This window comes from Pelobates fuscus, chromosome 6 (genome assembly GCF_036172605.1).
Source record: "Pelobates fuscus isolate aPelFus1 chromosome 6, aPelFus1.pri, whole genome shotgun sequence".
Classification (NCBI taxonomy): Eukaryota; Metazoa; Chordata; class Amphibia; order Anura; family Pelobatidae; genus Pelobates; species Pelobates fuscus.
In genome coordinates this window covers 64,896,249-65,040,427 of record NC_086322.1, presented here as the reverse complement: position 1 = coordinate 65,040,427, position 144,179 = coordinate 64,896,249, and the positions used below count along the sequence as shown (strand labels likewise).

Here is a 144,179-nt window from a genome sequence, read left to right as displayed (position 1 = left end):
ATATTTTATTTCTTTTTAATTTTTCGGCTGGGCCGGATCAACGCTGGACTTCTGACTCACACTATATACCTGCTGACCAGCGCTACTTCTTATATCCTTGAGTGGGGATTATTCCACTTCACGCATTCAATATCAGAGCTGGATTGTAGCTCTGTAAAGTGTGAGTAATACTTTTTACTACCATTTTATTATTTTACCCTGTTTACATACTGTACCATTGGGGCCCTGTCTTCTGTTTTTTCCACATATCTCCACTGAACTACAAGTGTAAGTCTGCGAAGATTACCTCCATTCCCAAGTACCCTTCATACTTTCGTGGATCACATCATTTTGGACTTATAATAAGGTTTTGGACTTATATGCATAATTTTATATGATTTAGGCGCACCCTTCCTTTCTGTTTTGTAATTCTCAACAATGTCTAGTTTATTGACTACCTCGAATAAATTGTCCTTAGTAAAATTATTTCTAAATAAATTATGTTAGTGTAACTTTCAGGGGGCAGTGGTACTAGCAAGTAGGAGGAGGTTACTGTGTCCAGGATATTTTACTATTCTGAGCAGAAACTGGAATAATAATTAGGTAAATGGTGGAAAGAAGTGAATGGGTTCTTATCTGTCAGGTTTTCTGTTTTTGCATATATTTAGTGTTTACCATTACAATTTTAACAATTATGTGGTGAAGATGAAGAGCTTCATTCTACTTTGATAACATAAAATTTGCTGTTATTTACGTAGCTTAACCGGCTGTCTGTTGTAGTGCCTGCAGGTGGCACTATTACATGCATAATAAAATATTAATGATCACAGCTTTTACACAAAGCAAAGACAGCTTACAACTACACATTTTGTCACTATTAATAAAATTACCTAACGTTTGTTTTATATTGTACACAATGAATTATAACAAAGTAATTTTGCATATAGTTAATATATTCCCACAGTATTCTAGGTTGAAAAAAAAAGATTTACGTCCATCGTGTTCATCCTTGTACTAGCTGGTCTTCAAAAGAAACTAAAAAACCCAAAGCGATGCAATATTTAATTACCGTATGCAGCAAAAATACATTCTATTTCAGCTCTAAAGCGTCAATCAGGTTTCTCAATGGATTAACAGTTAAAGGGACAGTGAAGTGATCTGGATATACTGTCCATGTCTCCTTAGCACTGCAATGTAAAACAGAGAAACTGCAATGTTTATACTGCAGGGTTAAGACTGCCTCTAGTGAAATTATGCTGGATGTCCAGCGTCTTCTAAATCTCCATAGGAAAGCGTTGAGTCAATGCCATTGGCTGATGTCTTGTCTACTGTGGAGTAGACATCAACGAGCAATGTCTACTGTGGAGTAGACTTGACCGAGCAACGAGGTCAAGTAAGTGAGTAAAAGGTTATTTACCCTTTCGTGGCTGGAGGGCTGCGGGGTCGGGGAGGGCAAAGGGATACGTTAGAATTAGGAATGCAATTTTGCTTTCCTAACACTATAGTGTTTCTTTAACTGTTACAGCCAGAAATATCAGGCTTTACAGGAAAAAAGGCTACAAACATTTTATAACTCCTTAAGAACACACCTTTCAGTTTGCTTCTTTTGTACTTAAACGTATACTCCACTGCCCAAATAAAACAAAGAAAACAAATAAAAAGGACGGTTTAGTAGATATACACCCAATTGTCCTTCAAAAAGCTTCAGTCCAGTGGGGGGTTGTGGCTTGACCGCGTATCGGGCTGGACGTGCAAGCCTAAAGCTCCGCACCAACCTCCTAATATAAAGCTAACTTGAGCTTACCTACAGCACCTCCACACTAGTTTAACAGTTCCTGAGGCAACATGGACAAATGTATTCCCCGCAAACAGCACAAAAAACTTCAGACGCGGCTGCAACTGTACCGGACCTGTTCACGGCCTCCCGTGCTTTGTGCCACGAGGCACAAGATGGCGGCGAAAACAACTTTTTCGTGCCAGACTCCCCCGCAGGCTCCGTGGCCTTCCAACCCCAGGTACCCTATCTGAGGTTACAAGGCAGATCTTAGCTAAATTGGTAGAGGTGAGGACCTTCCTAGCCCGGGAGATTGAGTGGTTTTCCAAGGCTGTGATGATGGAGATACACTCCCTGGGCACACTGACGGCAGCCCTGGAGCAACGCCTGTAAACTACAGCTGCTGCTCACAATACGGTTGCATGTTACTAGCCTTACCCCCTGGCTGGAGTCCACGGAGGCGGCACTGGAGTACCTAGAAAACCGATCGTGGTGGAACATCCTTGGCATCCGCGGCCTAACCAAGCAAAGAGAAGAGGGCCCTCCAGCTGAGACTGTCCTATTCATCCTGTGGCCTTTTCTCCCAGACATGTCTCTTGATCAGTGGGTAGTGGAACAGGCCCATAGGGCTCTCCGGGAACGGAAGGTATATAACCTACAACCACACGATATAATCGCTTCCTCCACTTCCAGACCAGGGAGGCAGTGCTGATGCAGAGCTAGGAGGACCCTATATTATATCAAGGCTGGAAGCTTGCCTTTTATCAAGACCTGGCCCCTTCCACTCTGCAGAAAAGGAGAGAGTGGAAGCCCATTACTGACCTTCTACGGGCCAATGCTTTCAAGTACCCAGCAACTTTCACCATGCCAAAAAAGATGACCGCGGCGCTGCCGACCCTTCCATGCAACTAGAATAATGTAGTCGACTGATTCGACCACGTCGATGATCCTCACTTACCTGTGGAAGACCTCACCTGTTCCTGATGACTCACGCACCCTATGACCATCCTTCACTCTGCCGGCAGGTATTAAGACCTCCCTTCCCCTCCCCCCCCCCCTGTGATTTATGGGTCCTTACCTGTTCCGGTATATTTCTGCTTTCTGTGTCCCATTCTCTCTCTGTGGAAGACTTCACCTGTTCAGGCACCCTACAATCATCCTTCAGTCTGTCGGCAGGTATCGGGACTCCGGGGATCTCCCCTCAACGATCAATGGGTTTCCTACCTCCCTCTGGAGTGGAGTAAGAAGTTTTGGGTCGGCATACCTGCCATGTCCCTTCAAACAGGGAATCTTCTCCTGTCATGTTCCTTTAAACAGGTAATAGTCTCAACATCAAGGGACCATCTTTTCACTACCTGGCTCTGATATGGTTCTTCCCCTCCTCATCAACTCCTAAATGGAGCGCCCTCTGTCATACCACCCCCCCCCCCCCACACCTCCTCCCCTTGTTCTAGGGGTTCTTACCTGTTCCTGTTTGGGGCCCCCTTTCCCCCCCCCCCCTTTTGTGAACCTAGCACAACGTAGATTCTATCTTCCTCTCCAATATACAACCAAACAGATAATCTTCTCTAGGATGCCATCAAAGAGGCCATCTCCCCAACTTCTTCCCAATATAATTCCATATAGGTTATCTTACTCTACAGAATACCATCAAATAGACCATGTTCTTCTCCAGAATACCATCATGTAGACTTTCTTCTTCTCCAGTATACCTCATGCAGAGTATCCTACTCTCCAGCATACTACCATACAGACCACCTTCTTCTCCAATATATCTCTATATAGACCACCCTACTTTCCAGCAAATTATCAAAACATACTATCTTATTCTCCAGTAGGCCACCATACAGAACATCTACAAACTAAACTTGTACATGCTTGAAACGTTTGGTTTATCTGAAAATGTTTTAATTAAAAATCAAATTGACCAAATCTCCTTGACGAGGCAGTTCAGCTGGTCCAGATATTATCTATGCAAACTATTCGGGAAAAACGTATTCGGACAAAAATACATCAAAATGGCATGAAAAGGTAATTTATCACTGTACTGCAATATATGCATAATATTTAGTTATATGCTCATTTATGCACCCCTTTAATGAAGTTAATTCCAATTTATATTCGGTCAACTGAAATCCGACCCAATAGAATGGTATTTTACCATTCATATTTGGGCCACATTTGGTCAATATTCCTGATTTTGAGAGTCCTATTACTTTTGAACCTTATTTATTAGATTTTTTTAAATTTAATTTAGTGGCTGTCCCTTAATCATCAATCATCTTTTTTTTGGTGCCATGTACAGAAATCCGAATCACTTATCAAATGAACCTATTTGGCCATTATCTGAATTGTTTGCTTTGTGATAAATCCATATGGCACTTTAGAGTTCCAGAATTTGGCCAAAATTGTGATGAATTGCCATTTGTTTGAAACCAAATGCACAAGTATACCTAAACCATCCTTTTCATGTTCTCCTATTGTATACCTTCAAGCAAAGCATCTTGCCTTGCTTTAGACTATTGAACAGATTTATCTTCTAATGCTGTATATCATAAAATAGAACATCTCCTGCTGTGTTCCATCAAACAGGCAATTCTTCCTGCTGAGTCCCATCAAACATAGCACCACCTCCTGCTGTATTCAAACATTCTATTATGCCTGGCCATATTGCATCAAACAGACCTTCTCCTTCAATATACCATTAAACAGACTGTTGCCTCCTGCCATGTTCCTTCAAATATAGAATTTCTCCTGCCATGTCCCTTCAAACAGGAAATCTTCTCCTGTCATGTTCCTTTACCAGGTAATAGTCTCAACATCAAGGGACCATCTTTTCATACAATATTCCATCAAACAGAGAATCTTCATATGGAGTGTTCCTCAAAAAGATATAAAAAAAATATGTAATGATTACACAAGTAAATATATAAACACGTTCATCATCGATTTGTTTATTGTACATTTCACTCACTACCTAAGGTACAGTGGGCTATATAACTTGTTACATGTTTTTTACTTCTAATATGATGAAAAACTAAGATATGCACTTTGATGCATTGGTGTGGTGTTGTTGTAGGCTTATACAAAGCATTCTAATATACTGCAACAAAACCCCCCTTTATTTTCATCAGGTATTTTAAAAAAAACTTAATGACTACTACATTTTGTGAGCTTTGATGCTGGTGTTTAGGGAGTGAGTGAGTATGTTGGATTTTGTATACTGCATTAATTGGCCCCAGCAGCACCCTTATTATATATGCACATTTAGGTGAATACAGCCTTCCTAATTTTGTTGTATGTACATGTATCTTATTAGAGACATTTTTCTAATGCACCAGGAAATGTCCCTCTGTGTAATAGATTATGTACATTATATGCTGTGCTATCTGTATAGGATAGGATAGTCCTACACTAACCACTGTGCAAACTGGACAAAAGCCCACGTGGGATGCTATGATCATAGGCCAAGGGACTATTTCAGAGATCAGAGACGTTATGTGTTTATGACTAGGAGTAGGCACATTTCATCCTATAGGCCTCTCTCAAGACAAACAGGCTGTTAACTTGCTATTATCTATATCTAAAGAGGTGTGTTTGTCCAGGTTGGCTTTGGTTGGGGTACCCATCTGCATTTCAGTTCCATAAGAGGTAACCCTGTTTGTACCTTTTCCTGCAGAAAAACCCAACTCTGTTCCATGACCTCTTGAACACTATGTTCTATACCCACCTTTGCAGTGGCACTTCTCTCTAAACCTAACACTGTGAGACTCCTGTTTAGTTTGACCTTAGTACGTGCAGTTTTAAGGCCAGCGACCTGCACAGAACAAGAGGGCTTTGTGTTGCCTCATGTCAGCTTTATCTGGTGAGCAGACATCTATGTTTAACTTGTTAAAGACCATAATGAGAGTGGCTTGATTTGTGCTTCTAAGTAGGTTAGGGGATAAACATACAGGGAGTGCAGAATTATTAGGCAAGTTGTATTTTTGAGGATTAATTTTATTATTGAACAACAACCATGTTCTCAATGAACCCAAAAAACTAATTAATATCAAAGCTGAATATTTTTGGAAGTAGTTTTTAGCTTGTTTTTAGTTTTAGATATTTTAGGGGGATATCTGTGTGTGCAGGTGACTATAACTGTGCATAATTATTAGGCAACTTAACAAAAAACAAATATATACCCATTCCAATTATTTATTTTTACCAGTGAAACCAATATAACATCTCAACATTCACAAATATACATTTCTGACATTCAAAAACAAAACAAAAACAAATCAGTGACCAATATAGCCACCTTTCTTTGCAAGGACACTCAAAAGCCTGCCATCCATGGATTCTGTCAGTGTTTTGATCTGTTCACCATCAACATTGCGTGCAGAAGCAACCACAGCCTCCCAGACACTGTTCAGAGAGGTGTACTGTTTTCCCTCCTTGTAAATCTCACATTTGATGATGGACCACAGGTTCTCAATGGGGTTCAGATCAGGTGAACAAGGAGGCCATGTCATTAGATTTTCTTATTTTATACCCTTTCTTGCCAGCCACGCTGTGGAGTACTTGGACGCGTGTGATGGAGCATTGTCCTGCATGAAAATCATGTTTTTCTTGAAGGGTGCAGACTTCTTCCTGTACCACTGCTTGAAGAAGGTGTCTTCCAGAAACTGGCAGTAGGACTGGGAGTTGAGCTTGACTCCATCCTCAACCCGAAAAGGCCCCACAAGCTCATCTTTGATGATACCAGCCCAAACCAGTACTCCACCTCCACCTTGCTGGCGTCTGAGTCGGACTGGAGCTCTCTGCCCTTTACCAATCCAGCCACGGGCCCATCCATCTGGCCCATCAAGACTCACTCTCATTTCATCAGTCCATAAAACCTTAGAAAAATCAGTCTTGAGATATTTCTTGGCCCAGTCTTGACGTTTCAGCTTGTGTGTCTTGTTCAGTGGTGGTCGTCTTTCAGCCTTTCTTACCTTGGCCATGTCTCTGAGTATTGCACACCTTGTGCTTTTGGGCACTCCAGTGATGTTGCAGCTCTGAAATATGGCCAAACTGGTGGCAAGTGGCATCTTGGCAGCTGCATGCTTGACTTTTCTCAGTTCATGGGCAGTTATTTTGCACCTTGGTTTTTCCACACGCTTCTTGCGACCCTGTTGACTATTTTGAATGAAACGCTTGATTGTTCGATGATCACGCTTCAGAAGCTTTGCAATTTTAAGAGTGCTGCATCCCTCTGCAAGATATCTCACTATTTTTGACTTTTCTGAGCCTGTCAAGTCCTTCTTTTGACCCATTTTGCCAAAGGAAAGGAAGTTGCCTAATAATTATGCACACCTGATATAGGGTGTTGATGTCATTAGACCACACCCCTTCTCATTACAGAGATGCACATCACCTAATATGCTTAATTGGTAGTAGGCTTTCGAGCCTATACAGCTTGGAGTAAGACAACATGCATAAAGAGGATGATGTGGTCAAAATACTCATTTGCCTAATAATTCTGCACTCCCTGTATATGCATTTACATATACATTGCACATATACATATGAATTAACAAACATTACACACATTCATAAATGTATGGGGTATGTTTGTATTTCAACCCTGAGTTAAAGTCAAATATTAACCAAGTGGAATGTGATGAGGAAAATATTGAAGCTTTATGGGTAGATATCTGCTTGGGGCAAAAGTAGGGGAATCAATTATTGGTTGGGATATGTTATAAACCACCTAATGTTAATTATGATAAGGAAGAACAGTTGTTAGAACAAATTGGGAAAGCTGCACATCTGGGTAACTTGTTAATTATTGGTGATTTTTATTACCTGGACATAAATTGGGATAGCGGAACTAGTAGTTCAGCAAGGAGAATCAGGTTTTTGAAAGTGTCTGGATCTGGTTATAACAAACAATGTTGATCTATTGACCAATTCAAGTAGGCGAGCACTTGGGAAATAATGATCACAATATGGTATCTTTTGAAATAAACTAAAAAAAAGCAAATGTACATTGGGTATACTAACACATCTCATTTTAAAAAGACCAATTTCAAAACGATAAGGACAGCATTACAATATATTCACTGGCATAAACTATTTAGTAAAACAAGCACTGAGGTTAATTGGAATATCTTAAGACAAATATTAGAAAGGAAGATTTCACAGTTAGTACCATTGGGTGATAAATATAAAAATAAACAAATTGAAACCAATGTGGGAAAATAATCCAATATATTAAAAATAAGAAAAGGGCTTTTAAAGCATTTAAATTGGACAAATATGAGATATAAGGAAACCAATAACGTATGCAAAAAGGGAATTCAATTGACTAAAGTAGAAAATGAGAGATTGATGACCAAAGTGAGCAAAACAAACCCCAAAACATTTTTAGGTACATAAATTCTAAAACAAAAAAAATAAAATTAAGGTACACTGAAAACAGAGATGGACGTGTTAGTTAATGAAGACCAGGAAAAGGCTGAAGTTTTAAATAACTATTTTTCCTAAGTATATTTCAAGCAGGATCCTATGGAAAGAGATATGCAACTGATTGCTGCAAAAAACTTGTGATTGGTTTACTCAAGACAAGGTGCTATAGAAGCTAAAGAAAGTTACTGTAAACAAAGCTCCATGACCTGATGGTATTCAGCCAGGAATACTTCAGGAAATAAGTGAACCTCTGTTTTTAATCTTTCAAGTTACGTTTCTTTTAAGAATTGTACTGCAGGATTGGAGGAAGTCATATATGGTTCCTATATTCAAAAAAGATTCAAAATCTTGTTAATTAAAGACCTGTGAGCTGTGGCTGGGAAAGCATTTGAAAGGTTATTAGGGGATAATATTCAGGAATTCATTGGGAAGAACATTGTTATTAGCAATAATCAGCATGGTGTAATGAAACATAGGTCATGTCAAACTAACCTAACTGCATTTTACGAAGAAGTAAGTAGAAGTATAGATCAGGGTGTTGCAGTGGATGTAATCTTCTTGGATTTTGCCAAGGCGTTTGATACAGTTCCTCACAATAGGTTAGTGTTCAAACTAAAAGAAATTGGTCTAGATGAAGATTCTTGTTCTTTAGTAGAACATTGGCTAAAGAGAGCCAAGAGTACAAAGAGTTGTCATAAATGGTAAATTTTGAAGGTGGCCAAAAGTGATAAGTGTCCCTCAGGGTTCTGTTCTGGGATCACTTCTATTTAACATGTTTATAAATGATTTTGAAATAGTAATTGAAAGCCATATTTCAGTGTTTGCAGATGCCACAAAACTCTGTAAAGTAATAAAATGTGAGCAGGATATTGCTTTGCTGCAGAGGGATTTAGTTAGATGGGTGACTGGGCACTCACATGGCAGGTAAAATTTAATATAGAAAAATGCAACGTTAAGCACTTCGGGGTAAAAAATGCACAATCAACTTACACCCTAAATGGTAGTGAATTAGGAATAACAACAGACAAGAAGGATTTGGAAAATGTTATAAACAACAAACTAGGCAACAATATGCAATGTAAATCTGCAGTTACTAAGGCAAGTAAAGTATTGTCATGTATAAACAGGAGCATTAATTCTCGGGATGAAAATATAATTGTGCCTCTTTATAAATCACGGGTAAGACCACACCTTGAATATGCTGTACAAGTCAGGGTGTGGTCTAAAGAAGGATATTATGGCCCTAGAAAAAATGCAGAGGTGGGCTACAAAATTAAGAAAAGGAATTGTGCATTTCAGTTATGAAGAAAGGTTAACCAATTCAAATCTCTTTAGTTTGGAAAAACAGAGCCTCAGAGAGGATATGATAGCTTTAAGCAAATATATTCGGGGTCAGTACAAATCATCGTCTGGAAATCTATTCTTAAACTGGACTATATATAGGACCCAAGATCACACATTTAAACTGGAAGAAAGGAGACTGAGTCTAAGGCAAATTAAAGGGTTTTTGTACAACAGTAATTGAATAAATAATTGCAAAAGCATAACATACACGGATATCATTTTTATTTAGTGGGGTAATAGCTTCTTGACCCAAGGAGGTATCTGATTGCCATTCTGTTTTTTTTCTCCTAGTTTGTTGCACAATTGAAAGCACTTCAGACTGGGATTTGTACCTTCTTTAGGATCAACAGCAAAAGCAAATGTGAGATAGGCTGAACTTGACGGACACTTGTCTCTTTTCAGCTATGTAACTATGTAACCATGTGTATTCACAAAATTACACATACATATTTATGCGTGCACACACATTAAATTTGTATGCATTCACATACATTACAAACTTGCACTTGACATTACATACAAATTCATTCATACAACTGCACATGTACATATAGATCCAAACATAGTTTAGACATTCACTTTTAGATTCATACACACATTTTAGCATTCACCTACATTACATACACATACACTCGTGCAAGGTACATTTTAAGGTATCACATAATAAAAGGTATAGGAGGTCAGTAAACTGTGCCTAGGGCAGCACAAAAAGTCTAAATACATCAGTAAGAGAGACAATTTTCTAAATAGGCTCCCAAAAATAAAGCATTTGATATAGTGTCTCCCTGCACTGCAAAAAAAAAATGCAAGATTAACATCATTACAAGTGTGAAATATAATACAAACATCTGTAGTTTCTGATAGAGAAAATTAGTAAAACTGTGGAATACACAAGCATTTCTTCATCTGAAAGAGCCATTGTCTTGTTTCTGTAAAGCAGGACTTGGGTATTGTAGCCCCCCACCACCACGCCACGTATTGGTGGACTTGGGTATTGTAGCCCCCCACCACCACGCCATGTTCCTTAAAGTCAGATAAACAGACATCTAAGATAAAAACAAAAATGAACGAGGGAAATTATGATTGGATGTATTCCATTCCATGGGGCAAAGTTTGTCTGCTTCCCTGCTCATCACATCAAATATTTAAAATATTTAATCTATTTAGCTAACAGTTTACTAAGTTCAAGTTACTATTTTCAGAAACACAAAGCGCAAATGATTATTTTGGACTGATGAACAGCAAGGCTTTTGGAGATACTTTTATAACCCTTTCCAGCTTTACGCAAGTCAACAATTCATAATCGTAGGTCTTCTGAGAGCTCTTTTGTGAGAGGCATCATTCACATCAGGCAATGCTTCTTGTGAAAAGCAAACCCAGAACTGGTGTGTGTTTTTTTTATAGGACAGGGCAGCTGTAATCAACACCTCCAATCTCATCTCATTGATTGGACTCCAGTTGGCTGACATCTCACTCCAATTAGCCCTTGGAGATGTCATTAGTCTAGGGGTTCACATAATTTTTCCACCTGCACTGTGAATGTTTACATGGTGTGTTCAATAAAAACATGGCAACATTTCATTATTTGTGTGTTATTAGTTTAAGCAGACTGTGATTGTCTATTGTTGTGACTTAGATGATGATCAGATCACATTTTATGACCAATTTGTGCAGAAATCCATAGGGTTCCAAAGGGTTCACATACTTTTTCTTGCAACTGTATAGCGAATTTCGCTATATATATGTGCACTGAGGGCCCCCCTACCTGTAAATTGCAGAGGGGGGCCCAGCAGCACACTCTGTCCTCCTTCCTGCTCCTCTCTTTCTAACTCTCCTGCGGCCACCAGAGCGTTGCTATACCGCGAGTAGGGGCATGTCTAGTAAGCATGTCTACTAACCGCCCCCCCTACCACCCTGCGCGGGCGGGTGGGGGCCCACTAAATAACAATTAGGGGGGGGACCTATTGTCCTCCCACCCGGCCCCCACCCATGGGCGACGGGTGGGGGCCCTAAATGACAATGGGGGGCTACTGTCCTCCCCTCCCCCAGCCCCCACCCCTGCGTGGTGGGGGCAATAAATCACAATGGGGGGGACCTATTGTCCACCCCCTGCCCCCACCCCTGCGTGGCGGGTGGGGGCCATAAATAAGGATAAGGGGGGGACCTACTGACCTCCCCCCGGCCCCCAACCCTGAGCATTGGATGGGGGCCCTAAAAAACAATAAGGGGGGGACCTACTGTCCTCCCCCCCAGCCCCCACCCCTGAGCGGTGGGTGGGGGCCCTAAAAAACAATAAGGGGGGACCTACTGTCCTCCCCCTGGCCCCCACCCATGGGCGGTGGGTGGGGGCCCTAGAAAAACAATAAGGGGGGGACCTACTGTCCTCCCCCCCAGCCCCCACCCCTGAGCGGTGGGTGGGGGCCCTAAAAAACAATAAGGGGGGACCTACTGTCCTCCCCCTGGCCCCCACCCATGGGCGGTGGGTGGGGGCCCTAATAAACAATAAGGGGGGGGACCTACTGTCCTCCCCCCCGGCCCCCACCCCTGAGCGGTGGGTGGGGGCCCTAAAAAAACAATAAGGGACCTACTGTCCCTCCCCGCCCCCACCCCTGAGCGGCGGGTGGGGGCCCTAAATAAAAATCCCCCCCCAATCAAGGGGTCCCAAGCCCCTAGTCACCACCCCCCACCCAAATAAAACTATCCCCTACCTACCCCCCTCACCCTAAAAATAATGAGGGGGGGATAAAATAACTAACCTGTAAACAAAAATTAAACCATTTGGCGTCTTCTTTTTTCTAAAATCTTCATTTTACAGCCCCAAAAAAGGCCAAATAAAAAGCCATCATACCCGTCGAACTTAAAATAAAATAAAAAAAAACCCGAGCGCAAAAAAATCATGACGAAAAAAAAAAAACGATGCTAAAAAAATTAATCCATCTTCACCCATGGAGGGCTCCGCGCAGACTGAGCTCTGCAGGGTGGGGGAAGGCTTATAAATAGTGATGTCGCGAACACCTGTCCTCCCCCCCGCCCCCACCCCTGCACGGTGGGTGGGGCCATAAAAATAATGAGGCGGGGGACCTACTGTCCCCCCCCCCCCCTGCCCCTGCTCGTTGGGTGGGGGCCATAAAAATAATGAGGGGGGGCCTAATGTCCTCCCCCCCGGCCTCCACCCCTGAGCGGCGGGTGTGGGCCCTAAATACTAAAAGGGGGGGACCTAAGGTCCTCCCCCTGGCCCCCACCCCTGAGCGGCGGGTGGGGGCCATAAATACTAAAAGGGGGGACGGACCTAAGGTTCCAAAGAACTTTCCCACGCTGTGTAAAATGACACAGAGCACTCTGATTGGTGGATTTCAAACCAACCAATCAGAGTGCTGTGACAGGTAAATGTAGAGACTTACCTGTGAGTCTCTTCATTTACCTGTCAGAGCACTCTGATTGGATGGCTTAAACCCACCAATCAGAGTGCTCTGAGCCTAATTGCAGGGTGGGGCAAGGCTTTATAAGCCTTCCCCTGCCCTGCAGAGCTCAGTCTGCGCGGAGCCCTCGCCGGGTGAACATGGATTATTTTTTTTGCACTCGTTTTTTTTTTTTTTATTGCGTCGGTTATTATGTTTTTTTATTTGGCCTTTTCGAGGACTGAAAAAAAGAAGATTTAGAAGGAAGAAAACATCGAATGGTAAGTTTTTTTTTTTTTTTTTTACAGATACTTAGTTAAAGGTCCCCCCCTCATTATTTTTAGGGTGAGAGGGTCACAAAAGTTTACTCAATGATATGGAATAGGGGGCGGACCGGAGTTCGCCAGCGAACTGTTTGGGACATCTCTACTTATAAAGCCTTGTCCCGCCCTGCAATAAGGCTAAGAACACTCTGATTGGTTGGTTTAAGCCAATCAGAGTGCTCTTTGTCATTTTACAGAGCATGGGAAAATTCCAAAGAATTTTCCCACGCTGTGTAAAATGACACAGAGCACTCTGATTGGGTGGCTTGAAATCCATCCAATCACAGTGCTCTGTGTCATTTTACACAGCGTGGGAAAGTTCTTTGGAATTTTCCCACGCTGTGTAAAATGACAAAGAGCACTCTCATTGGTGGGCTTGGGGAGAAAAAAATTCAGTCTTTCACTGAGTTGAGTGAGGCCTGAATAACAGAGAATAGGATTGAACAGTTATATGGAGGTATTTACAACTGGGGAGGAGAAAAGGGGGGGGAGGGATCTTCAATCCCGGCTACCCATAAAGCTAATAGGGAAGGTGTTTGTTGTCTCCAAAACATTTGAATTAATGCTTTTGCCGAGTCTAGGAGGCAGGACACTATCGATCCGCAATAAGCACCTGGATATTGCTCATTATGGTGCAACAGGAGAACCTCAGGACGAAGGGGGGCTCATCAGTGACCTTCTTTGTCACTTTATAGATTCTCAACCAAAAATCTTGGATTTCGGTACAGCTCCACAGCATGTGTCTGCCTGCATGTGAATTGTCTCTGTAACACCTCTGGTATATTGTACCAGTGGGTGAAGAGCTCATAGGAGAGTTCTGGGTCTTTGGGCCTTTAGAGCACTTAAAAGTCTTAGCTATAATTTTTGTCCCATTCTGCCTCTGTAACTGGTTGCATGTAGTTTAATATATGACTGTCAAGTAAAGTAGTTTAATTTATGACTGTCATTTCACAATTTATCCTATTTGTGGCTACTGACCTACATATCCAATAGACCCTGCACATCAAAGAAGCTAAAGTAAAAAAAGATTTATTTTTGATATAACAGAATTTATAATTCTGTAGTAGAGCCTGGGAAATCTTGTTATTTTTTACTCAAGTAATACAAGTTAAAATATTCTCATTCCATAAATTCAACACATAAGTAAAATTTTCTAATGTCATCTTTTCTTTATCCCAAAAAGCTAAGTGGAAGATGTACTATGTCTTTGAGGTTCATAAAATAACTTTTATTATACGCACAGTATAATTGGCCATGAGTTCTTTTAGTCGAATGGTTGCCCTTTAAAGTGTATTACATTGTATTTATTTTTAAACAGGAAACCCTTTGCCAAGTGCTACTACTAATATTGTGCGAGACATAAGAAGATGTTCAATTCTAAAAGGTCATTTATAACCCTTTCTACACGGTTTGGGCATTATGAAAATACTGCAGGCTTTTCAGGCTGAGAAGGATAGAGCAATATAACCTAACCTTGCTGAATGCCTTGTAGTTTGTCCTCACTGTAGTGTTCTACAGAAGTTCTACGTGAACATTCAAAGAACATCAGTAGATTCTCTTACTCAAGGTTCCTATGTTTGAGACTACAGGTTGCTGAAATATCTGGAGGGGGATTTAATTAGCTTTTTCTCAAGGCATTATTTATTTCCACTTACATTGTCTACGTTCAATGTTTTTTTTTTTTTTAACAGCTGGCCAACATCAAGGGAAACATAACCAAATAAATCTAAAGCTTTCCAAAGGTGGCCTGTGCTCTCATGATCACAATGAAACATAAATTGGCATGTTAGGTTCCAGACAAACCTGTAGCTAATGTTGCCAAGCTATTCCTTCACTCAAACTACAATAGTAAGCAATTCTTAAAAATCTATGGATTCTCAATATCATACATATTTATGGTGGAAGGCTGACATTATAACCTTCATCCCAAAAAACATTGAGGAATGGTGATCCCAAGAAATCCCAACGATTCCTATATGGCCAGAGGTCTCAGTGAAGGTCCCTCTTCCTACATTTAACGTGTAGGGAGGTGGAGTTTAGTTATGGGCAATTAGAGAGCTTCTTTATATACTCCCTGCTATTTATGGTGGTGGGTAATGTCTCCAGTTTTCATTACCATGACAGAGGATTCTGCACCTCATCACTGTTCCCAAGCACCCCTTCTGACAGTCACCTGGAGAGGGCAACAATTACTGCCACTAACTAGTTAGGTGGAGCACTGATTTTATTTATTTTAATAAGCAGCTGCTTGATGAACAATTAATAAAAAAAATCCTATCCCTTAAGCCCATCCACCAACTGTAATAAGCTTGATAGATCTTGGCTATAGAACATCACATCTGGGGCTTCAACCCCTAAGCCCTCCCTAGCAATACCTATAAAAACATAGCTGACAACAAGCACAGGCTGCACAGCAAGTTATTCAGTGCTATCAGCCACTCTACCTAACTAATAAAATTGTGTGCAGCAAATTTCTTTTCCACAGCGTCCCCCTCCCAAAAGTTACCAGTCGGTGCATCACCCCTTCCCGTTATAGCCTTGCCAAGCACTATGCTAGCAGTGTGCTATATTATTTTTACAGTAGTTAGCTGCTTTGAGTAAAATAAAAAAATAAAACAAATATTATCCTATCCCCTCCTCTACCTGTGGAGATCTGCAACTAAAGAGTCCTAAATCTAGGGTTTCAGCCCCCCAAAGCCATAACCGAGCAACTAATATGGTTCTGGTGCTCAGATTGCTCCTTTCACAAAGCAATGATATTTTTATAAAATGACGCATCATTTTCAGAAACATTGATTTTTTTCTCTATGGGAAGTTAATAAAACTTGTCATAGCATTTGTATCAGTAATTACCTGTGTAAGGGTAGCTAATAAAGCCAATGAGGGTTGCGCATGGCATTTGTGGACTTTCAACATCAACGTGTTAGAATATCTCTCGGTGTTGCAAGGGTCTGGGATCCACAAATTAATTGGCAACAACCTAGTGCAATGTTTGGTATATAGTGCCTGTGATAATACAGTAACACTCTGGAAAGAATGAATCTATCCTGAAAGCATTTCTACATGTTAAAACTAAAACAAATAACCATAAATAAAGTCGATTATTTGGGTATTTGAAAATAGGAGAAAAAGTAAGCCAATTTAGAGTAAACTTGCGATAGTTTAGCAACTGGAAACCAATGGAATCTTACATCTGATTGCTCTAGTTTAAAATTGTGTGCCAGAATAGTGCTTTATACATGAAGAAGTTACAAATTAAAAAACTGGTTAATCTTTAGAAACAAGCACATAACATCTGAATGGAAACTTGGGAAACAAGTTCTAATGACTAGTCTGATGGGTTTCGATCACTACCTGCCAATATAGGTATTACGAACCTTAGAGTGGATGGAAACAACAGAAGAAACAATACAACTAAAAGTGGTTACTAAATTTCATAAACAGATACAATCAACAAGCCAGGACATACGAATTTAGGATAATTGGTTTGGGCAGTTTAGACCAGTGGCTCTCAAACCAGTCCTCATGGCCCACCAACAATCCAGGTTTTACGTATTTCCCTGTCTTATTCCAATGGAGGTACTGACAAAAGCTGGACTGTTGGTCTAAAGGACTGGTTTGGGAAACGCTGGCTTAGAGAGTATGGTCAAGTAACAAGGCAGGTCAGGAACAGTGAGTAAATTCGATAAACACAAATACAAGCTTTCAAAAACACTCCGGAGAAATAAACTACGACCGGGCACTCGAAAAATGGAAGGCTGACTTTTTAAAGCCCTTTCCTGAGTGTTCTCGGCTAGTTGATGTCTATGGAAATCCTGGAAAATTAGTGATGTAATAAGTCATGTGCCAATGAAAGACAGTGAATGCAACAACACGGTATCATTAGATGTACCATCAATAAATGATGCAAGGTCCAAGTCCTCAGCATCAGTCATAATAGTAGCACGTAACAGAATGACCTCCGGCGCTGGAGGGGCCTCTATGTCTCCTGGTTCGGCCGGATAAACGTTGTTAAAATGAATGTGCTACCTCGCCTGCTATTTTTGTTCCAAGCGGTCCCCATTACTCTGCCAAGAACCTTTTTCCAAACGATCTCCGCGGCGGTGAGAGACTTTGTGTGGAACGGGAAAAAGAGTAGGGTAAGCAAGGCGATACTAGAACGCCCAAAAACAAGAGGAGGCGCAGGGCTCCCGTCATTCCTGAGATATTATCAAGCAGCCCACCTACTCAGGCTAGTGGACTGGCACGCTCGCCCAACCAACAAGCTGTGGGTCCCCATGGAACTCGCGCAGGCGGGTGGCGTTCTGCCCTCACGCCTCTGGTTAAGCACTCTAACGCTAGGATCCCTGCGAACTGGCAACCCACTGATCGACGCCACACTGCAAATCTGGTGCACACTGCGATACTCACACCAACTTAAGACTACGGACAGCCCTCTCACGCCCATAACGCACAACCCGGGGGTGGGTGGGGGACTAACACCTGCAGACCTCAGCACATACACCGACACCGACTGGCTCAGCATTCATCATCTCACACAAGGGAACCGACTTAAACCCCTGGCGGACATCTTAGGGGACAAGGTACCCACGGGACTAGACACCTTCCATTACCTACAAATTCAAGCATACTACAAGACTTTCCCAGCCAAACAATGCTTACACAGAGCCGCCACACAGTTTGAAACTCTCTGCACAGCCAGGTCTCACCCGGATAAGGGGGTCTTTAGGCTATATGCACATCTTCTCGCAAGCGAACACCTGTCACATCCGAGATATGTTTCCAGGTGGGAAAGGGACACGGGGACCACACTCGCAGACCAGGAGTGGGAAAAGATTTTCATACTGTCCCATAAATGCTCCATCAGCTCCAAATTCCAAGAGACGAACTTTAAGATCCTTACGCACTGGTACAGGACACCGGACACTCTGCACCGTATGGACGCGGAGATACCTGGAGATTGTTGGAGGTGTGGAGCCTCAGACGGCTCCTACCTGCACATCTGGTGGAGCTGCCCCGAAATTACTCCCTTTTGGACATCGGTCAGAGACTCCATTCAACAGATCACGGATGTTAATCTGCCGCTCCAACCCCTCTCCATGCTCATACACCACACAGACATGTCGCTTGCAGCCTATAAAAAATCCCTGATAAAACACTTGCTGACGGCAGCCACATCACTGATCCCCACGATGTGGAAGCAGCGGGATGCGCCTACTCTCCGGAAGTGGATGGACAGGGTGGGGGATATATATACTATGGAATCCCTTACGGCGGCCCTGCAGGATAGACAAGAAAAATGTACCCGTGTCTGGACGCCATGGCTGTGGCACATATCGGCCGCCGGGGTGGGGGGCGGGAGACAGGCAACCCGTCCCACCCCACCCTCGCCCCCCCTTAGTCCCGACAGACTGACTCCTTAACTCCTCCGTAGAGACACCCCCCCTGATTTCCACACTGTAAAGTACCGTATTGGGTACGGCCTAAAGCCGCTCTCGACCGTTCCGAGTGACGAACTCACAGACCCGTCAGAGGGTCGACACTCTCCCCTCCACCGACATGACTTTCTAACATCTAGTGTCCTATTCTAGATCACATGGACCAGTCATGGATACCCCATTGACGATCTACTTAGCGGTGGCCCTGTAACCCTGCGAAGATGGCACGTAGTATTACTACAGACACACGGAAAGTCCCACATGTTACTGGGGGGAACTAAAGGGGTGAGACGAGAAATCGACTCGGAGTGAGATAGGATGAAAGTTACATGTAGCTACGTAACAGTATAACTTTGTAACACTAAACATTGCACAGAAATCCAGATAGCCTGATATGTCTTACAGTGGTCCTAAACGAGAGTTCTACAACGTCCTACCACCCCGAATGTACTAGGGGTTAACAAAATATGTATTGCAGTTGTGAATATATCGCGCATTCAATATCTTATGCAGTATCCTATTAACTAAAATTCTCTACCCCGGATTATCCTATGTACACCTGTTATAAGCTTGGTGAATTGTACTCATGTCATGTTTTTGCTTGTTATTGTTATAATACCTCTTGCTATGACATCCAAAATAAAATAAAGATTGTCCAAAAAAAAAATAGTAGCACGTAGATTAGATTTGATATTTGAATATTGACCCGTAAAAAAGAAAAAAAAAGAAAAAGTAGATGATTGATGGCTAGGTGAAGCCACTACAAACTTGCTGTAGGTTTAACACATGCTACTCATGGGGTAAGGGTTGCGATTTTGTTCTAAAAAGCTGCTCCCCAGATTTCACTTGGTTCCTTCCTATGCTATACAGTTGTTTGCAAATTCTGCTAGTTAATGGAACCCTCGTTCCTTTTGCCGTAAATTTTGTACACACGTTTTTTTCCTTTCAAGTGCTACGTCTGCAGATATATTATGTACTTACCAAGATAAAAAGAGTAATAACTTGGTGAAATATTCAATAATTCTGAATAATTTCGTTTTTTTACACTTAAGCAAAAAAAAAAAAAAACCTAATTCAAACATCACATCACATCAAAAGAATGGAAATAATTTAATAAGAAAAAAAAATCTTTAGCATTGATCACAGGGGATTTTATGATAATTCCAGCTACTTATCACTCTTCCTGCCATCTGCTTCCTGATATTAATTGAAGGAGTATTAGCTTTCATTGTGTGAAATTCATTGCATCTAGGTTTATTAAATGAATATGCTTCACTTACGGTACTTCACTATGTTAGGATGACAGTAGCAAATCACATTCAGTACAGCATTCAGCAATAATTTTGACACCTCTGTGTCAAAAATACAGAAATAAATCTTAATAACGGCAGCCAAAAATCACATAGTGCCCATTGATTACTTTTATAGGGAACAAATGTCACTCGCATTACATTTAATTTCTCCAAAATCTATTTTTATCTGTTTGAAAAACATTAAGGCAAAACTAAATTATGATGTGTTGTAAAATGTTAGGAAATAGGATGAACTTTGAAATTGTTTGACCTCAATTAACCTAAGTCTTAGAAAAACATGGCAACAAAAATATGCTTGGCATCCAAACTGTTTTGTTTTTTTAAGTGCCCTGTAAATTTAGAATACACCACGCATTTCAAGTCAAGTCATGCATTTATATTACAGAAAATATGTAAAAATATGCCTCACTGAGCATTGATATATTGTATATTTGCTTTGCTGAAGAATTTAAACTAGAATATTAAAGGGACACTATAGTCACCAGAACAACTACAGCTTAATGTAGTTGTTCTGGTGAGTATAATAGCTCCCTTCAGGCCTTTTTGTTTTTCATTTTTTTCAAAGAAAAGGCAGTGTTTACATTGCCCCTAGGGACACCTCCAAGTGGCCACTACTTAGATGGCAACTGGAGGGGCTTCCTGGCTCAGAGCTGCACAGTAAGCACCCCTGCCGTTCAGCATCTCCACGCTATGCCTGGAAATGCTGAATTTTCCTCATAGAGATGCATCAATGCATCTCTATGAGGAGGTCCTGATTGTCCAAAACAGCATTTGGACTGGCTAAAAATCGGCCAGTTCGATGATGTCACAAAGGGGGCAGAGCCAGCGCAGCGCTGGATATAAGGTGAGATGAATACTTTTATAGGTGTATTAAGGGGGGCACTCCACCTAAATGGTGGGTAAAACACTATAGGATCAGGAATACATGTTTGTGTTCCTGACCCTATAGTGATCCTTTAAGAAAACTATTTGACAGTAGTTCATAGTTTCCAGATAGACAATAGTTTTATGAGCTCTTAAATGATTACTCTGTAATAGCAGAACTCTGAAGAAGCCTCGTCCTGATACTAGTCAGTTCAGGAAGCAAAGATCTTTATTTTCACCGATTAGGTCTCAGCTGAACTCATGTCCAAAATGTCTGAGCCCTGAGCACATGGAGTACAAGCATTTTATAGACTATACATCCTCCATCTGTACCCTTACGCCAATTAGCAAACAGGATACACAGGATCAAGGGAAGGGCTGGCAGCCTTAGGCCTGGGGGGCAAAACCAGTCAAGTGGCCCATTGCACCACCAAATCAGTTCACCATCCATGCCCACCTTTTCCTGGTTTTATGACAGATATTGATGTTATGCTAATCAGTAGCTCTTTGCCATACCCGCTCCTTCACGGCTCTGACTTCAATGTTGTCAGAGCGCAGGCTTAGAATCTCTGAGCCTGTGCTCCAACTCACTAACTGAGCGCCGGAACCATGAGGGAGAGCATATAATCTGACTGTACCTACTGCTGGTACACACCAGTGGACCACCAGCGAATCGTTTAAATTGAATATGCTGGTGTCCCCAACTTGTGAGCTGTGTTGGCCGCCGGGCGCCTCTGTTGTCATGGCACCCTGCGTGACCACACAGCTTGCACACCCCAACGGCTGGCCCTGCTGACACACACTGATGTTACTGCTTAGAAATTCCTCAATATTAATACAGACATCAGAGTAAATACCAATAAACTGTGGAAACAGAGCTGATCCTCCCAAATTTATAAAGATTTGCTTACTGGATTTGTTGTAAGATTAAATCATGCCTCCTCCTCTCTCTCCCATGCGCTGCTCTGTAGGCTGGCAGGAAGTGAAGAGTAATCACAATCTCCCAGCAAAACGGCACCTGTGGCTGCATGGGGAACAGCTGAATTTGCCGCCCCCCATGTGACATCACAATGCCCCACCCATATGATCTGCCATTCGAACTAACGCCAGTGCTGCACACAGTGTGTGTTTACATTAAAAAGCCTGCAGGGACCGGCTATAGACACCAGAACCACTTAATTAAGCTGAAGTGGTTCTGGGGACTATAGTGTCCCTTTAATGTGAGGTAAATTATAGATTAGTGTCACTAATAATATACTAGATTGCCTACTTACAATTAGATGAGGATGATGATGGGCTGCAGTTTGGCTCCACTGGTCTGGTGTAGAACAGAATCTCTGGAGGCTGTTTGCAACTGTGGCCACAAAATTAAATGTTCTGGGAGAATTGGAAGCAGCTCCATTTTTTGGGGGCGCCTTACACAGCTCAAGGTCTGGGCCCCAGGGCCTGACGGTGAGTATGCCCACTCATAAGTCCACTTATATGTTCCACCCACCCATGAGTTCGCTCACAGGGAGTGGAGTGTGTAGGGGATGTGTTATGTGTTTTTGTAGAGGATCTAATATGTGTGCTTATGGTATGTAGTGTATAGGGATACCAGTTTGTGTAGGTGATGCAGTGTGTTTGTGTGTAGTGGAAGCAGTGTGTATTTGTGTATAAGGGATGTATTGTGTGTTTCTGGTTGTGTGTAAGAGATGCATTGCGTGAATCTGTGTTTGTATGCATAAGGGATGCAAGGTGTGTGTCTGTATGTGTGTGCATTGAGTGTGTGTAAGAGCTGCATTGTGTTTGTGTGTATGTAAGAAAAGCATTGTGTGTGTATGCATGTTTGTGTAAGGGTTTGCATTGTGTGTTTCTGTGTATGTGTGCAGGGCCGTCTTTAATAGTGATTGGACCCTGGGCAAGCATTTGCTTGGGCCCCCTGGACCCTGCTGTCCTCCCACTCCCTGGCATGCAATCATGCCTTACACTCCAACCCAGTGGCGGAACTAATGCAGAGAAGCCCTGGTACAAGAAAGTTGTTTGGGCCTCCTCCTCTAGCACAAAAGTGGCGAAAAGATACATCCCTGTCTGTCATACAACTCCCACAATGCTATGCCAGCTGGGGATCTATACTTTGCCCATCCTTGTAGGGTTGTATTTGTGTGCAGTGTTTGTGCATTTGAATGTAAGCCTGTTTTTGTATAGAATATGTGTGTGCATGTAGAGGTGTATTTGTATGTAGTGTTTGCGTTTGAATGCAGTGCTGTGTGTTTGTATGTATGGTTGACTTTTAAATTCAGGTGTACAACTGTGAGTTGATGTATGCATATCATTTTGGCATTTTAATACTGAGTTTTGTTTGTATGTAATATTTGCCTTCAGGGTTGTGATAGGATGTAGTGTTGTCTTCTAAACATTTGTGTGTAATATTGGTGTTTGAGTAAAGGGTGTGTTTTATATATAATTTTGGAGTTTGAAATCAGGGGTGTGTTTGTCTGTAATGTGTGTGTTATCAGGGATGTGTTTGCATGTTGTTTTTGATTGCTGGGATGTATACACATACACAGTTACATACACATCAACACACATATAAACATACTGACACATGCACATACCTTGACACACAGATACACACACTGGCACATGCACACAAATTCTGATATGCACACTGGCACATAAACACTCAGATACACACCGACACAGTTACACACTGGCACACACATACACACACATACACACACTCTGACATACATGTGATAATTTTTATGTTTGCAGCAGGGCAGAAGCAGAGAGTTGGAGGAGGCACAAAGCTTGTAAATGCTGATGCTGCTGTGGCAAGGCAAGCTGGTACTGTTATATGTGATGCACAACAACAAAAAAGAATTAAAACATAAAATAAACACTGTGCTTAAATGCAACTGCAGCAATAATTAAACTCATCTAAACAGAAAAAAAGCAGTGAGTGGGGGCACATAGTAGAAAGGCAGTGAGTGGGGGCACAGGGTAAAAAAGCAGTGAGGGGGGGGAGACAGGAGCAGTGAGTGGGGGCACCGAGAAGCAGTAAGTGGGGGAAAGCAGGGCAGGGGCAGAGAGTGGGGGCACAGAGAAGAGAAGTAAGTGGGGGAAGGCAGGGCAGGGGCAGAGAGAAGAGAAAAAGTAAGTGGGGAAGGCAGGGCAGGGCCAGAGAGTGGGGGCACAGAGAAGAGAAGAAGTGAGTGGGGAAGGCAGGGCAGGGGCAGAGAGTGGGGGCACAGAGAAGAGAAGTAAGTGGGGAAGGCAGGGCAGGGCCAGACAGTGGGGGGCATAGAGAAGAGAAGAAGTGAGTGGGGGAAGGCAGGGCAGGGGCAGAGAGTGGGGGCACAGAGAAGAGAAGAAGTAAGTGGGGAAGGCAGGGCAGGGCCAGAGAGTGAGGGCATAGAGAAGAGAAGAAGTGAGTAGGGGAAGGCAGGGCAGGGGCAGAGAGAAGAGAAAAAGTAAGTGGGGAAGGCAGGGCAGGGCCAGAGAGTGGGGGCACAGAGAAGAGAAGAAGTGAGTGGGGAAGGCAGGGCAGGGGCATTGAGTGGGGGCATAGAGAAGATAAGCAGTAAGTGGGGTAAAGCAGGGCAGGGGCATTGAGTGGGGTGGTTTTTCTAAAAACTATCCTAGCTGCAGCCATTCACCCAGAAGGAGAGGATCAGGGACTGGATACACTTACCTTCAACTCAGCTTAGAGCGGGCTGAGGCTGATGGGAGTGGGAATGAGCAGCAGCTCATTCCTGCCTCTCCTCCCTATGCTGCTACCTCCTTCCTCCCGCGGTGCTCTCTTTTGAAGCTGGGAGGACGTGATTGGCTGTCACTTCCTCCCAGCCAGCTAATACTACATGGGCCCGGTCGGCTCTTAAAGGGCCATGTCACCCCACCGGGTCCCTGTTCAGAGATACCCATCGGGTGGCCCTAAATGCATGGGCCACCTGATAGGCCCCTCCAAATTGTTGTGGGCCCACAGGGCAGCTGCTTTGGGCCCCCCAGGAGTAACTGGGCCCGGGGCAGCTGCCCCGTTTGCCCTTTGTTAAAGACGGCCCTGTATGTGTGCAAAGTATGCATTGTCTTTGTGTGTAAGGGTTGCATTGTGTTTGTGTAATGGATGCATTGTGTGTTTCTCTGTGTGTAAGGGAAGCATGTTGTGTTTCGGTGTGTGTAGGGATGCATTGTGTGTTTCTGTGTATGTATAGGGATGCATTGTGTGTGTGTGTGTGCGCATAGTGTGAAAGAGCTTCCTGTCTTGCCCCCTGTCCTATAGAGCTGTCCCTTCTGTCCCTTAGAGCTCTCCCCTGCCCCTTAGTGGTCTCTCCCCCACCCTCCCCTAGCGGTCTCTTCTCACACTCACCCACCCTCCCTGTGTTCTCCTCACCTCCCCCTCCCTGTGTTCTCCTCACCTCCCCCCTCCCTGTGTTCTCCTCACCTCCCCCTCCCTGTGTTCTTCTTACCCCCTCTCCTCCCTGTGTCATCCTCACCTCCCCCTCCCTGTGTTCTCCTCACCACCCACCCTCCCTGTGTTCTTCTCAGTCCCCCCATACTCCTCACCCCCCATTCTCCTCACCCCTACTCTCCCCCCTCCTCCTTGTGTTGTTCTTACTCCCCCCTTGTTCTTCCTTCCCCCGTTCTTCTTACTCCCCTGTTCTTCTTACTCCCCCCCGTTCTTTTTACTCCTCTCCCCTTCTTCTTCTTACCCCCTTCTTCTTCTTACTCCACCCTTCTTCTTCTTACTCCCCCCTCCTTCTGTTACCCCCCTTCCTTCTGTTACCCCCCTTCCTTCTGTTACTCCCCCCTCCTTCTGTTACTCTCCCTCCTTCTGTTACTCCCCCCTCCTTCTGTTACTCCCCCCTTCTGTTACTCACCCCCTACTTCTGTTACTCCCCCCCCTTCTGTTACTCGCCCCCTCCTTCTGTTACTACCCCCCCTTCTGTTACTCCCCCCTCCTTCTGTTACTCCCCCTCCCCTCCTTCTGTTACTCCCCCCTTCTGTTACTCCCCCTCCTTCTGTTACTCTCCCCCCTCCTTCTGTTACTCCCCCCCCTCATCCCCCTTCCCTGTAGTGTGGCCGAGCTCATCTCCGGTCTGCGGTGCCCGGCCGGAGTGATAGGAAGGTGCACACTCAGTGTGCACTTCCTGTCAGTCCGGCCGGGTACAGAAAACAGAAACTCCTGTACCGCGCGGACAGGAAACAGTTTATTTTTCCTGTACCCGGCCGGACTGACAGGAAGTGCACACTGAGTGTACACCTTCCTATCTCTCCGGCCGGGCACTGTGGACTGGAGAGGAGCTCGGCCACGCTACAGGGAAGGGGAGGGGAGGAGAGAAGCAGCGCTGCAGCCGCCTGAGGTTCTTTACAGAGCGCTCAGGTGGCTGCAGCATTAGGACCAACCCTGCAGCGGCTGGTTTCAAAAGGATTTAGGGCAGCCTGGGGGGCACTTGCCTCCCTGCCCCCTGGCCCAGCCTGCCCCTGCACAGGATTACCCTATATGGAAAGGCAGTATGGAACTCAGAAGATAATGGAATGTGGTTTCAGTTCTTGCACATGCTCAGTACATTGATGACAGTTTCCTGACCACGTGTAACTAATGAACAGATACATGTGCTTGTATATGCCATGTGGAGATTTTAGGCTTACTACATTTTGGGCCTAGCTGAGATCCCCGCACAACTCCAACTAAAGAAAACAGTGTTTTAATAAAACACTGAATTTGGGTAGAGTAACCTTTGCAGTGCTACCCCCAACCCGTCAAAGTTAAAAAACAAAAAACAAATAGTATAAGCATATCTGTATTTCAGCACTGAGGTCAAGTTCCCTTCTTCTTCTGCTGACATCATCCCACCAGCTGCTGAGGGAGGGATGAGGGGAGGACAGGACTGAGTGGAGGACTTAGGCGGCATGGAGGGGGGAGGGTAGTGCCGTCATTAGCGCCAGCATGCTGTGTGTGCTAGTGTCAAATGCCAAATTTACACAGAATTCATATTATCCACCTGGAACTCTTTTTCCAGGTAGGGTAATGACATCTCAATGAAGGTATACCTCTAGCAGCAGAGGTATAACCACTATCACTGAAGTGGACATGGCGCTTAAAATAACCCATTAATATATTGCAAAATACATTATAAGGAATGGTAGATTAGGACACATTTGTAAGCTCAAAAATAATGCTTTGATTTCCAAAATAATTAAATAGTAATTAGCAGCCCCACCTCTTGCAAACATTCAAGTGTGTGGCCTTTTTTAGTCTTATCCTGTGGGGTTTAACCATTAAACGTAGAACTATTAAATGGACGTGCTTGAAACCAAAACACTAACGCTTAATTCAGTGGTTCTGGTGCAAAAATACTTATCTGAAAAGGCAGTGTTTACATTGTGTTCTAAAGCCAACCTCTAGTGACTATCACTCTGACAGCCACCTTTTTGGTGCAGTCCTGCAATCTTTTATGAGTACACAATCACTTTAAATTAAAACGTGAAGAATTATTTAAGAAAATGTAAATATTTATATCACTAAACATAAAACATTGTTTGAAGCATACATCATAAGTATGTTTATTGGACTGAACACATGAGCTCTCCTGTCTATAACAACAAGTTTTCTTTAAAAATCTTCTGTTTAACCCCTTCCCGACTGCGGATGTAACAGGTACGTCTGGCAGAAAACAGTCCATAATGACCTTGGACGTACCTGGTACGCAGGGCCGCCACCAGAAATTTTGGGGCCCCTAACTCAGCTCAGGGTCTGGGCCCCCTGGGGCCCGCCTCCAAATACCGCCCACTGGGTCCACACACAGACACAAACACACACACTAATACAAAAGGACACAGATACATACTAACAGACACATACTGAAACAGACATACACGCATACAGGCATACATACTGACACACACATACTGAGACATACACACAGGCATACATAGTGACAGACAGACACATACTAACATACATACAGACACACATGCAAGAGGACATAAAGACACATACATACATACAGACAGACACCGACATACATACATACATACATACATACATACACATTCATACATACAGACACTGACATCCATACACACATACATTCATAATGGCATACAGACATACACAGACATACATTCATAATGGCATAGAGACAGACATACATACATACAGACTGACATACATGCATATATACAGACATACTGACAGACATACATGCATACAGACATCCATACACACATACCTACGTTCATAATGATATGCAGACATACATTCATACTGACATACAGACATACATATATACATATATAATGACATACAGACATACATACAGACAGACAGACATACATGCATACAGACAGACATACATGCATACAGACAGACATACATGCATACAGACATACATGTATGCATACAGACATACACAAACATACATATACAGACATACATACGTAGACATACATGCATGCAGTCAGACAGACATAGACATACACACAGATATACATACAGACATACACACAAACATGCATCCAGACATACATACATACATACATGCATGCATGCATACATACATACATACAGACATATACATACATACATAGACATACATACACACAGACATGCATGCATACAGACATACATACATAGACATGCATGCATACAGCCATACACATACAGACAGACATACATGCATACAGACATACACATACAGACATAGACATACAGACAGCCATGCATGCATCCAGATAGACATACATACATAGACATACATGCATACATACATACAAATACAGACATGCATACAGACAGACATACATACATGCATACAGACACACAGACATACATACATAATATGAGTGGCAACAAACAAGTTAGGTTTTTAATATGTCCAGGAACATTATGATATGATGTTTAAAGTAGAAATATTCACATCAGTAGGGTGAGGTTTTGAGGTTGCTGTTTCTTTGACATACATACATAGACATACACACAGACATACAGACAGACATGCATGCATCCAGACAGACATACATACATACACATACATGCATACAGACATACACATACAGACAGACATACATACATAGACATACATGCATGCATACAGACAGACAGACAGACATACATGCATACAGACAGACAGACATACATGCATACAGACATACACATACAGACAGACATGCATACAGACAGACAGACATACATATACATGCATACAGACACACAGACATACATACAGACAGACATAGACATACACACAGACAGACAGACATGCATGCATCCAGACAGACAGACAGACAGACAGACAGACAGACATACATAGACAAAAATTGATAGGAATTGCACTCCAGGTATCCTTAAGTGTCTGCCCGGTGCTAGGCTACACAAATGTATACCATATAGAAAAAAGCCAGCACTCAAGGACTTTGCAGTTTATAAAAAGTAAAAACCTTTTATTCCAACTTGTCTGAAGGTCGACGTTTCAGTCCACCGTTGTGGACTTTCATCAGGACCACAACGGTGGACTGAAACGTCGACCTTCAGACAAGTTGGAATAAAAGGTTTTTACTTTTTATAAACTGCAAAGTCCTTGAGTGCTGGCTTTTTTCTATATTACATACATAGACATACATGCATACAGACACACACACACATACAGACAGACACAGACATACATACATACATACATACATACACACACACAGCTCATTTTCCAGCCACCCTCCTGTCTCTTACCTTTTCTTTGCAGGAGGGTGGCTGGGGATGATGGGAGTCGGCGCTGCTCCCTCTTCACTGCCTGGCTCTCCTTCTTCACGGCTGGGCGGGCGCGCTCCTCCCGCGCGGAGTGAACTGGGAGGAAGTGACCACTTCCTCCCAGCAGCACTTGCGGCTGCTTTTTTTTTTTTTTAAAGGGGCCCGGTCGCGCTATACAACGGCCAGGAGGGGGCTCATCGGGTGGCCCTAAGTGTGTGGGCCACCCGATGGGCCACACACGTGGGGCCCGGGCGGTCGGGCCCCCCAGGGCCGCCGGGCCCGTGACAACTGTTATGGTTGTCACCCCCTGATGGCGGCCCTGCTGGTACGTCTGCACCTATTTTGAGCTCTGGAAGCTCTGATAGTATAGCAGTGATGTTCTGCATGTGATGAGTGCCTTAAGGGGTCCTGGCACTCCGTGCATATAGAATAATATATATAAAAAAATAAATATAAAATAAATAAAATGATCAATATTAACTCTCCCCCCCCTTTTTCTAAAGGCAGTGAATCATGGGGCTTCTGGGGGCGTCCCTAGCATGCCTCATCATAAGGGGCAGACTGGGGTCATCCAATCACAGCTTGCCCCATTAGCAATTTCATCCCAAGTGTGTTCCCCATTTCTCTGATTAGTGTGGATCTGCCTCCCTCTCTTCACTTGTGTTTTAGTGTGAGATTTAGGTATTTATAGGTAGGGATTTGTAAAATCTTGAGACCCAAAGGCTCTTTTCAGAGCCATTAACCCCTGTCTTGCCAGTGATCACAATAATCATTGGCTCTTGCACAGCAGCACTTTTCTGCTGTTTGTGCCTTTTTTTTTTTAGGGGTTCATTTTTTTGTGATCTTTTTTGAGACCCAAAAGCTCTTTTCAGAACGATTAACCCCTGTCCTGCCAGTGATCACTATACAGATCACAGGCTCTTGCACAGCATCACTTATTTTGCTGTCTGTTCGTTTTTTCAGGGATTATTTTTTTTTTTTTTGTGACAGGTCACTAAGTAAAGTAATTGTGATCATGGCACATGAGTCACGGAAGTCAATCCGCGCTGAGCAGTCATATGCCACCCTTGCGCTAGAGTCTGACGCGTCTATGTCAGACTCTGACCCTGATTTTGACCCTGCCAGGTGCTCAGATACATCATCACTAGATACAGTGTCTACTGCTAGTGATGTATCTGGTGATGTTGTATCTGTACCTTCTAGTCCCCCTGCCAGAAGGAGACGTGCTGCTCCCGCTGGCAGAACTGCTGATGAGTGGGTAGTGCCTCATTGCCAGAGGCCAGACATCCCATCCTTTACTGCAAATCCTGGCATTAATTTGGATGTCACAGGATTTAGCCCTCAGCAGTTTATGGAGGTGTTTCTGGGCGATGATGTATTGGGGAACATTGTCGCCCAAACTAATTTATATGCCCATCAATTCCGAGCTACAAATCCGGACTCTTTTTTGGCAAAGCAGCAATGGGCCCCCATCGATGTGCCAGAATTTAAAAGATTCTGGTCATTGACTATGCTGATGGGCATCATAAAGAAGCCCTCCATCCGCTCCTACTGGAGCAGTAGCCCCATCTGCTCTACCCCCATTTACTCCCAATGAATGTTGAGGAAGAGGTATGAAATGATTCTGCATTTCTTGCACTTCAGCGACAACAGCCTGTGTCCCCCTAGGGAGCATCCCCAGTTTGACAGGCTGTATAAAATCCGCCCCCTGATTACCCACTTTGCTGCCAGGTTTGCAGAGGCTTATACACCTGGAAGGAATATATGCGTGGATGAATCCCTGATGATGTATAAGGGAAGGCTGGGATTCAAGCAGTATGTTCCTTCCAAGCGCTCTAGGTAAAGATGTATAAGCTCTGTGATAGCGAGACTGGGTATACTCAGGCCTTCCGGGTGTATGAGGGAAAGGACCTTGACCCTCCAGGTTGCCCAGAATATATGGGAACCAGTGGCAAGATTGTCTGGGACCTGATATTCCCCCTGATGAACAAAGGGTACCACTTGTATACTGACAATTTTTATACAAGTGTCCCTTTGTTCAAGCTACTGTATTGTTTTGATACAGTAGCTTGCGGCACAATTAAAAAGAACAGCACAGGTTTCCCAGGACAACTTGCACGCACCCGGCTACGAAGGGGGGAGACCTCAGCTCTGCGCCAAGAGGAGCTGTTGGCAGTTAAGTACAGAGACAAGAAGGATGTGTACCTTCTTACCACCATCCACACTGAGGGGACTGTGGAGGTCCCTCTACGTGGCAAACTTGAGAGAACGAGGAAGCCAGTGTGCATCAAGGCCTATAACCGTCATATGGGTGGGGTTGATCTGGCAGATCAGCTGCTGCAGCCCCACCTAGTTATACGAAAGACAAGGGCCTGGTACAAAAAGGTTGCAATCTACCTAATGCAGATTGCAACCCACAACGCTTTCTTGTTGTTCAAAAAAGCAAACCCTGGGACGCAACTGAGATTTTTACAGTTTCAGCTCCAGATCATTTCGGGGATTTTGTACCGTGATGCACCTGCTCCCCGGGCGGTGATGGGAGAGAGCAGAGTTGGGGCTACACATTTTATTTTTAAAATTCCCCCTACTGCGGCAAAGCAGAATCCCCAAAAAAGATGCAGGGTCTGTTCTTAGAGGGGGCAGAGAAAATACAGTGTATATTACTGTCCTGATTGCCCTGGGCAGCCTGGACTCTGCATTGGCGACTGTTTCAAACGATACCACACGCTGGCCCATTTTTAATTTATTTTTTAACATTTGCCGTTCAGTTTTTTTTTTTGTGGTGTCTTTTTTTTTGGGGGGGGGGGGGTGGGAGGAGGTAGGGGGGGTTGTTACATTTACCCCGTGTATGGGGGGCATGGGTGTCCTTAGGAGGCCTCGCAGAAAACAACCCGGGGTATTTTCTTGCAATAACCAACAACGGGCTCTCCTAAATCACAGTCAAAAAGCGGTGTGCGTGTGTAAAATTGAGGATTGAACAGTTACCTCCACACACGTTCTTCAACTTTTTTTATCTTTTGTCTGGCTAAAAAAAAGTTGCATCAAAGCACTCCACATGCAATACCTCGGGGTGTCTACGTTTCAAGTATGTACCCTTTTGTGGCGATATATAAAACTGGGGTATGTGATAAGCCCCAAGCTAAAGATAGGCCTATCAGAAGACATACTCTCAATTTCAACTCAAATGGCAAGTCATACAATTGTAACCGTACCTTCCCAAAATCCTGGCAGACCTATGCATGGGGGGCATGGGTGTCCTTAGGAGTCCTCGCAGAAAACAACCCGGGGTGTTTTCTTGCAATAACCAACAACGGGCTCTCCTAAATCACAGTCAAAAAGCGGTGTGCGTGTGTAAAATTGAGGATTGAACAGTTACCTCCACACACGTTCTTCAACTACTGTGGGGTGTAAACTTTTCAAATATATGCACGCTCATGGCAAGAAAATACATTGGGATATCTGATAAGGCCCTCAAAAGGAAGATAGGCAAACAAGATATGTAAAATTTGAAAAACGCATATCAGACATTTTGCTTTGCACCCCCCCCCAGTGAACCCGACAAACGTATGGATGAGTGTTATCGCTGTACTCGGGAGATGATGCCAAGTACATATTGGGGTGTCCTTTGGCAGTAACACCTAACAGGAGCTTAGAATCTATGCACAAAGTAGAATGTGTGAGTGAAAAATAACACCACAAAAACGTTTGACAGAGACTGGTGGTAGAATTAGTGCATGTAAAGTGTTGAAATGCCACCATGTGAAATGCCCTAGGGTGTGTACTTTTCAAAAACATACAGTTTGACGGAGGTGAATTACATTGGCCGGCTTCAGACATGTTCCAACTGGGACATGGGTGCATGATGGCCAGCTGTGTTTTTTTTTTTGTTTTGTTTTTTATCATATTTTACTTTTTTTTTATTCTAGTAAATTATATGATATGATGAAAATAATGGTATCTTTAGAATGAACATTTAATAGAGAGAAATATTGTATATAATATGTATGGGTACAGTAAATGTGTAAGAGGCAAATTACATCTAAACACAACCACTGCAGAAATGTAAAAAGAGCCCTGGTCCTTAACGGTAATAAAATAGAAAAATGGCCTGATCACTAAGGGGTTAAAAAGGGAAAACAAAATATTAAGTGCAATGTAGTCTAAACAGAAGATAATACAATTGTCAATATGTTTGTTTTAAAAAAGCAAGGGACACGCAATGGTTTAACTAAATCAATAAAAGGGGGATATTAAGAAAAGCTTCAAAGCTCAATGGAAGTCTGAAGGGGGAGTATAGTCGCTGCCTTAATGCAAGGTATGGAAAAAATAAATAAAATTTAATACAGAGTTCACTAGTATAATTCAGTGTTGCACAACTGTGTATTTAAGCATTATAAAAGTCATGTAAACTGTGAAGCGTGGTTTCATTTAACAACATGATTTCTGTTAAATTAGATCAGATTAAAGAAATGTAAATTATAATTAATACCGCGGGAATTTTTTTAAGAAGATTGTATAGGCTGACCTCTGCAACAGTATGTGTTATAGTCGAGTTTAATCGACTACTTATTAGAGATAACAGTATAAATGTGTGTAATTAAACTAACGAATTTTAAAGCTTACATCGGGTATAACCTAACAAGCGCCTGCACTTAGCACGGCAGGTGAGCGTAATGGCCATTTTTGCTATTTAAATACACATAGGAGTTTCGGAGGGAGCACAGATAACCTTTTTGTTTAGTTGCCTCTTGACACTTTGAAAAATCACATCAAAGTGAAATTGGACTTCTTTCGTAACTCAATCGTACTGCTAATTGAGAATCAACTCATTTTTAGCTGCACCTATAATTATGCCCTTTTAACTTCTAAATAAGTCTCCGACCTCATACGGTGTTTCCATTATTTTGTCCACTGCCTGGAACAGAAGACAGATGACCAGTAGCCCTGTTACAGATTGTTAAAAAAATATGTGACCTCCTACAAATCTCACCCATTGGACTTCACAAGGATTTCTAATGCGGCTTTAGACAGATGTATCTATGATCTTTATTAAGTTCATGGCTTTGAAGGACAGCTACATTTTTCCACCTTGCTGTAATTTCTTCTGCTTTTCAATAAACATGAACCTATTCCATGAATAACTGCATTCAGAATGTTTTTTTTTTTTTTTAACAAATTTGCACCTGGGCTTTGAAGCAGGTGGAAAAATACTACAGCAACACAGGCCTGCCAGAAACAATATTTAAAAAGAAATATTTTTCCCCCCACAATTGCCATGTTTAGCACAATTATCAAAGCCTAAGTAGATAGAGTTAGTGCTAGGGCAGGGATAGGCAACCTTCGGCTCTCCAGATGTTTTGGACTACACCTCCCATGATGCTTTGCCAGCATTATGTGTGTAAGAGCATTATGGGGGATGTAGTCCACAACATCTGGAGAGCCGAAGGTTGCCTATCCCTGTGCTAGGGAATATAGATCGGGGGTGGGGAGGTAATCTAACCTCTGTTAGGTGATGTTCTTGACTCTATTAGATTATGGCCACTAATGCATAAAGACTATTTAACATTTTAATACCCATTTCAGTCAACATATCTCAATGTCTAGAACAGTGTTTTTTTTTAACCAGTGTGCAGTGGAATGTCTGATATGCCTCAAGAAACTTTATTTGGTCTATAAAAGGTTGGAGCCACTGGTCAAGAACATATGTTCAAACTTTCCTGGGCTACAGGTGGCAAAGGACCTTCAAACAGTGTTAAACTGATTGAAAATGATTTAACACTTAACCATGAGCCAACTACAGGTGACTTCAGGCACCATATCCACTTCACTAAGAACACAAGGGGCATATAGAGTCCTTTTAAATGGTTACTCCAAGCACCATCACCAATCAGAGATTTAATGTGGACATGGTGCCTGTAGTCTGTGTTTGAAATTCTGTACATATGTAGTTTAACCCCACTGCTGCCATTATTGGGGTGCCATCAGCCAGTCCAAGCTGGTTGGCCATTTGCTTATTCGTGTAAAATCGGTCCCCCTATGTGAGATTACCTATCCATATTTAAGGGTACCACCGCCAGATTAGGGAGCTGTTGTGTTCAGTCAACTTGGTATCCTTAAATATGTCAATCCCACATAAGGGTACACAATTAGGGGAAAATCTACTATTCTTTAGATTGTAAACTTGTTGTTCCTGTCATGTTTTGTAATTGTCTTATTTATTGTTCCATTTCTCCATTTATTATTATTATTATTATTATTATTCGCATTTATATAGCACCAATTTATTCCACAGTGCTTTCCAATATTATAACAGCTGAAAAAACAAAATGAAGAAAAGGGCTTATCTTTCTACTGTTTAGCAGACAGCCCCCTCATATGGTATCCATATGTGGGGTTGACATATTTAATAATGCCAAATCAGAGAGCTATGTCTACTAAACAGCTCCCTAATGTGATATGGCAATACTGCATACAGGTTCACATTTTATTGAAGGAATTATCTACTAAACAGCTGAAAGATCAAAATGAAGAAAAGCCGTTAATGTTCTTAATGTTGATCTTTTAGCTGCGTAGAAGATAGCTCGATAATTTGGTTTCCGTATGTGTGATTGCCATATTTATGGATACTAAAATAGGGAGCTATCTATTAAACACAGTTTGCTCCCTAATAAAACTGCATTAAATGTTACTGTTTGACCCTTTAATCAGGGACTTAATACTAATATTATTCTTAAAATTAGTGACTTATCTACTTTCCAAACCAAAGAAAGATATGCTGGCTATAGCAGCATTCCTTCCATCCGAATAAAAATTCGAAACCGAAAATATTAACTGAATTTAGTCGGAAACGAATTGACTAATGGACGGAACTTGTGGCGGTCAAAAGTAAATTTATTTTTGACTGTATTCATTCAGGCGAACTGAATGCACAAGTCTAGAATTATGTTGACTTTTTGCTCCTCACCCTCTCCAATGAACTTTGAGTGACATGGCCCAATTATGTGTCTTTTAATTTGGAGAAGAGTGTGAAGACTAATCAGCTACAAAGTATAAAAAAATGGTCTTTGGAAGTAGCCCTGGAAATCTCAGTCTTCTAATAACAAGTGAAGGGCACTCTCCAAATCAATGCATGAAATATAGCGCCCTTCTGCTACCAGATCCCCTATTAACCCCTTAAGGACACGACGGAAATTTCCCATTAAGCTGGCTTTTTACTTCTGCATCCTTAATAGGTTAAAGGGGAATAACAACTTGTTTCTCTATAATAATCTATCTTCTTTTTAAACATGTTAAAACAAATAATAATGTTTCATTTAAAACTTTTTAGTTTGTTTTCTATAAGTTTACTGCTTGGTAATTTTGTAAAAAGGCAGGCATTCTGGAAATTAAGACATTACCATAAACAGTAGAGACGCCCATGCTGTGGAGCAGTTCTTGGTGTAAAAGAATCACTGTTATGGTTTAGACACTGGGTAAACTGCAAGATTTTCCAAAGGGCGAGGAAATGATGCAACGATGGCTCGTGTCTTTAAGAGAAGTGAAGCAGAACTGTTTGGTTTACATTTATACTCCCTGTATATTTAACATGTAAGTGCTTCAGAGGTCGGATGCATACCTCGTCTGTTGACATTATTTCTGTACTACACTGGCGTCATCCATAATATCAGAAAAGATTTCAACCGAGAGAAAGTGAGGCTAGGCTTTACACAGACACAATCTGCCTGTGAAAGGGTAATTGTACCCCGAAAATAAATCAAGTGTAATTGACTAATCCATAGAGACATATGGAATCTACACGTATCTCCTCACATATGGCCTCTTTACGAATATAGGAATATTGGAGCACTGGCTGATTTTATCTGTGTTGGATTAGGGGCTTTGCCGAGCTGAAAATTATGCTAGGCTTAAATACAAAATTTTAATTTGCAATTTGAAATTTAATGCACCTGACCTCCATTCTGCAGATAAACTTTGCAGTCTTACATAAAACCGTCCGGACCTGCATTTATGAACTGGAGACTTCAACCAAATAAAATCCACCTTCACAAGCAGACTGAGCTACTGAAAAAATTCACTGGGGACAAAGGGACACATGGGGTACAGGGAAACCATCCTATGTGAAATGGAGCACAGAAGGTCTGCATGCAATGAGAAGTCATAGGCCACTCCTACGTGCAATGAACTTTGGGCATATGTGGGCACCTTCAGCTGCTAATGATGGTACAGATTAATAGATACAGGGCAAAAGCTACCATTGGCATTTTAGATTTCATGGTGGTGTTTCCCATGATGCACAGCCAGGCCAAAGAAGATATCTACAAAGTGACATATGAATATGGCATTCAGTAATCCAGGGCAGCAACAGATAAAAAAAAAAAAACAAACAAAAGAAAATACAAACAAACCCCAAAACATCAGGTGGCTTGGGCTTTTGCAATGCAAAGCCTGGGGCTACAGCTCCAACAGCTCCAAGGTCAAAGGCTTGACACCATGAATCTGTTGTGTTACATCAGTTTAATAATAATCATATCTTCCGCTCCAACCCCACATCCTAGGCTTCTGAATAGTATAAAAAGGTGTTCTACCCTAGTCTTGCAAATTCAACAGATAACAGCAAATGTATGATTACTTAACAGTGGCAATATATCAGTCTGTGAAATAAAAAAAGTTAAAAAAGAAATAAAAATACACTGACACCCCGGTTAATATTATACCCTAGAAGTAACGAATATATAAGCAGTACTGCAGGATGTCTGCTAATAGAGTAACCTTTACGTAGAAAAATTGGAAATAAGTGGCTTCAAAAGTTTCCAATAGTGCTACTTTACAACAACAAACATACAAAACCTTGTTTAGATAGTACACATCTCCTGTTCAACTGTTTCACACGGGTAAAACTGATACGTTAGATATGTGAAGATAGAGGCTCCTATACGTGGTGGGCATGCCCCAAGGTGACCCAATACTGGATGCACACATGTGACCTCTTAACTGGTCTTTCCTTTGATCAATATTGATGCAGGGTTTGTCTTCTGTTAGGATGAAATAGTAAATAAAGTCACCCTTGCTGTTAGAAAAGCACTGCCACAATGCTGTTCGCAATACTCTGTCCCCACAGTAGAAGTGGTCTTACTTAAAGGGACACTATAGTCACCAGAACAACTACAGCTTATTGTATTTGTTCTGCTGAATAGAATCATTCCCTTCAGGCTTTTTTTGCAGTAAACACTGTTTATTCAGAGAAATGGTAGTGTTTACGTTACAACCTAGGGACACCTCCACTGGCCACTCCTCAGATGGCTACTAGAGGTTCTTCCTGGGGCAGTGCTGCACAGTGTGCAGTACTGCCATCTAGTGTCTCCACCCTCTGCATGGAGATACTAAACTTGATTCAATTCATCTCCATGAGGAGATGCTGATTGGCCAGGGCTGTGTTTGGCTTGTGCTGGCTCTGCCCCTGATCTGCCTAATTGACAAGTTCAGCCAATCCTATGGGAAAGCATTGTCATTGGCTCAGATCATAACTTCTGGTGATGTCAGGCATGCAGGCAAATCAGGGGCGGAGACAGCAGAAGTAGACTGGAATAAAGGGAAGAGTTTACTATATTTGGGAGGCAAAGGGGGCCAGATAGTGTTTTGTGTTCCTGTAAGTCAAAGGATCACTATAGGGTCAGGAACACAAACATGTTTTCCTGACCCTATAGCAGTGGCGTACATACCAGGGTCGCAGGGGTCGCGGCTGCGACCGGGCCCGGCCCACTAGGGGGCCCGGCCGCCCCTGCGACCCGGTATGTACCCACAGGGCCAGCCTCTTCTGCTGGGGGGCCCAGGAGCCGGCCACCTCCGGGCCCCCCGAGGCTGGCCCTGCTGTCACCCGGCTGGCGGGCGCGCGAGGGAGCACTGTCCCCTGAGTGCTCCCTCTTCAGCTCCCTCGCGCACCGCACTGAAACCGGAGCCGGAAGATGACGTCATCTTCCGGCTCCGGTATCAGTACGCGGCGCGCGAGGGAGCACCCAGGGGACAGTGCTCCCTCGCGCGCCCGCCAGCCGGGTGACCAGCAACACCACTGGACCCCAGGGAATCCCCCCAGCTCTCACACAGGTAAGGAGGCTGGGGGGATTAAATTTAAAAAAAACTGAAAAAACGTGTGTGTGTGTTTAGTGAGTGTGTGTGAGTGTGTGTTAGTGAGTGTGTTAGTGTTAGTGAGTGTGTTAGTGTAAGTGAGTGTGTGTGTGTGTTAGTGTTAGTGAGTGTGTTAGTGAGAGTGGTAGTGAGTGAGTGTGTTAATGTGAGTGTGTTAGTGTTAGTGAGTGTGTTAGTGAGAGTGTGAGTGAGTGTGTTAATGTGAGTGTGTTAGTGAGTGTGTTAGTGTTAGTGAGTGTGTTAGTGAGTGTGTGAGTGTTAGTGAGTGAGTGAGTGTGTGTTAGTGAGTGTGTTAATGTGAGTGTGTTAATGTGAGTGTGTTAATGTGAGTGTGTTAGTGTTAGTGAGTGTGTTAGTGAGTGTGTTAGTGTTAGTTTGTGTTAGTGTGTGTGTGTGTGTGTGTTAGTGAGAGTGTGTTAGTGAGTGTGTTAGTGTTAGTGTGAGAGTGTTAGTGTGAGTGTGTTAGTGAGTGTGTTAGTGTGAGTGATTGTGTTAGTGAGTGTGTTAGTGTGAGTGATTGTGTTAGTGAGTGTGTTAGTGAGTGTGTTAGTGAGTGTGTTAGTGTTAGTGAGTGTTAGTGTTAGTTTGTGTGTGTGTTAGTGAGTGAGTGTGAGTGAGTGTGTGTTAGTGAGTGTGTGTTAGTGAGTGTGTTAGTGTGAGTGATTGTGTTAGTGAGTGTGTTAGTTTTAGAGTGTGTTAGTGTTAGTGTGTGTGTCTGTTACTGAGTATGTTTGTGTGCGTCTGTCACTGAGTGTGTGTCTGTCAGTAAATGTGTGCGTCTGTTCATGAGAGTGTGTGTGTGTGTGTGTGTCTAAAGCACTTACCTTTCTCCAGCGCCGGGCTCCCTTGGCGCTGGGGATCTCTCCGTCCCGATCCGCCTCTCAGCTCCGAATGCACATGCGTGGCAAGAGCCACGCGCGCATTCAAACCGCCCATATAGGAAAGCATTACTCAATGCTTTCCTATGGACGTTCAGCGTCTTCTCACTGTGATTTTCACAGTGAGAATCGCAGAAAATCCTCTAGCGGCTGTCAATGAAACAGCCACTAGAGATGGATTAACCCTCAGTGAAACATAGCAGTTTCTCTGAAACTGCTATGTTTTCAGCTGCAGGGTTAAAACTAGAGAGACCTGGCACCCAGACCACTTCATTGAGCTGATTTGATCTGGGTGTCTGTAGTGGTCCTTTAACCCCTTAACCCCTTAAGGACAGACGACGGATATATTCCGTCATGATTCCCTTTTATTCCAGAAGTTGTGTCATTAACCAAACTTCTGGAATAAAAGGGAATCATGACGTGTCAGACATGTCATGTGTCCTTAAGGGGTCGCATGGGTCGCAGCCCTGCGACCAGGTGCCCGCCCGCCATGTGTTGCGGCCCCAGCCCGCGCAGAGTAAGGGGGGGGGCACAGATCAGTTTTCGCACCGGGGCCCCATGGGTTGTGTGTACGCCACTGCCCTATAGTGTTAAAACCACCATCTAGCCCCCCTGGGCCCCTCATGCCTCCCTAAATATAGTATAAATGTTACTGTATTCAAGCCTGAAGCTGTAACTCTGCATGCTGTTAGACTCAGAAAAACAAGCAGTCTGCTGACATCATCAGAAGTGGTAGCCTGATCCAATCACAGTGCTTTCCCTTAGGATTGGCTGAGACTGACAGAGGCAGATCAGGGACAGAGCCAGCATGATTCAAACACAGCCCTGGCCAATCAATGAATCTCTATGAGGAAAGTTCAGTGTCTGCATGCAGAGGGAGGAGACACTGAATGTTTGGATGTATTTTAGGACGCCATGGCCCAGGAAGGATCTCTAACAGCCATCTGAGGAGTGGCCAGTGAAGTTATCACTAGGCTGTAATGCAGGGCTCGAGTCCTGCAGGAACGCATGGGAACGGCGTTCCTGCACTTTTTCCAAAGCAGGAACGCCGTTTCCGTTTCCAGTCCTGCAGGACCTGCCCTGCTACCTGCACACAGGGACCATCACACGCTGTGTTCCCTCTCCAGTTCTAACTCTCGCGAGACCCGCTCCGCACAGGCAAGTCTCGCGAGAGTTAGAGCTGGAGAGGGAACACAGCGTGTGATGGTCCCTGTGTGCAGCTGCTGGCTCCCTCCACCGGACCACCAGGCAATCTCCCCCTTCCCTGACAAGGTAAGAAGCAAGGAGGGGGGAATAAAATAAAAAAAATAAAAACACATAACGTTGGAAAAAAAAAATGCCTCACCCCGCTATCATCGAGCACACACACACATCATCCAGTACACACACACATCATCCAGTACACACACACATCATCCAGCACACACACATCATCCAGCACACACACACTCACATCATCCAGCACACACACACATCATCAAGCACACACACACACACACACACACATCATCCAGCAAACACACACACGTCATCCAGCACACACACACATCATCCAGCACACACACATCATCCAGCACACACACACACACACACAGCATCCAGCACGCACACATCATTCAGCACACTCACACACATTATCCAGCACACACACACACATCATCCAGCACACACACACACACCATCCAGCACACACACACACACACACAGCATCCAACACACACACATCATCCAGCACACACACACACCATCCAACACACACACACACACACACCATCCAACACACACACACACACCATCCAGCACACACACACACCATCCAGCACACACACACACACATCATCCAGCACACACACATCATCCAGCACACACACACACACACCATCCAACACACACACACACACATCATCCAGCACACACACACACCATCCAGCACACACACACACACAGCATCCAACACACACATCATCCAACACACACACACACATTATCCAACACACACAGACATCATCCAACACACACATCATCCAGCACACACACACAGACATCATCCAACACACACATCATCCAGCACACACACACATCATCCAGCACACACACACATCATCCAGCACACACACACACACATCATCCAGCACACACACACACACACACACACACACACTTCATCTAGCACACACACTGCATTCATTATACACAATCTGCATTTACTACAAACACACTACATTCATTATACACACTCTGCATTCATTACAAACACACTACATTCACTATACACACTCTGCATTCATTATACACACTCTGCACTCACTAAAAACACACTACATTCACTATACACACTAAATTCACTACACACTACATTCACTATACACTACATTCACTACAAACACACTACATACACTGCATTCATTATACACACTGCACTCACTACAAACACACTGCATTCATTATACACACTCTGCACTCACTACAAACTACATTCATTATACACACTCTGCACTGACTACAAACACACTACATTCATTATACACACTCTGCACTCACTACAAACACACTACATTCATTATACACACTCTGCACTCACTTCAAACACACTACATTCACTATACACACTCTGCACTCACTTCAAACACACTACATTCACTATACACACTCTGCACTCACTACAAACACTGCATTCATTATACACACTCTGCACTCACTACAAACACTAAATTCATTATACACACTCTGCACTCACTACAAACACACTACATTCACTATACACACTCTGCACTCACTACAAACACTAAATTCATTATACACACTCTGCACTCACTACAAACACTACATTCATTATACACATTCTGCACTCACTACAAAAACACTACATTTATTATACAGACTGCATTCACTACAAACACACTACATTCATTATACACACTCTGCACTCACTACAAACACACTACGTTCATTATACACACTCTGCACTCACTACAAACACACTACATTCATTATACACACCCTGCAATGCACTATATGCATAGGGGTGTATTTTTTTTTTAAGGGGGGGGGGAATGGGAATCATGGGTGAGTTCCCACACTTTTTTCTCCAGGACTTGACCCCTGCTGTAATGTAAACACTGCATTTTCTCTGAAAAAACAGTGTTTACAGCAAAAAGCCTGAAGGTAATGATTCTACTCACCAGAACAAATTCAATAAGCTGTAGTTTTTCTGGTGACTATAGTGTCCCTTTAAAATATTTATTCTGAAGGTTATTCACTGAAGGGAGAATTCAAAAAAAGTGAATTTCAAATTCAAGGTAGAAATAGCCAAACTGGGGAAAAAAACTCTAAGTCAGCTACGCTTCCAGTTGGCGTTAAAGTTGAACTTTACTTTGAATTCTCACTTTAGTGAATAAATCCTGAATGTCTGCATTTATAAAAACCTGGAAACCCTGGGAGGATTATATTGGCGAGTTTTCATTTGCTAAGGGTATGAACAACTGTCCCCCAGCTCCACAGAGGACTACTGTCTGCTGTTTGATGTTCTCTTCTTTTTCTTCCTCTTGCTTACGCTCTTCTGTCTCACTTGGGTATTCCAGCCTCTGTTTAGCCACTTTTATTGTTCAACTGTGCAGGAATTGGACTTTTGCACAAATGTATTTTGTACAAGTGTTGACTGGTAACTTAACATATCTGGCCAATCTACAAACTATTGATTGATATAAATAGCAAATGAGGTACCTAGAGTATTTTTCAAATAACAACAACCACAGTTTCATCAACTTCTTAAAATAGTATAATAAGGTTTGAGAAATGCCAGCCATGGGTTTGAAAATTCCAATTTCCTTCACGATCTAATAATATCATTGCCTTGTCAGCATTTCAAAGAATGTCAACATGCAACAGCTGTTTGTGAACTACGGCTATTATCTTGTGTGAATTCTCCAGATTTTGACAGATTAAATTGGGTGCCGCCTCCTACGACAGACACTAAAGTGAGAATTCAAAGTTAAAAGGACGCCATAGTCAGGGGGGGGGGGGAGGTGGAGGCGGAGCCAGCAACTAACTAGAGCAGACGTGCACCAGCAAAGCTCCGCAAAAACAAGCCTGGAAAAAGCAAATTGAACACTTTTAATCCACACTAATCCGACCTCCATTGAGTTACAACAAGATGGGGAAGAAAGCCAAACACCAAGGAGCAGTAAAACCGGCAGGGGCACGCAACATTGAAGACCTTCTCCTCCGGCCTGCAAAGGCCCCGAGCCTCACCGCGCCAAAACAACATGGCGACACAGCCTCGGCCTCCTCCGAGGAACAAATCATGGATGAGCTGGATGAATTCCCAGCCTCGGGGGTCTCTACCACCCCTCCTCCGACGAGGATGGCGAACTGCCCTCCACGAAGCGGGATATCAAGGCCTTACTCTGCAACCTCCGCAAGCTGTTTGCAGCAGACATCACCACACTACGCGAAGAAATACACAGTGTAGAGGGGCGAGTCAAGACTATAGAGGAGAGCTCGCAGGACCTCACCGCACGATGCACACAGCTAGAAGCCCAGAACGCTGAACTACAGCGCACTCAGATTCAGCTTAATAGCCGCCTGGATGCACTTGAGGACGTGAAGACAGTGGCCCCAGACGACTTACCACAAATCATCAGGAGGCTCCTCAACTCCCTACTCACGCCACAACAGGCGAAAATGGCTACGATCGAGGGGATCTACCGCATACGGAGGGCCACCAGAGCTCCGGCAAGCATGCCACGAGATGTCATACTACAGCTGCTGACACGGTCGGCCCAACTCACCGTCATGGCGGCGGTAAGAGGAAAAGCTACCCTCCCATTTGAAAACGCCACTCTGTCCTTCTTCCAGGACTTATCCAGACCCACATTACTATGGCGAAGCAGGTTCAAACCGCTAACCACAACACTTCGCCAACACAACATCGCATATAGCTGGGCATTCACTATAAGCCTGGTCATCTCTCATGGGATGCGACAACCCACATAACTGAAGCGGACGAGATGGACTCGGTGCTGAACGCACTGGGGCTAGCGCAACACCCTGTGCAGACCACTCAAGCCCCGAGACAACAACCTCCTCACATCTGGGACATGTCTAAGGTCCAATCGTTCCAGTCGACCGGAGCCACTGCTTCACCCTCTACCGCATTTAAAGCACAAAGGGCCGGCCGCCAGCCAACAGGCACCTGAGACTGGGGAGAAAATACAGGGACACTCACCGCTGCGGATGTGAGAACCCCCAAATACAACATACTGCCCCCTGTCAGAGACTGGTACCGGCCCGTTGTTTATGCATGTTGTTTTTCTGTTGCTTTTTTTTTCTATCGTTATAACAGTGGATTTGTAATAGCTAGGGCGGCATCTAAACCGTAGTGGCCCATGCAGCAGGCCTTGAAACATAGCAAAAATATAGCTACATTCTGCTCCTGGCTTAACCCTAGCCTGAACCTAGCGGGTTAACGCAGCACCGATTGTCTTGAACACTCTACCACCTATCTCCTAGCATAAGAGTAAACCACATTTAGCATGATAACGTTACACCTGAAGACTAAACGCCCACACACACTCATGAATAAGCTCTTAAACTACAACACATGCGAACACCAATGGAATAGCCGGATTGGTGTGTCCCTCGCTAAAAACAGCTACCATGCAGGCCCAACTAGCATTAAAGTGCCCAATATGTAGTTGACAGGAACTGCGATGCTGAGGTTTCCCCATGAGACTGATGCCCTAGCACTGCATAAGCCTGAACAAACCTGCTCATTATTCTAGTTATTAATCTTGTTACTAATGTTGTCTAAAAGCTAAAACATATCATATGTAGTCTCACTCGTTAACTGTCTTAAGTCGACATTAGTTGCTACTCCAGAGAAAGACGCTAATATACAACTTGTTATGAATCTTGTTATTAATCATGTCATGTATAGCCTTACCTGCTATCCGTCTTAAGCCGACATTATTTGCTACTCCTGAGAAAAACTCTCACACAAAATATTAACAAAAAGTGCAGCACCATCAAATGCCACACAATTGTTAAAGGGAATCTCCTCCAGTGCCAGGAAAACGATCGGTTTTCCTGGCTCTGGAGGGTCCCTCTTCCTCCCACCCCCCAATCCCCAGGTACTAAAGGGGTGAAAACCCCTTCAGTCACTTACCTGAGGCAGCGGCGATGTCCCTCGCCGCTGTCTCCTCCTCAGCGACGCACCTCCTCTCCATTGCGTTGGCCGTTGGGCGAGACTGATCCTGCCCACCGGCCGAGGAGACCTAATGCGCATGCGCGGCAATGGCGCGCATGCGCATTAGCGCACCCCACAGGAAAGCATTAAAAAATAATTTCAATGCTTTCCTATGGGGAATAGAGCGACGCTGGAGGTGCTTCCTGTGCTATAGAGCAGGAAGTTCCCTCTAGTGGCTGTCTAGTAGACAGCCACTAGAGGTGGAGTTAACCCTGCAAGGTAATTATTGCAGTGAATAAAAAAACTGCAATAATTACAGTTGCAGGGTTAAGAGTAGTGGGAGTTGGCACCCAGATCACTCCAATGAGCAGAAGTGGTCTGGGTGCCTGGAGTGTCCCTTTAAGTACTGTTAAATTGCTTGTCTGTCGATGCTGTTGGGGCATGGACGGAATGTTTGTAAACCGTATGCACACAAAAATAAAGAATTTATAAAAAAAAAAAAAAAGGATGCCATAGTCACCAGAACAACTACAACTTAATGTGGATCTGGTGACTACAACATGTCCTTTCAGGCTCAGCAATGAAAATGCTGCCTTTGCAGAGAAGGGGCAGTGTTCACATTGCTGCCTAGCAACTCTTGTAGTTGCAGTAACTCAGATGGCCACTAGATGTGCTTCCTATCTCAGTGCTGCACTATGTGAACCTAATGCACAATCAGATGCAGAACACTCCCTATAGAGATGCACTGATTCAATGCATCTCTATGAGTAGATGCTGATTGGGGTAGCCTGGCATTTTGCTGTGCATGTGCAATAGTCTCCCAATGCTTTCCTACGGAGGCGGGACCAGCCTCAGCAAGACTAGCACGGTGAGGAAGAAAAGGTAACTAAACTACCTTTTATCTACAATCCGAGATTAAGGGTAGGCAGGAGTTTTATAGTCGAGGCATATTTTGATAGCGGGTGATGTGTCTAAGTTGATGCGGCAGACTTGATCCCCATTTAAATTGACCCCATTTAAAATGACCGGCAATAAGTTAACTGTTTTTGGTAAATAAATAATTGGCAGGTGTTACCTTTTTCGTGTATAACTCAATGGTGATACCTCTATTGGTAACCTTTGCATGGGCGTAGGATCCGGGGGGGATGGGGGGGACGCATCCCCCCCAGCAAATCATGCGGGGGGGACAGGTTATGGAGAAATCCCCCCCAGCTCCGCCGCCCCCCCTCATGCTGCAGCCGCCCGACTGCTCTGCAGAGAGCCTCAGGCGGCTGCAGCTTTGCCCGGGCTGGTGCGTCCATGAGGGTGCACCGCCCGGGCGCAGCATGAGGAGAGGTGCTGATGGGAGGGAAGCGCTCAGCGCTCCCTCCTGTCACTCCCTCACTGTAGCGTGGCCGAGCCCTGTATGGTCCGCCGCCCGCGGGTACAGGGAGCATCTGTCTCCTGTACCCGGCCGGACTAACAGGAAGTGCACACTGAGTGTGCACTTCCTTTTAGTCTGGCTGGGTACAGGAAACAAAATCTCCCTGTCCCCGCGCACCATAGAGAGCTCGGCCACGCTACTATAGAGGTAGGGGAGGGGGGAGGAAGAGAATGACAAGGGAGGGAGGGAGGGAGGGGGAGAAAAAAAGAGAGTGACAAGGGAGGGAGGGAGGGAGGGAGGGAGGGGGAGAAAGAGAGTGACAAGGGAGGGAGGGGGAGAAAGAGAGTGACAAGGGAGGGAGGGGGAGAAAGAGAGTGACAAGGGAGGGAGGGGGAGAAAGAGAGTGACAAGGGAGGGAGGGGGAGAAAGAGAGTGACAAGAGGGAGGGAGGGGGAGAAAGAGAGTGATGAGGGAGGGGGAGAAATAAAGTGACAAGGGAGGGAGGGGGAGAAAGAAAGTGACAAGGGAGGGATGGGGAGAAAGAGAGTGACAAGGGAGGGAGGGGGAGAAAGAGAGTGACAAGGGAGGGAGGGAGGGGGAGAAAGAGTGATGAGGGAGGGGGAGAAAGAGAGTGATGAGGGAGGGGGAGAAAGAGAGTGATGAGGGAGGGGGAGAAAGAGAGTGATGAGGGAGGGGGAGAAAGAGAGTGATGAGGGAGGGGGAGAAAGAAAGTGACAAGGGAGGGAGGGGGAGAAAGAAAGTGACAAGGGAGGGAGGGGGAGAAAGAGAGAGTGACAAGGGAGGGAGGGAGGGGGAGAAAGAGAGAGTGACAATGGAGGGAGGGGGAGAAAGAGTGACAAGGGAAGGAGAGAGATTGACATCCATCACACACACACGCACACAATCATGCAACCCTTACACACACAGAAACACACAATGCATTCCTTACACACACTCAATGCACCCCGCACACACACACACACACACACACAATCATGCAACCCTTACACACACAGAAACACACAATGCATTCCTTACACACACTCAATGCACCCCGTACGCACACTCAATGCACCCCTTACAGACGCACTCACTGCATCCCGTACATACACAGAAACACACCTTGCAGCCCTTACACATACAAACACAGATTCACACAATATATTCCTTACACACATATCAGGACATCCCCTACACACTCCACCCCCTGTGAACAAACTCATTGGTGGAACATGAAGGTGGACCCTGGGACCCAGATTTTGAGCTGTGTAAAGGGCCCCCTAAAAATGGAGCTGCTTCCCGTTCTCCCAGAACATTGATTTTTGTGACCACAGTTACAAACAGCCTCCAGAGAGCCTGTTCTACACCAGACCAGTGGAGCCAGATTGCAGCTAGAGCCCATCATCATCCTCATCTGGTTGTAAATAGGCAATCTAGCATATTATTCGTGGCACTAATCTCTAATTTGCCTCACATTAAAGAAACACTATAGTCCCCAGAAGCACTGCAGCTTAATGTAGTGGTTCTGGTGTCTATAGCCTGTCCCTGCAGGCCTTTTAATGTAAACATGGCGGCACTCAAGCACTGGCATTAGTTAACATGGCAGAAAAATTATTGGAAAGGGTTAGGGGGGCTACTAATAAGGATAGGGGGAGAGGGGTAGGTAGAAAAATAATTGGAAGGGTTTAGGGGGGCTACTAATATGGATGGGAGGAGGGGGGAGGTAGAAAAATTATTGGAAGGGGTTAGGGAGTACTAATATGAATGGAAGAGGTTAGGGGCAGGGGTCAAGTCCTGGGGAAAAAAGTGTGGGAACTCACCCAAGATTCCCTCCCCCCCCCCCCCTTAAAAAAAAATTACACTCCTATGCATATAGCGCAGTGCAGGGTGTGCATAATGGATGTAGTATGTTTGTAGTGAATGCAGTGTGTATAATAAATGTAGTGTGTTTGTAGTGAGTGCAGTGTGTATAATGAATGCAGTGTGTTTGTAGTGAGTGCAGAGTGTGTATAATGAATGTAGTGTGTTTGTAGCGAGTGCAGTGTGTGTATAATGAATGTAGTGTGTGTAGTGAGTGCAGAGTGTGTATAATGAATGTAGTGTGTGTAGTGAGTGCAGAGTGTGTATAATGAATGTAGTGTGTTTGTAGTGAGTGCAGAGTGTGTATAATGAATGTAGTGTGTTTGTAGTGAGTGCAGAGTGTGTATAATGAATGCAGTGTGTTTGTAGTGAGTGCAGAGTGTGTATAATGAATGCAGTGTGTTTGTAGTGAGTGCAGACTGTGTATAATGAATGCAGTGTGTTTGTAGTGAGTGCAGTGTGTGTATAATGAATGTAGTGTGTTTGTAGTGAGCGCAGTGTGTGTATAATGAATGTAGTGTGTTTGTAGTAAGTGCAGAGTGTGCATAATGAATGTAGTGTGTTTGTAGTGAGTGCAGAGTGTGTATAATGAATGTAGTGTGTGTAGTGAGTGCAGAGTGTGTATAATGAATGTAGTGTGTTTGTAGTGAGTGCAGAGTGTGTATAATGAATGTAGTGTGTTTGTAGTGAGTGCAGAGTGTGTATAATGAATAGTTTGTAGTGAGTGCAGAGTGTGTATAATGAATGCAGCGTATGTAGTGTGAGTGTGTTTGTAGTGAATGCAGAGTGTGTATAATGAATGCAGTGTGTGTAGTGAGTGTAGTGTGTATAGTGAATGTAGTGTGTTTTTAGTGAGTGCAGAGTGTGTGTAATGAATAGTTTGTAGTGAGTGCAGAGTGTGTATAATGAATGCAGCGTATGTAGTGTGAGTGTGTTTGTAGTGAATGCAGAGTGTGTATAATGAATGCAGTGTGTGTAGTGAGGGCAGTGTGTATAGTGAATGTAGTGTGTTTTTAGTGAGTGCAGAGTGTGTGTAATGAATGCAGTGTGTATAGTGAATGTAGTGTGTTCGTAATGAGTTCATAGTGTGTATAATGAATGAAGTGTGTGTGCTGGATGATGTGTGTGCTGGATTGTGTGCATGTGTGTTGGATGATGTGTGCTGGATGGTGTGTGTGTGTGTGTGTGCTGGATGATGTGTGTGTGTGTGCGTGCTGGATGGTGTGTGTGTGTGTGTGTGCTGGATGATGTGTGTGTGTGTGTGTGTGTGTGTGCTGGATGATGTGTGTGTGTGTGTGTGTGCTGGATGATGTGTGTGTGTGTGCTGGATGATATGTGTGTGTGTGCTGGATGATATGTGTGTGTGTGCTGGATGATATGTGTGTGTGCTGGATGATGTGTGTGCGTGCTGGATGGTGTGTGTGTGTGCGCTGGATGGTGTGTGTGTGTGCGTGCTGGATGGTGTGTGTGTGTGCTGGATGATGTGTGTGTGTGTGTGCTGGATGATATGTGTGTGTGTGTGCTGGATGATATGTGTGTGTGTGCTGGATGATGTGTGTGCGTGCTGGATGGTGTGTGCGTGCTGGATGGTGTGTGCGTGCTAGATTATGTGTGTGTGTGTGCGCTGGATGGTGTGTGTGTGTGCGTGCTGGATGGTGTGTGTGTGCTGGATGCTGTGTGCTGGGGTGTGTGTGTGTATGCTGGATGATCTGTGTGTGTGTGCGCTGGATGGTGTGTGTGTGTGCGCTGGATGCTGTGAGCTGGGGTGTGTGTGTGTGCTGGATGATGTGTGTGTGTGTGTGCTGGATGGTGTGTGTGTGTGTGTGTGTGTGCTGGATGGTGTGTGTGTGCTGGATGCTGTGAGCTGGGGTGTGTGTGTGTGTGCTGGATGATGTGTGTGTGTGTGTGTGTGCTGGATGGTGTGTGTGTGTGTGCGTGCTGGATGGTGTGTGTGTGCTGGATGCTGTGTGCTGGGGTGTGTGTGTGCTGGATGATGTGTGTGTGTGTGTGTGCTGGATTAAGTGTGTGTGTTGGATTGTGTGTGTGTTTGTGTTGGATGATGGGGGGGAGCATTTTTTTTTTTTTACTTTATGTGTCTATATATTTTTTTGTTTTAATCCCCCCTCCCTGCTTCTTACCTTGCCTCTTGGTCCGGTGGGGGGAGCCAGCCGCTGCACACAGGGGCCATCACACGCTGTGTTCCCTCTCCAGCACTAACTCTCGCGAGACTGGCCTGTGCGGAGCGTTGCCATGGTAACCCGTGGCAACGCTCTAACAGCCGCGGGTCTCGCGAGAGTTAGTGCTGGAGAGGGAACACAGCGTGTGATGGCCCCTGTGTGCAGGTAGCACGGCCGGGCCTGCAGGATCACTAGCGGGAATGGCGTTCCTGCTTCGGAAAAAGTGCAGGAACGCCGTTCCCATGCGTTCCTGCAGGACTCGAGCCCTGGTTAGGGGGGTACTAATATGCATGGAAGGGGTAGGGGGGGTTAATATGCATGGAAGGGGTAGGGGGGTTAATATGCGTGGAAGGGGTAGGTGGGGTTCTTTTGTGCATGGAAGGGGTAGGGGTGGTTCTAATATTCATGGGACGGGTAGGGGTGGTTCTAATCAGAAGGATCCCGGCGCTGCATCTGGGTAAGTAAAACCCCTTCCCTGTAGTGACCCTTTAATGTTATTATTTAATCATTTATATAGCGACTGCAAACTCCGTAGCGCTGTACAATGGGATAAACAACTCCTAGTTTACGAAATAAGAATACACCCGGCGAGTAAAAATGCTATCCCCCCCAGATTTTTTTGGGTTCCTACGCCCATGAACCTTTGTCATAGTCACAGGAGAATCCATAGATGTGATAAATACCACACCTGTTTAGATTGTATGGCCTACACTGCTTCAAAATAAAAAATAAAAAACTTGATTAATAAAAAAAATAGCACTATTTGATAGCACTATAGGTTTCCTTTAATTTCAAATGTAAGGCTGTAGTAATACTGGAAGAATATCTGACTTAAAGAATGTTTACCGAATGTTTACAGTTTGGATATTTTGACCTTAAAGGGAAACTCCAGTGCCAGGAAAACAATCCCTTTTCCTGGCACTGGAGGTACCCTCTCCCTCCCACCCACCAACCCCCAGTTACTGAAGGGGTGAAAACCCCTTCAGTCACTTACCTGAGGCAGCGGCGATGTCCCTCGTCGCTGTCTCCTCCTCCGCGCCGCTCCTCCTTCTGATTCCGTCGGCAGGTGGACGAGACTGATCTCGCCCACCGGCCGAGGAGACCTAATGCGCATGCGCGTCAATGCCGCGCATGCGCATTAGCGCTCCCCATAGGAAAGCATTGAAAAAGATTTTCAATGCTTTCCTATGGGGAAATGAGCGACGCTGGAGGTCCTCACACAGCGTGAGGACGTCCAGCGACGCTCTAGCAAAGATCTTTGCTAGAAATCTTTGCTAGAAATCAGGAAGTTCCCTCTAGTGGCTGTCTAGTAGATTGTCTAGTTTATAAAAAACTGCAATAATTACAGTTGCAGGGTTAGGAGTAGTCGGAGTTGGCAACCAGACCACTCCAATGGGCAGAAGTGGTCTGGGTACCTGGAGTGTCCCTTTAAATATGAAACTCACTATGTATTTTAACTCTAGGGAGTAACCCTGTAAGTGGGTTTTAAAGGAAAGTCAAAACTGACATTCACCGGTTAACACATTAAATAAAATAAAATGTAAAAAAAAATAATTAAAAAACACACACACAGGGGCTGTGCTATAAATTTTAAGTATATATACAAACAGGAATTATTATTTTTTTTTAGATTCGGGGATAAACATTAATTCTGATTAAAGAAGAAAAATAGCTTTGATTGTTGTAAAACTAAAAGTACCTCAATGTTTTTTGCCTTCATTTGCTACTAGCAACAGAGATATGTGTTGAACTTTATGGATCTGTGCCTTTTCCCCGCATTAACTAAGTTACAAAGAATTTTTACAGCGTATCACTAGCAGTGCACAGCCAGTTTAGCAACTGTCAAAAAATCCATATGAATGACGTCATGCATTGCCGTGAGTCAAAATCGTTCATGTAAGTGGCAAAAAATGAGTAGTGACAGAATGTTTGGTATGATACCTTTGGGAGTGATACTGGGGCAAATGTCAAATGTAATAAAAAAAAATAATTAAATGTAAAATAGCAGTATAGGATGGTAGTTTATCCTACCTATTTATTTTAAAGTATTGTGGACAGTATAGTGTTCCTATGCCCTTGCGCAGCCTGGCACTCAAAGGGTTAAATGATCCATTAAATTAAACACTCGCCATATTCCAGCACTGACTCGGTCTCCGCCTCCTCTGACATCATCACCAGGGTGAACCTAATGCACATGCACAAGCGTTAGACCTTCCCAACGGGAAAGTATTAAATCAATGCTTTCCTATGGGGATTTAGAACACGCTGGATGTATTCGTGCAATGCGTGAAGACGGCCATTGTCCTTTCACAGAGTTATACTCTAGTGGCTGTCTTAACAATGCCTTATAAATATGCAGTTTGTCTAAAACTGCAATGTTTTCACTTGAAGGGTTAAGGCAGTGGTTTCCAAACCAGTCTTCACGGCACGCCTACCAGTCCAGGATTTAGGGATTAACTAGTTGTGTCTAAAAAAAAAAAAATACACCTTGACACAACTGCTTAATCCCTAAATGCTTGACTGGTAGGCATGCCTTGAAGACTGGGTTGGAAACCACTGGGTTAAGGGGACAGTGCACCCAGAGCACTTCAGTCAGATGACGTGGTCTGGTGGCCTATAGTGCCCATTTAATACATAATAAAAATAAATACATTTTAAAAAAAACCTTGCCTCTTAATTTTCCTTGTTTGCTTAAATTCTGAAGCTTGTTCGAGGATTGGGAAGCGGCTGGGAATTCTCAGACAATCCTGGCTGTTTCATTTGTGGGGTGAAAAAAAAAATGACTTGCTAATCATCTACTTTTTTTTTTTTTTTTTTTCTCTTCAATAAAAAAGCGAGTTAGTCAGAAAACCAGAAATGAGAGAATGAGTATGAGAAAGCAATTAAAAGGCAGTTGAGATTTGTTTAGGTATTGCAAATGCCTTACGTTCTTCATTAAACTGAGGATGTGCTTAAACCTGCAGAGATTGTGTTTACTTATTTGTGATTAGTAATTTTTAAATAAAGTTTGGCTGGTCATTTTCTCTGGGTGAACACCACCTAATGTAGGGTGCTGTACAGGTGACTGTAGCTTGGAGTGTCCCTTTAACCAGCAGCAGTACAATATTGTAGGAAAACTGCACTAGCAATTCTAAACTAATTCCACATACAAAACCAAACTGACTAATTGACTGTGACCTGTTCCTTCTATCACAAGTTTATCACTACATGGAAAAACATTACAGGCAAAACTTAAGGTGAAATTTTTTTAATGTTTTGGAAGAAGTTGATGATAACCCATGGTACAGCGCTATGGAATTTGCTGGCGCTATATAAATAATAAAATAATAATTTTTAAAAAATCAAGCTCAGAAGCAACCATAATTTTTGTTTCTACCAAAGAAAATTTGCCAACCAAACATGGGACACGAAAAGGAAAGCTATAAAACATAGAACGAGGAGACTAAACAAGTCAATTTAAGTGCTTTGATTTTTAAACCATTTAACCCCTTAAGGACCAAACTTCTGGAATAAAAGGGAATCATGACATGTCACATATGTCATGTGTCCTTAAGGGGTTAAAGAAAAGAAAGTAATCAAGCTAAAATATAGTAACTATTATAAAAAAAAAGGTTAATATATTTAAAGGCAAATTAGACAAAATAATGGTTGCTGGAGGGCGGGGCCTGACAGCCAAGATGGCCGGATGCACTTGCTAAGAGCAGCGGTGGCAGCGGGCACAATCTAAGTCCTTGGATTGCCGTAAGGGGAGACAGCGCCTGTAGAATTGTTCTCAGATCCAGTGACATATAGAATGAACAAAGAAACTTAATATAGTGTAGTGTATTAAAAATCTTGGTGGAGTATAGATAACAGAAATGCACTTACAATTTTCTGGAGCTTATGTTCAGCTCCAGATTGATGCGCATGGACGTAACAATCCCCTTCTGTGGATATAATGGTAGATCCAGGTACTTCTTGGTAAGTTTTTTGTTCTCAGGCTGTAAATTGTTGTAGAACCGGTCGTCAGTCAGATAACTGACTCTGGTTAGGGAAGACCAAGCTGCCACATAGACAAAGCACAGGCGCCAAAAGTCCATCTCCTCATTATTCACAATCCTAACAGTGATTTACCACTATCTGATACGGGGGGGCTGACCGGCAATCGAAGCGACACAAAACGTTGCCCGAATCCTGAATTTCCACCTGCAGAAACCGTAGCCCAACAGTGAGGCCTGGTCCGCAGTATGACAAGCAGGGGAGCCATGGGAGAGACGGCCACACCACGCCATGACTTCAGGACGGCCCCTGTTTCCCCCCCTTTGGACCGGTGGGGGTTATCCCGGTCCCCACCAACCCAGGGCAAACTGCTAAACGAGCCCCGGCAACACCCTACAGCCTGAGCGACACGGCCAGAAGGCCACACAAGATGGGGTCCGCATCCCAGTGGCAGAAGCCCACGCTAATACAGCATAACGGCCAGGACATTGTAATGGCACAAGAGATATCAGTTATGCCTCACTGATGATGCCTAACAAGGCTAAAACGATCGTCTGGGGTTGCTGTATCTCTCGTGCAGAGGGAACTTTCTGGCATTTTGGATTTGGACTGCCCGTATGGGTGGGACCAGTCTGATATGTTTCAGATATGTTCTCTCTGTAATGGCACAAGATGAGCAAAAACCAGCTTGAAAACTGAGCGGGGACCCACCGAAGGGCAGGCTATTTCAGCTGCTGCTCGTTCTCAGTATTCTCTTGCGACCCATTTTTTTGCTCTCCATTAACCCGGTGGAGCACTATATGGAGCAACTTGACAGAATCTTCCAAAGGTTTTGGGAGCGATTGGAGCAACGCAACAGTCAGGAACAGCCTAATCCTGAGAGAGTGGTACAGGGGGTCGAAGAAAGGAGATAGGGGAGGGCTCCACACGGCGAACCCTATAGAACAGCTGTCAATGACCGTCCTAAATGCCTTCCCAGGTCGAAGGGCACATGGATAAAGTCTCCACGGCACCGACCACAATGCCGGAAGCATGACCGTCGCAGGCAGGGGCAGAATGTCCAAGCTTTCCATGGCGCCCGACAGAGGGAAGACCCGGCCTCACCGAGATACTGAGTCTGTGGATCGCAGGTGCTGGCCTTTATACTGACATGGGGCTGGAGGGCGGCCTTTATATACCCGCATATCACTGCCCTTCTGTGGACTCTCCCTGTCCAAGGTGCCGCTCTACCCAGCAGAGGAATCGGCTGACTGTTGATTCTCTATCCCACAGTCCCACTAGACAACGCTCCCAGCCGAGAGCCTTTTGGGACACAATCTGAACAGTCCAAGCTGATGCTATCTGTTGAGCTCCTACCTGGCAGACACGCTCTTTTTGCATAGTGTAATTCTGTCTGGCCTCAGGTAGATGGTGGATAACTTAGCATGTTATTAACCGGATTCCAAGATCCATAGCTTGTTTATCAGCCTAACATTGCCTGATCTCATACACCCTTTTTCTTTTTATATAACAGATTCCTGACATTTAATCCTGCCTATATCGACTCACAACGCAGTACAATACTTATTCACAGTACATAGAGCACACAATCATATTGCCTACTTTGTCATTTAAATTGTACAGCGTAAATCTCATTCTTTTGATCTACACTTAAATTGTGCAGAACTACCTGCTATTTGTTACACGTTATTATTTGGTATAGCTTATTGTGCCTAGTCAGACTAGTATGATTTATTTACACTATAAATATTGAGACGGACTATATAAGAGTATATAAGCTAACTGGGATTTCACCATCTTACATTAGGCATTAACATTTCTATGTCTGTACATAACCATGACAACAGTTTAGCATGTTCTTATTTACTCAGTATACCAGTATGTCTAATCGTACTAGCTTGTTTTAACATTTAGCATGTTTCCTTTTCAATATTTGTAGTAAGACAAGCGCAGTTTAAATAATCTTTCAATATTCTTACTCTACATTTAAGTCTAGCTTGTGTGATTATATTTAATTTAAAAATAAAAAATTGGCAGTCTTTCTTGGGAGTGTACCGCAAATCATGCTGATACCCTTTATTTTGTATTACCTTGCAACAACTCCTCCCTTTATTCTGTACCCTGTGACTCAAATGCCATAATAAAAGAAAGATTGACAACAAAAAAAAATAAAGGTTGCTATAAGATGTGTCTCATTGAATAAAACTCTCCCAATCCGGAAGAGGGGATAGATGGTGATGCTTTTTTTTTCTCCTGGGCTCCCTCCCTGCATACACGCCATCTTTTTTTTTTTTTTTTTTTTAAATTGTGGAGTAAACATGGTCCAGTAAAGTTTGCAGGAGGTCACATGTACATCCCATCGCATGGGAGGCACTGTCTCTAAATGGTTAATTTGACTCTTGATTCACTGGAAGCAGATCGTTAAGGACACTGCTCTAATTTCACTATTGGTTTCCAACTTCAGTAAAAATTAATGACGGGATCACATTATAGGCAAGAAATGTGTTAGGCATAAAAGCACTCTTTAGGTGGCATAAGACTATCCTCACCTCTTTTATCTATTATGTTTAGTATATCAATTACTTATTTACTAACGTTAGAATTCAAAGAAAATTAAAGTGTATGATAGACTAAAACAGCTGAAATGGAAGCATAGTTGCTCTCTGCCAAAGACCTACATCAGGCCTGTCCAACCTGTGTCCCCCCCCAGATGTTGCTGAACTACAACTCCCAGGATTATTTCAATTAAAAAGATAGCCAGGTAATCATGGGAGTTGTAGTTCAGCAACTTCTGAGGGGCTGCATGTTGGACAGCCCTGACCTACGTCTATCCTCTGTCCGTACTCCCACATCTGATGCTAGTCTCCAAGACTTCTTCAGGGCTGCACATTTTCTGTGGAACTCCCTTTACTTCTCCGTTAGACTATCACCCAGTCTCCACTCCTTAAAAAAATAAATAAAAAAAAATCATTGAAAAACCACACTTCTTCAGGAAGTGTAATTTTACCCCATTTTACCCCAAAGTCTTATTGACTCGAGTATAAGACTAGGGTGGGAAATGCAGCAGCTACTGGTAAATTTCTAAATAAAATAAGATCCTAAAAAATGTATATTAATTGAATATTTATTTACAGTGTGTGTGTATAATGAATGCAGTGTGTGTTTGTGTATGCGTTGCAGAGCCTTGGTGGGGGGTGGGCATTATTATTATTTTTTTTATTATTATTTTAATTTTTTTGTTAAATTATTATTTTATTATTATTTATATTATTTATTTATTTTCGTCCCCCCTCCCTGCTTGATACATGGCAGGGAGGGGGGCTCTCACTCCCTGGTGGTCCAGTGGCATTGGCAGTTCAGTGGAGGGGGCTGGCAGAGAGCGTTTACTTACCTTTCCTGCAGCTCCTGTCAGCTCCCTCCTCCTCCGCGCCGGTCCGGTCAGCTCCCCTGTCAGCTCACAGTGTAAGTCTCGCGTCCGCGCTATGACCCCGCGGCTCTCGCGAGACTTACACTGTGAGCTGACAGGGGAGCTGAACGGACTGGCGCGGAGGAGAAGGGAGCTGACAGGAGCTGCCGGAGAGGTAAGTAAATGCTTCCTGCCAGCCCCCCTCCTACACAGCCCCTTGTCTGTATTATGGCAATGTAAATTGTCATAATACAGACATTGACTCGAGTATAAGTCGAGTTGGGGTTTTTCAGCACAAAAAATGTGCCGAAAAACTCGACTTATACTCGAGTATATACCCATTGTACAGCGCTACGGAAATTTGTTGGCGCTATATAAATAATAAAATAATAATTACAGATTTTGTTCTAATTCAGCTATTTTGGTCTTTGAAATCCACTTTGAATTCCCGACATTTCTCGCTTTAGTAAATATCCCTTTTAGTATATGATAATAGTTGGCACGGACGCCAACAATTTCAATGGAAACAGTGAGACATGCTGGGAGTGGGACCATTCAGTGTAGTGATATGTAGTTAAAATGACCCCTTTCTTTTAACAAAGACTATCCTCTTTTTTAAAAAAAAATTAATAAAAATGTTTATTTCTTGCAATGCTAGGTGTCATAAATTAACCAGATGTGAATCTTTGCTAAAGAACCAGGAATTCCGCTTAGGATAATATATCATACCTTTTCGGACAGTAAGCCAGAGAAGGCAAACTGCTTGAAAGGCAGATGTTTTTCCCTGTGATTATAAGCACAATCTGTTCTGTGTGTAGCTAAAAGTCAGGGATTCATTAATCAGACGTTTTGGTGGATTTACAATTCATTTGAAAACGAGAGCCACACTTTGTAATGTCGTCACATGTTACACGTTCATATTCATAGAATTTAATTCTCCTCCCTGTATTCCGAGCTGCTGAGTTTGCCAAGTATGCTACACACAGTAAGTAGTTAGCGCAACGGATTTAAAAGTTGGCATCAGCCTGACATGAACTGCTTAGAGGAGGGCTAGACTTCCACAGGGCATTTTACTTTACATCAGGTCATTAGAGGAGACTGGAGGAAGTTAAAAAAACAAAACATATCTTATAACGAATGGCTCTACTCATTGCAACTTTGCAACGTAGCTGGTATTTTTACAGGCTACAATGTATGCAACGTAATTTATGTTATAGTCCACGACAAAGCAAGATTCAGTTGTTCGCCCAGATGTGAAAAGTAAATAGAACAATATTGAAAGTTGATCCTTATTTTACACCGTGAGCAGGGCCGGTGCAAGGATTTTTGACTACACAGGCGAAGATTAATTTTGCCACCCCCCTCCCTGTCTAATTTTTTTTATCTTAGCCTGTGTGTCTTTTACCCCCTTTAGGGTTTTATATCCCATTTTGTATGTCTTGCCCCTCCTTTTATCCTGTGTGTCCCCTTTGCTGTATTTTATCCCTCCTGTGTTTCTTACAACCCTCCTTGTGTATTTTTTACTTCCCCCAGCCCCTTTGCCTCTCTCTTTCTTCCCCCCAGCCCTTTTGTGTGTCTTTCGTCCCGCAGCCCCTTTGCCTTTCTCCCCCCAGCCCTTTTGTGTGTCTTTCGTCCCCATGCCCTTTTGTGTGGCTCTCTCCCCAACATATTTGTGCATCTCTTTCTCCCCCTAGCCCCTTTGTGCTTCGTTCTCCCCCACAGCCCCTCTGTGCATCTTTCCCCCAGCCCCTCACCCTTCTGTGCGACTCTTTCTCCCCCCCCAGCCCCTTTGTGTTTGTCCCCCCTCAACCTCACTGTATGTTTCTTTGTGCCACCCAGTCCTCCTGTGTCTTTTAATATTCTTCCGTACGTTTTATTGCCCCCCTTCTTCTTCTGTACCTTTCATTGTCCCCCCTCCGGTATCTTTCATAATCCCCTAATGTTCCTTTTACTGTCTCAACTCCTGAACCTTTCATAGTCCCCCCCCCTCCCTACCTGTGCCTTTTCTTGTCCCCCCCATCCCGTACCTTTTATTGTACTCCTACCCTCCTATACCCTTTTCCCCCTCCTGTCCTGTATCTTTTATTGTCTCCCTCCCCTCTTGTACCTTTTATTGTTGTCCCCTGTATCTTTTATTGTCCCCCACTCCTCTATTCTACCTTTTATTATTGTTCCCCCTCCTGTACCTTTTATTGCCTTCCCTCTTGAACCTTTCATAGTCCCCTCCCTTCCTGTACCTTTTATTGTACCCCTACCCTCCTATCCTGTATCTTTTATTGTTCCCCTCCCCTTTTGAACCTTTTATTGTTGTCCCCTGTATCGTTTATTGTCCCCCACTCCCCTATTCTACCTTTTATTATTGTTCCCCCTCCTGTACCTTTTATTGTCTTCCCTCTTGAACCTTTTTTATAGTCCCCCCCTTCCTGTACCTTTTATTGTCCCCTTACACTCCTGTTCCTTTTATTGTGCCCCCTCCTCTCATGTCTCTTTTATTGCCCCCCTTCCTGTATCTTTTATTGTCTCCTTCCTCTCCCCTCCGCACCTCCATCCATGTGACTGAGCTGGAGGTCCACGGCGAAGGATCCGGTTTCCTGTTCTGGTCTGACAGGAAGCAGTTCGTTGCATTTCCTGTCAGACCGGGTAAGTAGCGTTCCGCCCGCTCAGCCACGCACCACGCAGTGACAGACAGGAGGGGAGCGATGCGAATGGCGCTCTCCTCCTTCTGTTCACCGGAGATCGTGCCCCCTGGACCCGCGCGCCCTAAGGCGGCCGCCTGAGGGTAGCGCCGGCCCTGACCGTGAGTCATTTAAAGCAGCGCGCTGTCACTGTTTAGTATTTCAGAATGGTGGATCCTTTATTGACTCAAGGATTGTGAGATTTGGTCTACAGAGGGTCCTACATTCTTTTACCTTAGTGGTGTACTCTTTTGCAAGAGAACAGCATGGACATGACACCTAATAGGGGACAGCGTTAACCCCTTAAGGACACATGACATGTGTGACATGTCATGATTCCCTTTTATTCCAGAAGTTTGGTCCTTAAGGGGTTAAGTAGATCTACCTTCACTTGCATGGTTGGGGTGTCACACAAGTGTGGATGTGACCATTGGTGGTCTTGTCAAAATATGCAAAGACTCCCAAGAGTTCATTTTATTTATCAACTTGAGCCTTAACAAGAAAGTAATTCAATAAACCAACAAAACCACATGCCAATAACTTAAGTTTATTAGTCGGTCAACAATATTACAAATATTTAAAAATTACTTAATATAAATAGTTGGCAGCAAACTATTTCATTACAGAGTTAAATTACCAGTACAACAGACAGACTGGAGATTTAGACACCTGGAAGAGAACAGTAAAATTTAAACTAAAATATTTTAAAAATAAAAAACAAAAATTCAAGCTGAAGGCATTCACCTAGTGTCCTTATAAAGCACGGGCTCTTGCTTATATAGAAAAAAACAGCTTTAATTAAAAAAAAATATATATAAAATAAAACTAAATAATTTGCATATCAAAGAACCTTTAATAATTACAATCCAAACACTCAATAAGCCACTTGTGCCATTCTCCGCAGAAACTCTGAATTAGAAACTAGTTGCTTTAATAGTACAAAGATTTCAGCTCAAAAAAATAATTCAAAATAAAATTTATAGCAATTAGCGTCATAAAATTATATTTTTCCCACATAAAAATACAAAATTATATTAATGACAAGAATTAGTTCTAAAAACAAAAATCAAATAAAAAAAATAATAAAAAACCAAAACAAAAACAAACAAACAAAATAGAAATATGCATGAAAAAAGTCTCTCCTTTTGTTAGCAAAACACTATCCAAAATAACTACAATCATTTACATCAGTACAAAGATTTCTGGATTTAAAAAATAGTTGCAATGACAAAAGGGGTTATCTTTTCTGACAGTAAAAAAATGACACTGTGGATAAAATCTGCAAAATATGCAATGAAAAAAATAAATTTGCATTAAAAAGGTTTACACTTTTTTTATACAAATATTAGAAACAGTATTGCACATCACAACACAGAATCGAGGTTAGTCAGCCTTCCAAAATGTGTTATATTCAAGTTTTCTAGCATCTTTGAGGAGAGGCTATGTGCAGCCAGATGCAACAGGGATACAATATCAAGTGTTGTCCATACACAAATATATAAATGCTAAATGTTTCCTTCTTAACAAAAAGTGTGGATTTTAAAGTTTTTTTGTTTTCCTCCATAGTCACACCCTTGGGCAGCAATATGCACACCGGGGAACAAAAGTGAAGCTTTAAAAATATAAAAATACAATCAAAATCAACTAGCAATCTTCTACAAAAATAGTAAAATAAATATGATTTATAAAAAATCCAATACAGTGTTCAACAATTAGAAAATAAGAAATTACTACACACACACAAATACACACAAAAAAAGCAGGATCAGAACAAGAAGCATTGACTGCTCTGCAGAGACGTGAAATGACAATTGAAAAATAAAAGTGTAAAATATATTTATATATTATCATCTTTCTGCCACTCTCCCTTTTCTATATAGGGTCATTTTTTCATGTGTGATTCTTTTCTTTATTATTTTCTTTTTAAATATTGGTAAAAAGGGATAATTTTCCTCCAGATATCTTTTTTTTTTTAATGCATTTCTTGTTCTTTAGTTTTAACAAATATAATGGCAAGCCAATTTTTTTTTTTTTGAGGGGGTAAAAAAAATATTAAATAAAAATTGAGGTATAGCAAAAAGATGTTAATTGAAACAAGCATGCTCAAAATAGCTGACTGTCAATGTTTTCTCTCGGTTATAAAATATAGTGCATAACAAAGTTGTAAGTGTTTCAGATCAGGCAGGGTGGATATTGACAAAATATTATTAATGATAAAGAGATCCAGGGGTAAAAAAAGGAGTAGATCTTGTTAAGAACAGGTAAAGAGACATTGACAAATAAATTAGAAAGAAGCACTCCTTAGAATATCAATTTCAAACATTTAAAACATGAACTACGACCACAATAAAACTGCAAAGTGAGACAGGAATCACATCGTACAGTACAAAGAAGCACGCTGTTGACAACCAATAAAAACATTACGTTTCGTACACAGAAGATTGTCCCAAGGGCATAGGGATACCCTTTGTGATTTTTTTTCCTTCTCTCCAGCAATTTGTATATTTTTGGATTTATTAGAATATAACTTTTATTTCAATTAAAGGACATTTGTTTCTGGGCTAGTTGCATAACCCCATGACTTACATATTATATTTCATTTTTTACTTAACCCTTAAGGACCAATTGCTTTGTTTGATGTCATTACTATCCAGGCCATGCAGCCTCTAGTTCCAAAATGGAATGTCTTTCGTATTTCAATTTATCAGTTTTATAGAACCCTGGTATTACTAACGGAGTAGGACATTCCACAGGTCTGAAAAAAATAGACCATTCTTGGTCCTTAGGGAATTTATTTAAAAAAAAAAAAAAAAAAAATGTATTAACCCAAACCATTGTTGTTAATTCACTATTGGCCATTTTGTAAAAAATATATATTACAAATATTTAATAATAAAAACTAAAATAGAACAAAACAGAACCTGCAACCATTATTTAGCAGCTATGTTGCTTAATTATATATATATATAGAAAAATAGGTAATCAAAAAGAAAACAAGTGTTTATAAAAAAAAAAGTTCAAGCCAAATGTCACTGTTGTCTTGAAGGTAGAGGGTAATTGTTATGCAACTAGCCGTCTGTATCATACCATCTCCATTTTGACTTAAATTATTTTATACTAAAGCATTTTTTTTTACTTAACTATTATGTTTTAATAATTAGCTTGTGGGTTATACATTTGGTGACTGATTAACACGTGCTAGCCATCTTTGGTTTTTCAAAGAATATTTAACCAAGACACTTTAAATTTGGGGGCACTAAATCAATGCTTGTTAAAACAAGATTATATATAATTTTTTTTGCCTTTTTTTTTTTTCTTCCCAGTTTTATTTTTGCTACTTTACGCCACAATAATCAGAACCGCACACCACGACTATTGCACAGGGATTATAGAACGACACCCACTTCTTATAAACTGAAGTCTACTATCGACCAGGACACAAAATGGCTGCACTTACTACTCTAAAACTATTTTGCATATTTTACACATGTAAGGACATTTTACTTGAGTCACAATAAGTCATGCAAATATGCTTTTTGTAACAAAACATTGTAATTTTTTATCATGCTACTGTACCTAGTTTCGAGAGATTTATTTATTTTTATTATTTTTTTAAAAATGTATTTAATATCTGCAATACCGTATCTGTGGGTAGTTGGTAGTTCTAGTGCATGCATATGGTGTACAAGGGTAGGTAAACATGCATTTTTTTTTTCACATTCTAAACTATGGCAGTTTTCTACCATATTGTGCTGCCTGCATTCATTTGCAATGCAGTTTTTTCAAAAACGTTTCAATCCTGTATAAATAGGTGGTATTACGCACAACACCTATATAGCAGCAAAGCTAATACAGCTTATGATTAAAAATGTTTAAAAATAGCTAATAAAATCAGATTATCTTGAGGTATTATTTCTTGCAAGTCAAAATGGAGAGCAAAAAAAAATAAAAAATAAAAAATCAACCCTATTTTTTTTTTTTTTAAAGATTACATACACACTGAAAATAGCAACAATAAAAAATAGGCTTTTAGTAGCAGACATATTCCATTTTCACTATTAATTTTGCTACCTTTGGTAAATTACTGGGGCTGATCTTTACGTTAAAAACCCATCTGTAGAAATAAGTGCACACTTCACCCATATATAAATAATATGTATGTATAATATCATATATATATATATATATACACAGATATATACATACATATACACACACACACACACACATACATATTTAGCAGCAGACTGTGTTGCCCCTAAGCAAAAACATCGCCATATCCATTATTTTTAGCATTACATATAAAAGGAAATTTGAAAGAAAAAAAATAAAAAATAATATATTTATACATAGCTATATATAAAAAGAAAAATATTTAACATGAAAGTATCACAAAAAATTAGTAGGCCTGAGATGTAGGGTTTTGGTGAAACACAAGAGGCTTGTAGTGTTTTGGCTGCTGATACAGATGCATGTATTGAGGGTTGGGGGTGAAAAGCAGAAGGATGCACTTATTTCTTCTGCATGTCAGAATCTATAAACACAGTAAGCCGCATGCACCCTTTTCTCAGTGAGTGGTGGGAGTATCTAGGTCTAGTTCCAGCGGAAGTGGATCTGACGTGGCCGGTCGGCGCCTTCCTTCACCAATGGCTTGTGGAATTCCCGTCCGGCGCGAGAGTGGATGTTAGCCCAGCAAAACTCACAATAATACTGCAGGCAAGTGACATTGGCACAGAAAAATGGAGCAAATTTTCCACTGCAGCGAGCTCCCTGGCACTCATCGCACATCTGATCATCCAACACGTATGGCTTCACCTCTACCTAAAATAAGTAAATAAATTGGTATACGCATGTTATTTTTTAATTTTAAACTACAGGTTCTTGCTAGTTTATTATAAGCATGTTAAGCATTGAAGTAGTGGAAGTTAATTAAAGAACAGTAGAAATGAGAATAGTATTGTAGGCATATTACCGTGTGTATATAATAAACTACTATATTAATAAGCTTTGCATTTTTCAGTGTTTTTTCGTGGTAGAACCTACTCTTTTGTCTATGTCGCCATGCTGAAGCTGAACGAATCGAGCGCTGATAGCTGCGATATAACTTTGCTGATTGGAAAATGCAACGCGTCCAGCTCCTTTCGGGTACTTCAGCTCAGGATCAGTATCAATTCCTGCATAACAGACTCCTCCGTAGAGACGATCCATGATCATGGCCAACTCCACTGCAAAGGAAACAAAAACGGAACTTCAGAACTCAAAATGAAATGGAAACCTAAGGAAGATGTTCCAACAACAATAAGTACAAGTGGAACATTTTACAAGTCCAAGGGAATAGAAAACATCTTGAGGAAAACAGCTGTTAAAACTATCTGAAGAAAGACTGTATATTACTGCAAATATACACAAATAATGCTTTATTTGATGTAGCCAATGCATAAATCTGTAAATGACTGGGGCAGTGATTTAATTAGAAACAAAACAAACTTCTGCAGTCTACCAAATACCTTAACTCGGCAAACAGTGAGAAAGGAATCCTCCAAGAACCATAGCCACTACAGTAGTGATTATGGTGCTAGGAGTGCACTGGTGCCACCCGCCTCAAAGTAATTATTCAAACCATTTTCCAATACTTTGACTTCTGCAAGGATCAACTACCTATCACCATAAAACCCAGAAACTCTCTGACTGAGCCAATGCTCTCAGCCAATGAAACAACTTTGCTAAAGAGAGCTAACGGAAGCTCATTGTAGGAGCTTCTAGCTCTCAGACTAGAAGTTGAGGGCCAAAAAGAGGTGCCGGGCAGACTGCAGGAAAGAAATAATGCTGCCAGAAAACTGCTTAAAATACTTATATTGGGGGGCGTCAAGGCATTCCTGGCATAATCAATACACTCTGCTATAGTGGTTATGGTGCTTGTATCCTTTGTTTAGTCCATTTAGGGGGTGATTAAGTATGATATCAACAGTCCAAAGGTTATCAAAAGTATGCCTGATTCCCACCAGCTAAGCTCTGAATGACCGCTTCTCAGACTTCAGGGGTATTAACACATTGAACCGCAGGAGGGCATTACAGCTATAAATGTTGCAATTGATTGAGCTGGGCAAGCACTTACCTGCTCTCAGTGGACGTGGAACTCCTCCGACAAAGATAGTTTTCCGAGGGTCAAGTGGCTGGGATCCATCCATGACAAAATCACTGTCACTCAGGTTCCAGGGACGAATCTGAACCTACACCAGGCAGGAAGAAAACATTTCAATCTTCAAGCCCAACACTGCGTCATTTCTTATAACTATCCCACCGCGACAGTCCAAGTAAAAGCGAATAGATATTGCAGAATAAGTAGCATTCACTGACTCCTGACACTGTGTTAGAGTTACTATAATACGGCCATTTAAAGAGACAATGATAGATCATATCTAGGTCATTAAATACAGAAAAAAGGTCACAAGCATATTTTTACATGTACGAACTTTGTCTAAGGCCCCCGCCCCAAGTTGAAATAGTTTCAGGGAGTCTCCGTGAAGTGTAAAAAAAAAAAAAATTATTTAAAAAAAATCCACAAATATTCAATGTACTGTGCTTTAAATAAACATGCTAGGTGAGATTCTAGAACATTTGAATCTCCGGGGCAAATAATGGTTTTACTCATATTTACATATTTTTTTTAATATAAATATTCCTGGAAAGAATGTTTACTTACGGGCTTGTCCTTGATGGTAGGACTAGAAACACAGAGATAGAGTTTGCCTTCTTCTTCAATGCAAGCATCAATCAGTGCTTGAACAGAGCTTTCCTCTTGGAAAAGAAGAAATGCATAACCTACAGCAAAAGAGTTATAGAAAAACAAAAGAAGAGGCACATTAATTAAAATTCATTAATTAAAATGTTACTGCTGCAAACCTAAAAAAAGTAAAAAAATAAATAAAAATTAAAACACTGACGGAAAATGCTCTTATGATACATAGACAAGTTAAAAGGAAGTCACCCAGATCACGTCACTGAGGTGAAGTGGTATGGGTGCAGTGTCCCTGGTCCTCTTTACCATGTTTGCATTGCAGGGCTAAGTCCCCCTCAGTATGGCAGGCATAAGAGACACTTCCACTGCACTGACTGAGTAAAACTTGGTCACGTAAAGTAAAAGCCAGATAGAAAAGCATTGATTCAAGGCGATGTGCTCAACACACATCTGCATTAGGTACTGTATGAAAAACACTGGAATAGACTATTGCGCGGGAGGCCATGCCTCAATTGTGACAACGCTGGGGCAGCATATCTAAGCATTGCTAAGGGAGCCTCAGCACTGGAACAAGATAAGAAAAAGACAGGTGTATAACCCTTTTAATGCCGAATCGGGTTACATGACGACCAGTGACACTATAACATTAGGAATAATGTAACGAATTGTATGTCGACCAAAAGACGCAAGCCCTAGCCGACCCTCTGGAACTGGGAGGCGGCTTCACAGCCGCAGAGCCCTGCTGGCTGTCTGAAGACTGTCCCAACCAATGGGAGAAGCGCTACCATTCAAACTGGTTTTGCGCCCTTTCTCCGGATTGGCCGGTGAAACATCTCCCCCTGAATGTGGATTGGTCACTGCATGCAAACCTGGTTCGCGTCCTTTCCCCTGATTGGTCATTGCGAGGAAAAGGGCATACCTTTTAACTCCTCCCCCTCCCTGAGCCCTGATTGGCCTAAACCAAGTGATCTTATGGAACTATTTTCGGGTATGAACAGAGCCTCGAGCCTAGACTTTACACAATGATTTCTCGGGCTCTGTACATCCGATCGCTCCGATATTTGCAAGGACCAGGAGTTATCCAGGGATGTAGGGCATATGGGGATGCATTACTGTGTTCTGTGTATTTTGTGGGTTTTTGTGTGTCGACTTCCTGTGTCTGGGAGATTCCATTATCTCCCAGACTCAGCGACGCTGAGGCGGACTCATGTTTTGCATTACTGTGGATGGAAATTCATAAATACTGTGCATCTGGCCTTCAATAAACAAATCCTGTTGTACCCTTTATCAAGTCTCGACTGATGTTTGGGTAACCAAGAGCTTTAATCACTGCTTTGCTTGGGATTTAGGAGACTTATAACGGAGATACTCAGCCGAAGTATAGGGGATCCATTACAAATACAGATTTGTATTCTTAACTCTATAGCAGGGGTAGGCAACCTTCAGCACTCCAGATGTTTTGGACTACATCTCCCATAATGCACTTACAGCCACAATGCTGGCAAAGCATCAAGGGAAATGTAGTCTGGGGTGCCTATACTTGGTCTATGGGGTCCCTTAATGAAACCATGCTACTAAGTATCAGAAACCCGTATGACAAAGTAGTTATAGAAATATTCATCATAAGTGTCAGATCTTGCTTGCATCATCTCTACTTCATACGTATACATAAAACCACAAATATTTATATAAATTACATACTTTAGGTTTGCCAAGGTTAAAACAATGCCCTGAATTATGCATTTTAGTTAACGTCCTTAAGTAAAATCATGATCTGCCCATATGTTAACTCTAGTTCAAGGCATGCATTTGATCTACTTTAACTGGCATGCTTGAGTGCATCGGCCTGGGCTTGTGAGGGACCTTTTCTTAATTTGGCAAGTCTCCAGCTTTCATGACACAGCAATGTGGAAAGAGGAACCATATGAGCTATCTTTAAGCCGACGCTGAAAAAAAAGCAATAAGCCAACAAGCTATAGGTTTTCCGAGCTTTGCTGGGATTATCAAGATACTGTGACACAATCACAGCAGCAGTACAAAAAAACACAGGTGTTAACCTTTCTGAATGAAACAGATGACTTGTAAATTGCTAACACCACTGGTGAGAGTTAAATTAAACAGGCTGGTCCGAGTGTTACACGATTCATGGGTAATATTAAATATTTTGCTTCCCTGCGTTCAATTTTAATTCCCCCAACTGCCCCAGGATTAAGAACTGCCCTAATTTAGGAAATGTCTCCGCAGTCCTGTTTTACAGGGGATGTATAATCAGAATCGGATAGCTGTACAGATCATTCCACTAGAAGACAAAGTTGCATTATGGAATGTTAATGTAGTCTTTAATCAATGTACAATTATATCAATATTTTCTTTTTAATGGTTCAAGAGTTTATAGAATGAAGGTAATGACACCATAATATGTACTAAAATTCATATGATATGCACGTTTAGATGCTTATTTAGTGTGTTTTCTAATAAGTTTTAAACATGTCCACAAGATAAGTATGAAACATGTTTTAAAACCTGCTGAACTGGATCTGAAAGTAAAAAAAGTTAAAGGGATATGTAAATGTGCACCAGACTAAGAGTACACTATAGTATCAGGAAGACGAGCAAACATGTACTCCTGACATAGTGCCTTGTGTGGAAATGTAGGTCCCAAGCCCGACTGAGTGCACTGAAAAGGTGACCTTTTCTTCCAAACTGCGCCAGTCTCGCCATTGCTGGACCTGCCTCCGTAGCAGAGTTCATCGCAGCCAAAAGCAAATAATGCTTTTTCATAGGAAAACATTTAGAGACTATTGCATATGTGGGGCAAAACCCTGAGCTGTTCCAATCAGCATCTCCATGTAGAAATACATTGAATCAATGCATCTCTATGGGGATCATTCAGCATCTCCATGCAGGGTGTTGAAATGCTGAACGCCAGAGTGTGCAGCACTGACACAGGAGGCACCTAGAGTGGCCGTCTGAGTGAAAAGACATCATTTACATTGAAAATCCTGCAGGGAAATGCTAAAGACATTAGAACCACTACATTAAGCTGTATTTGTTCTTGTGACTATAGTGTCTATAGGCAATATAATATGGTAAATGAGAATAAACAAACATTCTATGTAGCAAGGCAGCTAATCAGTCTGGGTTTTCAGTAGAATGTGGATGGCTGTAAATTAACCTGAACTTTAAAATTAAGGCCACAACACCCAAACTGAATACACAATCACTATTTTTGCCTCAAATTCGAAATCTACTTTGAATTCCTAACAATTTACACTTTAATAAATTACTGTATGTAACTGCATTTATTCTGTTCTAAGAAACTGCCATTTATTCTTCCCGAGCACTATATGCATACTGGCTTTCGTATGTATGAGGCGGAGTGACATTTTTGTCAGTATAAATCAGGATACACAATGTGACCATACACAAACAGAAAGAAAATAAAAAGCAATAAGTAGAATGGTACATAGCGGAAAAGACACACACAGAGGTAACAAATTTACTGACAATTACAGCTAAGCACCAGCAAACAAACCGCCCAGAAATGCAATTAATTCGACCAAAATAACAAATTGCATATTTCAATGTGACCCAGATCACATTGTTTTTTTTGTTTTTTTTATGTTAAGAGGCATTTTATACGCAAGTGATAAATCCAAGCATTTTTTTTAGATGCACTGCATACAAGTGCATGCATTTTAATTGGTGATTTTCATACTCCGATTAACACTGTAACTGCAAACTTGCAATTAGAGAATGCTGAAAATTATTTTGTGCGCCTCCCATGCCTACACTCCCACAACAGGAGAAGGAAAAAATATAGCAACAATGTAGCTTCCGCAGGTAACTTATTACTGGTACATTTACATGGGGTGCAGAAGGGATAGATTATTTTTTGTGCAGATTGCAGTGTACAGATAGCAGATGGTTTAACGAAGATAGCCATGGGATATATGGTGCTGCACCCCAGGGTTCCAATAAAAACATTTTCTAATAGGCCTGTGAGTCAGTAAAACAGCAGGAAATGAAGCCTTTCCTGGGAAACAGAACTAAAGACCACATCGCACATTTAAACTAGCACAAAACCTGCATTTAAAAATGACATTTGAATAAAATGCACCAGGTTTGCTATGCCAGCGACCCTGAACTCAAGCAATCAGCTGACATTCTCTTACAACATAAACACACTGAAGGATAGTTACACGTTGCTCTGCACCCGGTGTTATTTACCTTTAGGCGGAAAATAGGATTTACTTTCAGCTTTGTGTGGCCAGTCTACCACTAGAGGCCCGAATCGTCGGAAACTGGCCGTGATCTCATCTGCAACAAGAAAAACAAACAAACATTTAAGGGACACTGGAAAAAAAAAAAGAAAAAAAAAAAAAAAAAGAAAACCGGACTGCCTCCCAGGATGTCCATTTCACATGGGAAATTACAAACATTGCCTCCAAGACATGGTCTACACCAGTGCTGTCCAACCTGCAGCCCCCAGATGTTGCTTAACTACAACTCCCAAGATTCTTTCAATGAAACAGTTAGCCAGGGAATCATGGGAGTTGAAGTTCAGCAACATCTGGGGGGCCGCAGGTTGGACAGCCCTGGTCTACACTGAAGATTACTGTGTTGGCACGCCAGACAGAACTGCACATGTATTTGCTTTGCATTAAAGGGGCAGCTTAAGCACCATAACCACTACATGTCACTGTAGCAGTTATGTTATTTTACTATGAGAGCCATCTCCCAGTTCTGAGTTCTGGGTCAAGCCATTTCACCCCTGATGCCTTCAGCTTTTTAATGCCATACAGATACAGTCAATTATGATATTGCTAATGGAAGTGGAAATTTTGCATTAGGAAAATGTGCGAAGACGGCAGATAGTGGGTACCTTGGGGAACACACTACACTGGTAGATCTACTTGAAAATGGTTATACCCAGAGCTATGGGTTTGTGCCCAAAGCGTAATAACCTCATAAACATTACAACAGCATTTAGGGGCATAGACCGTCCATACCAGTGATATTTCTCCTTGGGACCCAGATGTTTATGGACTTTATTTCTCATGATAAATAGCCAGCCTTACACTTGACCAAATACCATGAAGAACGTAGTGCAAAGATGAGCCAACAGTGGACCATACCTTCTGACAAAACAAATGGTCATATTTATTTTTATTTCGTAGCTTATTCTACCCAAAAGGTTGCTGAAGTGCTAAGTGGGTTATAATATCAAGAAGAAATAATACATTTTCCTTTTGCCACAAGAACAATGAAGCTATAGGAAACAATTTTCCTTCAATGATAAAAAAAAGAAAGCATAAGGTTTTATTCTTTTTAAGTTCCAGTAATCTCTTCTGTGTCTATTTTGCAGCAGGAAAGCCTTGACTCCTTCCCATAAGATGAGAGAAAGATCCACCTTTCTAATCATTAGAAATGTATGTACCATAATCTGTAGATTTAATCCAGATTCTGATAACCAAGTGAGAGCAATGTCCCAATACCATGAACCAGTATTTGGGAATGGGGAGTAGGAGCTACAAAAAAAGCTCTTTAAAACAAGGTTTCCTGATGGTTGAAACTCGGCAACATACAAGTTAAGCTCATTATTCCCAGGTACACTTATACTGCTAAGTATAGACTATTAAAAAAGTTCCCACTAATTCTGTGATTGATTAAAATTAGAAAGTGCCAATAAATTACTTTTAAAGCATGGACGTGTGATGATAACTAGCAGAGTCCCCTACGCATTTTGCAACATACCTTCATCTATATCAGGAGGAAGGCCACCCACAAATACTTTTCTTGAAAAGCGCTCTATTCTCTCCCCATTCTGATGTCCGGAGTAGCAGTTGGGCGAGTTGAGAACCCCAACCTGGTCATTATGTCCATCGTCCAATAAGCCATCGTCAATGGGAAACAGGGAAGAACGTCCTGGAAAGAATGAAGAGGTACTTTTGAGATGGTTGCTTTCATAATTATGCAGACTTACCATGAAGCAAATAAATGCAAAAAAAAAACCAAAGCAGAAAACACACATTTTTACAATACATCCATAATACTGCTTGTGCTGTTTTACGTTCTCTACAGAATGCCATGTTTATAATTAAATATAGCACTGAAAACCACACACCTGGGTCCAATATTTGACCTTCCAGGGGAGGGTTACTTTGAGACTATGATAGTTTGGATTCACATACTGTCACATACTGTCAGTCAAAAAAGGGTTTTCATTTTTCTTTTTTTTTTAAATAGTAAAACATTTTGAACAAAAAAAAAAAAAATAATCCTCCTATATTTTAATGCAAAAAAAAGCACAACGTTGTGTTTTCTCCAAAGTGGAATGTCACCATTATAAAGAACAAATCGTATATGATAATATTAATAAAAAGATGGAAATGTGTGTCATGCCCGATGAAATTACCAAACTATATACATAAATTATTTCTAGACACAGCGGACTTAAAACATTATTCTCAATGAAACCTCCTAATATCACAGTAACTTTACAAAATATACCCTTAACCAATAAAATACAGGCACAGATTTTTCAGGGTATATTTTGCTTGCAAAAATCTCTCCAACCAGTGTGCTGGACAGCAAACATGAGAATTTTTAAAAAAAATAAATAAAATAACTTCCTTTCCTAAAACCAAGCCAGGCCGTTGAGTAATGTGATAGGACATGCAATATACATAATGTGCATAGTGTATAGTGTATACTTTGGGTATGTGTCATGATGATACATTAATGATTCAGTAAATGTCAGGAGAGGTGAGCATATAAATCATAGTTACCACAGAATGTATACTTATTATATTAGCAGTTATTGACAAGGTATATGAAGTATGTATATGGGATATTGTATTGTGCTGTACATTCCTTCGTTAAAATACAACGCTAGGATAAAATACGCAGGCAGTTTTTTTTTTTTATAGAATAACCTGTCCGCGATGTTATGCATTGTTGGGATGTAGGGTTGATTAAATGCGGTTTTATACAAATTTGTCATTTTTCTACAATGGAACTTTGGCTCCTTAATCAATATTGTGCAAAGCATCCCCTGAAAGGTTATTTCCACCAGTGATGACTATGCAGTGTTAAGATTTATTTTTGGAGCGCTCAATTACAGTGTGCTGAAACTACCATTGCATTAAATAAGAGAAACATGGCTATAAATCACAGTTTAAAAAAAAAAAATTTGCGTGGAGACAGGACAGATCGAATTAGAAAATATACCACTCAACATACGAAGGCTTCTAAAATACAGAGCTTGATATATGCCTGATAATAAAGATATACAATGTCAAATACCTTGATGGCAATATGTTATATATAATGTTGCATATTCCTTTGACACGCTGTTCCCATAATTTTAGAATATATATATACACATATATAAAAATTAATAAAAATGTATACGTTTACTGCTGCAAAGCAGTCATAGAATGCCAATCTAAACACACACTTTGCTTCAGGACATGCAAGCTGAAACAAATGAGGAGATGGTCACTTAAGAAATGAATAGGAGTAACCTGCACGGGGTCAGCTTGTTGCCGTTATATTGCCTCACAATTCAGTGTTGTTCACACTGCGAAACATGCTCTGTTTGTACTGCACAGCGTGAGGTCTTACTGTGCAACTGGGGTTTTAAAAATATGGGAAGCCCACCAGATAACAGGCAGGTCATGTAAATTATATGCATACACACATTAAAAGGTAGTATATAAAATAGTTATAAAGTAAACAAAAATAAATATATACCTAATATAAGGTACATTTTTGAAGATACAACCATACCTCCTAATTGTTTTTGGTTTGTCAGGGCCATTGAATTTGGGGTTTTGTACCATGCCCTGGGCAGGGAAATGCCCCCAATCAGCGGAGTGCAAGTGCAACATTAGACATGCTCACACTGCACTGTGTAAACAGAGTGCTATACACCTCAGATTTAGCAGGACATTGTGCATGGTCTGCCCTGAGTGGTAATAGACTGTCAGCCAGCCTGCCATGGACTCATGGCAAGCTGACATGCTCCATTTTAAAGCAGGACTGCCCAAATCTTCCATTGTAGCGATCGATGTATGTAAATACCATAGGATATCCTCCCCAAGCATATGTAGTATAAATACCTTCAGGTTTCCTATTGCAATAACTGTCAAAACACAAAACCATCTCTACAAGGTACTTGTGATACTTGCCCTCCTACCTATTTGTTTTTGTCTCTCCCCCTCCCCCTCACCCCCGTCTAACTGGTGAGACTTGCGCATCACGTACGATCATTTGCCAATAAATATTTATGAGAAAATTTACTTGTACTTTTGATATTTACAAGCAGATTGTTTACAGTCTGCACTGTGGTTTTAACCACAGTATCCCAACCCAGCCTTTCCTACGCATCAAATTTTGTTGTTAAAAAGATGTGGTTTAGAAGCTGTGAAAATACGGTTAGTCCAACAAACAGAAGTTATTACAAGTTGCTGTAGAATGCTAACAAAGCAACTACAAACTACAGATTTAAGTAGATGCATATGTACATACATTTGCGAAAGTACACACACACACACACACACACGGGGTCTATAGAGCAACCCAAGCCAATAAATAACTAAACATATAGCAGAATCATTTCACTTTATTTTTGCATTTGATTTCACGGCTTTCTTAGTGACTGAAAATAATTTTGTTTCAGTATATAATAATATTTAATATATTTATTTATTTCGCAAACAGGATCTGCTAACCTGAGAAGGGGCCATTTGTTGGTAAGATTTAGCAGAAGCAGGTGGTGTCGTAATGCCAGTCGTGATCCCAGCAAAGCACATTCTGACCAGTGTGTGTGATACCAGCTGGGGCAAAGTGTCCAGCACAAAGAATGTGTTCCAGAGCAAATGTTTAATGTCACAAAAGCATGTCCTGCTAAATATACAACCCAGGAGGCCTTATAAACATAACAGCTTGCAAGGGATTTTCAAATGAAAACGCACAATCCGTGAGGCAGAAGAGATTGTGGTATCTAGTCAGCTACACGCTGCAAGTCTGTATTTTTAGCATTAGTTGGGAATGCATGCAACCTTGCCTTCAGCGGATGTCAAGGTTTTAACCCCGCGAAGGGCCTGTTAACGTATCGCACACATCATCAGCACGTAATAAAGTAAAAAGGTACCAGTCACATTTCCCGTCATGGACCTGTCTGAGCATGCAATCCTAGGGTTAACATGATTATTTTTTGTCATTCTTTATTTTTGATGTGGTAACATCGAGTTAGGTCAAATAATGATACATTCACCACAAATTATAAAAATGATCAGAAAGACAAATCCGTGCATAGGATATAATAATATCGACAGAACAATATGTAACTTCTCAAGGTGTTTAGAACAGTGCAAAATGTTTGACTTCTATTCCCTTCTCCATGCTATGGAGGCCTATGGTCCTGGGACTATTCAGATGCTCCCCTACATCATTTCCCCCTACTCCAAACATCCTCACCCAAACATAAGTCCCTTCAATGTATGGGAATAGTGACTGGTTAAACAAAGAAAATAAAAATAAGAAAATAGGTTAAAGAACTGAAATGTAAATAATAATAAATAATAACATAGGCAGTCTGTGACAGGGCAGACAGTGTATCCGGGCAGCACTGAGACCTGAGGTAAGTCAAGGTTTACCCATCCTGTATTTTATTTTTTAAAAACATTTTGAATTAAGAAAAAAAAAAAAAATCTGTAATATTTTGGAAACTGCAGTGGAATGGTTTAGAGCTGCGTTCCTGGTATGTACACATGCTCCTATTGAGAGAGGGGGGAAAATGTGTTGCAGACAAGGCTTGCTTGCCATGGAAAATTAAATAAGGGTGGGGGGGGGGAGCCCACTGGATGACTGCACGCTTTGCTAAAGACAAGTCAAATCGTATTTAGCTTCCTGAAACTGGATCTTGAGGAAGGAGCGTGGCCTTACTGGGAATCTGATGCAAGCAGAAGTAAAAAATAAACACATATGCCCACAAGTTCTATGAAATTGTGCAAGCAAGATATCAAGGTACAGAAGAGCCAAACTGCTTAACTAAATAACTGCATGTGAAAAGATTAGTCGGCCTGTGTTTTGTCATAAAGTTCATTATATTCATTTAGTGTAAGGATATCCAAAGTGCACTGCCTAAATCTGGCTAGCAGTCCAGAGCCTCTCCTTCCCGGATCGATTTGTTTGGGCGTAGATTAACAGGAATAACATTTGTTCGACACAGCTGAACAGTTTGTTCACAAGTCTACTTAAAAACTGCTGGTAGTTAAAGGGTTATTGACTTTTTACTTTAAAAAAAAAAAAAAAAAAAAAATTCCTTCATTACCGATGACTTGCCAGCACCACATGATACAACAGGTACACAAAGTCAATATTCTTGTCTTATTATATATAGAATATATAAGAATCACGGATATTGCTCTGTGGAATTTCTTACGAAGGAGGCTACAGAAGTTATGTTGTGTGTGCCATCAATATTCCTGTGTTAACATTCTGTAAGATATCAGTTCCACTCAAATTTTTAGAAGATTCCCTGCTCTCCATGCTATTTTTTGTTCGATTGCTTTTGCTAGACACAACGTAACACCACTGAGCTAGGGGAATCATATTTAGGCCAGAGCCAAAACCGTATTTGCAGAATGTGGGATCGCTAGACAGTGTAGGAGTTAGCATAATTTGTATGTTGGTTTATGAATATATTGGGGGGAGTATTCTATCAAGGTTGGAATCTGCCTACTTACCACAGAATTCTCTAAAAAATATTAAAGGAATACATTAGGCAATTTAACAACAGTGCTGATCCCCCTTCCCCATCCTACTCCCCAAAATCTAATATTAAAGTAATTAGAAGGCTTGGAAGAGATACTTCAAGCCAGCGCCTCCAAACCCTCTGGGGGTACGAGAGTCAGGAATCTTACTTCCTGGTTCTCATACCGTACCATACCGTCTAGTCATGCACCGTTGTAGTCGGCCATAAAAATCATTGAATACGATACTTTGTGGATACATTTTATGCACATCGCAGCAAGCACAGCACATGCACCTACGTTCACCAATGCTCCTCTAAGGAGGTTGCGGCAGCGCAGAGGGAGACTTATGTTGCGCGCACATTAGACCTCCCCATAGGAAAGCATTGATTTAATGCTTTCCTATAGGGAAAAATCTGACGGGAGGTCCTCATGCAGAGCGTAAGGACGTCCAGCATCCGATAGACCAAAAGTCCGTTACGATTCCGGAAGCCTTCTAGTAGCTGTCTGATAGAAAGTCACTGAGGGCAGACTTAGTGCTGCAATGTGAACATTGCAGTTCTATGGAACTGCAATGTTTAACATTACAGCACTACTGCAAATGTTAATGTCAAAATATCTGCCCAGGATGAATAAATAAAAGTTGAAAGCCTGTACACTTGTGAAATATTGGCTTATTGGACATAAACTGCCTGCTTGCTATATAATGCAATTTGGACAAACCTATGTCTGATATATGTATTGTGGGTTGTATTGTTATAGTTTTATTAATTGAATTAGCCTTGGGGAGTTGCTCTATATTCAATAGCAATCCATTACAGGTTTGTATATTTTGCTTCATTTTAACAGTAACATTAGTCCCTTGAAAGGAACTAAGCACCAAATTCACTTCGCCTTAAAGGGACACTATAGTCACCAGAACAACTACAGCTTAATGATATGCAGGCATTTTCATGTAAACACTGTCTTTCCATAGACAAGGCACTGTTAACATTGCCCCTAGACACACCTCCAAGTGGCCACTCCTCCGATGGCCACTGGAGGTGCTTCCTGGCTCAGTGCTGCACAGTAGGCAGCCCTGCCGTTCAGCGTCTCCACGCTCTGCATGGGGACACTGAATTTTCCTCAGAGAGATGCATTGATTCAATGCATCTTTATGAGGAAGTGCTGATTGGCCAAAGCAGTGTTTGACCCCGCCCCCTAGCTAATTTTAGCCAATCCAATTCTTTCCCTATGGGCAATTTTGATTATGTCACCGTGCGGCGCTGAAAATAAGGCGAGTCTTAATTCCGTTTAAGGGGGGTTGGGAGGGGAGGGGGGGCCAGCTACCTAAATGGTGGGTTTAGCACTATAGGGTCAGGAATACATGTTTGTGTTCCTGACAACATAGTGCTCCTTTAATTAAATGAGTTTGGCCCTGCCCCTGCAGACTTACAAATTAAATCAATGCCTTCTCGCCCCTGTTCTGATTCTATCCTATTGCCAAAATCCGTTTTGATATTTGTATCAGCATTTTTTAAATGTTGATTTTGTAACTTTGGGCAACCTTTTTTATAAACATCTTATAGATATTAATGTTGCCAGTTATACGGTAATTTTCCAACAACTACACTGTATCCGTGAAATTTAGGGGTCTTAATGAGACTATCTATATGATGGGTTGTCAACCTGGTTCCTAATGCCCACTAGTGGGCGGTTTAGGATTTCAGGTGGGCGGTGGTGGGTTCTGCAGAAAACGCCCCGGGGGGCCTCAATGGCCGTGGACAAAGTCTGGCAGGGGAAATCCTTTCATCTCCCCTGTCGGCCCATGTAGTGTTAGCCTGCAAAGATCTCCCTCACCAGCCAGCTGGCACTTCATTCCAGCAGAGGGAGGGAAGGGCCTGGGAGACTGTGTTCCTCCTGCTTGCAGGAGGACAGGAGAGTTAGCTTACAGCCGAAGGAACTGCAGGCTAAAAAGTGTATATGCAACCACTGGACAACCAGGGCATGCAGCATTATGTCCCCCCCTTCGTGGTAAAAGGTGAGAAGGCGGCAGTGGGAGATATTAAGATAGATTTTCACATCTCACCCACCTACACACAGCATAGGCCCTATGCACCCTTCACACACACACACAGCTCCTTCACACACACACACACACTGCCCCCTTCACATCTCACACACACACACACTCAGCACCCTTCACAAACAAACACACACACATGGAAAAAAGTAGAAAGGAAAACAGAAAAAAAGGGAAAAGAAATAGATACATTTAAGTAAATTTTTATTTTTGGTTAAAAACCTCTCCTTTCTAGAAAGAAAAAAAAAAATCACACATAAAATTAATGTGGCACTGGTGGGCGGTAAGGACATTTTACCATCAACAAAGATACAAAAGTGGGCGGTAGGCATTGAAAGGTTCACTACTCCTAAACTATATGATGCAGAGGTGGATGGACTCCCACTATTCTCTTTCATACTAGTCCCGTTTCATTTTGGCCTGTATTATTAAAGCCTTATCTGTCCTTATGCTCCCTTACGATAATATTTTAGATTACCATATGACTAAGGGTTAATACACAGGATAATGGTTTAATTTTATGGAGCTATTTTTTTGTTATTAGGTAGCCCTGTTTGGTGCTTCTATACTACTGGGTACATATCTACAAAGTTTGTCTATTTTCCTGTTAGAGGGGTTTACTTAAATGACCACTATAGGCACCCAGACCACTTCAGCTCAATGAAGTGGTCTGGGTGCCAGGTCCATCTAGGGTTAATCCTGCAGCTGTAAACATAGCAGTTTCAGAGAAACTGCTATGTTTACTTTAGGGTTAATCCAGCCTCAAGTGGCTGTCTCATTGACAGCCGCTAGAGGCGCTTCCGTGCTTCTCACTGTGATATTCACAGTGAGAAGACGCCATGTCCATAGGAAAGCATGGACTGATTGAATGCGAGCGCGGCTCTTGCCACACATGCGCATTCAGCGGATAATGTCAGAAGAGGGAGGAGAGTCCCCAGCGCCGAAGGAGCCCGCCGCTGGAGAAAGGTAAGAATTTAACCCATTTCTCCCCCCTTTAGCCCAGCAGGAGTGGAACCCAGGGGGTGGTGGAGACCCAAAGACCCTATAGAACCAGGAAAACAAGTATTTTTTCCTGGCACTATAGTGGTCCTTCAACTACAGGCAGCACTCATTTTGCAATACCCACACAATATTAGATTGAAAAAGATACAATTATTGAATTTCTTTTACATCTGACATGAGACATCGGTATGCAAAATAAGCAGACGCTGCACTGGATCCAACTTTCTCAATGAGAAACACTAGTTTGACCACGAGAGGCATCATACTGAACAAAAATCATTAGTAATAATGAATTCACAGAAGACTGGTCTGGCTTAGAAGAGGAGCCAGGACAGCACTGCATTATGGGTAAGTTTAATGGCTCTTTCTGCTGTGGGGGAAAAAAAGTTGGCCCAATTAATCAGCACTATTTATTTAGCATTTTTTTTTTTTTTTAAGTTAACTTGACCCTAGACCAGGGGTAGGCAACTTTCGGCACTCCAGATGTGGACTACATTCCCCATAATGCTCTTACACCCATAATGCTGGCAAAGCATCATGGGAGGTGTAGTCCAAAACACCTGGAGTGCCAAAGATTGCCTATGCCTGTTCTAGATATTGTGTACCATATTGAAGCATGTGCACCTGTTTTTTTGGGAATGGCCATTAAGAACAAGTTAACCTAGGGTAGCAGGAAGCCTAGGGCCCATCTTGCATGCTTTCAATTAATGCCATCTTGATTTGCTAAGGAAGCAGGGAGCACCAGCTTTTTTCTTTTTTTTTTTAAATACAGGGTAGGTAGCACACTCTCTATAGGCAACAAATTGCATATATGTATTGCTCCTATTGTAACATATCTTGGCTGGTGCTGTAAATTCCACCCCTCCTACCCCCCTCCTTTGAGTACTAGCTGGTGATCTGTTTTTGTACATGCACCTAGACTGCATCAGTTCTTTTTAAAATCTAAATGTAAGGTAATCTACTGGGTTTAAAACATGTGCTTGATATTCCCCTGGTGCTGTAAACAACTCTAAACAGTTGCTGAAAGGAATCCATACAGTAACAATGGCCTCGAACATGCATTTAAATCAAATTTTAAAAAATAAATTAATTTTATAAAAACAAAACGTTTGAAGGCATTCACAGATTCTTTGCACCATGGCAGTGCTTAGTTAAAGTAGTCAGTGCGTAGAATCCTCCTTTAAAACAGTTTGCCTTACAATACGTCGCGTGTTTATAAGCCACAACTACATATTGCTATTCACTAGCAATTTATCTATTTCTTTATCACACACCCAAGAATAATTTAACTTCTCAACCTCTCTAGCTACCCTCTTCCAGAACAGAATACCTTCACCGATGAAGGGCATCCCACTGCAAAATAATTGAAAGAAAAAGCAAACATACATGTACACACTCCCAATAACATTCTTTCTTTATTTGCTACTCTGTCCAGCTATCTGTGGCAGACGAATTACAACTGTTGATGGTAAATGTTTTGTTTCAACAATTTATAACTAAAGGGGATCTTGTGTTTCGGTTAGCAATTCTTGTGAAAATATGAGTTCTTATGCTAGTGGTGCCAAATGATTTCTACGCCAAGCCTCGACTAAGCTGTATGGGTATGTGAGACATTCCACTAATCTGTCTTGGGTTTAACAAGAGACATTTAAACAGTTCATATATAACATGTGACCTCTCAATAACTTCACGCAGCCTTAAAGTGTGTGTTTTGACCTTGGTCCCGCAGTAACAACTTTGATGATTACACAATGTTTATTGTCAGGGCTACTTTCCAAAGGTCGTCACACTTCTTAATGCCCCGAGTGCTTCTACGCAGGAACTCAGCTCATCGTTTCAGCATGGCTACACACAATGTATTCAGACAAATTGGAAATTCTAGTCCAAATACTACAAAAGCCCTCTGGCTACCCGGCCGAAATGTACATAAAATGTGACAATTAATAATCAAACTCAATTTTGAAACCGGTCTTATGAGTGCCCTCGGATCATTGGACAAGTGGAGTTCTAAAAAAAAGTTTCCCAACAATCTCTATAGGTTATACGTAAACATTTTGAGATCAATTTCTGTGTACAATAGCTAAAAAAGAAGTTACAAATGCCAGGCATTTCCTGGTTCAATGTTTGAAAAGATCAAAAGGAAAAAAGTGTGAAATAACAGGAAAGCCTGGAAATGTCACTACCAATCTACGACGCATGTGCCAAGAGGTTACTTTGTCCTAAATGTCAAAGGTGGCTATGTCAAAAATCTCACTGCTGGGATTTTATTATTTGCCACTGCACACTGCGCTTTACATGCACTGTGCTAATTATCACAGATATACGCTGATATCTACTATATATATAATTTATAGTTTAACTTTTATGTTTTCAGCAGCATTACCTTTAAATACTGGTAACTACGATGTTCTTTTTGTATCCCCTCGACTGGGCATTGGCTATTGAACCCTTGTATATATGTGCATACATACATACATACATACATACCACATATTTAAAGGTAACGCTGCTGAACACAGAAAAGTAAACACTAAACTTATTGACATATTACATAAATAAATCAGGAGTGATCTATTCGTACAATGATTTATAGAGCGCCAGCTTATTCCACAGCGCTGTACAATAGATAAACAAGACAAACATTTATTTTTTTTAACAAAACATGTATTGCATAAATGTACAGGAGGGAAGAGGGCCCTGCCCAAACGAGCTTACAATCTCCAGATATTTTGATTGTTTTACACATATTCCTCAAAGGCTATTTTTGAAAAGTATAATTGATAGGACTTTGTGAGGTTGGCACGCCAGTTTATGGAATAGTATGGCTTTTGCACATTGTAAATTACCAATTGTGGCATCTTTCAGAAATATGTGGATATCTGTCTAGATTGCAAGCCTGTTCGAGCAGAGTTCTCAACAACCTCTTGTTTCTTGTTGAATTTGTAATAGTTTCTTCGTCATATTCGATTTCATCCCCACATTAAAATTGTAAAGTGACGTGTAAAATATTGGTGCCATATACATGCCAGTACAAATAAATTTAGATAAATTGTTAAAAAAAAAAAAAAAATGTTAACTGAAATTTTTGAATGAGTAAAAAAAGACTTCAACATGTCACATTCTTTTTAAATCACATGTGACAGAATGATTAAAGTGGCACTGACACCTGATCATCTCCCCGTGCCCCCCATAAATCAGTTTAAAACAATATTGCATACAGATTTTCTTTTAACCAATCTAGAGCATGTTTAGCTGGAACTATACTTTTAAGTGTTTAAGTTTGGAGGTGGCCAGTTTAATTAATAAAAAACAAAAAAAAAAACCAAACAAAAAAAAAAACAATGTCATGCCAGCTAAGGGTTTTCAGTGAAACTAATTTTTACACTAAACTTTGTAATGTTGCTTTAAACCCTGTACGCATAAACAATAGCTTATTTTTTTGTTTTAGAACGTTAAACATGCTGTATGTTAGTGCATACATTATTTGGGCTGAAAGAGACACTTTAAGAAGAAATTAACTGGATGAAATAAGCAATCTATTAAAGATTAAATGTGTTACGGATTAATATTTGCCTTCTTTCATATACCTTTTAAAATCACATTGGGATACATTTGTAAGCAGAAACACATTGCAATACCAGCAGTTGCGCCACTGACTAGCAATCACTGCTTGTGTCCACAAATGAAAGCAAATTGAACATATAAGGCATAATTAGGTAAGATTTGGGCAAAACAGTTGATCTTAAAACTTTAACGATAAATATATGAATTACCTCGTCTTCGCCCATAACTCCTTGCTGCATGTAAACAAAGGATAAATGGTCAGTTTCTTGGTCATAATATCACTTAAATGGAACAAACTAGCAAATGTAAAGGAAATACAAATTCTGCTGCATGGACGATTGTGCAAAATAACTTTTTTGTTTGAACAATGATTTAATATAGAAATGATTTGAACGACCCAAAGGGTCTTGAACAGAAGATCCACAGATGTAAAACTACAGCTCCCATGATTCAATATGGTCTGTTGGCCGTAGGGGATTATGGGTTTTAGACCATCATTATTCAGGTGGGTCCAGTTCAACATTCCTGGTTAACAATTTTCTATGAAAAACTATACTGGAGTTTTTCCCCTTTCATTCTCAAGGACAAGAGTGTTGTACTGATGGGTACGTATACCAATAGACAAACAGACACATGTAGCAGTTGACGGAATATCCCACCAATACAACGTCACGGTGATAAATTGTGGCAGGTAAGACAGGAAGCTAGGCACAGGACGAATTAGGTCGTTCTTAAGAGGGTCAGGATAGATAAGCCTCCTGTAGATCATTTTTATAACACAGGATTAATGTCATTTAATTGCAAAAAAGTTTTGTTATAGAGATACTTCAACACTGTAATGCAAACCAATCCTTTTTAGAACGAGTGTCGTTGTGGAGCGTGGAGAAACCAGAAAAACACAGATCAAATTGTTACAAGGAAACAAGTGAGACCATAATTATACAATTTAATAGGAAAAAAATAAATGTACATTTCATAGCCAGACGATTGAGGTAAGCCTACAATCCCCTCTCTAATTATAAGCTGTTTGCAAACCAAAAAAAAAAACAATTCATAAAAAAAATAAAGAACATACTGTTCTTAATACAACTGCTGTAGTAATCTAAAATACATCCTGAAAAGGAAATCATGGTTTGAAAACAAGAGGATATAAAGATCTTATATGATATGTAATTATAGAGAATTATAAAACTCTGCAAAATTTATAAGGATCTTTGTAAAGTAGCACGTGGAAGCACTTTTCATTTAAAGCAGAAAAAATATGTAATTTTATTACATGAAAACATTGCCCTGACCAAAGACATAGCTGTTAAAAAAATATATATATTAATAAGACGGTTAAAGGGTCACTACAGTCACACTACCTGCGTAATTGGCCATTTTCTCATTTATTTATTTTTAGAACAAAGGTATAGGAGATATGTACAGCATGCCTAGAAAATAACGGGAGTACCAGCATTGACTAAGACATGCCAATAAATATCAAATGTAAGTTTATCATAGTATTCTTCCTATTTTGTTTTATATTTATCTATACAATAATCTATTAAAAAATAAATAAGTGAAGTAGTGGAGAGATTGTTAGCCTTAAGTGTCAGTTTAATGATGTTGACCAGCAATGTTGCCTTATAAATAATATGTTAAGTGAGAAATACCGCCTTGGAATCTTATGGTTTAGTAGTTTATTATAAATATTTTTTTTAAATAAAAAAAATTGGGCAGGGGTATCAGGAAATTGTACACTCAAAAAAACAAAACTGTTTGTCCATTTACAAAATACAAGAATATAAAAGACTGTGGAGCTTGACCTTCCTGTACTCAAAGAGACTGGCAGAAAACCAACATCAAGGCATTTTTTTTGTTTAAATTTTTGTCACTTCAACAAAAGCCCCTTGTAGAAAATAAACAAATCACAGTCTAACCAACAAAAAAATCCATTGTACTCGAAGGCCTGTGAGGGACAGGGATGGGGGTAACTAATTTATGCCGCTATTACGCCAAGGCTAAGTTTGTATGGAGAGGGATGCAAGGATAGAAGTATTAGCAACGCTTATCACCATTAGCCAGAATCTGTGCCAAGGCTAAATCCCTTCAGAGAATAAGGAAAAAGAGGATTTTTTTTTTCCTTAGTCACACTCCCAATCTCCTCAGCCGTTCGCAAAACTGCAGCACGGATCCAAAGAAAGAGCAAATATAAAGCATACACTCTTAGTATGGTAGAACAAAGGTAATAGATCAAGTTGAGAATTAAAAGAAAATTCAGAAGACCTTAATTTATGTCGTACCACGACATTGCCATGAATACAGAAATTAATCTTACTGCGACACAAAGGCAGCAGTGATTATGAATGTCTAAATTCTATTTACGTTGAAATGCAAATAAGACTCAAAAATAAAAACTGTAAAATAAAAATAAAAATTACCATGCAGCAAACCAAATATGATAAGAAAGTCTCTAATATTAAGCAACAACTCAAGACAGCCAACAATTGGAGACAGACAAAATTACCCATTTTTTTTATTTTTTGGTTTGTTTAAGAACAGAATTATTCAGAAAATACTGGCAGAGCTTAAATGGTAAAATTGAAAACCACGTCATACTACTGTGAGTGTTAGGATATCAGGCATTCAATAGGTTACCATTAGGTATACAATAACCTAATATATATGAACAATAAAATTAACAAAACATTTTGTTTATGTTTTCTGCAGTAAAGGACATCCACCGATATGACGAATTTATTTTTTATTTCGAAGCACCTTTTAGCACTGTAAATGTTAAAATACAACATCTCAATATTAAGGGCGGGGAACTGGGGAAGGAATAGAAATCAGCCTGGCTTCTGCCCTGCAGGTCAGGTGATAATTAGGTCATGAGATGGTAGAAGTATGTCACAAGGAGCTCCTAGCATCACTCATGCTGAATCAGCCGATCCCAAAATAATTACTTAGAGAAACCACTGACAGAATCATGTGACTTATCCACAAAGACCACTAGATTAACGACAACACAAAGTGGAACGCTTTTTTTTTTTTTTTTAAACCAATGTTGAAATCACAAGAGGGAAGAAAAAAAAAAAAGTATTCGTTCTTACCCAGGCACTTTAAAAAAAAATGTATTTGATTTTTTTTATTAATTTTTTTAAACATACACATGAAGATATGCAAATAATCATTCAAACTCTAGGTGAGACCATGCAATAGAACTGAGGGGAGATAAACAACCCCCTCCCCCTTCCAATAAAATGGCAGGGAATGTACAGTTAAAACAAGTTTGTTTTATTTCTAAAACTGAAAATACACAAACACAAAACAAAACAACAAACACCTATAGCGATCATTGAAGTTTAGCACTTGCACATGCAAGTGTCTGAAGCAAGAAGACAACTTCTTGCTCCACCAAACAAGACTCTTTGACTGTAGTTTAATGGATTTCTCCCCCCCCCCCCCCCTTATCCCATAAAGCCCTGTAATCAGGGCACATAAATATACCTTTATGGTAATAGATTGCCTTGACTAAGCTCTTAAAGGGTCCAAATAGTTGTTTTAGCATCTAAATAATTGTATAAATAAACCTTTTTATCCAAGCCGAAAAGGTTTTCGAAACCACATTGCTATATTGCACAAATAGGTTACGTAACAGACGCAGGCCATCAGAGGTTGCAGCACACAAACTTCCCAAGGTTGACCTGACAGATCCATGTCTTGTTAAGCATACTCCTATCCTACACTGTAGCAAAACATTAAAGAGACATTTCACTCTTTTATACAAGGCCTCTGGTAAACCTTTCAATGCCCATCCTGTATAAAACGCTAAGAGAGATGGTGCTGGAGGGCTTCATTGTTATAGGGTTACTATAGTCACCAGAACTACAGCTTAATCTTTTTGGTCTGGTGAATATGGTCTGTCCCTGCAGGCGTTTTGCAGCAAACACTGTTTTTTTCAGAGAAAAGCAGTGTTTAACATTGCTTCCTAGGGACACCTCGAGTGGCCACTCCTCAGATGGCTACTAGAGGTGCTTCCTGGGGCAGTGATGCACTGACATTCAGTATATCCACCCTCTGCATTGAGACACTGAACTTTTCCCATAGAGATGCATTGATTCAATGCTTATCTATGAGGAGATGGTGATTGGTCAGGGAGGCATTTGGTTCCACCCCCGCATCCTTGGCAGAGATTATCAGAATTGACAATCTCAGTCAATCCAATGCTTTCCTATGCTTTCTGAGATAAAAGCCTCTTTTCTCAAACAGATTTGACAGTTTGTCAAAACAGTAGAAATACCAAAAGGTTATCCATCTGTGTCATAACAATGAATAGAGAACTTTGCTCCTCTTGCGCCCACGTCATACCCATGACTTCACTGGTGACCCTGTGGATAGAGAAAACAAAACAAAAACTGCCAACCTACATGAGGGACGTCGCAAGACTACATTGGAACGGTTACCTGCAAGCTATAACTATGATATTTTACAGCACATTTTTTTATTCAAAAAAAACAAACAAACACCCTAATGTATTCCGGAGCCTAGACCGTAGCAGTTAAATGTAAAATCATTGGCATTTATCTTGAAGGGACACTAACGTCTACATAACCACTACAGCTTCATGTAGTGGTTTTGGTGTCTATAACCCGCCCTTGCAGGTTGAGCACTGTAAACGCTGCATTTTCAGAGAAAAGGTCGTTTTGACATTGCTGCCTAGTAACACCTCTAATGGCAGTCACTCAGGCGGCCACGAGAGGAGTTCCCAATTTCAGTGCTGCACAATGTGCAGTACCTAAAGTCAGCGTCTTCTCATTCTGCATGGAGTTCCCCATAGAGAGGCATTGATTCAAGGCATCTCTATAAGTAGATGCTGATTAGCGCATCGTGACTTTTGCCGCGCATGCTCAATAGCCTCCAAATGCTTTCCTATGGGAAAGCATTAGATTGGCTGAGATCAAGATTGATGACCTCAGCCATAGAGGCAGAGCCAGTCGTGGTGAAACTATTGCTGCGTGGGGGAAAAAAAGGTAAGTTTAAACATCTTTTTAATGCTATCTAAGGGGTGCAATGGTATAGTTTAACAATATAGACAGGAACGCATGTTTGTGTATAGTGTTCCTATAATTACCTATTATATTTTATAATTAAGTTTTGAAGATAATAAACGGAATACGAATGCCTTTTGTACAGGTTTTCAAGGTTTCTCTCCTCAGGAAAAACCAGTTCCATTGAACCTGCCTGAAAGACAGATCTATATTGACCCATCCTGTTGAACTAGACTATTAAGTCTGGCAAATGCTGCAGGCAGCTGAGCAATGAAGAAATTTGCATGAAAATTGCCTAGACCTTTATTTTGCCCTCAATTATCATTTTATTTCAGCTTTGCTCAATTTTAAAATAGGTATAATACTCTCACTGTTAGGTGGAATATGTAATTTATGGAAAATACCGATGAAAGAATTCTAATGATATACACTTTGCTTCACTTCACTATGCAAGAGACAATGCAAGCCTAGACCAAAATAGCTTGCTTTAGAATTTTTTAGACTAAAGACCTATTGGAGACTTAGAATGTGGTTAGTCACAGAAAGCACAAAAAATATTTCTAATGTATTCTCTCAACCATGACTCTAGCTGCTTTTTTAATTTAAATTTTCATTTTCTCTCCAGGAGAACCCATTTTATTAGGTATTATTCCTGCAGTTGAGTTCTACACCTCTCCTCTGATCTAAATTCCTTTGTCTATAGCATGCAAATTTTCTGAAGGAACCAATACAGTAACAGTAGATAACGGGCAGGTGTTATTTTTAAGTCTCGCGTTTGAGATGAGGCCTTCATCTCAGACAGAATGGACATCTGGGAATGCATAAACCCATGTTTAAGATCCTAACAGACCATTCGAGACTTTGTGTAAGAGTAAACCGAATAAACCCTGCACATGCTTAGTCTTCCTAATATTCTAAACAAAGGCAGGTAGAATTCGAAGAATGCCATTCCACCAGCTAAATCACTGGGGGAAAAAAAAGAAACCCGCAGCTGGCATGATTGGGAGTGTCTGTACCACAGGGATGGAAACAGCTGTTACACCAGAGAAATGCCACTGCACCACCCAATATTGGTGCTAAGGAGCAGAGAAAACAAGATAAATTACGTTCCTTCACCCATAGGGAGGAACAGCAGATTACACCAAAATAAATCTACACCACCAGCTGATCATGAGGCCAAACAGCAGCTGGCACATTCCACAACCTAATCACATGGTCAGACAAACCGCTTGCACCACAGAAATCCATTCCAACCCAGTCGAGGATCAACTACCACCCAGCATCACAGCAATGACAATCCACCATCAAAATTATCCAGATAAGCTTATGGATTCCTTTTTGTTCCACCAACTTGAAAGTCCAATTCCCTGCAGCAGCAGGCAAAGTGTTATTTTTAATTTGCTCTATTTCATTAGTCCGATTTAGGCCTTGTTTAAATATTTTTTTAGGCCTTGTTTAAATAAGTTTTTCAAAGGATTTCATTTTTTTGGCTAAACTTTTTAAAAAAGATTTGTTACCCAAAAAATATTGCAACCTTTTCTTTCACTTACCCGTTTCCAGTCACAGGGATTCGGAAACTTAATGCATTAGGGCCATCACCATAGGAAAGCACTGAATCAAAGCCGTCCTATGGGATTTTTAAAGACTCTGGACATAAGATAAGACAATCATAACTTACTGTAGATCATTTCTAACTAGGAAAGCAACAAGATATAATCTAGCTAACCCAGTCTTCACATCTTCACATCCCTGATTCTCGTTTACCCAACATCAAATATTTGGACAGACTTAAACAAACAAAATGTTTTGGTTTTGCATAACCCTGTTAACCCAGTCTCCAGTTTCTGAAAGTATCCTTCTTGTAAGGCAGGACTTCAGCAATCTACCTCCCAGCCTTTTACCTTTTACGCACATTTTATGAATAACATTTAGCATCAACAAGATTTTACGGGGTGGCCAAAAGGGAAAATGTCTCAGCTTTTTTAGTTAGAATATTCCGGACTAATATTTTGCCCTTAAAGAGTTAACTTGGAAATGACAGCCCCCTAGAACTAAAATTGTGACTGTATTAGATGATCTTGCCACAAGTGTTGAGTTGGGGGAGGAGGGGGGATTTGTGTGCTAAAAACAAAAAAAAAACAGCACAATATAATTTGCTAGAAAAGGCCTATAATACATTGTTGCAACTGTAGCTATAAACATACGTTTAAACCTAACATGCAGTGTATGTTTTTGGTTTCTTGTATACCAAGCAAACAAAGTGACAGTCACATCCTTCTTTGGAACTTGTCACAACAAGTTTCTGAACACACCCTCCAACATTTACATTTAAAAAGGACATTTACCCCAAATATCAAAAAAAAAAAAAAAAAAAAAAAAAAAAGCTGCTGAATCAATCAAGTTGATGCCTTCAAGAGAGGCCACTGTTTGATGAATACCTGGCAGTAGAGCAGGCGAAACATGTTCCCATAGTAACAGAAAACAATGATAATCTACACTTACATTGCAAGTATTCAATTATTTAAGCTCATGCGTTGAAGGCCCTGCCTATAGATCTTTCACACTGCATTTCTTGGGCTAATGACTGAGCAACTGGCTATATTCCATGATTAGGCACAGCACTGCATGATTAATTTTTGGTGCACCTTGCAATCACTCACAAGATCAATAGTTATGCACTTTGATTATCCATACAGGTCAAAGGTCACTGCTTGCCTGGTCTTTGTCTATTAACCTCTGACAGCAAAGGTCAATATTAAGGAGCAGCAGATTGCAGTGGTGTGAAATGTAAAAGCCCACCGTAAAAAGTAAACACATGTATTACCTGTGCCCACTTCACTGCTAGATCACATGCAGATCTCAAGTGTGGCATCCAACGCAAAAAATAGTTCAAACATAGCCAGAATGGGGGTGGGGGAGTGCATCGGGGCTAGGCCCTTTGAAATGCCACTGGTGTGAAAAAGAAAATACGTAGGTAACTTTGTGTATGGTTTGCTGAAAAGCAAGTTATGCTCTCTAGCTAGGCACATTGAGTCAAAGAGACACTTTCTGTGCTTGTTTTTGTATTCACCTGACAGGATACAGGATATAGTAATGACAAGAGAATTGCAATGTATAAATACCTAGAGCTGGAGAATTCCTGTGTCAATTGTCCAAAATTCTATGCAAGTGAATAGATCACATCTTTTTACTTTAACTTTATATTAAGTCCATTTGGTGTTAACTCTAAAGGAGCACTGTAGCATTAGGAATACATGTATTAATTCCTAAAGATATAGTGTCCTAGTCGCAGAGCAGAAGACCGCAACCACCCCTGCAAGGTATTTTACATAGCTTTTATCCTATTATGCACTGCTCTCTCCGCGACAAAGCACTGTTTTTTGATGCTCTCAGTCAATCCAATGCTTTCCCTTAGGAAAGCATTGGGGCTAGTGCGCATGCACTGCGCCAATCAGATGGTCGGTCAGTGTGACAGCCACTAGAGGCATTTAAACCCATCTATGTAGACACTGCTGTTCCTGCAGAATGTCAATGTTCTGCATTGTGTGTCCCCTTAATATGCACCTCCCATTGTAAAATACATTAAAAAAATTAGTATACTGACACTGAATTATATGAAGTGTTCTGTACACTGCACAAGGCATCATGTAGATCAGCCTGGAGATTAAAGTTTAGACTTGACACTGATAAAGTGGGATGTGTAAGAATCCAAAATGTAGAAAGTCTCAGAATACAACGTGAAGACCAGGACACAAAGTCCACGTAAAAACAACATTTAACCTGGAAGCTTTTCTGCCAGCACATGCGGGAGACATGCCCACTTTAAGAAAACAATTTGTGCCGGTCAGTATTTTTACAGCCGTGACCGTGTCACCGCGAGCAGAGTGTGAGGCCAGCTTTAACAATGACTCGACACAAATTAACTAGAGCAAAGCGTCATGACATGAGGACTGCTTTCCTTCACAAACGATATAACTGATTAACATCACTAGTAAACTAATATACGGCTCTGTTGCACCATTCACTTCCAGAGACTGGTAAACTGGCCTGAGATTTGCAATAGTCTTTCTGCATACACCAGGCCGGATTTTCCATAACACCGCTGATCACATGGCCTCAGGGCGGCACTGCAGGAACCTGGCATCTTTGGGGCTACAGCAGGAGTGCTCGGGCAAGAAGCAGAATAAAGCAAACCTTTTCGCGCAGGTCCTCTCCTTAAGAGACAGCTAAAGGAACTACAGGAGAGCACGCAAAGAGAACGTTGGCGCCCTAACCCCATGCGACCTCCTGTACCTCCAACTGCCTGCAATTACAGGCAAAAAAGAAGTGAGCACAGGGCACAGAAGAGCATAAGTGAGCAAAGGGTGGATGAGGGGGGAAATTGTGTGAGGGAGGAGGACAGAAAAGCGGAACAGGTGATAGAAGGTGGAGAGAAGAGGGGAACAAGAAAGGGAAGAGGAATAGGGGTACATGTGAGGGAAGGGAGGGGAACAAGAAGAGGGATGAGGAAAAGAATAAGGGTACAAGTGAGGGATGCGGGTGGAAAATAGAGAGGAACATGTGAGGGATGCAGGGGAATGAGAATAGGGAACATTTAGAGAAAGTTATTGGGAGAGGGGCATAAATGGGGGAAGGGAGAAATACATTAATAGATGGGGATGGAGAAAGATAAAGATGGGCAGATTGGAAACAGTACACAAATGCAGGCACACATGCACAAAAACTTCACACAAATATGTTACTGCATGCACACACTGACACTATAAAAAACATTAAATTCACACAAATGTGCTCAATATTGCCAGCCACATACTCCGTACAGGTCAAATTCCCTTATCCACCCAGTCAGATAGTCCCATCTCACCTTCCTGTCATTACCACTCACATAACACGTAACCCAACCCCCACTTACCTTGCACTTATTGCCACCCAACCACTTGGTTATATTCACCATACAGTCACACCACCAAACTAGTCACATGTATCCATCCAATCACATACACCAAACTAACTATATCCATCCAATCTCGCACACCAAGCTTCCTACAAGGTTGCGTTGAGGTTACTGGCCTTAAGGAAGCAGAGAGGGTAAATCCAGCCATGAACAGGTCTCTTATTACCCCTTACACAAAAGTTGCAATTAAATGCTGAAATCACAAAATCTCTTCAGTCTATTTACTTCTGAGCCTAGATTGTCCAAGTGTCTGCACTTGTCACAATAGACAACTTGTAAGTAAAAATACAGAGGTTTATCAGAAACATACAGTTATATGTTGTTGGTTGCCTACAGGGGATTGAACGAGAGCTTGGTTTTATGAGAAGCATGCTCAGTGTGGCAGTAATGCATTTTATCTGCCAGTCTATCAGTATTAACCAAATATCCTGCATGGTGAGAGCTCGCTGGCATGAACAGATCTGCATGGTTTGATTATGGTAGGGAGTTCAGTGACACAGTTGCGTTTCTCATTTGTATTAACCATCTCCAGAAAATGTGGCCTGCCATAATTCTAAAAACACTACTTATGTAGAGGTATTCGTGATTTTCAAGCAGCACATACATTGTACCGAAAACAGGGCAGCACCTTAAAAAAGGCAAGTCTCTTAGGCCTTCCCTGCACAACATTTGTAATTTCACATTCAACTCTATGTGAATTCTTTATGTTGCACAAATCCGCTTACAGGGAAATGTAATATTAAACTTTGCATGGAAGAACATTTGGATTAAATGTATTGCGAGCTTGTTAAAATGTTTTCACACATTAACTGAAATTAATATTTTAGGAACTAATATTAGCAACAGTATAGGGAGGCTGTTCTAGGCTTGAGGGAAGCAAATGGGTGATCTGGTTTACAGTTTGGACACAACAACCAACATAAAACACATCTTCCTGAACTGCCAATGAACACTGGCATCTAAATTTGTGCTGTAAAGTGCGGTGTCAAGTACTAGCACTACATGCAAGTACATACATAGTAGTGTAGAGACATTTATGTTATAAACTGAATACAAAATTATTAGGGGTTGTGAAAGGTTTCTATAGTTAAAAGGAAAACAAATCTCAAAAAAATATTTTAAAAAAATTCTAAACTGGACATGCTGATTAACCTATTAATATTAATGTCCACACCACAACCTAGTTTATTTTTTAAACGGATTACAAATGTTCCTAATTCCAGTGTTAGGACAGACTCCTGTCAGCAGCCCAATCCTCCTACTGTGATGTCATCAATCTTGATGACTGTTGTCCAATTAAGGTGCTTCTCATAGACAAGCACTGACAACACTCGCCACAATTTGCCAATCCATTGCTTCTCACAGAGAAGAAGTATTAGACACAGTGTTTGGAATCAGAATACTTTGCAGTGTGATGGTGTACATCAAATAGATTAACTTATTGAATTCAATTGAGTTGGAAGCCCCAGGTGACTCTCTAAATGTGGAAGTGGCAAAAATGTTTACAGTACAGTTTCTCAAAAATGGCACAGTTTTCATTTGCAAGGAGCAAAGTTATGGTTCTTAGACTACCTCTTTAAGAAGAAAGTTAAAAAGGGAGAATCTGTATTGTTCTAAATAAAGTCCATATAAAACGCAATCTTAAAGTCACAGCAGTAACCAGTTTAGAATCCATGTCCCTGGACAGAGGGATTAAGTGAAGACGTTAAAGCTAGGTTTACTTGTTAGAATGATACGAAACAAAATAAACTTATAAAAAAATTCAAACTGTTAACATAACTGGCAAGTAAAAGTGATCTGCTTAACATTGGCGCCAAAGGGATTAATTCCCAAAAAAGTGTATATGTAAATATCTCTGAAAGTACGTACCATTTAACATCAGAAGGCTGTCTGTCCCTGGGTGAGAGTAGTTCAAACGACCTAAATAAAGAAACAATGTGTTAATAACAAAGTTTCCTGAGAATTGCAGAATTGGGGTATCAAAAGGGTTAAGATGTGATCTTAAAGTCTGTTCTGAATCACAAACAATAGGATTCAGACTTCAGAGACATGAAATGTGTTGATCTCAGAGCTCTGTAACCTTTTCATACCTAAAACAGCAGGCACTTCTCTTTTCTTCCTGCAAATGACCCAACAGGCAAAAACAATATCCAGAGAACAAGTAATTGTATGTTATTTTAGAAAACACACCATCCTCCTTTAATTATGTTAAGCTCTGAATCAGAATGCGTTGGAGGCCATTTTACATTAACCAACACTCCAATGTGAGCAGTAGAAACGCAGCTCATATTGGTTGTAATTATTTTAATTTAATGAGATATATAATTGAATACAAGATTTGAAAATTAAATTAATGTTGCTCAACGTTCCGAATGTTTTATTACTCACAGAAATAAAATGTTCTTATGTGCCAACACAGGGTTTTATAGCATACGCGTATCCTGCAGCCTTTTAGATGGAGTGTTCGGTAAAGCCGTTGTATACTCTTGCTGATAGATTTAATGTGCACAAAAGGCTAGAGCAAAAATAGGACTTTAAAACACTGGATTGATGTGTCTGGGATCAATAATATCGACAGCTAATATAAATACATACATGATATATGGTAGGCAGAGGTGTGGAAATAACAATTGTATGTTTGTATGCATGCAGGCTGTGTGTAATGTGTTTGTGTGCTGTGTTTTGACCCTCTTTCTGAAGGGAGGAGGGCTATTGTGTTTGATAATACTTTGAGGGTTAATAGTCACTGGTCTAGTGGGGGAGTGTGTAGTCTGCTCCTACTACAGGCCACAGTAATCGATCCCTCATGACCAGGCGCTCAGTGAGCCAAAATGAAGGCAGGGAATCCTAGCGCCGGAACTTTGACTTGATTACGGAGCGCCAGACTGCAAGGGAGTGATTACTATGGTCTGCACAGCCCAGAGGTGCAGTCCACACACTCCCTGCCCTGGCACTAACCCTCCCCATGACCCCTGTAGGGATTTTGCAGTGTAGTGAAGTATAGTGACATTAAGCATTCAGGACTAGAGCAATTCCTTGGCTGCCTCTAACGCGTTAAGCCATTTTTTAAAACCAGTAGAACAATTTTAATTCAATTAAAGGACCACTATATGCCAGGTCCAGCTAGGTTTAACCCTTTTTGCTGTAAACATAGCAGTTTCAGAGAAACTGCTATGTTTACCTATGGGTTAATCCAGCCTCTAGTGGCTGTCTCATTGACAGCCGCTAGAGGCGCTTCCCACTGTGATTTTCACAGTGAGAAGACGCCAGCGTCAGAAGAGTGAGGAAAGTCCCAGCGCCGAGGGAGCCCGGTGGGGGAAAACAGCGCAGCGGGAGTGGGACCCTGAGGGTGGGGGCACCCTCAGGGCTCTATAGTGCCAGGAAAACAAGTTTGTTTTCCTGGCACTATAGTGGTCCTTTAAGTAATAACTGCATTTAGCTATGAGGAAAATAGCATGCACACCACAAGCATTCTTGAATTTCACAGGAAGGATATTCAATGCATGGTGTGCAGTAGCATTTTTACATAACCCCTTAGTCTTCCTATCTCCATTTTAAAGTTATACAGCAGCCAGCTGTAGTAGCTATGATGCTAGGAGTACTCTAGCGTCGTCCCACATTTAGATGTCGTTGCAACTGTCTCGCCGGGTACCCACACTGCTTCCTGTCTTTTCCAGCAGAGAAAAGTAGGACGTTAATGATTAGTTTGACAACAGTATGCCCTCAGCCAGCACAGTCCTACATCGGCTTGATTTGCTCCATAGAGAAGACCAGATGCAGCTGATACAGTGCAGACACCCAGTGGCACCTGAGTAAATTGTAAAAACATTTTAGTACGATTTCACATGGGATGGCTCCAGTGCATTTGGCACCATAATAACTACAACAGAATGTAGTGGTTATGGTGTTTGGATTGTTTTAACAAAATCAAGAATTTTATGGCAGATAAAAGTCTGCCCATTTTATTTGTGACTTTAATGTCTGTCTCGAGACCACTGTGTTCCACAAGTTTTCTCAATATTCTTGAATGTTTCCACTGTATCGACCTCAGTCAATTCCACTGGTAAGACATTCTATGCAGATACAACAATCTGTCACCAGTGCATGCAGGTACAACAATATATCAAAACATCACAATATGAAAAATTAACTGTCTGATCCTAAACCACTGAATCATTTTTATTCCCCATTATGATTCATACAAGAATAAAAACTAAGCTCACAGACAAACATGACAAGATTTGTTGGGATCACAGCCATTTCCTGCAATTCATCTGCATTCATGAAAGTGCTGAGCAGCACATAATCAGAGCAGATATATTCTTCTTCGATGGATGTCACGCTCATTAAAGGTAAATAAGAGACCTTGGAGGAAAGCAGGTTTGAGGTAAATGAGTTCGCCTTGTGCCAAATCAATTCACTGCCCTACTATGCGTCATCTTGGGAGGTTAAACTTGTATCAGGAATCTACAACCCAAATGTTGCCAGATGATACTGCTATGGAAACTAGCAATCGCTGTACATGTAAAATGTTGTATATATTCCCAAACCTAGCCCAGGTTTTACGTCCATATGGGCTATGAAAGCAGTGGTGCTCCAGTATGCCGACTAATTGCAACACTGAAAGACTTAACCTTAAACAAATCTCATTGCTATATGCTGTTACGAGTCCCAGATATACTTAAAAACATCGACCACAGCTCATTATCCACTCTCAGACATTACAGATTTATTTTTACGAGTAAAAGCAGGACACAAAAAAAAAAATCTCATTGCTGTGAATTTTAGATGTACAGATTGTCTAAATATAATTCGCTTAACTCAGCAGACACAGTCCAGGCCAGGGATATCCAGATGGAAGATACTAAGTAAGGTGGGCAAGGGCCTCCTGGTGGTCCCTGGGGCTGGGCTGCATTCTGTACAGTCCGTACAGGACAGCAAAAACTGCTCCCTTTAGCTCATGTAAAACTACAATTCCCATCATAACGCAATTCAATCCTTTCATGCCGGTAAAGCAGCAAAGAAGTTGGAGTTCCAAAACGAGAAGTAGGTGGTTATCATTCGTCCCTCTCTGTTTTTGAACATGCTCTGGCCCATAAAAAAAAAAATGTTAAAATACATTTTAATCCTCCTGGGTACAAGCCAGCACTAGGCATGGCGCCGTGACATTTCATATCTTTTCTTCTCTGTAGGATAACACAACGAGCACGGTTAGGGTTTACTTTATAAATTTGTGTAAGGTTTATGGCATTATCAAGTAACATTAAACCAGTTTTCTATACAAATGAATCAGAGACCGTGTGGGCATTGGGTTTCATGCACAATGAATAGTGCTGTGTAATTATTGGGTGGGTGGCAAGAATATCACAAATTAAACAGATTAACAAACCTACTTCGTTTAATGTACCAATTGTTTTTTAAAAGGGATTGTTTTTAAATGTATTTCTTTAAAAAAACAAACCTAATATTCAAGAATATGATGTATATGTAACAGATTGTTGATCCAAGGAAAATCTGACTGCCATAATGGATCCAAAAAGAATTTCCTTTTTCCATTTTTGGGCTTTAATTGGTCATCGTTTAAATTGATTTTTTTTGCTTTACTTTGGATCAACAGCATAAAAGGATGTGGCTTAAAGGACCGCTAAACACACACATGCCACTTAATCTACGTGGCCGACAGTCACTAGATGTGATTCTGCTGTAACAACTGAACAAAACATGACGACGTTAAGGGGCCTTCAAATTCAACTCACGGAGAATTTTTTAATTCTATGCTTACTGATTCAAATAAATTGCATAAATGTTTGCTCACTGCGCAAGCGCATCACTCCCCCAACGCTCCTATTTAAGGAGCATTGAATTAGACCATTGAAGAGGAAGCAAAGGTGATTAAAACCTTTTTTTATTTTTATTTTAAACTGTTTTTATAGCAAAATGGAGTGGGGGGTGAGGGGTCTTGGAACTAACTAGGTAATAGGGCACCTCTAGCCTTATAAATATAGCTTTGTATTCATAATGCTATCATTTTCCTCTAAAGGTTGAACGTGATTGACGTTTTTTTTTTTTTTTTTTCTTCAACCTAGATTACTATGTAACTATATTTCCGGATGTAATGCAAGCTGATTTTGAATATCAAAAAAAAAAATAGAAAAATTAATAAAAAAAATAAGATTTTTAAAAAGCGGACAATTTTGTCTAGGACTAATTAGCATTGCAGTCTTACACTTGTGTGCCACACAATACCAGACATTGTGCTTGGTGAAAATAAATAAAATCAATAAAAAGTGTAATTTCTGATTACTTGAATAATAATTTCACAAGTATACAAACTAACCCCCAGAACGCTCCAGGCTACTAAACTAACCCTGCGCTCATAATCAAAACATTTCTGCACATAAACACCTTTTAATAGGCAATTCTTTTTTATTTATTTTTAGCTCAGTGGTATGCACCAATGAATGTAACACAGAGTGCATTTATTGGTGCATTTGCTAGAACCCCAGACTATTAACAATAAACAAGTCGAAGCTGTAATGGGTGTAGGCACTACATCTATATGCAATGACATTTTGGCGTGGAAGGGGAGGAGATCGATTGAGCAGTAAAACACAAGCATTTGCTCTGTACGCCAAAACACACAGAGTAAAAAAAAAAAAAAAAAAAAAAAACACCAAACACACACAAGATGCTTAGTCACTATAGAAAAGGGTAGCTACAAAATCTAAAAACACGTGCCTTGCATTCCATAGACCTTCTCCCTCAAGCACAGAAGCTACCCTTGTCCTCACTTGTTTGAAATATTCCCATTTTCAAAAGATACAGTGAGTAGAGGGAGTTATTATTACACACAAAGGCTCGCTTTCTTGCCTTGAAAGAATGCAGTAAAGAAGCAACACACACACACACACACACATTCCCTGGTACACAGGCCCACTAAGTGGCATGTCAGTGTTAGACAGTTTACATAAATCCAGAGCTAAACAAGTTAATCTTTGGAATAAATTGTGAATACAGGGGACGATTTCTGCACTAGGAGTGGGCTGGAACACCTATTGGGAGGACAAGCCAAGTCTTTCAAGGTCAAACAAGGAAGGAAGTTCATGCACTTCAGGAATGAAGATCGAAGGTTCATGGCAGAGTTTAACTCTTCCCGTAAGGTCAAAAAAGACGCAAACCCCAGACTCTTTTGGCCGTGCAGCCGTTGGCGGTAGCTATTCAGCATTAAAAATTAACTAACAAAAACTCGTGACATTCCACTCAGGGCCATATATGACAATGTGAAGTTAACGTTGCTAATTATATTTAATCTCCACACACAAAAATTGAATTTTAAAAAGATATTAAAACTGCCTCGGTTAAATCATTGAACTGCTTGTCTGCAATTATTCCATGATACCGTCATTAAAGGGCGAAAAACCAAAAATAAAACAGGTGGGGTTTTTTTTTGGTTTTTTTTTTGGTTTTTTTTTTTAAACAGAGGTGCCTTAAACATCCTAATGACATATCTTATGAAGTGTTTACTGGGCACATGTGCTGCCCCTCTAGCTTTGCAAACGAAAACAGTGTGGTTTCTGAGACTACTAGTGACCGCCTAGGGTTTTTGACACTCGTATTTACAGAGCCTGAAAACCAGAAAACTGGTTTCACTGTACACCAACACACTGCCAATGAAATACAGACTATAATTATTACTCATAAAGTGCACACATACTGCACAGCTAGCTATTCAATACAACAAGAGCTTACAATCATGTGGGTGCCCACCTAATAGAAGGGCAGCAACCTTCTACTTCTAACAGACCACCGAAATATCATATAATGGACATTAATCAGATTTAATCAGAGGGTGTAAGGACTTTCAGTTCAACGCCCACATTAACGCAACTGAATCATTTTCAAAAACGGTGAAAGAATTCATAATTGCAAAGAAAGGGTAAACCTCAGTCTGCTCTTACATACTACACACACCCCCGACAACAGGAAATCAGCCCATCAAAGAAACGTCAAACTTTGAATAAGTAATTTGGGGGGGGGGGGATGGATTTGATGTGTTAGACAGCAATGCCTTAAGGGTTCCACACCAACTTGTGCTTAAAAACAGATCGAAGGAGTACATTAGTATTTTTAGAACCATATCCACTGACACTCCGTTTTAATGGTGCAAAGGATTTTTGAGTGCTCTGCTCGTAATTCTATCTCAAACCGTCAGAGCATGAAGCTCAGATAATGCAAAAGGGTACAACAATTCCAACAAGTGTGCTCCTGGATTATTTAGCCATCCTTGGACTTCAACGATATAGTGTAAGTGTTCATCAGCATTCCTTTTGCACCAATATTTTATTTTTAGGAAAAATCTGAAGTGACATTGCAGCTTGAAAGGGTGACTAAAAACACAACGAGCACTTCACGGATTTGAAGTGGTCATGGAACCTGGAGTCCATATGTGCAGAGTTTTGCTATGAAATGCTACACGTACAGAAATGAATGATTAGTCAGCCGTATACCAAGTTCCTGGCTAGTTAATGTCAAGTCTCTCCAAAACTGGTATTTGACACCAGTAAGAACAGCGTCCTAGCACCAGACAGCCAATGACACCCCACCTCGCTTCGTGCCTGTCCTCCCTTCAGTCAGTTCTCCCTGCCAACCATCTTAAAATGGCGAGGGGTAGTGAGGTCAGGCCTGGTTGATAGACTGTATGGAGATGGGGGGTTTAACACATCCCAAAGAGCAACTATTAAAAACTAGTGTTTTATGAAAATACTATTAGTGTGACTGGCTACATAGAGAATTAAAGGTGACGTAAATGTTTTCTTGAAAATCACCAGGGGTCTGTGGGAATGCCGGGAGATGTATACATGAAGTGCTTGACTACATGTTAAATAGAGAAATCCTACAACTCAAGAAGGATTATGATTTGCAAAAGGGAGATGGACACCCCAGATTTAGTACACAATGCGAACAGTTTAAAGATCAGACAAGCAAATCAAAAGGTAAGCGAATTGAGGGTTTGTATCAAGAGGCGATCTAATCCTATTAGAGCATACTCAGCCGCCAACATTGATTACCAACATTATATTTAAGTATTTTCTAGTAATAGGATTAGAGTTCAGTTAGACAAAGGGCTACTATTGGACTGGCATCTCCTGGGGTGTCTTCCCATTAGCTGGCCTGAATGTACAAATCTCTCCTGCAATGACTTACAAAAGAAGTATGTCACTCAGCCGGTGTTATAATTAAAGTGATCAACGCTGTAAATATGTTTTGTCTGCCACCCTAAAAGCTTATCCTCTTGTTATTTGTTTTGGTCTTGGTTTTAAATCATAGTTTTTAATCCCCTTTTAAAAGAATATGGCTGCTTCTCTTACACAATGTATCCACTCTGTATGTCTGAAAACCTCAAAGCAATTATAGAAAAATAAATAAATGAAAGGTCTTAAGCAAAGATGTTTGCTGCATTTTTACATCTAAATCAAAGTTGACTGGACTTAAAAACACAGCTAATGACATCATGTGTCAAATCTAATTACGATGAACTACAGCTGAGGGATATTAGACTCTTGTAGTGAAAGAAGGCGGTATGTTACTGTACATAGCTCAGTGGGTGAGTGGTAACAGAGTACTATGGTTGCCATAACCACGTCAACGAGTCAAAGTGGTTATGGTGCTTAGAGTGTCCCTTTAAAATATGGGCAGGGAGACTCATAAGTGTGTTTCTGGTTTCATGCTTAGCCCACAATTTCTTTGACCCGGTCCTCAGGGAACATTGACAGTCCAGTCTTCCCACTGTGGTTCGACGGGTATACTGACAAAAACCTGGACCATCCGTGTCCTGTGGCACGTGATTTGGGAACCAAAATTCTAGGACGCCATTAAATCTCCCTTTAAAGTTGAAACTCTTTCTCTGCCCCACATAATGTGTTTGGATGTAGCCATTTCTCTTACATTGTTTAATGACAATCGCACAGACACGGCAGTAATAAGCATGCTCGTTTAGCAACCGGTTTCCAGGTTACAAGTATTGGTATGGGTGTGTGTCAATTCTTCTAAAACATAGCATTACAGCTATGAAGCAAGTTTCCACCAATAATCAGCCAGTCATTTAGTTTGCTTAAACACGAAGGGAGTGAGAACTCATCAATGCAGAGTCATATCTGCCCTAAGGCTTTAGTGCAAACAGTTTCAAGAAAAAAAAATAAAATAAAAAATAAACAGGTCATAATAATAAAACTATAAACGTGAGAACAAGAAGGAAGCACACATATCAGAATGACTAATCTCAGTGTAAAAACACTTTTGAATTTCAATTCATTACAGCCAGTCTCCCTACACAAAAATGAAACCACAATCTAGACCTAACCACCTGAGCAGCAAGGACTTTAAAGTTCAGTGCGCCACTAACTATCCATTTAATAGCATTCTTACCAAGCATTCGCGAGGTGGTAGGGCAGTTCGTTGTAAACTTTTCCTTGAAAAGGGATATTTTAGGCACCAAAAATGCCACAGAACATGTGCATAACGGAAGTAATTTGCAAATACTGCAGATTAGTATTTATTATTTTGCCTGTGACCTCAAAGAGTAGGAAATAAGAAGTGATAAAAGTATATCTGCAGCATGTAGATGCTGCATGGGTGCCCAAATGTCAAGTTTACAACATTCCTGGCGGTCTTTGAAAGTCCAAAAGAAAGCTGTGAAATCAAACTCTGTGCAGAGACCCATTCCCATAAAACAGAAGTTCTTTCATCAGATCTAATGTGTGAAGCTCCATATCCCATAAATCCCTCTTGCTGGGCAGAGTTTATGGGATAAAAACAGACTCAAAAAACAGATTAAAAGGCTCCTGATTAGTGGCTTTGTCTTCTCCGGGTAGGACCTTTAAGAAGCTTGCCTGTGAATTACCAGCAGCTGAAGGAACAAATGTTTTTTTATTTTTCTATTACCGCCTTACCTATATAATGCATTGAAAGTGAAGGTCATGTCCAGCATGGATTGCCCACCCCTATGCAGCCACTAGAGGAATAATCTAGGCTGAGGTTCCATCCTATTTAAGACTAGATTACTCCTCTAGTAGCTGCACAGGGGAGAGAACTTCTGTCTTTTCCATACTTGTATTTGAATTCAATTGTCGGGTTTAAAATTAGGGGTGATGTAACACTGTATATACTAAAGTCGAAGTTAGATCTCTTTAAGGATCATAAAGAGAAATTGTGATTCTGGAAACAGCTCCTTTTCTGTCATTTAAGATCCATATAATAGCTGTGCTTCACTACACTTTAATACAGTGAGAATTAGCCAAACGTAAGAATATTTCTAGAATATCACATTGCTATGTCAGAGAGGGTTTCAAAAGTCCACAGATGAGGCAAGTCTGGATAAACCTCTGCCGTGTAATGCTTTGCGTGGCTCTGTATTGGTGGATATCATTAATGATGTGAAATTGGAGCACACATATTTAAATTACAGCATGTTACTTCACAAGGAAAGCCCTTTAATCATGTATATGGTATGCGGATAATGTCAGAGCTTAAAATGTTCAAGTCCTATGCCACTAGCTAGGTTTTAAAAGATAATCGTCACTTCAGGCCTGGGATGAATATCTACTCACCAGTGGTGAATTTTCACTCACCAATGGCTAGTGCAATTTTGAGCTGTGTTGGTATAATCATTCAATGCATGCCACAGCCAAGGATTTTGAAATCAGATTTTACATTCAGAAGAAAATACCTCAAGGCAACACACAATCACCACTTTATTAAGAACAGCATTCAAGTATTTGACAGCATGGCATTCGCCTTTGGAGTTGCATCAATTTGACACAGGGTCATATTGACTCAATTGCCTCGCACAGTCCTAGCAATCTTTGTCAGCACCCACTTTTGCTGCCCGATTCCCGTTTGCACTTGTTAGACTGAGCACTGGATTCTACAGAGCTATTCAAATGAAGTCACAGTCATAATTGTTGTACCAGCCTAGATTTATGCAAGGTTTGTGAAATTAACTCTGCACCGTCCCTTTACATGCTGTGCCAAACACTCCTATGTTATTGAGATGACAACACCAACCTGTAGGGATGGCACCAGATAAGATGGAATAATGGATTCACACTGTTCACAATGACCCAAATACCTGCAAGTCACACTACGTGGTGATCACACACTCACTGTAGCCTCATCATCTTGTTCCAACGAATGACTACATAGCCAATGTCATTCAAAGTTTGGCACATCGTACATTCAGAGATAGCCAGTACTGTTGCAAGTAATGGTTATTTGTAAAAAACAAAACGAAAAAAAACTATACTGCCTGTAATTCAGTGGAGGACAGCTCTTGCTGTACTCTCAACATCTGGCAATGACAATTATAAATCCCACACATAATACATATTCTACCGTTTGCAAGTTAAAAGGTTGGACCAGGTCTGCAAACGTTTTTGCACATGTTGAATTACCTGCTTGGCTATTTACAGTAACAAGAAGGTGTGCCTAATAAAGTGGCCATTGATTTTAGATTTGCTTTAGAACATTTTTTTTTTGTTCTTGTTACCTTTCAGGGGGTCATGCTCTGCTCTCATTATTTCAATGAGCGAGTTTTCCAGTGAGTGCATATTCAGGCTGTCGTACATTCGGCTCCGATCCTGCAGGGAGAGAAATAGACAATTATTAATTAGTGGATGTCCTTTGAGAGAGAGAAAAAAAAAAAAAACGGCATGAATTTTAACATCTGCAGGAAAGACGTACAGAGGATGTACTGCGCAACGAGACAATGGGGTTTGGTGGTGAAAAACTGAATGCCTAACTGTTCTTAACAGGCCTAGAACAATAAAGTCCGTCACAGGGCATTCCAGCCATTGGTGAAAAGAACACTTAAATTAACCATTACTGGATCAATTATTCTTGACACAAAGTATTTGTTTAAAAAATAAAAATAAACTATGCATATAACTAAATAACTAAATAAAAATATACTGGGTTACTGTAAACATCGCCGAATTAAATAGACATCCAGCATTGAAGTGAATGACATATGGGATATAAATGTTGAGTCTAGATCGTGTTCGTTGAGTTTTGTTTTGGATAAATTAACAGAGTTGCATAACTTAGGCAATAATATGATAGATGGTAAATGTTCTGGTTTTCAAGTTTAGCAAAGTCTGATATAATGTTCTACTTTGGCTCTTTTGAAAATGTATTGTTTGGTAAATAAACCCCACAGATTTGAGTGGACTACAATAACACGAGATTTAATTAAAATTAAAGCAGTCAAGAACTATAGTAATTTGCCTGCACACTGTGACAGAAGAGGGCAAAATAAAAAATAACGTATGGTTTCATTATATAATAATCCTTAAAATAGAATTTTGCTCATGTAAGGAGTAATGCAGTGTGCGCAACACATGACACACACACACACACACACACAAAAGATTGAATATGAAATTCAGCAGTTTCTGAGCAGGAGTTGTATTTCAAAGTGAGATAATCAGATTATCCTTATTAACTTTTCTCTGTGCACTGCATGTGTCTTTTTCATATAGAGGGGCATTGTGATCAAACTGCTCCTCCATTTACAGGCAGGGGGAGGATTTGTACTACGACTGCCAACCAGAGGTGAATGGAGCCTCCCAAAGAGAAAGGCAAATTACTCCCAAATTACAGAGATCACAAGGCTTACAGAAAATGTGCTTCTGTATTAAAAGTAGCAGTAACACCCGCAATTAAAAAAAACTGAACGAGGTGTAACTGTTTGAGATCCAAAGGAAAGATCAAATTGCTGGACACACTCTAAAATTCTAATATCGAATGAATTCTACACTTGGAACAGTTAAAGCAAGGTTCTTATGAGCGTCTCAGTCGCCGTCCAACCAATATTCAATGAGCGGTCCATGTTTTAAAGGTATTGACCAAACGAAGAGAGCTGACGAATGACAATATTAAACCGTGATTAGCTCATCACACATGAAGATACCTATTAAAATGAGTGTCAAGGGCTCTAAAAATCCAAACTACAACTTCTTTGGAGATTACTGTACTGTGGAACATGAGGTCCCAGCTTTCTGTACCTCCTTCCAACTTGTAGCGTTTCTCCAATAAGACAGATTTTCATGCCATCAAGAAGCACAGTTTCCATATTAAAAGGCTGATAACGGAGCTACAACTTCCAGAAACCCCTGCTCTCCTTACCAAGGCCAGCTGTGCATGGTTCCAAGGCACAATGAGCTAGCCCCAGAGCTATTCGAGCATTCTTATAGGCTGATCGGTTCCTTATTTGTGCAGTCTGTGGTGGAATTTATAGCAAGCACTGTGACAAATTGGGAGCAAGATCTTTTTTATATATATATATATATATATATATATATATATATATATATATATATATATATATATATATATATATATATATATATATATATATATATATATATATATATATACACACACACACACACACATATATATATACATACATATACACATACACATATATATATTATTTAACCCCTTAAGGACCAAACTTCTGGAATAAAAGGGAATCATGACATGTCATGTGTCCTTAAGGGGTTAAAATAGTCATTTGTACACCAACCAGTATCAGCTCAGTAACAAACTCAACCCCTCAACAAAAGCATTGTTAAGGGGTGACTTTGGGGGTTGGCTCCAAATGTTGTGACAGTACTAGTGTTTACCAGGCTGCTAGGTCTGATCTCACTTGACTGCTAGGAGGAGTTTAATAGATGATCACACAGCAGCCCACCTCCATTATACTGTTAGCGTGTCCAGCAGTAGACAATTTATGGTGGGGAATTCAGAAGTGCAGAGGTTAACAGGCAACAGTGTGGCATTAAGGCTTGCCTTGGGTGCAGTCTTGAAGGGAGGTCATCACATTCTGCTGAGGGCTAAAGCCTTGAATTGATTTAGAACTAAGTTAGCACAACTCCTGCCCCTTACACCCACCACGAGTTCTAAAATATACAGTAGTTACAAACAAACAAAAGCTCAGCTGGGAAATGTAAATCCTTTACATCATATCCAATAAAAGAACCCTTGACATGGTGCAAGAACTCTTAGCTATAGCCTTACGAGCCTCACCCAAATGGGTATAGGAGTAAGTCCTAAGGCGAAATGCGTAAAACTACTGCTGCTCAGAAGTTTGTTTCTTTGCAAACACTTGCGCTCTGACTAACCTCTTACCAAGGGCATGCCGTAGCAATCACTAAATCCATACAATGTTTCAATGGTGACTGCGCCACTTTTATAACACTTCCCCTACAACCCTCTTTTATTCATGCCAGTGATGTGTGTTAAACAAGCAGTAAATGTTCATACAAATTGCGTAGTAAATAAAACACTGGGTTTTAATGTGAATAACTCCTACATGGATAATTGTAAATCACTCATTTATATAGTCCTAAAATGCTCACTAATACCTCACCCTCCAACCGCAACATATTAATACAATATTTGTTCCTCTGGCCATTTGAAACTCAGGACGTACAATTAATAGAAAACAGATTAACAACCAAATCAGCAGTGTGGCGCCTCTAAAGAAAAATGCCTAGCAATTCAACATCCGTTTGAAGAACATTAATAATCAGGATACATATTTGTACAGATCAAGGTACAACTTTAGAGACTATTCATTCCTGGAAGAAAATGCTTCTATATTCAATGTCCCTTAGTGCTTTCCGACCACAGTTTTGCTAATTGTGACTCTGCATTGAATTTTTCCATATTGCAAGGCACGTTCTCAAATGCCAATTTCCGCGCTTTACAAAATGTGTAACACACGTCTAGCACTGGACACTTCAGATGTTGTGGTGTACATGCATCGATAGTAAACAGAGTCTGGAGAAAATAAAATAAATAAATAAGGAAAGAGTGTGTTTATTTAAAACTGTGTGTACAACTGAATTGCGGGCAAAAAAAAAAAAAAGGGCAATAAATGACCCACACCGTAATCGCCATGCTTATTTGCAGTTTGCTTTAATAATTTGTTTATCAGGGATGTTTTAATGATTATCCTAAAATACGATGTAATAGATTTGAGAGCAGAAACCCAGCTATTTTGCAGAAATTGTGTTTTATGCCTATGTAGCACTGCAGTCTGAGAGCAAGAAGGAGGAGCGTGAGGGAGCTGAATGAACCGGCTGTGAAGGACAGCTCAAGGTGAATTTCATAGCCAGATAAACAAGCACAGTGTCATCAAATATCATCTATATTGACTTTCAAGGCCTAAAATAGAAAGGATTCAGCAGCAGTACAGCTCTATTGTGGCTCAGGAGCACATTTAACTCATCGGATTCCAGACAAGGGTAAAATATACTGATATTGCACATTTAACCCACTGGGTGCCAGACGAGGGTAAAATATAATGATATTGCACATTTAACCCACTGGGTGCCAGACGAGGGTAAAATATAATGATATTGCACATTTAACCCACTGGGTGCCAGACGAGGGTAAAATATACTGATATTGCACGTTTAACCCTCTGGGTGCCAGACAAGGGTAAAATATACTGATATTGCACATTTAACCCTCTGGGTGCCAGACGAGGGTAAAATATAATGATATTGCACATTTAACCCACTGGGTGCCAGACGAGGGTAAAATATACTGATATTGCACATTTAACCCACTGGGTGCCAGACGAGGGTAAAATATACTGATATTGCACATTTAACCCTCTGGGTGCCAGACGAGGGTAAAATATAATGATATTGCACATTTAACCCACTGGGTGCCAGACGAGGGTAAAATATACTGATATTGCACATTTAACCCACTGGGTGCCAGACGAGGGTAAAATATACTGATATTGCACATTTAACCCACTGGGTGCCAGACGAGGGTAAAATATACTGATATTGCACATTTAACCCTCTGGGTGCCAGACAAGGGTAAAATATAATGATATTGCACATTTAACTCACTGGGTGCCAGACGAGGGTGCACTACACCTGGCAGTGTACATTCAACACAGTGGAATTTATTCACTAAACAGAATTTTGTGAATTTGGGGGGAGGGGTAATGCAAATGTTTTGGCTTTGTTATAGAGGCCTACATTTTACTAATGTTTTTTTAATTCACTACATTTTACTAGTTAGTGAATAAATGTCAGTGTGTGCCAGATGGCGGTACACTGCCCTTGCATTATGCATTTAACATATTGTGCTCAAACCACAACAGATCATTTTAATAAACAATGCATCTGTACTGATGACTCCAGAGAGACATATCTGATTTAATGGGACACTAAGCATAAACACACTCCAGCCACTCAGAATTCTAAGTCAGCCTCTCAGAGTGGTCAAACAGCCAACCCAGAGTTCTAATGTGCCTAGATCAGTTCTGCCTGTGTTTTTTTACTCAGCCAAGAGCTTAACATAACCCGGTGCACTAAACCGGGTGAGATGTACAGTGACAGCCACAGTACAGCAAGTTAATTTAAATTTATATTATTTAATGCATTATCTATATGTTGCATAGGAAAATAACATGTCAACTATCCTTCAAACAAATTACCGATAACTATTTATCTCAATGTGATGAAATAGGCTCTGAAACATGTAAGATTAAAAATTACTCAGTTGTTCTCCTGATCTGTCTGCCTGTGTGGATGTGATGCCCGACAGAAGATTTTAAAAAAAATTCAAGTTCTTGTGAGGGAAGGTTCTTATGACATTAGCAGACTCTTGGAATGTGCAAGTTATGCATAAGAATTAAGCAGTGACATGGGGGCAACTGAGGCAGCCAGGAATAGTGTGCAGAAAACCACTGATCTGCATTCCACTGGCTTCTTGGAGGTAACTATAAAAGCTATATAAAGCAAACAGCTGATTACCTTAACTTGGATACAGCCAAGTGGTAGACTTGGCTCAGCAGAATATATGGAGCAGACCACGAGTAGTCAAAAATATATCCTCAGCGGTCTTTGCCCACTGCCTTTATTTTTGTGTCCCCCCCCCCCCCCTATATAGGAGTTGCAGTTCACCAACAATGGGTACGTTATATCAAGCTACGTGTGTCCTTAGAAGAAATAAGGTTTTTTTAGGATTAGCATAACCAATAACTTTTAGTTAGCCCATAGACTATAAGCTTGTTTGAGCAGGGTCATCTTCAACCTCTAACGTTCCTTTAAGTTTTTTTTTTGTAATCGTCCTATTTATAGTTAAATCCCACCCCTCTGACCCCCCAATTATAATATTGTAAAGCACTATGAAATAATAATAATAATAATAATAATAATAATAATAATAATAAGTGTGGTACAAAAAAAAAAAAAAAATCCAATTTGTGACAGTGTCTACTTAAGGTCAATGAGTAGCTTTACTAGAGGCGAGTTGATATTCTCACATACCATTACATTAATATTGAACTGCCATGTGACATTTTATCTTTTTTTTTGTTTCCTACGGAGGAAAACGCCAGCATAGTCAACATCAATTTATTTCTGAGGCTCTAGCGAGTAGAGTCCAGTCTGGTCCAATGCACACACAGACTGTTCTGTTTACGTAAACAGTGTAATACATTGTAGCACATCACAATGCTACTTTATTCTTGCCATTTTGTATTGAAGAGAGAGCTATTCATAGGTGTAGCCTCAAAATATAATGCTATTTGTTTAGCCTTGGCCTTGATCTATCCATTTTTTAGCAATAAATTTAGCGATGGTGCACGGAGAGAAGACTGGATGAATAAACGCACAGTACATTCTGCTCCAATCTGGGCTGGCTCCATTGACAGTCTCTATATATCTAAAGATGTCGCAGCCTTCGGTAATATATTGGTGCTTATTACATGCTTGTATGGATTGTGCCAGGCTGTCAGATTTTATTTTAAATTTACATTATATGCCTGGCTGACCTGGCATAGCATGCAAATTAAATTAACCCCTGAAGGTGTAACAAACATGTAAGGCATAATGAAAGCAAAGCTGAGAGCATGTCCACGCACACAGTATTGCTCTGCAGCTGAGACATCAAAGTACTTTGAAAGTTGTTTTTCTTCCTTGCACTGAACTACTAGTAACACCAAGCTAGTAGTTTTATAGCATTAATGTGGGTAAATGAATGAGGAACCATCACTTTCAGAGAAGTGACAGTTCTGCTTTACAATAAACCACAATAATACATTAAGATTGAACTATTAAGTTGAAGACTCCACGCCAAATACATTGTCAACAGTATTTTGACAGCGCTCGTTACCGGGCGCCAAACAGGATAATTCGCCTAGGAGCAAGTACCGATCTAAGCGTCTGCTAAGCGGAAAGCAAGAGAAGTTGCACTTTTACGCGCAAATGGCGTAACAATGTGTCTACCCAAACAGGGAGATTTTTAAGGCTTTCATGCCTAATTCAAATAGCATTAAGGTGGTTTTTAAAAAAAGAAAAATAAGTAATAATAAACAAACAATAAATAGATTGCAAGCCCACAAGCCATCTAGCTTGATACTTTGTATAAAAGGGCTGAAAAAGCTAGATCTCAGTTTATGGCCAGGGTCCGGTTTAGTAATCTGTACACAGAACATGGGGTTCTAGTAACCTGCCTCTCCTACTAAGTAAACTGAGCAGTGACGTGCAGTCACGGGAGGCAAAAATAAAATAAAAAATAAAAAAATAAAATAAAATCTTGGACGGAGCGCGAGCCTGTTAAAATAGTAATAGGCGTTCGCTGCATTCAGGTTACGCAGTCATCTTAGCGGGAAGCTGCGTTGATTGTGCAAGCAGTCAGAAAATAGACCGAGCACTTGTTAAAATGGAATGGTAACAGGGGTGCTTTGTGGGCCTAAGCTCGCCATTGCCTTTCTATGCTGTTTAATTTCAGAAAAACATTGGACGAAGTGGAAACGCACAATTGGTCCAAACCGTCCAATAAAAACGCTACAGGGGAGGCAGCTATGATAGGAAGGGGGCACATGTTAACACACAGGCTCCCTCCTTGCCAATCCCATGTCTGATGCTCACTGCATATAGGAAAGTGTTTATCAAGATAAATAATATTATACCTTCAAACTTCAATAATTTGTCTGTTAAAACCACCCACTTGTTTACAGTATAAATTTATGGATGGGTATGTTTATTTGTTTTATTATTATTTTATTTCCTTAAATATCACAAAATTATGTTAAAGGGGTATAAATAATGGAATTGCCTGCGTATCCTGTGTATATCTGTTTCTTATACTAGACCGTGCCTCCCGAGCCAATGACCCCATCGCACATCCCTGACCTGGAGTAACGTGTCCATATGTCTGAACCAGTGATGGCTGGGGTTCGTACTCCAGACCAAACTGAAATACCTCTTCCATGCTGCACTGACCACCTTGGGCTATATAGTATATGGTATGGATCGTAATAACTCATAACACATTAATATATATTTTATTTTCATGGCTATAGTTGACCAATCTACGCATTAGCTAGACATTTTTAACCAAGCAGTTCATGTAGATTTTGGGTGCATCAACCTCCTCTGCACCGGTTCATGTAATGCATGCCACCCAAGGTCCTGCTTACAACCAAACTCCAACAGGTGGATAATTAAACTGAATAACACAGCACCGGCTTATTGTAAAGATGGGGGCATTATTTAGAGTTTGGCTGTATTGCTTAACCCAGTATACATTGCAATCCGTTCTGCCTTCAAAGGACAGACTGGAGTGCATGCATGACAGAGCTCTTTAAAAGCATATGAATGGGATCATAGTCCACGTGATTGGATTTTTCTGGCATGTATTCAATCAGTATTTTGCCATGTCACTCCCAGAACCACAGCTGAAAGGTGATTACATACTTCTCACTTTGTAAACCCATTGTGCAACAGACAAGTTTATAAATATACGGCACGTTGCTTTTATTGCAGACGCCCTTTGATCACAAGTCAGTAACATACACTCACATGGCTGTGACCTCATTGCAGAAACGCTCCTTTTAGATTAGAAAGCAAAAGCCATGCTTTTCTACAAATATTCAGAACAGCTGAAAATTGCCCTGTTGCATTACTGTAAAGCTGTAAAAGTATTATATGGTTCAGAAACCACGAACGTGAAAAGAAGTTCAAGGAAGGGTTGAAAAGGTAAGTCTATAGGAAGGGTAAAGAATACCAACACAGAAACCATGTTTTTCTTTCTATCTGGAAAATCAGAATAAACCCAATCGAGCTACATCCTGCTATTTCAAGGAAGCGTTTGTTTTCTTTTGTAGTCTGCGGCCTTGTATGGGAGAACACAGTGTCGAGTGCACTTAAAAAGGAAAGTCCATTGCTAGGTCAAGTATGTGTCAACCAAAGTACCTCGTTGTCTCTCCTGCCTTAATGCTACATGCTCATGTTAACCCATACAGTTGCACAATATCCCTACATGCGTGTTTGTGATTATTCATTCCCAACCAAGTGCGATTAACTTCTTCTAGAACTACACGTTATCGAAAATACCAGTTGGTACCCCATTAACATCATACAGGTACTAGTTTACTCATAAAAAAAAAAAAGAATTTAAAAAAAAAAAACCTAAGGAAAAAAAGTCAAAGTCAAACCACCAAGTCAATGGGACTAACCCACTCTTTATGATCTGTGGCCTCTTTCTGTAGGGATACACAGGAATTTCATTCAGTGCGGTATAAAAACTCCTTCTTGACACCCAACTATAATTTAATGCAATGCCTTAAATGTTACAGAATTTACAAGGTATCTTCAAGGGTGCATCAATATCCAGCAGAGCAGGAGGTTATTTGCAATGCCTGGCAATTTCCACGACTATTTAAAGATATGTTCACCTAGTGCAGGTTACACCAACAAAAGGAACTAAGACGGAAAACTGTATCCTTGTGTTTAAAGAGGTCAGACAAAGAAATCATCTAAAATGACCGAAAGTAGCTTCTGTGTTACGTCTCTGGAAAATCCGAATGCATACAGGCTAAGATTATACAATACGGAAACAAGGACACAAGGCACGAGACCCATATCAAATGCTGAATTGAGCAATAGGCAACATGAGGTTCAGAGGACACAAATGTGTGTATTGCACAAGGGAACAACCTCCCCCTGCCATACAGCGTACAACTTCCAATTATGCAATTTGACTTCCATAGGGCATTGAGTAAAGCAAATGAACGGTTTATAATTGTTTAACTTCAGTTTTGAAAGTAAACATGTAGGGGGTTATGTCAGTTTAATGTGGTTACTGCCACATTACGTTTGGAAAAAACTGCTTTGATGTAGAGGAATTTAAAGACTGTACTAAGCAAAACATGTCTGTTTATATACATATTATACCCCTACATACATACAGGACCGAGGATAACAGAGTTTGACTACAGGTCAGAGACTGGCTATGATCATAGGACTATAAAGCAATAAAGAAAACAATCACTGTGCATTTTAAATTAAAAGGGACCTCGTGGAAAAAAAAGCAACTGATAAAATAATCTGGGCAGATAATATTTCTCAGAAACTTTAATTCAACTGACTTTGTAAATCGCATCAGCTACTAAATAAAAAACAAAAGGACATAACCTTATCTATAGGATGGCGACCACAGAAACCTGACCATAACTGCAGTGTGTCATACAGCATACCCAGGATTCCATGCAAAGTGGAGGGGTAGAAGACCAGAATAGTTGAGCTGCTTTTCCTTCAATTAGCTATTTCTCCCAAATAGGTCAAACAAGTAAAATATGCAACTTTCCATTTCAAAATTGTATGCTTAATGCTTTGAAGTCATGGGAAATAGAGTAACCTTAAGGAAGTCTACTCATGCCATTCGTGCCAAGAAAAAAAAACGGCACATAGAGCAGCGCACTATGAAAAAAATTGGGGAAAAACCAACAGTGACACGTACAAAAGCATGGCAAATGTCTGAATTAAACCAAACATTTGTTTTAAGTGTCTTTGTGTGACATTTATTAAAGGAGAATAAATTGCAAAAAAAAAAAAAAAATGAGAACTAGCATACACGATTATTATTGTAATTTGCAAGATTCCATAGCCCTCAAGTTAATCCATTGGTAGCTACCGACTACAAATAAAATGGTTATAATGACAAAGTGCATGTATACATATATTGTTATTACGCAAGTAATAGAATGGTTACATACCATCCTTACCTGTAAGGGTAAGAGTGAGTTACTGTTGTTGTCAGTCCTGAAAACGTTGTCTTCAATCCAGGATTTGGGATTAAGCGATTGAGTGGAGCGCGGAAACTTGGGCGGGGCGATGACATTCCCAGAATAGGGCTTCTTTAGAGGTGAGAACTGATTCATGGTGCCTGGCATTCCCATATTACCAGTTCGGCGGTGGTCTCTGCCGTGTACACCTCCCCATGACATGCTGCCGGTGCTCCAACCGCTACCTTGATGAGTGCTCCAGGGAGACTGTTTCACGATGGGCTGTAATGGGTGTGAGAGAAGGGAGAGGATACAAAAAAAGAATAACTATATAGCTGTACAAAAGGGCATAGCATTATCAATAGAGCACAGTAAAATAAAAAATAGATATACAATTTTAATGAAAATATGCATTAGCCACTACAATGAACATTGTATAGTATGCAACATATATGGCGGAGAAATGTAGGTGTGGCATCCAATGGTAGACGTTTAAGAGCCCTGTAAAAGAAGCAGGATTGTGTCTGTATCATTTAAAGTATGAAATATTGAGAATATATATTTTTTTTTAAATGTGTCAGTGCATTATCAGTCAGTATATTATCCCTAAAGAACACAATTTGTCACCTGAAGATCATATGCCAAAACTGATGGTACAACTGAAACGATTACGAAATAATTTCACAGAACTTGAAATTCCATCGCAGCTAAAAAAAAAAAAAAGTTATATTTAAAAAGCTGTAGTAGTGTTAGCTGGGTGGGAGGTAGCCATTTATAAAAAAAAAAAAAATGTTTTAAACAAATCAACTCTCAGTCCAGGCTTGAAAAAAAGGGTGATATGAGGAGTCAATCGTTTGAAATCTGCAGAGAAGCTCCCAGAATTCCTCTGGGCAGGAAACAGGAAATGTTTGTTCAAACTCTGATGCCATGTGCCTCGGTGTGCCTAAAGTTCGCTGAACATATTTTATTTCAAAAGAAAAAAAAAAAACTGCTGAGAAACAAATTTTAAAATGCTAAGATGATGCGGAGACATTATGTTTGTGAATTTTATACAGCTGCCGCCATTTTTGGTAGATTATGCTTTTAATGCAAAGAGACACAAACGGGACATACCGCCAAATAGCTAATGACTGTGAATTTAAAAATTCAGACTGAAGTAGTCAAACTGTGAATACAGCAAAGTTTGAGGATTTCCCTAAATCAGCTATTTTTGTCTCATGTTGCAATGCCCCTTCAAATCAATACAAATTTGCTGTTTTAGTGATTAAGCCCCAAAAGCAACACATGGGCTCTTTGCTTATTTGCAAAAACTCCTCTACATGTCCATAATGCAGACTTTCGCATCTATCATAAAATGATACCCTGTACTATATACTATAATAGCAGTGCACGAGCACACTTGGATGACATTGGGAATCTACGTTTTCCGATTGTTTGTCTCTCTCTATTCAAACTTTCCAGATCCTAAATGGATGTAGTCACTGTAGCATGCATAATCAAAAACCATAAACGAGCCTCATTTTCTCTGACACTCATGGGACTTCACTCCTGCTCCCAGCAATGGAATTACTTTGTTGCTATGAGCATTATGTTGATGATCACTAAGCTGGCACATACATGTGGAAAAAGGATCATCCAAGAGTTCACAGAATAGAGTTAGGAGACAGGAAATAATTTCCAAACGCTGCATTTCTTGGGCGACCAAAACACGCATGATAATTAGAACTACATACATCTGAGGAAGATGTAAATTTCACAAAGCTGCCAGAAGGTCTGGTTAGGATGGCCATAGCCATTAATCACACATCGTGAACAAGAATTTCGATCTCAAAATAGAACCCGCAGATGTGGAAGTAACACTAGAGTATCCAGGTCTTACTTATACGAGGACCATTAATCTAGATACCGTATATACTCGAGTATAAGTCGAGTTTTTCGGCACATTTTTTGTGCTGAAAAACCCCAACTCGACTTATACTCGAGTCAATGTCTGTATTATGGCAATTTACATTGCCATAATACAGACAAGGGGCTGTGGGGGCTGGCAGAGAGCGTTGACTTACCTCTCCTGCAGCTCCTGTCAGCTCCCTCCTCCTCTGCGCCGGTCCGGTGAGAGCCGCGGGGTCAGAGCGCAGCCGCGAGACTTACACTGGGACTTGCAGAGTGAGCTGACCGAACTGGCGCGGAGGAGGAGGGAGCTGACAGGGGCTGCAGGAGAGGTAAGTCAACGCACTCTGCACGCCCCCTCCACTGAACTGCTAATGCCACTGGACCACCATGAGAGCCCCCTCCCTGCCATGTATCAAATAATAAATGTATCAAAATAATATACCAAAAAAAATGATTAAAATAATAACTAAAAAAATTATAATAAAAATGCCCACCCCCCACCAAGGCTCTGCAACACATACACAAACACACACTGCACACCACACGCTGCACTCATACACACACTGCATTCATTATATACACACACTGTAAATAAATATTCAATTAATAAATATAATTTTTTTAGGATCTAATTTTATTTAGAAAGTTACCAGTAGCTACTGCATTTCCCACCCTAGTCTTATACTCGAGTCAATACGTTTTCCCAGTTTTTGGGGGTAAAATTAGGGGCCTCGGCTTATATTCGGGTCGACTTATACTCTAGTATATACGGGTAAGTGTTTTTATTTATTTTTTGAGTTTTCTTCGGTTGGGGTATATACATAGCAAGAGCCCCAATTAAAAAAAAAAAAATAATAACTTACGTATTCAGCCGTTGCGTGATACATAACATATTTATTCTGCCATACACTAGACTTTCAATGTCTCACATGAATTACTTTTGCCATAACAGGATTTTTGGGAAATATTACTGTGGCTGAAATGAGTTTCCCAGAGATTATTACTGCGGTTAAGCCGGGCAAGGATTTCCTGGGAATATTACAGCGATTACACTATGCCAGGATTCTCTGGGAATCTAAGTGTTGTTACAGTGTATGAGAACTCCCTGGGATTATTACAGATATTACCCTATCCCAGGATTCTCTGTGAATATTACTGTGGCTACACCATCCTAAGTTTCTCAGGAATATTACACTCCTACCAATTCAGATACCTTTTTTTGGTATATATGGATTATATGTCACTGCCATATCTATAAAATTACAAGTTTAAAATGTCACGGAGACACGGAGACTGGAGACTGAAATTCTGAAAGTATGCCAGCCCTGTAATATGTCCAAATCTACTACTTCCAAGACTTTCTTTCACCCATAACTTGTGCGATGGTAGTTTTTCATGAATTATATGTTTGGGGGGTTCTAAATAAATTTGTTATTGAGAAAAAAAAAAGAAACCAAACAACTGAACTAGCTAATCCGAATTGTTCTTTTACAAAAAAAAAATAACACTTAAAAACATTACAGCCCACTGTAGTGGCTATGGTGCCAGGTGCGCTTTGGTGCGATCCCATGGTAAAATAAACCATTTTAGCACTGTTTAATAACTTATCGGGGTCTCACTTTGCATCAGTCGCATTTAGTGATCTCTAGTGGGGATGGTGCCTGGGGTCTGCAGTGGTTATAGTGCTTGCTCATTTAAAAATTAATTCAAAATCCAGTTCAGACAAGCAAAGGCAAATGAAGAAGAGAAATATGAACATTTCTCTTCTTCTCGGTATGCTCTCTCTATGTGGATTGTCAATCCTAGCTCAGAATTTATAACAATGGCTTCCAACTCCTTGTCATTTGCTCAATAGGAGGCTACATGTTTATTTTACAATTTTTGCTTTTCCCTATGATATGTCAACAGTAACCTTCGTGTAGCTTACACGAAATGCAACTGAAGCGGAACACAGATTTAGGGCTTCGATCATCTTGAGTTAAATAAAAAAAAAAAAATATCGGTCAATTGTTATTTATCTTATATTTTTTTGTACTGCTTTAGTCTGACGTCAATGCACTTAGAATCTCCACTTCATCCCTGCAGGGAATACACACAAACACGACCTGCTCTCCAACCGCAAACTCCCTCATCTCAAACATAGGAGGACCAAAAAACACACAGAACAATGTAACTGAACCAGCCTAACCTATTGTGACTGACTAATCACACTGTACAGCTGCAATGAAAGACATTCACCCAACTATAAACAATCATTAGAGGTAATAAGGCTGTCAAATAAAAAAGGTTTCGTTTTAAGACTTTCTGGGTGGAGCAAACAAGCACAGTAATGCTAGGAGCAGAGAAATAGATCAGAGAATGCTAGGTGTTCAAAGGGAATTGTCAAAACTGCCTGTAGAATTAAACCACCGATCACCAGACCTGTAGGGCAATGTACGTACCCGTATTAAAAGCACAACTGTCTAGAGGGTTGAAAGCCATAAGCCCCCTATTATCACATCTGTCGCTTTTATAAAAGGTTGACATTAATAAATAAAAATATTTATGGCTACAATGCTAAGCAAATACTCGATCTACAATGTCCACGATACAATTTTAATAGCCATTGGTGGCCGAATGCATATCTATGCAAGGAATCGTTAAAATTAGTCACCAGACATCCGTAGATTCATATGTTTCAGAGAACATTGTTGCATCATTTGGTGGATTTATAAACGTCTTCCAATAGCAATGGAACATTCTAGCGATGAAAGTTCTGCAGGGGTCAGGATGTAAGATCACCAAGTGCTATCCAATCAGAAAGAGGTATAAAACCTGGAACATTGGTGATTGTTTGAGAACCTGTGGTCTATAGCACAGCCAACGTTTGGCATTGAGCTGTTGTGGCCAATCCTTCCACATAATGCTTGAAAAGGTATTTAAAGAGCACAGTATTGCAGCTGTTGTAGACTATAAATCTCACAGTGTTTGTGGTTTAGACAGCATTGTCCTAAAACCAATTTTGGGAGTCATCATATACAATGCATAGGTTTTACCAACATGTATATTTCACCTACTATATATTTAATGCGGATGGACACTGTAGGCGCTGAGCTGTGGAGAGCATGTGCCTCATACAGCCCAGAAATCCATGTATGGACGAAATACAATATATATTTTCGACACGCAACTGGTATTTCTCCACACAAGCTGTGGTGCGTTCGCAACTTTTGAATACAAATGAAGCGAAATGTTTGCTTACAAAGCACACAGTGAAAAGCTTGGTTTGCAGGGCTTGTGACTGACTTATGACTACTCAGCTGAAGTCTGCAGATCAGGCCATTAGATTGGCACACAGATTGGGAAGAGCAGTCAACCATAGGATTTTTTTAAAGCGAATTTTCTGAAAATTATATTTGACACGCCAAGAGAAATAAAAAAAAATGAAAGAAAGAGTTTCAGAATACCTAAAATAATTGTTTAAAAAAAAAAAAAAAGGAAAGATTTCAAGGATAGTAAACTTGAACCTGGCACAGGTAAAAGGCACAGGGAAATTACAAAATAAAATGAGGGCATGAGTTTTGCAGTTTCTACAGAAAAATATTTTCTTACAATCTTCTAATAAAGCACATGAAATATGGAAAGACTTAAAGGAACACTGTAGGGTCAGGAATACAAACATTCATGACATTATAGTTTTAAAATAACAGTTTAGGCCCCCGGCCTCTCTATGTTTACCTTAAAAGGGTATTTAATTACCTTTTTTCCCCCTCAGTGCCCCGCGGGTCTCGCAGCGGCTGGTCCCACCTGACTCCATGACGAAGATGAAATTTGATGATCTCAGCCAATCCAATGCTTTCAAATGGGAAAGCTGGGAGGCTATTGTACATGCGCAGCATATGAAGATGCACTGAATCACTGATCCACTGTGCAGCACTGACCCAGGAATCTCCTCTAGTGGTCTAAATGACTGCCAGTAGAGGTGTTACTAGGCAGTAGTATAAACACTTATCTGAAAAGAAAGTGTTTACATTAAAAAGCCTGCAGGGACAGGCTGTAGACACCAGAACAACTACAATAAGCTGCCATTCAGGTGACTATAGTGTAACTTTAATTAAAGGAACACTATATGATCAGAAACACAAACATGTATTCCTGACCCTATAGTGTTAAAACCCCCATCTAGCCCCCTTGACCCATTCATGCCTCCCTAAATATAGCAAAATCTTACTTGTAATCAAGCCTGAAGCTTTGTTTGCCTCAGACCTGCCCCTGTCTGCTGACATCAGAAGTGTTGGCCTGATCCAATCATTGTGCTTCTCCATATAATTGGCTGAGACTGACAAGGAGGCAGATCAGGGGCAGAGCCAGCACAATTCAAACACAGCCCTGGCCAATCAGCATCTCCTCATAGAGATGAGTTGAATCAATGAATCTCTATGAGGAAAGTTCAGTGTCTGCATACAGAGGGTGGAGACACTGAATGTTTGGATACATTTTAGGCAGCCATGACCCAGGAATGATCTCTAACAGACATCTTAGGAGTGGCCACTGTAGTTATCACTAGGCTGTAATGTAAACACTGCATTTTCTCTGAAAAGACAGGGTTTACAGCAGAAAGCCTGAAGGGAATGGTTCTACTCACCAGAACAAATTCAATAAGCTGTAGTTGTTCTGGTGACTAGAGTGTCCCTTTAAATATAAGCTCTAAGCACCTTAAAGGAGCATTGCACATTTGTTTTTCCTTTTGGTTATGCTTTACTTATACTGCTTCCTCTCTGTACTTTGCTACTAGTCTATTTGTATTCATTATATTTGCATCCTCGATATATTGTTCTCCTCAGTCTGTAATACTTTCAGTTGTATTTCCTGTGGGCATATGTTTGAAGGCTTACACACATGCACAGATTTGTACGCGTCACCCAATACAGTTTCCTGAATCCCAAACCAGGACAAAAAGGTAAGTAAATCCTTCAAATACTTTTGACAGATGTATTTTGGGCAAATTACTTTCAAAACAGAATCTACTTTCCATTGTCACAGTCCCCATTAAAAAGCATTTTTTTTTTCACGTATTAAAAAAGTATTTAAAAAAAGTGAATAAACAAATTTTAAAATTGAGTATAGCAGAAAAAGACAAAAAACAAACAAAAACAAAAGCACTAACTACTTGCAGCCTTAATGGGTTATATGGTGCAAGCAAGTCTTTTGTCACCATATCCTGCATAGATGTACCCTCTATAAACTAACATTTTGCAAAAATCGCTGCATCTGTGAGTCTGCCTCTTTCCTTCCTGTTTGCAGAATATTTGATCAACTCCCTGCCTTCACAAGCAGTCTGTGTTGAAGTCCAAGTCTCAGTTGTGCAAACGTGTTGACAGCTTGAGTAAAAATTGTGCACAGCTCCATTCACAAAAAGGCGAATGGTACAGTCCGTAAACTGAGAAATGAAGATTAACAGCAACCGAAGTCATTAAAATTGAGAACACCGTTGAAATTTGTTTTTAATGTTGCATGTTTTTAAAGCATTAAAGTATTACTTCTAGCCAGGAGTGTCCCTTTAAAGCAGCCAAAGGCATTATCTAAAAACTGCTTGAAACCAACACACATCTATTCATAGCTCCATTGCTAAAGACATGCAAGAGGCCAAAAGCAGCACTCAAAATAGTTGCATGTCATAGCTGAAGGTTTGAAAATGCTGAGCTTAACAGTTTGCAAAGAGCTTAATGGATATCCTCACTGGCCAAAAGTCATTTATAACTGGGAACCAGTGCAGATATAAACTTTACCCATTACTCTAATTGGTTTTTAAATGGGACATCCTACATCTAATGGCTCGGACTGGCAAAATCATCTCCGAGCGTTCATTAGAATACAGACCTAAACAGTGCATTCAACAGTATGCTACTATATATCTGGTGTATAAGGTCCTCAAAGTCTCAAATTTTTTTTAATAAATGTAAAAAATATATATCATTACTGTTTAACTAACTGTGACCATAGAAAAACATTAATGGATTGATAGCACTCAGGTTGAAGTGTGGTCTATAGTGGTGGTAAGCTGCTCAAATCGCTGCAGCTGTGAGGCAGCCCATAACATTCCATTCCAGGTGGCCATTGTCAATTTCGTACCTCTTGTGCATGCACATTAAGAAAGGGTCTGGGGGTCTCTCCCAAGAGAGAGATCCTAGCTGCGGATTGCATGTATGGTCTGAGATTTTCAGATGGAGAAACAAAGTCTATTTCCTGGGTGGGTATAAACTGAGAGGAGCCACAATATGGCGGCTATATGTTTATTCACCAGTTCCAATCACCTTGATGATTGGAACTGCTCTTAGGAAGAAAGGGCATTTCTGATAATCTCCTGGTGAATACGGAATTGGGAGATAAGAGCAGTCCAAAATGGATGGAGCATATCACCCTGAGATGAATAGCTTATTTTTAAATGTTTAGCTTTTATTTCAAAATGTATGCTTTATCAAGTACGGTACATTTTAACCTCTGTATTGGTTTCTGCAAATAAGTGTTTAAGTACTATAAGATAACAAAATAAAATCTATAATATTCTGCTCAAACAGGAGGCAGAGGTTAATGAATTATCAGTTAACTATCTAATTTGAACATATTACAAGATCAAAAAAATATATATCAATTGTAAAAATATATCAATTTATCAAAATATTACAAATTATTATTTATTTATTTTTTAAATGTTTAATAATTAAAAAAATTTATTTAAAAAAAAATTGGAACACTTATACAACAATACAAAATAAAAAAGCAGTAAGAGTTAATGCTTAAGGGGAACACACCTGAAGTACATGATAAACATAACAAAAGACACACAGGACTTTGAGTTCTAAATGGTGGATCTTATCTGACAGAAAACATTGTTTTTCTACTGATTAGCGGATTGGATTAGTCGGAGTTTCTCCAGAAAGTTGTTTCTACAGACTGGCCTTGTTCCCTCTGTCAGTTTATACAGACTTGGTTTATATCTATCTAGTTTGTTCTAATTGCACTTGATTCAATATTTAATAATGCAAAGTGTTCCCGGATGGATTTGTAGTTCCAATCAGAAAAAAGTAAATAATTTATAAAGATGAAATGCAGATTTCAAATTATACTACCACATCCTTTGACCACTTGTATTGTAGAGGTATCGAAAAAGCACAGAAAATTTACTAAATCATAAATTCTGCCAAATTGCAAAAGGCTAAATGGAGTTGGGAAAATTCTCTACTACAGTACTGCTCAAACTCAAAATTTCAGCCTAGTTACTGCAATTCTGTTTTTGCATGTAGCATAACTCACTGGTTACTAAACTGCAAAGTGTGATATATTAAGTAAATCTAGTACGATCACTTGACAGAGCTGGCTGAGCATTATGGGAAGTGCACTCCATAAAATACCATCATTGTCGTATGAGGAAAGACAGGTAAAGTTTTGGTTTGCAAACTACATTTTCAAGAGGGAAGGGGGAGTGTGTGAGAGTGTGAGTGTGAGTGTGTGTGTTCTTTCTAAACTTTGCATTGGAAGAAGTTATTTAAAACATCTGGTTGCCAAATTTAGCCATTGGTGTTTTCACAAATTGACAGCCAAGGCCTTTAACACAGAAAGCTATTATTATACCAGTGTTTTATGTCCATAATATAGTATTTTAAAATCAAAATGGGATTCAGCAATGGAATTAAAACTGTAAACAGATTAGAATATATTTTAGATATCACACACACACACGTACGTACGTAAAGGGTTATGCCAACCACCATGACCACTTCTGCTTTTAGAAGTCGTGGTGAAAGGAATCTGTGTGTGCATCATTTCTGCTTGAACACTGTACAAACAGAGATCTTTCCATTTTGGCCCACCCAAGCAAACAGGTCTGTATACATCGGGCCCCATAGTGTTTGTAGTCGTAGGAACATCTCTCGGTTCAGGCGCCAATCGCTGGCATCCCGTAGGTGTCTGGAGTTCCAATCTGCTACGGTATTTGAAAGTCCCGGGATGTATTCGGCCCGTACTGTTATGTTGCGTTCCAAGCAAAATTGTCAGAATTCTGTGGCTAGATCTGCTAAGATTTTGGACCTGGTGCCGCCGAGGCGGTTTATGTATTGCACTGCTGCTACGTTGTCCATCCTCAAGATGATGGAGCAGTGTGTCGCGGGGCCAAAGAGACTCTTTAGCGCGAATGATCCTGCCATAAGTTGATGTGTAGTGCCCTTTCTGATTGGGACCATCTTCCACCTGTGGAGGTATGCCCACAGCGCGCTCCCTAACCCCGTGTGCTGGCATCAGATTCTATTACGCAATCTGGGTTGCTGCCGAAGATTGCTCTGCCGTTCCACGCTTCCATGTGTTGTAGCCACCACCTGAGCTCCTCCTTGGCTGTGTGATCGAGTGGCACAGAGTCTGAGTAGGAGTGCCCTGAGTGTAGCTGCGCGGCTTTTAGTCTCTGCAGGGCCCTGTAGTGCAGAGGTCCCGGGAAGATCGCTTGTATGGAAGCGGAGAGGAGTCCAATTATTCTGGCTAGTTGTCTCACAGTGAGTGTTGGACGAGCCAATGTTCTGCGGATCTCCTTCTTGATGATTTTTATCTTTGTGGGTGGTAAGCTTAGGGTCCCTTGGACCGCCCCTATCTCGAATCCTAGGAATTCTAAGGACTGGGAGGGGACTAGTACCGACTTCTCCCAGTTGATTAGAAATCCCAGGTTTTGTAGGAGTGTTATCGCCCAAGATAGATGTTGTTGCACCTTGTCCTGGCAGTGGCGCAGGGAGTAATCCAGCCCTTTTTTAGCTTTCCAGCCAGCTTTTCCCAGAAACTGGGCAATTTTAGGGTCCGGTGTGGCGCAGGCCATATCGGGGACCGTTGGGCATGGGCATTCTGCCCTAAGTTTATTCCTGGTTGTTTTATCCAGGGGTTTCCTGATCCTGGCCGCTATATATTGGGCTACATGGTCGGCTGGGAACCAGTCTGTAGACATAGGGTGTTGTAGGTCGTCTGGGTCAAATAGGGGCTCACCCTGCGGGTCTTGGATGATGGAATCATCCGTGGCCACCTTACCCGTGCAGGCTGGTGTGATTGCCAGGCTGCGCTCAGGGGAAGAGTTCCCCGATTCCAAAGAGCCGATTTCCTCGGGCTCGCTCATTACCTCCTCTAGGTCCGAATCTGAGTCCGATATCTCTGTCTGGGCTTTTGCCCATTTCCATGTCCTCACCGTTTTTGCCCGGCGGGTGGCTCTTTTACGTGGGGGCCCCACGTCCTCAGTAGTGACAGGGCGTAACCTGTCCGTCATGCTAGTTTTGGAGGTGTGTTTGCCCATATGGTGGGTCTTTTCTGTAGCCTTACGGCCGCTGAGGAATGCAGGCTTGTCAGCTTGGGCCTTGGGGCGGAGGCCGCTGGGGTTGTGGCTAGACGCCAGGATAGCGTTGCTAATAGATTGTGTCAGGTTCTCTGACATCGCCCCCATTGCCATGAAGATGGCTTGGGTGACCGATTTGGTCATGGTCGCATCCAGAAGAGAATGGAACTCCTCCGAGTTCAGCTGCTCCATGGATGCCACCTCCTCTTTCTGCGGGGAGAGTGGACGTGTGGCAGGGGACACGCGGTGCACGGTGTCCTTACTGGCACCAGTGGGTGTGGAAACCTCATGGTCCCTGAGGTGCTGCATTACAGCCAAGTTACTTAAAGCACGCTTGGGACACTAAACTAGTACTCAGGTGGAGCAGGGGTAACTGACTGCACACAGTAAATATGCTTGCACAACCTTGTTATAGGTGTGTAGAATGATGTTGCTCCTTTAAACCCTATGTGGGGAAGTAAAGGACTGTACTTTTAAATTATATTATGTGGGCAGTGAGCTCTGTGGCCGGCTATGGGGGACAGATTAAGGCACAAACAAAAGCTGTCAGCTTACCGAGTGTTCCCTCCGGAATGGCCGCAAGGGAGCACTGGCAAGCTGCCAGCCAATGCCAGTAGCCAATCCGCGCGCGTCCGACCCTCAGGGTGCAGGGGGCGGGCGGAGACAAAAGCGCGGTAAAGTCCCTGTCAGTCCGTCACAGAAAATGGCCGCCACGCTGTGTGGCCGCCATTGCGCATGCGCGCGCAGTATACTGCTTGAGAATGCCCGCGTCGGGAAACGGCCATCGCGGGTCGCTTGGGGGAAGGACGAAAATGCAAACAGGTAATAAACTACCGGGAGGGGGGGTTAACCGCCGGGGTGGGGGGGCGGGAAACCACGGAAAAAGTTGTACCTGCACCAGAAATTAGGTAAAACCGATTGTATGTAGGGGAATATCGTTATACAAAGACATGTACAGAATTACATTTAAACATGAAAGACATAAAAACTCTAACAAGTCTAAACATAAGCTCTTTTGAGGAGAGCTAAAATTAGGTGATACTTAGCTGAGGCAGCAGCAAAGAAAGAGGGAGAGGAAAGGTCACATGGGTGGTTATAGATAGGTGGACTGTTCCTATTGGTTAAGGGTATAATGTTGTGTTAACCCTTTGAGAACCTGTTAAAAAAAATTCTGTGAATGTTTATACCTTCTCTTTGCTGCTGAGGTATAATAAAGAAAGAGATACGGTAAGCATAATATGAGCCTCCGTGTCCTTTAATAAAATTTAATGTCAGTAAGAAGAAATTAAACAAACAAACAAAAAAATGCCATTGGTTAAAAAGCAGTCCAATAATGGTGGTAGAGGAACACTGCCCTGCCTCCAAGTCCCTTATTGCCAAACAGATATTTTTGACATTGACACCATATGCATATCTTTTTGTTGGTTATTAAACAAAGACGTGACATTTCCAAGTGGGTAATTATGTCTGAAAGAGACGACTGTGCACATAGAGAATGACGTAAGCTACAAACCATATACCCAAGAAGAAAAAAAAAAAATTCAAGAGAAAAAATAAAAAAATAAAACAAAAATACAATTGGGGGAATTAAGGGCTTTACATTCTCTTGTTTGGTTTCTAAATCTGAAAACCATATAATCCCTATGTTGACAGCTAGGGTTGCATACAGCCCATTGCTCTAATGTCCCATTACAAAACATCAGTGACACAGTATTAAATTTAGGGACCATGGACTGTAAATAATTATTAACTCTAAGTGATTCAGTGGTGTACGAATTACACTGCAAGCCATGGTTGGTTTTTTTGCTCCCCCCGAATATATAATATTGTAGGATTGTAGAGACTCATGACATTTCTAGAGGAACAGTAGAAACTATTCAATAAATAGCTTACACCTTTAGAAAAAAAAAAGGATGATTAATATGACCCCATCAGCAGCAGCCCAAATTCCCTACACATACATGCACGCAAAGCAGTACATTTTTGGCTACATATGACAGACGGATGAACGTCGTCAAGCCATTATGAAATAAAGCTATTAAAGGACTGTAGCTATACAATAATTAAATACTGAGATACCATTTATCAAGAGCATTCAGTATCAGTAGTTTTTTTCCCCCAATACCCATTTTCTAAGCATAGCGCAATCTGTCAGTAAATGGTTCTCAAGTATCCACCAGTGGCTGCCATTGTTAATACATAGAAAGTTTAACCCCTTAAGGACACATGACGTGTGTGACACGTCATGATTCCCTTTTATTCCAGAAGTTTGGTCCTTAAGGGGTTAAAGGGGTTGGCAGTAAAATTAAAAATAAATAGTCAGAAATTGGGCAGTGAACTTTAAATTCAAAAAAGCCAAGATTGGGGAAAAAAAAAAAAACAACCACATTTCGTTTTCGAAGCTCCGCTTTGGCTTTAATTTCATCATTACCTGACATTTAGGAGTATTATGTATAACCTGCTATGTTTTGGGATTTTTTTGTTCCCAGTGAATTGTGACTTTAATTTTTCAGTGTGTGGAGCATAAACCGCCTGTAGCTGCAATAGTGAGCAAGGGAAACGTCATCTGAGAATCATTGCTCACGCTCTCCCTTATGTAGCAGCAAAAAGAAATGAAGAATAGACCTTCAAGTACTGTACTCACTGCTATATAAACATTAACTACATGGGGGAGTTAATAAGTAAATGGGAAATGGAAGAGAATTGAACTGCAAACCTTAGGCCAGCATAGCGTTGATGGAAAAATAGCGGTTCTGGACAATTTTTTTCCAGCTCATATATTTTTGGCCTAAAATTTGCAAAATATGCTTGTGGATAGGACTAAATTACTAGGTAATCATTTCTAGGCTGTTAAGCTGCCCATTACTTGATTGTTCAACTGAAGCGAAAGATAGATCCAGAACAGGCATAGGCAACCTTCGGCACTGCAGAGGTTTTGGACTACACCTCCCATGATGCTTTGCCAGATATATGGGGGGGGGTGCCAAAGGTTGCCTACCCCGATCTAGAAGAATCTGATGAATGCATTTAATGGGATGAGCTGCCCAGCACTCATATTAAAACGTATAAGTAGCACTGAACATCCTGACATTTATATGAACATGTTCAGTGTGATGCTTATAAGGAACATTTGATGACTGCTTCTAGTTGCTGGAGAAATGTCACTATGATACACATCATTTTCTTATAAGTTCCCAGTGAAAAAGCATCCCTTCCTTAATTAAAAGAGTACTGCATTTTTCTGTTCTATATTTTAGGTCATTTCCTAATCCACAGGTTTTTTTTTTGGTTTTTTTAAGGTTCAAGACATAGACAACCTCATACTAAACGCTTCCCTATAAGCCCGCTATTTTGAGGTACTGAATTCAGTAATTTTATTTATTTTCATACAAACATGTTATTTCAACATTAACCCTTTGCAAAACCCATTGTTTTAAAAATTGGGCATTCTATGCAAGGTATATGTATAGAAGTCAGTACTGTGGAATCAATGTTCTTAAAGACAAGCACAAGAGTACATCACAAAATATTAAATGCCTTGTGTACAAGATATTCACTGGTCAACACAGGCACACAAAAGCTCAATAAGACACAATTTTAATAAAAAGGTAATTAACACAATTTGAAAGCCAGGATATATTAAAAGAAGAAAAAGATATCTTAATTTGGAAGAAACCTTTGAAATCATGAAAGCAGCCTATGCATGACCTTGTATAAAGCATTTGGGCTCAAATATGTATTTCTGTAGGAGTGGAAAGACTTGGAACACAATGGTCTGCATACAATTTCATTTTCACAAAATGCCCTATAATGCATTGGCTTACAGCTCCCTCATTCATTTAAATTGCTACTTTAACACGTTTTTGGTAAAACTGCACGGGTAGAGGTATTTCAATACGTGGCAATTTTAGACACTGCCGCACTCAAGGACAATGACATTAATTTTTCAATGCACTGCTGCTAAAGCAAACTGCATAGTAATTAAGGCCCAGCATAGGTCAATTGGTAATATAAATCAGTCTGTCATGACTGTTTTATGATGACTGACCCAATCCAATCAACTGAAATGGACAGCAAGCCAATGTCTAATTAAAAGCTGAAGAGGATAAAGAAAAATAACCACACAACAGTATTTGAATGGGACAAATGTAAATAATTATACTGCTGTCAGCTAACATGGACATGATCAAAAATGCTGGTTAACATAGACCAGGGTTGGTCAGTCGGTAGATACACCTATATTAGCCAGTAGATGCACCAGCTGTTATACAACTGGTAAGCTGCTTTGCCAGTCTAGAGGCTTGCTCTACAACAGCTGAATGATCTACCTTACGGTCACCCTAACTTGTCTAATTTAGGCCATCCTGTGACTATGTAACTCATATGGGCCAAATTAAAGAACTGGTATTATCGCAACAGTCAAAAAGGTATACGGATGGAACAGTCAATATGGTGGCACAATATGGTCATGTGATATCTAACCTGATCATCTTGCAGCTAAATATTAAAACACACACATTTCCAGGTTATAATTGATAAGTGAAAATCAGACATATGCTAATTTATATTTTAGTGTTTGCATGAAAATACATTTTTTTTTAAAAAAATGTATAAATCTAACCCCAATTTTTTTTTTTTTTAAATGTCATAACCGAAACTTTGCCCAAGTCGAATAATAAAAAAATAAAATAAAATAAAATAGTCAGAACACAAAATGACCTACAGATATCTTGACAGCTGTACAACCCTAACTGTGGTGATAGGCCTCAAAGCTCAGCTGAATGGGTTAATGACCTATCTACAGTGTAATGGGAGACAAAAAGCTTCAGAACAAGTGCACACATAGACTGCCAATGAACACAAGGCTTTCTTTTAAGCCAAAACCTTAAAATCAGCAAGCAATAAACATGAGTGAATATATATATATTTTGATATGATATTATGGTGAATGTCATCTTAAAGAGGCTTGACTAACATATGGTAAAACTAGACGCAGCCAGATGATAAATCCCATTACTCTCAGCTAGAAGAAGGCTGGAGATTATGACAACTGACGCTTGTTAAACAGAATAACCATTTCAAATATAAAATAGGCTAATAGGACATAAATATGGAAGGGGATTGAACACTAGAGGCCCTGAGGTAGGCAGTGATATGGCTGACAAGCTGTAATGTGTGTGTGAAGACAGTATGCACGGATACATACAGGGTAAGGGGAGGGCAGGCTACCCCCAGCTTCCACAAAAATAAAGAGGGGATCCCATAAGAGGTGTGAAAGTTTACCTGGTGGTGGTTGTAGCTGTTCCTCTGCTGTAGGAAGGCTGCTGCCTGGTGGTGCTGGGGGTTGAGTTGGGGGCTCACAGGCGACCTCCTGCTCTGCTGTTGACCCAGGTTGATCTGGGCTGAGAAGGGGCTGCCAAAGCCGGGCACGTTGATGCCAGGGCATGGGTTGGCAGACACGGTGGAGAAGCTCTGAAAGAAGGCTGGGTTGATGGAGGAGGGGATGCCAGGGTAGAAGCTGTCCGGCTCCTGGCTCTGCAGGGAGTTCAGGTTGTGGCCCGCAGGGTGGGGTGCAGGGGCCTGAGGCTGGCTTAGTGCAGGTGGTGGAGGCGGTGGTGGGGATGAGGTCTGTACCGACCAGGGGGTACCAAATCCGGGCAACGCCGGAGGGGAGCTGGATCCTCCTGGGCTCTGCGTACTGGACATGTCAGGGGAGCCAGAGTAGTGTCCCCCCAGCAGGTTAGGGGCCCCGGACAGCAGATGCCCCCCTTGTCCTTCCATCTGTAGCTTGGATTTGGGCGTCAGCTGATGCCCTAGAGATGGGGGGGACCCTCCAGCCCTTGTCTCCCCAGCAGCCGTCACCTCCTCCACTGAGCAAGTGCTGGAGGAGGAGGAGGAGGAAGAGGAGGACGATGAAGGGGAGGTTGGTAGCAGCTTGTCCGGTCCCTCCACACCCAGATCCTCGGCTTTTGGGGATCCCTGGCGGTGGTTAGCAACCTCCTCCCTGAACAGGGCTCCGTCCTGGGGGGTGTAATCCTTCCTCTTGTGTCCCAGCTGCTTGGTCGACTCCTGGGCAGCGTGCAGTAAGAGGGCAGGCGGAGAGGGCCCCCCGCTCTTGGTGTGCTGCTTCCCCGGTGCACAGCTCACCCCCAGCAGCAGCTCCTCCTGCATGACCTGCTGGTATCCGGGCAGGAAGGAGGGGAACTGCGGGCCGGCTCGGAACGCTCCCCCACTGCCGGCTCCGCTCCCCCCAGCCTGCAGCAGCCCGAACCCGTAATCCCCCATGGATGAGCTGGCTGTGCTGTGTGTGTGTGTGTGTGTGTGTGTGTGTGTGTGTGTGCACGGCCTGTCTAGAGATCTGTATGGGAGGATTCTATACACAGCATGGAGCTCGGCAGAACCTTCTCTCCGGCTGGGTTCTACAAATAGAATGTTACAAAATAACAAAGATACAAAGGAAAGTAACCATGTAGAAAAAGAATGCTGGGTGTCAGGAGAGGAGTGCAATGCTGCTGAATTGTTACTCTGTGTGAGGGGTGATACTGTCTTTGTAACTAAGGAGAACGATAGATATAGTTTCTATATATTATTCTTATAATTATTCAGCATTAAGTCCTTGTCACCCCCCTCCTCTCCTCCTTATGCCGGCTGGGGTGCAGCAGCTCAGCATTAAAAACCCCGGAAGACACGTCACAGGCACGTCATGGCCCTCCCATGGCAGTGGGCTCATTACTATGCATGTCCTGTTCCTTCACCCAGAGCACGGACATCCTGGACATGCAAAGTAGCCTCTATTATTGTTGTTATTATTGGGATAATTAACCTGTGGTTGCCAGGGCAGGGTTGTTGCATATGTTTTGTTTTGCATCTGGGAAGGATGGCTAAATGCAGGCCTGCCACAGCATCATGGGAGTTGTAGTGTTAGAACATGTGGAGGTCTAGTATTACCCCTGATCTATGGTGTGTAGTCAGGGGACACAAAGAGAGGTTTCAACTCCTATCATCCTATGGGAGACACCACTCAATATAAATTACAGTGAGAAATATTTCAGTTTAACCATGACTACAATGAGTATAACCCCAGCTTTATGTCAGATATGGTGATGTACATTCATATTATTGTACACAGTAGTGCTAGAAATAATGGGCGATGTGTACCATATCAGTTGCCAGAGCTAAGCCTGCTTTCATCTTAAGTCTATAGGCATCTGTGGATGATGGGAGTTGGAGTTCTGTACACATCGATAAACAGAGGGTGTTTGCCTATGTGTGACAGGCCTGGCTATATTGATGAGTCACCATCAAGTCTGCATGTTACTGCTAATCCTCGCAGTGATGAGCCTGCTCCTCCCCAACTAACACCCTCCACTTTGCATTCTGTGTATGGCCTATGCAAATCAGGTCTTTACCCCTAAACCACCCCAGAATGAGCTTCACCCAGGAAATCAATTATTACCGTGCAGCCACATGCAGTGAGGAAGCAAGTTCTAACTGTACTATTGCTGTATCCAATGGAAACCACGTTCAGAGACAGTAACTGCATGGTATCATTTCATATATACCCCAACTATGATTACACTAATATAGCTCTGACAGGACATAGCAACATATGGGGTTTGATTATTTTTGTTATATTCATGTTACCACACTACAGCACTGAATCACACACTACCTACAGACCGCAGCACTAGGTCACACACTACCTACAGACTGCAGCACTGGGTCACATACTGACAAACTATAGCATTGGGTCACACACTGACTATAGATTTCTCTTTGTAACACTGGGTCATACAGCTATTCACTGCTTCACTGGATCACACACTGTTCTGTGACATTAGTGTGTTCATTACTTACACTGCAGCACTGGGTCACACAATGGCTATCCACTACATAGCACTGGGTCTCACAATAACTATCCACTAGATAGGACTGGGTCACACAATGACTATCCACTACACAGGACTGGGTCACACAATGACTATCCACTACACAGGACTGGGTCACACAATGACTATCCACTACCCAGCACTGGGTCACAAAATGACTATCGACTAGATAGGACTGGGTCACACAATGACTATCCACTACCCAGCACTGGGTCACACAATGGCTATCCACTACACAGCACTGGGTCACAAAATGACTATCGACTAGATAGGACTGGGTCACACAATGACTATCCACTACACAGGACTGGGTCACACAATGGCTTTCCACTACGCAGCACTGGGTCTCACAATAACTATCCACTAGATAGGACTGGGTCACACAATGACTATCCACTACACAGGACAGGGTCACACAATGACTATCCACTACACAGGACTGGGCACACAATGACTATCCACTACACAGCACTGGGTCACACAATGACTATCCACTACACAGGACTGGGTCACACAATGGCTTTCCACTACGCAGCACTGGGTCTCACAATAACTATCCACTAGATAGGACTGGGTCACACAATGACTATCCACTACACAGGACAGGGTCACACAATGACTATCCACTACACAGGACTGGGCACACAATGACTATCCACTACCCAGCACTGGGTCACAAAATGACTATCGACTAGATAGGACTGGGTCACACAATGACTATCCACTACACAGCACTGGGTCACACAATGGCTATCCACTACACAGCACTGGGTCTCACAATGGCTATCCACTACACAGCACTGGGTCACACAATGGCTATCCACTACACAGCACTGGGTCTCACAATAACTATCCACTATATAGGACTTGGTCACACAATGACTATCCACTACACATGACAGGGTCTCACAATGGCTATCCACTACACAGCACTGGGTCACACAATGACTATCCAGTACATAGCACTGGGTCACACAATGGCTATCCACTACATAGCACTGGGTTACACAATGACTATCCAGTACGTAGCACTGGGTCACACAATGGCTATCCACTACACTGCACTATTCACACAATGATTATCCACTACACAGCACTGGGTCACACAATGGCTATCCACTACACAGCACTGGGTCTCACAATAACTATCCACTAGATAGGACTGGGTCACACATTGACTATCCACTACACAGCACTCTGTCACACAATGGCTATCCACTACACAGCACTGGGTCACACAATGACTATCCAGTACATAGCACTGGGTCACGCAATGGCTATCCACTACACAGCACTGGGTCACACAATGACTATCCAGTACATAGCACTGGGTCACACAATGGCTATCCAGTACACAGCACTGGATCACACAATGACTATCCACTACACAGCACTGGGTCACACAATGGCTATCCACTACACATCACTGGGTCTCACAATAACTATCCACTAGATAGGACTGGGTCACACAATGACTATCCACTACCCAGGACTGGGTCACACAATGACTATCCACTACACAGGACTGAGTCACACAATGACTATCCACTACCCAGCACTGGGTCACAGAATGACTATCCACTAGATAGGACTGGGTCACACAATGACTATCTACTACACAGGACTGGGACACACAATGACTATCCACTGACAGGACTGGGTCACACAATGGCTATCCACTACACAGCACTGGGTCACACAATGACTATCCAGTACATAGCACTGGGTCACACAATGGCTATCCACTACACAGCACTGGGTTACACAATGACTATCCAGTACATAGCACTGGGTCACACAATGGCTATCCACTACACAGCACTGATCACACAATGACTATCCACTACACATCACTGGGTCACACAATGGCTATCCACTACACATCACCGGGTCTCACAATAACTATCCACTAGATAGGACTGGGTCACACAATGACTATCCACTACACAGGACTGAGTCACACAATGACTATCCACTACCCAGGACTGGGTCACACAATGACTATCCACTACACAGGACTGAGTCACACAATGACTATCCACTACCCAGCACTGGGTCACACAATGACTATCCACTAGATAGGACTGGTTCACACAATGACTATCTACTACACAGGACTGGGACACACAATGACTATCCACTGACAGGACTGGGTCACACAATGGCTATCCACTACACAGCACTGGGTCACACAATGACTATCCAGTACATAGCACTGGGTCACACAATGGCTATCCACTACACAGCACTGATCACACAGTGACTATCCACTACACAGCACTGGGTCACACAATGGCTATCCACTACACAGCACTGGATCACACAATAACTATCCACTAGATAGGACTGGGTCACACAATGACTATCCACTACACAGCACTGGGTCACACAATGGCTATCCACTACACAGCACTGGGTCACACAATGACTATTCTGTACATAGGACTGGGTCACACAATGGCTATCCACTACACAGCACTGGGTCACACAATGACTATTCTGTACATAGGACTGGGTCACACAATGGCTATCCACTACACAGCACTGGGTCACACAATGGCTATCCAGTACACAGCACTGGGTCACACAATGGCTATCCACTACACAGCACTGGTTCACACAATGGCTATCCAGTACACAGCACTGGATCACACAATGACTATCCACTACACAGCACTGAATCACACAATGGCTATCCACTCCACAGCACTGGGTCACAAAATGACTATCCACTACACAACACCGGGTCACACAATGACTATTCACTACCCAGCACTGGGTCACAAAATGACTATCCACTACACAGGACTGGGTCACACAATGACTATCCAATACACAGCACTGGGTCACACAATGAGTGTCCACTACACAGCACTGGGTAACACAATGACTATCCACTACACAGCACTGGGTCTCACAATAACTATCCACTACACAGCAATAGGTTTCACAATGGATATGCAAGACAGGATTATGCCTACATTGCTACAGTGCAGAACCTATTCTTTTGTTTGGCTTCACACTACAGCACTGGACCACACACAGTCTAACCCAGTATCCCACAATGAATCCCATCCCTGTTTCCTGACCACAAACATTGTCTTACTCTATCTTCTTGCACAGTAAAAAGAAGACCTGGTTTAACAGAAATTTTACATTATTGTTGATTTTAATCTATGATGACTTTCTTTCGTTTAATGAAAGGCAAAATATGTCAGACAGTGAAATCACCAGTCTATATAGTATGGCACAGGGTCTCACACAGTCTATATATTACAGGTCCTAGTCTCATATTTTATATATTATGACACTGGGTCTCACACAGTATATATATTATGGCACTGGATCTCACACAGTATATATATTATGGCACTGGGTCTCAAACAGTATATATATATTATGGCACTAGGTCTCACACAGTATATATATTATGGCACTGGGTCTCACACAGTATATATATATTATGGCACTAGGTCTCACACAGTATATATATTATGGCACTGGGTCTCACACAGTATGTATATTATGGCACTGGGTCTCACACAGTATATATATATATATTATGGCACTGGGTCTCACACAGTATATATATATTATGGCACTGGGTCTCACACAGCATATACATTATGGCACTGGGTCTCACACGGTATATATATTATGGCACTGGGTCTCACAGAGTATATATATATATATATATATATATATATATATTATGGCACTGGGTCTCACACAGCATATATATTATGGCACTGGGTCTCACACAGTATATATATCATGGCACTGGGTCTCACACCGTATATATATTATGACACTGGGTTTTTACACAGTATATACATTATGGCACTGGGTCTCACACAGTAGATATATATTATGGCACTGGGTCTCACACAGTATATATATTATGGCACTGGGTCTCACACAGTAGATATATTATGGCTCTGGGTCTCACACAGTAGATATATTATGGCACTGGGTCTCACACAGTAGATATATTATGACACTGGGTTTTTACACAGTATATACATTATGGCACTGGGTTTCACACAGTAGATATATATTATGGCACTGGGTCTCACACAGTATATATATATTATGGCACTGGGTCTCACACAGTAGATATATTATGGCACTGGGTCTCACACAGTAGATATATTATGGCACTGGGTCTCACACAGTAGATATATATTATGGCACTGGGTCTCACACAGTATATATATATTATGGCACTAGGTCTCACACAGCATATATATTATGGCACTGGGTCTCACACAGTATATATATTATGGCACTGGGTCTCACACAGTATATATATTATGGCACTGGGTCTCACACAGTACAGTATATATATATTATGGCACTGGGTCTCACACAGTATATATATTATGGCACTGGGTCTCACACAGTATTTATATATTATGGCACTGGGTCTCACACAGTATATATATTATGGCACTGGGTCTCACACAGTAGATATATTATGGCACTGGGTCTCACAGAGTATATATATTATGGCACTGGGTCTCACACAGTATATATATTATGGCACTAGGTCTCACACAGCATATATATTATGGCACTGGGTCTCACACAGTATATATATTATGGCACTGGGTCTCACACAGTATATATATTATGACACTGGGTCTCACACAGTATATATATTATGGCACTGGGTCTCACACAGTACAGTATATATATATTATGGCACTGGGTCTCACACAGTATATATATTATGGCACTGGGTCTCACACAGTATTTATATATTATGGCACTGGGTCTCACACAGTATATATATATTATGGCACTGGGTCTCACACAGTATTTATATATTATGGTACTGGGTCTCACACAGTATATATATTATGACACTGGGTTTTACACAGTATATATATTATGGCACTGGGTCTCACACAGTATATATATTATGGCAATGGGTTTTACACAGTATATATATTATGGCACTGGGTTAGTCTCTCTGTTGTGGATTTGGGTATTACAGTCTCTATAGTGTAGCACTGGGTCTCGCAATCTGTGTGTTATTATACAGGTGTCTCCTGCTGTCTCTGCACATGACGGCAATCTAGCCCATTTCAGCCACGAGGCACTGCTCTTTAGCACACTGCAGCAGTTCTTATTTGGGTTGTGCTGGTACTGCAGCAGTGGGAGCCGGGCTCAGTGACGTGTACCTAGTTGGTGCAGCGCAGACCATGCTGCGCATGCGCAGAGGACGCCGTGCTGTCAGGCAGCGATTAAAGGTGAGTGACGTCACAATGCAGGGAGGAGGCGGAGTCAAGCCTACAAGCCGTGGGAAAACGCAGAGAAAGTTAGAGCGGAGTAACCCGTTCCTGTCCGGAATGGAACGCTCACACTGGACACATTGTAGCATTGGTGCAATAACTTGGAACGGTGGCTTTATTCATTTAACCTCCAACCCATTTAAACTGACTCAATATTATTATGTAAATTAAGTTGTAAGGCTTTCAGAAATATATTTTACAGGCCAAATAAAAATAAATACAAATTAAATTAAAAAAAACATTATTTTTGCATCATGTACTACAATTTAACTCCATATCCTTGCTGGT

At 41.3% G+C, this 144,179-nt stretch overlaps 1 protein-coding gene across 4 annotated transcripts; it reads right to left on the bottom strand.

The window, feature by feature from the left end:
• Nucleotides 1–62,788: 62,788 nt before the first annotated feature.
• CPEB2 (cytoplasmic polyadenylation element binding protein 2) lies at nucleotides 62,789–137,291 on the bottom strand. Of its 4 annotated transcripts, none has more exons than XM_063457789.1 (11): nucleotides 135,989–137,290; nucleotides 119,467–119,757; nucleotides 108,919–109,009; nucleotides 98,244–98,294; nucleotides 86,597–86,620; nucleotides 74,754–74,924; nucleotides 73,227–73,316; nucleotides 68,961–69,079; nucleotides 68,373–68,487; nucleotides 67,301–67,482; nucleotides 62,789–67,078 (listed from the first exon to the last, which is right to left on the bottom strand). In XM_063457789.1, the coding sequence occupies exons 1-11, from the start codon at nucleotides 136,988–136,990 to the stop codon at nucleotides 66,851–66,853; spliced, it is 2,364 nt and encodes a 787-aa protein (XP_063313859.1). In that variant the 5' UTR covers nucleotides 136,991–137,290; the 3' UTR covers nucleotides 62,789–66,850. The 4 variants fall into 4 exon arrangements, with proteins under 4 accessions (XP_063313859.1, XP_063313860.1, XP_063313861.1 ...); XM_063457790.1 differs by having other exon boundaries at nucleotides 119,476–119,757; XM_063457791.1 differs by lacking the exon at nucleotides 86,597–86,620 and having other exon boundaries at nucleotides 135,989–137,291.
• Between the last annotated feature and the right edge of the window lie 6,888 nt (nucleotides 137,292–144,179).

Excerpts from the sequence above, each read along its gene's own strand:
- CPEB2 (XM_063457789.1), bottom strand. The coding sequence starts at position 136,990 with ATGGGGGATTACGGGTTCGGGCTGCTGCAGGCTGGGGGGAGCGGAGCC. Across the intron at positions 74,925-86,596 it reads GAGTTATGGGCGAAGACGAG|GACGTTCTTCCCTGTTTCCC; the intron begins GTAATTCATATA and ends CATTCTTTCCAG. Across the intron at positions 67,079-67,300 it reads ATGGCGACATAGACAAAAGA|GTAGAGGTGAAGCCATACGT; the intron begins GTAGGTTCTACC and ends TACTTATTTTAG.